Source organism: Odocoileus virginianus, chromosome 2 (genome assembly GCF_023699985.2).
Source record: "Odocoileus virginianus isolate 20LAN1187 ecotype Illinois chromosome 2, Ovbor_1.2, whole genome shotgun sequence".
NCBI lineage: Eukaryota > Metazoa > Chordata > Mammalia > Artiodactyla > Cervidae > Odocoileus > Odocoileus virginianus.
The window spans coordinates 41,933,788-42,077,966 of record NC_069675.1 but is presented as its reverse complement, the minus strand read 5'-3'; the positions used below and the strand labels follow the sequence as shown (position 1 = coordinate 42,077,966).

General features: G+C 42.4%; 2 protein-coding genes and 2 pseudogenes across 2 annotated transcripts; 2 read left to right on the top strand and 2 right to left on the bottom strand.

The window, feature by feature from the left end:
* Positions 1-44,397: 44,397 nt before the first annotated feature.
* Positions 44,398-124,072, bottom strand: EVA1A (eva-1 homolog A, regulator of programmed cell death). Its single transcript, XM_070472703.1, has 5 exons — positions 124,053-124,072; positions 121,043-121,383; positions 68,121-68,292; positions 54,544-54,635; positions 44,398-45,689 (listed from the first exon to the last, which is right to left on the bottom strand). Exons 1-5 carry the CDS (start codon positions 124,070-124,072, stop codon positions 45,319-45,321), a joined length of 996 nt encoding a protein of 331 aa, XP_070328804.1. The 3' UTR covers positions 44,398-45,318.
* LOC110125044 (SOSS complex subunit C pseudogene) lies at positions 95,445-96,255 on the top strand (annotated as a pseudogene).
* On the top strand, positions 116,277-118,025 carry LOC139039049 (COMM domain-containing protein 10). Its single transcript, XM_070478881.1, has one exon. The coding sequence runs from the start codon at positions 116,318-116,320 to the stop codon at positions 116,924-116,926; it is 609 nt and encodes a 202-aa protein (XP_070334982.1). The 5' UTR covers positions 116,277-116,317; the 3' UTR covers positions 116,927-118,025.
* Positions 124,073-127,428: 3,356 nt separating the features above from the next.
* Positions 127,429-128,629, bottom strand: LOC110148261 (glyceraldehyde-3-phosphate dehydrogenase-like; annotated as a pseudogene).
* Positions 128,630-144,179: the final 15,550 nt, after the last annotated feature.

Sequence of the window (144,179 nt, the reverse complement as noted above, 5' to 3'; positions counted from 1 at the left end):
GGAACCCGGGCCTCCTGCATTGGGAGCGTGGAGTCTTAGCCACTGGGCCACAGGGAGGTCCCACGAAGTTTGGTTTCAGACCAGTTGTGCATAAGCTCTTCTGTGCTCTTGGGAGATGACAACTTCGAAGTCCAGTCTGTTTCCTTCCAGAGCCTAAAAAGGGAAGGGAAGGGTAGTTACAAAAGAGACTGAAGGGACAGCTTAACTAAATATACAACATGAAGTTTGTTTGCATCCTGATTTCACCAGAGCAACTGTAAAAACAGGTTTTCAAGATGATATGTACAATATGAGAAAACTGTTAATTTTTGACATATGATAATAGTATAATGGATGTGTTCCTTAAAAATTCCTTATCCATTGCAGATGCATACTACAGTATTTACAGGAAAAAAAGACAGCATGATATAAGAGAATTGCTTTAAAATATTCTGAAACAAAGCAAAGTACCAATTTGTTGGGGGGGAGAGTAAAATAATGTGTAAAATGTGGGGTTTCTTGAAGCTAGTTGATAAGTATACAGAGGATTATTATATTAATCTCTGCTTTTAATGTTTAAAACTTTCTATAATAAAAAGTTTTTGAAGCATAAAAACAACAAAAATTAAAAAGTAAGAGAGACAGGAGGGAAGCTTTCATGATATAGTCTAGGTGGAGACAAAGGTGACTAGTACTCTGGTTTCTATCAGCAAGATGGTGAGAATTGATAAATCTGGGGTATATTTGTGGGGAGTAGAGAGCTATTTTCTAGCGGTATTAGCCAAGAGGGTGAGGACAAAGACTGCCGCCTCCCACAGCAGTAAACAAGGGATGCTGTGGCCATCAAGACAGCAGCCACTGGGCCACCTTGACTGTGCACCCCAAGGGAACTCAGGATGGAGAAGAGAAGGATGCTAGCCCCAGACAGCTGAGGTGCCCATCAGAGGAATTATTTCAGTGAACCCAGACTCTTGCATCTTCCCATACATACCAGAGCACTGGATTCATTAACAGTAATTTTTCAGTGTTCTGACTGCCTGGTTTTTGTTGCAAAAACTCCTGGATATCCTGGCTCCCCCCTTGCCTGTGACAGAGTACACCCTCAGAGCTGTTTTGACAGCCTGCATCCCGGGCTTAAGTCCTCGAAAGTCTGCTGAACAAACTCAGCTTTCCTGCTGTGCATTTCTCTCAGTTGACAGGAGGAACTGGTTCTGATTCCTCCATTTTTGCCTGTGGTGGCTGGAAGGAGGCCACGAACTCATTAGAGACAACTGGGAGATGGAAGAGACAGGCAGAGCTCTGAAGTTCACTTGTGGCCACACTGAGCCTGAGATGGAATTAGAAATCTAGGTCCCAGGAGGAACTTTTGAGAAATGGAGTATTTTCTGCTAGATCAGTAAACAAGGCTGACAAGTATCAGCGATTCTGGCCCTCCACATGTGAATTCCTGAGCTCTAAGGGCACCCAGGAAGGTGAAGAATGCCTGCTCCATCTGGCAGCACTCAGACTGCATCCCCTCCCTTCAGTAAGCCTTGAGGAACTCAGGGTACTGGCCCCAGATAACTGAGTTGCATATGCAAGGAATCATTGCAGGAAGTCCAGATTCTTTTATCTTCCTATCTGTAGAAAAGGGCTTAATTCCTTAACTTGAGATATCTGGTTTTCTTTAATTCACAAAAATAGTTTTGCTGTTTGACTACCTGCCCTTTGTTGCAAACTTCTGTATAACCTGGCTTTCCCACCTCGACTCCTTGGAGCAATTCTCTCAGAGTTACTTGAGATGCTGCTTCCCAAACTTCAGTCCTAAAAATTTCTGCCAAATAAAGCATAACTCTCAGCTTCTAGGTTGTAAGCTCAGGTTGGCCCTGAGCTCAGAGGAGACGCACATTTAGGAGCCATCAGTCAATAAATGGCATTAAAACTAGGGAATCAAATAAGTTCACTAGGAGAAAGGCTGTGGTTAAAGAAAAGAAGTTTGTGTTAGAGGTAAAATTTTCCAGAATCTCTAAGATGACTACTGAGAAATCTGAGGCAAAAAAAGAAATCAGGCTTTTGCAGTAACCACACTCAAACTGTGGGAGCTGTGCTCTGGCTGGCATCCTTTATCCCATGGGCATCAGAGCTCTGTGGCTGGGAAGTTGCGGCCATGCTGCCTGGACGTGGCCTGCGGTAGATGTCAGCCTGCAGCTAGCACTCCACTTTCCAAAGAAGCAACACTGTCTTTCCAAATCTGCACCTCATTTCCTGCCTGCTCCGCAGCTGCTTGTTAATATTTGATTCCAGATCACAGGACGCTGTGTGTTGCCAAACCCCAAGCCTGTCACTTAAAACAAACAGAAGAGGAAGTCAACAGAAATCCCTCTGATCAAACTGTCGATTTTTCCCTGATTCTTGGCTGTGGCTGGTCCCCACCCCCATGGAGAGCAATGCAGGGCTGACTGAGCAGCATTTGTTTGCTTTCTGACTGTGTGGCCTGGAAGGACAATGCCACATTCACAAGCCCGTGGGACTCTAAATGTCAATGCAACTGCCAGCAGTGAGGTTCTGTGCAATCTGCCCACACCGTTCTTCTAGAGCAGCAGGTAGTCTGTGAGGTGGCTGAGTGGGCACCCAGCCAAGGTCTGTGGGGGATGCCTGAATTCATCCTGTTAACCAGAGATGTTTTTCTCTGAGTAAATGGGACTGTGCCTTATTAAATGCAGGTCCCCCCAAGTTTATATCTGAGAGGAGACCTTCTAGGTGAGGATGGTGAAGGCGTATTGCTGGCATGAGGGAACCTCTGGGCTGGTCATATAAACAGTGTAAAAAGACAGAAGCATGCAACGTGCAGATGGAAACAGCAACCAGAGGCCACGTGGCCATGGGGCTGGACTTGGAATAATTCTCCGGGGCCTGGGAATTCCCCCAGGAGGCTGCCTTGGGTTTCGTGATCTACTTACCTGTCATTATGATTAAGTCCTTTCCCCCCCTTCAACTGTTATAAGTGGATTTCTGTTGACCTACAAGAGCTTCTAGAACTAACACCAAAAAAAGATGTACTTTTCATCATAGGAAACTAGATGCAAAAGTAAGAAGTCAAGAAATACCTGGAGTATCAGGCAAGTTTGGCCTTGGAGTACAAAATGAAGCAGGGTGAAGACTAACAGAGTTTTACCAAGAGAACACACTGGTCATAGCAAACACCCTCTTTCAACAGCACAAGCGATGACTCTACACATGGACATCACCAGATGGTCAATACCAAAATCAGATTGATTATATTCTTTACAGCAGAAGATGGAGAAACTCTATATCATCAGTAAAAACAAGACCAGGAGCTGACTGTGGCTCAGATCATGAACTCCTTTATGCAAGATTCAGACTTAAATTGAAAAAAGTAGGGAAAACCACTAGACCATTCAGGTATGCTCTAAATTAAATCCCTTATGATTATACAGAGGAAGTGACAAATAGATTCAAGGGATTAGATCTAACAGACAGAGTGCCTGAAGAACTATGGACAAAGGTTCATGACATTGTACAGGAGGCAGTGATCAAGACCATCCCCCAGAAAGAGAAACGCAAAAAGGCAAAATGGTTGTCTCAGGAGGCCTTACAAATAGCCGAGGGAAGAAGAGAAGTGAAAGGCAAAGGAAATAAGGAAAGATATATCCATCTGAATGCAGAGACATGACATGACTGAGCACCTGACATGATCTGAACTGAACTGAGAATCAGAAAAATCTCTGATGCAAATTTGGTGAGTCAACTAGGACAGAGGGTGTCACTTGGAATTTCTGAGGCCATGGATCTTGTGCTGGCAGGGTTTGGGGAGACAGGAGACTCCAGGCTCGGAATAGCCCCAGGTGTGTGGGGTTCCCTGCGGGACCTGCTGGAACAGCCAGCAGGTTCAAACCTCCAGTCTGAGCACTTAGCACAGCCATTGTGTTTTGTCGCTTTGTAGGAACTCCTGCACCAACCACAATGCAGTGCTTCTCCACTGGGACCCTTGTTGAATATGGATTCCGACTCAGCAGGTGAGTGGTGGGGTAGACACCCTAACTCCTAACCAGTGTCCAGGTGACCTAAGAGGGGAGTAACCAGGCCAGGTCACCTTGGCCTGGACCTACCTCTACTCTATTTAGAGTAAATTGGCTTCTGCTGTTTCACTTAGAATCGTGCTTATTAACTGCTACCTTCACCCCATAAGCAAGAAGGTAAGGGTGGCGCAGTGGCTAAGACTCTGTGCTCCCAATGCAGGGGTCCCAGGCTCGATCCCTGTGAGGAAACTAGATCCTGCATGCTACAACTGCATGCTGTGTGCTGCAATGAAGGTCGAAGATTTGGAGTGCCAGTGCAGCCAAATAAATAAATACTAAACAAAAAAGCAAAAAGGTAAGACACAGTGCTTACCAAAAATGAAAATCTGACAATTTTTATTGAGAACTAGGAAATAAACACCTGACTACCTCAACATTCCAAAAAAGGGAGTGGGTGGGAATTCCCTGATGGTCCAGCGATTAGGGTTCGGTGCTTTCGCTGCCTTGGAGCCAGACTGAACCCTTGTCAGGGAACTAAGATCTGCAAGCCATGTTGTTTGTCCAAGATAATGGTCTTGGTTGGGCAACAAGCTTCTTTTTATTTATTTATTTGCCTGTGCTGGTCACTGGGTCTTAGTTGCAGCATGTGGGATCTAGTTCCCTGATCGGGGATCAAACATGGGCCCCCTGCATTAGGAGTGTGGAGTCTTAGCCACTGGATCACCAGGGAAGTCCTGATGCTTCTTTTAAGGTAGGAACAGAAAACTTGGAGATGGCTTTGAAAGCTTGAGTAATTTAACCTTCTCCTTGAGTTAGCAGAAGAGTTCTAATGATCCTGAAAATGGTGCTTGAAATGTGTCACAGGGGCTAAGTATTTTAAAGTATTGTGAATTTTATACTTACCTAAAATAAAGAATTTTTTTTTTGGTAAAACATCTGATTAACTCCTTATCTCTTTTAAAAGTCCAAATTTTTAATATTCCATTTTCTAGGAGCTGAATTCCAAAGCACATATTTCCTTCACTAATATTCCTCCCCACCTTGTGTGTTTAAGAGAAGAAGTGACTACTTGGGTGAAGATGAACTTGGGGACCCATGACAGCCCACAGGGGCTATGAGCCCGCCCTTACAGTGTCACACTTGTGTGATGACATGACAGTTCTAGGATGTAACCATTTGTTGCATAACAGTTGTATCACTTTCTTAGGACAAGTGATCCTAAAGCTTCCTGGAACAATATAGGTTCTGGATGTTCTAGCAGGGCACTGATATGTGTGTCTTAGCCACTGGACCACCAGGGAAGTCCCTAGTCCCTATTCTTGGATGCAAAGAATGTTCTACTTATCATCACAATATCCTGCAAAACCTGACTCTGACCAAGGGACTCTCTTGTATCAGAAGTAAGTGATTGTCATGTGATGATGGAGTCCTGCTGTGCATGCACAGCCATGTGGCTCGTGGCCCAGACAGTACCCAGTCCGTGACATCGGCTTGAGTGCCTGAAATGGACCAGAACCCTGTTGTCCTCCCCACACATGTCTTCCGCCTGCCTTTTGTCCACTGTCCGTTAGGACTACTGTCTTTCCTTTAATTTTCAACTCCTTTTCTTAACACTAAAATGCCAAAGGAAGCCCAGCTTCATTTGTTCGGGTACCTAATGTACATAATCCTTTCTGAAGTGTATCTCAAGTGATTTGTTAGTTAGCAATTGTACACTTAATTTGCCCTCTGGCATTAATTAATGTCATGTGAGTCTTCTGAGTTTTCTTCAGCTCAGTTTTTAGTGAATGAAGAATAAGGCCTGAAGGGGCTGGAAAGAGAGAAAATGTGGTCTATGATTTTGTTAAGAAAATAGAAAGAATGTAGAAAAGTAGAGTCATAGGAGGAATCAAGATCCATAATGGAGAAAGGAAAGGACAGACAGTAAAAATTCACAAACCTGAGGTTGATCTTCTGTCCAATTGTTTCAACACTGGAGCCAAGAAAATCTATGATATGATTTAAGAGATGAAGTCATTTCAGCTAAATTAGAAACACCCTCCACTTTCATGTGGGCTTAACAGCCCAAAACTAGACTTTACCTAGCTGGTGACGGTTAACAACCAGTTCTGTGGGGCCAGGCAGGCACCCCTACATGTCAGATGCTTGACAGCTGTTTGTTTAAGCAGAACTCTCTTTCTTTCACACCCACATCCTTTCTCAGCATTTCTATAGATAGAACATCACATACATGTGCAAAGTGACATCCAACTTGAAGTAAATGTTTAAGTTGGTTTTAGCTTCATGTCTAGTGTGTGTTACTGTTAGAAACTAGGAATGGATTCTTATTAAGGGTGAGGGAGGATCCACTCTCAGAAGGGAATCCAAGGTGACTAAGGTCTCCAAAGGCTCGATTAGCTGTTTGTCATCAGTCACCTGACGTGGAAGTCTTACCAAGTTCCTGGCTTTGAAATTAGCACAAATCGGAATTCATGTTACATAAACTGATTCTCACTTGTTTCCTGAATAAAATGATTTCACTTCTAACAAATGTGAATCAGAATCACAATGTCCTCTCCTTATTTAAACAGGCACCATGATATCTGGGGCTGAGATTCTTTTAGAACAATGTCGAGTCACAGTGAAAGGATCGTATTAAAGCCGTTCAAAGACTGGCCCATGACACCCGTGATATCCCAAGAAGGAAACTAGATAGAATCAAAGAAGCTCAGGTGACAGTAACCCAGTTGCCTTGGCTACCTTTCAGAAGTGAAAGTTGATGAGGATTGGAGCGCTGTCTTCTGACAGAGATGCTCTGATTTATCCTTGGGCAAGTTCGAGTGGTCTCAGAGGCTCACCAGTGGCTGGATGGACGGAGTGGGCCCAGGAGAGGGACGAAGGCAGCCTGGTATGGGGTGTGTGTGCAGCCCCAGAAGCAGGCACTGTGTGCCGGGGTGACTTGGTCTGGCAGACAGAGGGTGCACGCCCAGGGCTCAGGGTTAGAAAAGGGGTCAGCAGAGCTCCAGACAAGGTGGGGAGGGCAGAGGGGCCAGGATGCCTGAGCGAAGACAGCAGAGAATCAGTCTGGGGGTCCCTTTGATGTCCTCAAAGACCTAGTTTTTTCTCTTTTCTGGGATCTCACAGTGCTTTGCACAGATCCTTAACCTTGTGTCTTAGGTGCACGATTATCTCCTCCACTAGTGCAGAAAATTGAAGGCAAAGGTGGTATTTCATTCATTCACTCAGAATCTGCTATGCACCAGTTCTTTTCCTGGATGTTGGGGACAAATCAACAAGACAGATAAAGACGTCCAGATGTCCCTTTCCTGGTGGAGTTCTGATCCAGTTTATACAGCTCATATGTATATGAGCACATATACAAAGTGCCTTGCTGTTAAATGCTGAAAGGTTATTTAAACTAGCCTGCCAACCAAATACATTGCTAACAGCAGCACTGAAACTCACGTCTCCTTTGGGTGAAAGAAAAATGGAATTATGGCTAAGAATGTCTGCAGAAATTTCGTAACTACATCAACAAACATGAAACGAGTCACAAGAAAAGGCCAAGAACAGTTGAGACAGTAGTTAGGATGGTTGACAGAACACCCAAAGTAGCAGGAACAGCAGTGATGACGCTGATGAGTCCACGTGGCTGCAGAGAGACTGGGCTTGTCCAGGAACTGTTTCCAGTTGGCTGTGGGGAAAAGGCTCTTGTAACATTAAGGTACCTGCCCAGGGTCACTGGACAGTGGCCAGCCTGCTTGCTGTTGTGGACCCAGATGCATTGGCTGAGAGCTGGGAGGAGCATGAAGTGGAAAAGTCTCCACTGTTCTCTTCTGCTTGGAGAGCAGGCTATCCCGTCCTGGTGCTGGGCAGGCCTTGTTAAGTCTGTTCCTTTTCTGAATCATCCTTCCTGCTGGGCAAGGTCTCTGCTTGTCACACAATTCCATCATTCAATTTCTGCAGAAATGAAGCATGCGTTTAGAAATTTAAGCAATAGTGTAAAATTTAGAATCACCTGAATTCCCTCCCAGAAAGCACCTTTATGAATGTTTAGTGAATAGTCTCAGAAATTTCTCAGTGAATACTTTAATGTAGATAAAATTAATTATCCCCAAATGAGATACAACAATCCTACTTATAATTCTAAATTTTATTTTAAAACTTTGTAAATATGCCATACATACAGAAAAGGGAAAAATTTTAAAGCTGTAAATGCAACAATATGAATACATCTATGTAAACTCTACTTAAGTCAAGAAATAGATCAGTGCCCAGAATCCCACTCCTGCTCCTCTGTAGAAGGCCCCCTCATCACCCTTCCTTCCTTCTTCCCCCCAGAGGACCACTGTCCTGACTTCTGTCACCATAACTTAGTTTCACCTTTTTAACCTTTTATAAAATGAATCATTGGGACGTCTCTGGAGGGCCAGTGGTTAAGATTCCTCCCTTAACAGGGAAGGGGTTGTGGATTTGATCCCTGGTCTGAGATCTAAGATCCCACATGCCTCGGGGTGCAGGCCAAAAGAAAAGGAATTCGGTATTACTTTGTGTCTGACTTCTTTGGCTCAAAATGATATTTGTGAGGCTCATCACTATTGCTCTGTGTCTCCGTCACTGGTTTTCATTGTTGTCTAGTGCGTGAATAGTCAGTGGACACGTGCACATTTCAGTTCAGGACTGCTGTGAGTAATGCTGCTCTGAGTGTTCCTGTGCACATTTTAGCCTGTGTATACACGTCTGTTTGATATTCCCAGGAATAGAATTGTCGAATCACGTAGAACGTGCACTCTGCTTTGGTCAGAAAAGGCCAGATTTCTGAGGCAGCGCCATTAGTTTACCTTCGCAGACAGTACACGAGGGTCCCAGGACCCCGGCCTGGTCTGCTCAATAGGGTCCAATGTTCTCCTGCATTTTAGCTTTCTTGCTGTTGTTCAGTCACTCAGTCATGTCCAGCTCTTTGTGGCCCCATGGACTGCAGCATGCCAGGTTCCTGTGTCCTTCACCATCTCCCAGAGTTTGCTCAAACTCATGTTCATTGAGTCAGTGATGCCATCCAATCATCTAATTCTCTGTCGTCCCTTCTCCTCCTGCCCTCAGTCTTTCCCAGCATCAGGGTCTTTTCCGATGAGCCAGCTCTTTGCATCAGGTAGCCAAAGCATTCGAGTTTCAGCATCAGTCCTTCCAGTAAAGATCAATCTCTTTGCTGTCCAAGGGACTCTCAAGAGTTGGCAAAGTGATGTCTTTGCTTTTTAGTACTGTCTAGGTTTGTCATAGCTTTCCTACCAAGGAGTAAGTGTTAATTTCATGGCTACAGTCACTGTCCACAGTGATTTTTGAGCTTAAGAAAATAAAATCTTCCCACTTTTCCCCTTTCTATGTGCCATGAAATGATGGGACCAGATGCCATGATCTTCATTTTTTGAATGCTGAGTTTTAAACCAGCTTTTTTACTCTTCTTTTTCACCTTCATCAAGAGGCTCTTTAGTTCCTCCATGGCTTTCTGCTGTAAGGGTGGTGTCATCTACATATCTGAGGCTATTGATATTTCTCCTGGCAATCTTGATTCCAGCTTGTGCTTCATCCAACCCAGCAGTTTTCATGATGTTCTCTGCATATAAGTGAGGTATACACGGTGACAGTATACAGCCTTTGTCATACTCCTTTCCCAGTTTGGAACCAGACCATTGTTCCATGTCCAGTTTTAATGGTTGCTTCTTGATATGCATGAAGGTATCTCAGGAGGCAGGTAAAGTAGCCTGGTAGTCCCATCTCTTGGAGAATTTTCCACAGTTTGTTGTGATCCACACAGTCAAAGGCTTTAGTAGTCAGTGAAACAGAAGTAGATGTTTTCCTGGAATTCCCTTGCTTTCTCTATGATCCAACAAGTGTTGGTAATTTGATCTCTGGTTCCTCTGCCTTTTCTAAACCCAGCTTGTACATCTGGAATTTCTCAGTTCACATATTACTGAAGTCTACCTTGAAGGATTTTGAGCATTACCTTGCTAGCTTGTGAAATGAGTGCAGTTGTATGGTAGTTGGACCATTCTTTGGCACTGCCCTTCTTTGGAATTGGAATGAACTTCACTGATGGCTCAGTGGGTAAAGAATCCACCTGCAATGAAGGAGACACAAGAGACACAGGTTGGGAATCCCAGGGTTGGGAAGATCCCCTGGAGAAGGAAAAGGTGACCTACTCCAGTATTCTTGCCTGGAAAATCCCATGGACAGAGGAAACTTATGGGTTACAGTCCTTGGGATCACAAAGGGTCAGACAGGACTGATGGCTAACTAAGCACAGCACCGGTATTCCTGCCGAGAGAACCCCAGCAACAGTATGATAAGGTATTTTTGCTATTCTGGGAGAAAAGTTGTAGTTCACATGGTTTTAATTTGTGTTTTGCTGAAGACTAAGGAGGTGAGCGCCTGTCTATGCAGTCACTGCCTGTCCAGGGTGTCTGTTGGTGAAGTGCCTGTCTGGGTCTTCTGCCTGGTTTTCCTACTAGGCTGTCTTCCTGTTTCTCATTTAATGTGTCAGGTTATGTTGCAGAGACCGCCTCACAGCCTGTGGGAAACACCTTTCACTCTCTCAGGGCTGCCCGTGACAGCTTTTTATTGTGCCAGCCTTCACATCTCAGTAAGCACAAACATCCTATTTTTTTAAATTAATTAATTAATTTATTTTTCTGTGCTGCATCTTAGTTGTGGCATATGGAATCTAGTCCCCTGACCAGGAATCAAACCTGGGCTCCTGCACTGGGAGTATGGAGTCTTAGCCACTGGACCACTGGGGAAGTCCCCCAAAACATCCTATTTTAAACAATGAATATTGAGTGTCACTGTACTTGAATTTAACAGAAAAAAAAAAACTGAAGTAAGATGGAGGGAATGCAGAATTTCAGATAAATATTTCCTCACCATAAAAAAAAGAAAAAACTAGTTTCTAAGCTAAAGCTGCTGGAATTAAGAAAAGGATTTATGAGAAACATTAATGAGCGGCAGTTAATTTTGTTTGTTTGTTTTGACTTCATCCTGTGGGATCTTAGTTCCCCAACCACAGATCGAACTCACACCCATTGCAGTGGAAATGCAGAGTCTTTACCACTGAATCCTCCAGGGACGTCCCAGCAGTTATTTTAAAATGTGTTTTAACTTTGGATAGTATCTACTAACGCTTGGTTTGAATAAGGAAATCACCTTCTCACATTTCCTTCCTTCTCTCTCCCAAACTCTCCCCTGAGTTTGCCAGCTCTATGCTGCTAAGTTTTACATTTTATTCTCAAACCAGTTTCCTCCGTAGAACAGATTCATCCTTTTTGCCAGTCTTTTGACCATGGCTCCTCCCTCCCTTAATTTTCTGTTTTGATCCACCTCTTGGTTGGCTGCACTTCATTTCCAGTGATGTTTTTAAGCTCCCTCGGGTGCTGACTTCCTCTGATGCTGTAGAATGTCTGCCACCTGCCAACTGGGAGGACACAGTGGCTGAGCCGTCGCCCATGTGCCTCTTGGCGGACACGGTAACAGAGCCTTGGTCCATGTGCCCCTTGCGACAGCTGCTCTTGAACGCAGAGGGCTGCCTGCTGGCGCCTAGTAATGCGGACTTCCCTGAGCCCGCGACCCCGTGGCTCCTTCCATGCCAGCCCCGCCCTGCCTGCTTGTCTCTACCGAGGGTGGCTCTGTTTGAAGACTGTGTAGTAAACTGTCCCGGGGTGGGTGGAGGCCCTGAGCTCCCCTCACCTGCAGACAGCGCCCTTCCTATCCCTGGGAGTGTTTGGTTCCCGTGGGAACACAGGCCTCTGGGTGGGGCGGGGAGACTACGGGAGCAAGACTGCATCTATTTATTCTCCCATAAACATTTACCAATGAGGGGGTTCCTCCAGTGTAACAGCCATCACAGTCCTGCTGCATGTGCCCTGGAGGACGTCTGGCAGGCTGGAGGGACCATGGCCAAATCCACTCCGTCACCTTTCCTACCCTGGTCACCCCCGCCAGCCCACCCTCTGCCTTTTTCCTCCCACCTGCATGGCCTGGGTCCTCGGGTGCAAGTGGGGCCAGGCTCTCCCTCAGCACTGTCAGTGCCCTTTGAAGGACGCCTCTCTCAGCATCACCTCCGCACCTGCGCTCTCCCCTCTGGCCCAACTCAGTGAGTAACTGCCAGCACAAGTGGGCTGTGGTTCCCATTCAGAAGCAGGGAAGCCACAGGCGGGCGTGTGCAGGCGCTTAGATTCATTGGGCATGTTTTCTGCCTTTTCAGCATGGCCGGGAGGAAATATCTGAGCCCTGAAATTGCTTTTGTCAGAGCAGAAGCCAGAGAGCTGACGTGACAGGACAGACCCAGGAAATTCCAGCTGAACGGGGGGGTCGTGAATGTTTCTGTGGAAAGGAAAGGAAGCATTTTTCTTCCTGAAACAAGGAAGCAAGCCAGTTATGACCAACTCGGGTGTGTGCTCACTCTGCCTTAGGAAGGCCGGGCGGCTCCCAGTGTGCTCTGCCTGTCTGCGGGTGGGTGGTTGGTTCTCCTGGGAGTGCTGGGCTCGTCCCCCATGACCCCCCCTACGGCCCCCCATGGCCCCCACAGCCCCCCCATGCCCCACTGCGGCCAAGGCCACCATCTGGGCTTCTGCTGACTTGACTTGGACCCTGTGGGCAATTCCTTGGTGTCTGTTTCTCCATCATCTTCTCTGTGAGACCCGGTCTGAGAGGAAGAGATCGCCATCTATCAGATGCTGGGGTGTCATCTCTGAGGTTTCCCACCTCTGCTCTGCTTCTCACTAATTTGTCACTTTATGGCACACTCCCTGTCTTCCAAGGCAGACACCCTGATTTGCAGGTGACTTCTGCTCACTCTCTTTTCAGCACTGTGCCCCTCCTTCAGGAATCCTCGAGAGAGGGACCCCGGGGCACGGTCCCTCACCCGCCCCACCTGTGCTACTGGATGGCCTGGTGTCACAGCGGCCCCCCACCCCGCGGTCTGGATGGTGTGCTCAGGTCCAGCCACCTAGCTTTCAGGCTGTAGCTGTGCCTGGCCCAGGACTTCTCCGAATATGGTGGCAAAAAGTCTGTGGTCTCAAGGTCGATCCTGAACCGGTGTCCAGTCTCGGCCCCGTGGTCTGCTTTCCCTTTTGTGATGTGGCTCTCCCTCCACTACTGTCCCGACACCCTAAGAGTCGAGGCCCATCCGCTCTGAGCTGCTTTTCCCGGTGACAGTGAACTGAATTCTGCCAGGACCATCAGAATGCTTACTGAAGGTTTGTGGGTCACAGGAAGTGCTTTAAAAGCCACGCAGTTAACTCCACATCCCTCTTGAGCTGGGCCTCAGCCAGGATTTTCAAAGCTGGGCTCCCCATCCGCCCTCCTCTTCTCCTCTTTTCCAGGAACTCCCTCCCACCCCGTAGGCTTGTGCCTGAAGCCTCCATATCCTGTGTGCCAAGTCCTGACCCAGAAGTTTACCAAGTCATTTTTCCAGATAAAGTCAGTTTCCTCCCAGTGGAGAACTCTGGTGTCAGCCGTTTAGAAAAAGCAGTTTTTTTATTTCCTTACAAGAGCAACTTCCACACTGTCGTATAATCACTCGGGGCTGTCTCCCTCTAAAATGAGGCTGGACTCTCCTGGTTTGACCCAGGCACCCCCAGTACCTGGCAGGGGGCCTTGCAAGCACCCAACAAATCCCGCTGCAGAGAGAGACAGGATGGCTGACCAGATGGAGGGGTACAGGCCCCTCAGGGACACGCCCTGGGACCCTACTGAGCAGGAGCCGCTGGGGATGAGGGACTTGGGGGATGTGCAGTGTTGCTTAGCAACAGTTCCTTACTTCCTGTCACTCAGAAGGTACAGACCAAAAGCTTCTTATGGCAAGACTGCATCTTTGATTGCTCTTAAAACTAGGTAAGTTCTTTCCTTTTGTCTCAGCTCAAAATACAAAATTTGTAAAGGACCCCCAGGGTGGAAAATGTTGAGGATATTAGATGGTCACACTTGAGAATCTGTCACCAGAGGGTTAGCCATGTTTGAGGGAGTGGGGGGGCTGTCCAGAGCCAGCCTTCTGATCCCTGAGCAGACCTGGCTGCTGTACCAGAGTGCTGCTGGACTGGACCCAACAGAAGTGCCTCCAGACATGCTCACTCAGTCCAGGAGAGAGCATCCAGAGCCTTCCTCCGAACGTGAGCTCCTGGAGAATTTGCACTGAGAACTTTGTGAAGGAGTCAGGTGGTCCCGAGGAGTGACCAGACTCCCTGGTGTCGGAGTACACAGTGGACACTCAGCTCTGCCTTCTCTTTCCTTCGGCTCCCAAGGCAGCCTGAACCAGACCGTGGGGCCAGGCCAAAGGGGTTCCACTGGCTCATGGGTGTAGGGCATGCTGGCTGCCCCATAGCTCGAGAGTGGGACCTCCATCTGGACCCGGCACACAGGAGAGGCACAATTAGGAAACAAGCCTGGAGCCTTCCACTGCTCAGCTCTCAGCCAACAGCTGCGAAGGGCCTGTTCTGGGCTGACCCAGTAGAGGCAAAGGTAGAGGTGCCCCTGTGCGCTGCCTCCACGTCCAGTCTGTTCTGTACCTGGATTCTGCCACCAGGGAAATAAAAGGATAGGTCCCATGACCCAGCACTTCCATCAGCGGATCAACATGGCACCTTGTTCTGTGTGCTTCAGTGTAGACACCATATTGAATATAAGTTATTGATTCACTGTCACTGAACTCTCGTGACTCAGGCCTGAAGGAGACTCAACGTACATGTGCAACCCTGCCCGCAGTGCACTCCAGCCTTCCTGCCCCTAGAAGCTCAGAAAAAGTCCCTCCTGGGGCCATATCCAACAGTGTGAAATGTGGAGAACACATGAAAACTAAATAGGCCATGGAGAGGGCATTGCTGACAGGGTGACGTGAAGCAGAAAGCAGAGCCTGGCTGGTTGGAGCTCAGTGGGAATGTATGGATGGGTGACACGTTTCTCTCTGCTGTGAGCCTGTGCACAACTATGCACATCAGTCAGTGAGCGATGATTTGGGGCTGCAAACTAATTTAGAAATACAAACTCTGTAGATCACAGGATCAACTCTGTGTACATATTACTGATGTATATACAGACATAAGCGGCATATTTATCACAACATGTGTGTAGATGCATCTACAAACATACATACCTGAGACACTGTATGCATACATTGGTCTGTCTTTAAACACTAAAGCTGACACTGTACTCCCCTCCACCACGTTGAGGAGACGTGGCTCTAAAGGTGACCTCTGTCAGTTGGCTGGAGCAAACTTCTGGTTACTTGGTTTAAAACTTTTCAGAGAGAAATTTCCAAATCTAAGTGTCCCACACCATCTCAATGAGATGGACTCTGCTTGTATAAGTTACTGATTTGGAGAAGAAGCCAATTCTGACTCCTAGTTGAAAACTGTTTCTTCAACTTGCTTTTTGTTGCTTTCATTATTATAATCATACATAGTGGCTTGCTTAAAAGCACCCTACCTCTCTGCCTGACCAGGGCTTCCTTGGTGGCTCAGACAGTAAAGAATCTACCTGCAGCATGGAAGACCTGGGTTCAATCCCTGGGCTGGGAAGATCCTCCAGAAGAGGGCATGACAACCCACTCCAGTATTTTTTTTTAATTTATTTATTTTAATTGGAGGCTAATTACTTTACAATATTGTAGTGGTTTTGTCATACATTGACATGAATCAGCCACGGGTGTACATATGTTCCCATCCTGACCTCCCCTCCCACCTCCCTCCCCATCCCATCCCTCTGGGTCATCCCAGGGCACCAGCCCTGAGCACCCTGTCTCATGCATCAAACCTGCACTGGCGATCTTTTCACATATGATAATATACATGTTTCAATGCTATTCTCTCAAATCATCCCACCCTCGCCCACAGAGTTCAAAAGATTGTTCTATACATCTGTGTCTCTTTTGCTGTCTCACATGTAGGGTCATCATTACCATCTTTCTAAATTCCATATATATGCATTAGTATACTATATTGGTGTTTTTCTTTCTGGCTTACTTCACTCTGTATAATAGGCTCCAGTTTCATCCACCTCATTAGAACTGATTCAAATGTATTTTTTTTAATGGCTTAGTAACATTCCATTGTGTATATGTACCACAGCTTTCTTATCCATTTGTCTGTCAATGGACATCTAGGTTGCTTCCATGTCCTGGCTATTATCAACAGTGCTGCAATGAACTTTGGGGTACATGTGTCTCTTTCAATTCTGGTTTCCTTGGTGTGCATGCCCAGCAGTGGGATTTCTGGCTCATATGGCAGTCCTATTTCCAGTTTTTAAAAGAATCTCCACACTGTTCTCCATAGTGGCTGTACTAGTTTGCATTCCCACCAACAGTGTAAGAAGGTTCCCTTCTCTCCACACCCTCTCCAGGATTTATTGTTTGTAGACTTTTGGATAGCCGCCATTCTGACCAGGGTGAGGTGGTACCTCACTGTGGTTTTGATTTGCATTTCTCTGATAATGAGTGATGTTGAGCATCTTTTCATGTGTTTGTTAGCCATCTGTATGTCTTCTTTGGAGAAATGTCTGTTTAGTTCTTTGGCCCACTTTTTGATTGGGTCTTTTATTTTTCTGGAATTGAACTGCAGAAGTTGCTTGTATATTTTTGAGATTAATCCTTTGTCTGTTGCTTCATTTGGTATTATTTTCTCCTATTCTGAAGGCTGTCTTTTCACCTTGCTTATAGTTTCCTTCGTTGTGCAAAAACTTTTAAGTTTAATTAGGGCTCATTTGTTTGCTTTTGCTTTTATTTCCATTACTCTGGGGTGTGGGTCATAGAGGATCCTGATGTGATTTATGTCAGAGAGTGTTTTGCCTATGTTCTCCTCTAGGAGTTTTATAGTTTCTGGTCTTACATTTAGATCTTTAATCCATTTTGAGTTTATTTTTGTGTAAGGTGTTAGAAAGTGTTTTAGTTTCATTCTTTTACAAGTGGTTGACCAGTTTTCCCAGCACCAGTTGTTAAAGAGATTGTCTTTTCTCCATTGTATATTCTTGCCTCCTTTGTCATAGATTAGGTGTCCATTGGTGTGTGGATTTATATCTGGGCTTTCTATTTTGTTTTATTGATCTATATTTCTGTCTTTGTGTCAGTAACATACTGTCTTGATGACTGTAGCTTTGTAGGATAGCCTGAAGTCAGGCAGGTTTATTCCTCCAGTTCCATTCTTCTTTCTCAAGATTGTTTTGGCTATTCAAGGTTTTTTGTATTTCCATACAAATTGTGAAATTATTGGTTCTAGTTCTGTGAAAAATACCGTTGGTTGCTCGATAGGGATTGCATTGAATCTATAGATTGCTTTGGATAGTATACTCATTTTCACTATTTTGATTCTTCCAATCCATGAACATGGTATATTTCTCCATTTATTTGTGTCTTTTTTGACTTCTTTCATCAGTATTTTATAGTTTTCTATATATAGGTCTTTTGTTTCTTTAGGTAGATATATTCCTAAGTATTTTATTCTTTTCATTGCAATGGTGAATGGAATTGTTGCCTTAATTTCTTTTTCTGTTTTCTCATTGTTAGTGTATAAGAATGCAAGGGATTTCTGTGTGTTCGTTTTATATCCTGCAACTTTACTATATTCATTGATTAGCTCTAGTAATTTTCTGGTGGAGTCTTTAGCGTTTTCCATGTAGAGGATCATGTCATCTGCAAACAGTGAGAGTTTTACTTCTTCTTCTTCTTCTTTTTTTTTTTTTTTGAGAGTTTTACTTCTTTTCCAATCTGGATTCCTTTTATTTCTTTTTCTGCTCTGATTGCTGTGGCCAAAACTTCCAAAACTATGTTGAATAGTAGTGGTGAGAGTGAGCACCCTTGTCTTATCCCTGACTTTAGACAAAGATGCCACACAAAAAAGAAAACTACAGGCCAATATCACTGATGAACATAGATGCAAAAATCCCTAACAAAATTCTAGCAAACAGACTCCAACAACATATTAAAAAGATCATACATCATGACCAAGTGGGCTTTATCCCAGGGATGCAAGGATTCTTCAATATCTGCAAATCAATCAATATAATACACCATATTAACAAAGCGAAAGATAAAAACCATATGATTATCTCATTAGATGCAGAGAAAGCCTTTGACAAATTTCAACATCCATTTGTGATTAAAAACCCTCCAGAAAGCAGGAACAGAAGGAACATACCTCAACATAATAAAAGCTATATATGACAAACCCACAGCAAAAATTATCAATGGTGAAAAATTGAAAGCATTTCCCCACTCCAGTATTCTTGCCAGGAGAATCCCCATGGACAGAGGAGCCTGGCAGGGTTGCAAAGAGTTATACTCCATGGGGTTTCAAAGAGTTGGACATAATTGAACAACACACCACAGCACAGCACCTCTGCCTGACTGTTAAACTGGAGTGCCTTTGTTCAGAACCCTGTCCACCTGTAGATGGCAGGAAGGAAGAAATTAACACATTCCCTGTTTGAGGCTTGCCATTCTAGGAGATGTTTGCAAGACTAATGGCCTTTGTACTTTGCTTCCTCACCTCTTCTAATCTCTGACCTACAAAAGAAACTGGCATCCAGACCCCGATAAGATGGCTCTAGGTTGCCATCTTCTCGGTCAGCTGCTTTCTGAATAAATTTGTTTTCTTTGCTTCAACATCTTGTCTCTCAGATTCATTGGCCTGTCGTGCAGTGAGCAGAGTGAGCTTGGACTTGATAACATTACCAGGGACCACACTCTACTCCAGACTTTGTGAAACAGTATCAGGTATCTGAGCTGGAGCCCAGGAATGTGAAGGTGCATTTTACACAGTTTTCAAAGCTCAGTTTGACAATGACCCTGAAGGTTCCCAAACAGTTGGAGACAACTGTCTGACCCCAGGGCAAGAGGCAAGCCACAGCACTTCCTCCTGAGCTCAGCACTTCCTCCTGAGCTCAGCACAGGGACCCAGTGTGAATTTGGCTCCAGGACAGAATAATGTCGTAGGTCAAGTCTAGGTAGACAGTGGCAGTTCTGTTTGAAGCTGGGTGACCTGGGGAAGGTTATCAGCATCTCTGCATCTTATGTATAGAGTGAGGGCTCTAGTAATAGTAGTTCTCTCTCTCTCTAGAACTCAATGTATCAATACACAGGGAGCATGTAGAAACACCCAGTGACCAGTCATCATCATCATTACTAACTGGACACCTAGACTCAGCCACACCCTTTCAGTAAGGCCCCACCCCCTACTCATGCTCACGTTTTAGCCACGTGACTCTCACCTCTTGCCCAAACCTTCCCTATTCTAATCTGTATGCTTCCATTTTAAATGGTTACTTTTCTTCTTTAAAAAAAAATTTTTTTTAATTTATTTGACTGCGCCAGGTTTTAGTTAGGGCATGCAGGATCTGGTTTCCTGACCAGGGATTGAACTCCCGTCTGCTGCAATGGGAGCATGAATCTTAGCCACTGGACCACCAGGGAAGTCCCAGGACTTTACACCTATCTAAAATAAAATGAAAAAGAGTGATAACACCTAGCTTTGGTAAAAATGTGGAGAAAGTGGGACTTTCAAACCTTGCTGTTGGGAGCATACCCTGTACATTGTCTCTGACACTGTCTGTCAGAGCTGAGCACCGTACCCCAGGGACCCAGCATCCCACCAGTAAAGGCACAGGTCTGCAAGGAAGGTACTCTTCCCCCTTAGGTTCTGTGACTGGGCCTGAGAATTAAACTGACATGGCCATATTAACAGGAGAAAAACCTACAGTTTTATTTAATTTTTTTATGTGTTCATGGAAGCCTTCATAAGAAAAGTAATAGGGATTTCCTTGATGGCTCAGAGGTTAAGAATTTGCCTGCCAGTGCAGCTGACCCAGGTTTGATCCCTGGTCCGGGAAGATCCCACATGCCTTGGAGCAATTAAGCCCATGCGCCATAGCTACTGAAACCTATGAGCCAAGATCCCATGCTCCGCAGCAAGAGAAGCCACCAAAATGAGGACCCAAAATGAGAACAATGAAGACCCAGCAAAGCCCAAAAATGAATACAATTTAAAAAAAAAAAAAAAAGGAAAAATAAGGGCCATAAAAGCAGGTAGGACTGAGCCATCTTTTATCCTTCTATAGCCTCTTAAATGAAATTAAAAGACACTTACTCCTTGGAAGAAAAGCTATGACAAACCTAGACAGCATATTAAAAAGCAGAGACAACAATGTATGGCAAAAACCACTACAATATTGTAAAGTAATTAGCCTCCAATAAATAAAAATAAATGGAAAAAAGAAATAAATAAAACTCTTAACATAAAACAACAACAAAAAAATAAAAAATAAAAAACAGAGACATTACTTTGCCAACAAAGGTCTGTCTAGTCAAAGCTATGGTTTTTCCAGTAGTCACGTAAGGATGTGAAAGTTGGACCATAAAGAAAGCTGAGTGTTGAAGAATTACTGCTTTTGAACTGTGGTGTTGGAGACTCTTGTGAATTGCTTGGACTGCAAGGAGATCAATCCAGTCAATTCTAAAGGAAATCAGTCCCGAATATTCATTAGAAAGACTGATGCTGAAACTGAAGTTCCATTACTTTGGCCACCTGATATGAAGAACTGACTCATTAGAAAAGACTCTGATGCTCGGAAAGATTGAATGCGGGAGAAGAAGAGGACGACAGAGAATGAGATGGTTGGATGGCTTCACTGACTCAATGGATATGACTTTAAGCAAGCTCTGGAAGTTGGTGGTGGACAGGAAAGCCGACAGGAAAGCCTAGCATACTGCAGTCTATGGAGTCACAAGGAGTCAGACATGACTGAGTGACTGAACAGAACTAAACTGATACTCTCTTAACAAAACAGTAAGTTTGAGGAGCAAAAAGACAGAAGAAAAGATTTAAGCTTCTAGGAGTGGTGGGTTGTGAGACAGGGATCCGGAAATACCTGGGAACCCACTGGGGTGAAGGGTGATTTAGGAGGCTCGTTTGTATAGCCTGTTTCGGTGTAGACTCCCTGTTGCTGGTGATAAGGATATTTCTTCCTGGTATAGGGAGGTTGTCCTTTTCATGAGAAAATTTGTGACTTGTTTTTATCTCAAAAGGAGTCAGAGAGACTTTCCCACACTTGCTATTTCTCAAGTGCCTTTAGTTCCAAAGAGTCATTATGTCAAAGTGGTGTTAGTGGGGCATCAGGTCTTTACCCTTCAGTACATTCACCAAAAGACAAGTACATGATGGCACAGTAATACAAATTAGGAACAACCTGGGTGCCCCTTGACAGTGGAGTGGGGGACTTCCCTGGTAGCCCAGGGGTTAAGACTTCGCCTTCCAATGTGAAGTGGGAGGTGGGTGGGTTCAATCCCTGGCTGAGGAGTTAAAATCCAGCTTGCCTCCAGGCTACAGAATCAAAAGGCACAAAACAGAAGGAATGTTTTTTGTAACAAATTCAATAAAGACTTTAAAAGTGGTTCCCACCAGAAAAAAAAATCTTTAAAAGAGGGGGAGGAAGTCAAGGACTGTGATGATTTTGAAAAATGAAGCACTGAAACTCTGGGATGCAGAGGCTGACCTGGAGAGTCACAGCCAGGGCAGCTGAGTGAATTCAGGGACCCCAATGTGCTGAGTCATGGCCTCGGGGAGGCTTGCACAGCTGTGGTCTGCTTCACTAGGGAGGCATCATGGTTCGCTTTGCCATCAGAGGTTCACGAGCTCTTACTCTTCCACACTCTTTCCATCCACTTCAGCCCAGTGTTTCCCAGACCTACCTTTCCTGTGTCTCAGGATCTCTGAGATGCTTGCCAAAAACATGCCTCCAAGGCTGTCTTCTGGAGATGCTGACTGGTTGGTCTGGGGGGGTCCAGGATTCTAGGCTCATCTTTTAGTCAGACCAGTTTTGGAAACAGTTCTGGTGCAAAGAACATTCTTTGGAAAAGAATAAACACATTACTGTGAATAGTGAGATGATGTTTTGAAAATACTCCAAAGGACTGTAATAACTTCACAGTTTCCTGTAGGGGAGAAGGAGGATTCTGACAGCATGTCCAGCAGTCAGGTTGCTACATAAAGTACAGGCTGCCCAGTTAAAGCTGGGTTTCAGATAAACAGTGAACAATATGTTAGTATGGTGTGACCGAGATGCTCTTAGACTGTCTGCTCTGTACTGTTACTTGGTAGATCTGACTGCCCTCCAGGGGAGGTCTAGGACCCCAAGGCGGTTTCCTGGGGTCGATGACAGAGGCAACAGGTGGGTCAGTGGAGTCGGTGGCTCATGAGATGACAGGAAATTGATGGACTGTTACAATGGTCACACTGTTGCAAGCACTTCATGTAATGTAGTGGATTGCCCCTTCCCCTGACCTCAGATGTTTGGTTTATCCCCCTTCACAGATGGGAAACTGGCAGATGGCTGTAACTTGTCTCCAGTCTCGGCAGTGAGGACCCAGAAAAGCAGGATTGCTCCCAGGCAGTGTGGTCCCTGCCCTTGGACCAGCTGCCCGCCTGGCCCCAACCACTTAACCACGGAGAGGCCAGCATTCTGGGAAAGGGGCTCTTCACCGTGGTGGTCCCTGCCTCCAGCCCTTTCTTGTATTGCGCTAGCACTGACTGTGTGCCTGCTGTGTGCTGGCCCAGGACTTGTGGAGTGGGTGACCCAGGGCCTGCTTTGTGGCACTTATAGTGGTGGGGAGAGGAGGCTGCTTCTAGAACCTCATCAGAGATTAGAGTGAGCCCTAAATTCCCCTCGCCCTGGATCTCTCTCAAACCTTTGGCTGCCTTTCCCAGGGCTGGCTGCCTTCCCCAGGGCTCCCACTGTATTGTGTCGATTTCTGTCTCACCATTTGTGCTCAGAGAAGTATTTGGTCCAGGAAGAAAGAATCACCAGCCAGCCCCACCACCACCCGTCCTCCTCCCCGGGCAATCTGAGGACTGAGGAGGGTCCCTGGAACCCACTGAAGACCTCACAGTGGGTGTCAGTTCAGGACAGAGACTGGAGGGGGAACTGGGTGTCTCTGGGCAGACCTTGTGCCCAGCAGGAGACTGCCTACCCTGGGTAGATTTCCCACCTTTTCTGGCAACCCAAACATCATCCTGGTGGTGGTCTTCCCAGCTCCATCCATAGGATGCTGCAGTGTCAGACCATGGTGGGCAGCCCAGCAGTGGGCCTCTCTGTTTTCATAGGAACTGGTCTTTACCCTTCCCCGGCCCCCACCCAGGCAGCAAATGGAAGGTGCTGTGCTTATTATCTACACAACACTTAAAACATTACTCTTACCAAGATCGTGATGGAGGAAACACAAATCATAGCTGTGAGATGATTTTTCATGTGTCAGCTCAATAGGCACCTCAGAGGATGCTGACCTGCTATTGGTGGAGGCGTGGGAAGACAGGGTTTCTCATATGCCTTTGGGAGAGTAACGTGGGACACATTTCTGGAGGGCATTTTGGTAGGATTTATGAAAAGTAGACTATGCACATCCAGGCTGTGGAGAGAAGGGAACCCTCCTGTGCTCTTGGTGGGAATGTAAATTGGTGGAGTTACTATGGAGAACTGTGGAGTCCCTTGGACAGCAAGATCAAACCAGTCCATCATAGAGAAAATCAGTCCTGAATATTCACTGGAAGGACTGATGCTGAAGCTGAAACTCCAAAACTTTGGCCACCTGATGCAAAGAACTGACTCATTTGAAAAGACTCTGATACTGGGAATGATTGAAGGCAGGAGGAGAAGAGGATGACAGAGGATGAGATGGTTGGATGGCATTACCGACTCAACGGACAAGAGTTTGAGTAAGCTCTGGGAGTTGGTGATGGACAGGGAGGCCTGGTGTGCAGCAGTCCATGGGTTGCAGGGTCAGACACGACTGAGTGACTGAAGTGGGTGAGTGACTGTGGAGAACAGGATGGAGCTTCCTTAAAAAGCTAAAAACAGAGCTACCGTACAAGCCAACAATCCCACTCCTGGGCATGTGTCTGGGGAAAAATATGGTTTGAAAGGACCTATGCACCCCAGGGTTCACTGCAGCCAGGACATGGAAGCAACCTAAACAGCCATCACAAAGGAATGAATAAAGAAGGTGTGGTATATATATATATATATATTGTGTACACACACACACACACACACACAATGGAATATGACTGAGTCATGAAAAGGACCCAAGTGCATGTGACAAGTCCAGAGAGTTGACTCCTGGAAGGGAGGTGAGGAGGCCGCACCCTGTAAACTTGTCCATGTGAGGATGTGCTGTCAGGAGCCAGGGACAGGCTGACGAGCTGAGCACAGAGCGGGTGATGCCAACACGTCAGGTTGTTATAGCAGCCATGGATCCGCCTCACCTTTGGCTTGTTGTTAGAGGACAGAGGACATTTCTTTCTGTTTAAACTGGGATTTCCTGTTTCTCGCAGCCTCAAGCGTTCTAACCTGACGCAGCTAATTACTACTAGGCAGTGGTTCTCAGTTACAGCAGCTGAAAGTTACACCCACTTGGTAGCTGTGAAGAAAACAGAAGAAAACAAAATACCACAACTTCTGAGTCCCACATCCAGAGATCCTGATTTCATTGGTCTGGAGGGAATTTGAGAGCGGGGATGGGGTTAAGAGACTGTGCTTACATCAGGAAACCGATACGAATGGGGATCCAGAGCCGCCTCACAGCCTTTCAAGCCAAAAGCTGAGCAAAGATGGGGAACACAGAAGGTGGGCTGTGCCTCTCATCCTGGGCTACTGTCAGGGCTGAGCAAAGCCCGCTATGTCCCTGTGGGGGCAGTCCACAGGGTGCTGCCACAGAGCGGCCTGGGGCAGCTGTGGGCCCAGGATCTGGATAAGATGATCGCATTTCCTCATCAGAGGATCCGGTATGTGTGCTCCATGTGTGCATGTGCTGTGCGTGCGTGCATGGGGCAATGGGGAGATGGCGTTTGCACTTTACTGGGAACTGGAGAAGCACAGAATTTCTTTTTTTTTTTTTTAATAAATAAGTATTATAACTTTATTAAAATGAAAAGACAATATTCAAAATAATGCAACAAAAAATGAATAAAATCCTTTGTCCAATACTGTACACATAAATGCAGAAATCAGTGCCTTTTTCTAAAGCATGTTTTAACCTTCATTTAGTTCATACTAAAATATAAGCTTTAAAAAGCTCAAATAACATCACTCAGCAGTTTAAACTGTAAACAGCTTGTTTAATGTGGAGAACGTTGTAGTAAGGTACTTTTGTTAATGAGCACCATCTCTTCTGTGCTGCTATACACAAGATAAACACAGCGAAGCATGTGAAAGTGGGACACGAGCTTTATGTCTCACCAGATCTGAGCAGAGCAGACTGCCGTGAGAATTTCCAAAGTAGATGATGTGATCTCCGGTCTTAAGACATACCGGGCTATTGGTCAGAAGGGTTTTACTTAGAAAGCAAATAATCCCCAGGAAATACTGAAGAGGAACCAGCAACACAAGGCCAGCTTGTGTTGTATTTGTTTATTCATATGCGACTAAAATAGGGGAGGGAAAAAAAAGAAAAGGAACCTACAACACACATCTCCACACAGATACTCTCAACCCAACAGCTGACAGAAGCACAGAATTTCAGGAAGAAGAACCAGAGGGGACTGAAGGCCTGACGGTGGTGTGAGCTTCACCCAGCCTGACCCCGTGTGGCCGGTGTGGTTGTGTGTACACGGTGGGAGCATGGGGCTCTCTCCTCTTGGGGGAGGAGGGGGCTTGGCTCCTAGACCTGAGACCCCCTGAAGGCTGAAATGGGCATGTGATGCCTGCAGACACAGGGGGAGGGCGACATACAAAGGAACCCCAGGGACAGGAAAAACCAGCATCCCAGAAACACGGCTCTGGGCGGGGAACCCGTGCCTGTGTGACATGAGGGGGACTGTCACCGTCAGGCGGAGGATGGTCGTTACCATCCTTGGGATGTTGACCTGCAGGTCAGGGGCTGGTCCCTGTCGGGAGAGCCCAGGCCATCTCGTTTCCTCAGCTGACTCTCCTCTAAGGATGGTGGCAAGGACAGACTAGCTTCTCCTCTATTTTCCTAGTTCAGTAAGAAGCAAACAGCTTTCTCTTTAAATATCCCTGTAAGTGTGGCCCAGGGAATGGCCTTGGGGAGGACAAAGCCTGATGGGGGACCAGGAAGGAGGAGATTAAGTCATTCAATTGTTGGAAATGTCCTAAGTGGGAGTCTGGAAGGTGCTGGACAGGGTGCTGCCATGGAGTGATGTAGTCCCCACCCTCCATGGAAAGAGGACTTACATGGGGAGAGTGCAGGAGTGGTTAGAGGTCAAGCTGTGTGACCCTCAGAACAAAGCCCTGAGCTGGGGGAGCTGGGCTGGAGGGTGCCTTGCTGAGGAGGCAGGACGGGGGGTGGGTGACAGGTGCAGGGCCTGGGCCGGGGGAGAGGTAGAGGGAAGACAGTGGGCAGACAGCCTGCAGGGCCACAGGCAGCGCTGTGGGTGGGGGTGGCCCAGAACCAGGGCCACAGGGAGGGTCAGACTCTGACTCACCAGCTGGCGGCCAAAGGCAGCCCCTCCCTCAGCTGTGTCATGACTGGGAGTGGCCCAGCCTGGCCTGGCAGAGCCAGTATCACTCCTGGAACGTGGACCTGCTCACCTCTGTGTCCTTAAGCCCTCCGGTCAGTGACCATTCTCCAAAAATGCTGCAGATTAAGCAATAAACGCATGTCTTCTGGAGCAGAACTTGGGGTTGGGATTCCCCTGAGGTGACCAGGCCACCCCCAGGGCCCTCTGGCTCCTGTCCTGGCTTCTTGACCCCTGGAGGACCTGCCGGGGGCCACACTGGCCGGTTCCCTCTGAGAGGAGACCGCCTCATGTTCTTCTCTATGACTCTTAGGGAAAAAGTACAAGGCCCACCGGGGTTAAATTCAGTAACCCTCTCACATCCCCCAAGTTTATAGAGACAAAATTATATATATATATAATATATATATATATATATACCTTTATATTATTTTATTTTGGGGGAATAAGTAACTATACATATGAACAAAATTGTAAAATTAAAATTCTGTGAAGAAAGAGAAAAGCAAGTTTTCCTTTATCTTTGGCCTTTCTTTCTATCTAATTACCTCAGTCAACCACTGCCAGGCTTCTTGGGAATCCTGTGAGAAACAGTCTATGTTTATGGGCTTCTGTGAGCATATGTTTTCACACAGGTGGCACTGCGCTGCGCTCACGGCTATTGTCACCTGCCAGATGTCCAGCAACCTTCCCTGTACCAGGGTACCAGCCCTGCCGCTTTCTTGTTAACATCTGAGTATTATTCCACACACAGAGGGCGTGTGATTTATTCTACCAGGTAACATATGATACGCTCGGCGGTAAAGAATCTGCAGTGAGGAGACACAGTAGATGTGGGTTTGATCTCTGGGTCAGGAAGATCCCCTGGAGGAGGAAATGGAAACCCCCTCCAATATTCTTGCCTGGGAAATCCTATAAACAGAGGAGCCTGGCAGGCTACAGTCCATGGGATCACAGAGTTGGACACGACTGAGCGACAGAGGACGGACGATCTCCAGAATCAATGATAAGCCTGTAAGGGCACATGATGTTATAATGAATAGGTTTTTAAAGCAGAGTGTTGTATTGCAGCAGTAAAACACTAGGATAATCACTGATGAGAACTCCTGGGTCTTAGGATGTGTGTATTTCAAACTTTGGCAATTATGGCTGAATTGCCTTTGTAGAGGTCACACCAACTTACATTCAGTATGTCTCCCACATCCTCAGAAACCGGGCACGATTTTTAATCTCACCAAGCCCTCATTCTGTGAATAGTGCTCTGCTCAGGCTGTGAGTGGGGGCAGCTGAAAGCCCATGGGCAGCTGTGACGGGCTGGCCAGTGGCAAGAGGACAGCCCCCAAGATGGAGATCAGCCACCAACATGATGGGTCCTGGAGGCTTGTTAGGCTGGGGCCTGGGTGCTGGGTTCTGGGGTGTTTGGAATGGCCATCTGTTTGTGGGAAGGGTCACATCAGGGTCACAAAACAGGGGAAGGGTTTCCGGGGTCAGGAAGGGCCAGTGCTGGAGCGGGGAGGGAGAGGAGGGGAGGAGAATGGGGACGCTGGAGAGTAGGTCAAGTTTTGGAGGAAAAGCTTAAACTATGAGGGACGATTTTGCGTTTTAAAATTTCTGAAAAAATATCACAGAAGAGTAATTTAGAGGGGTTCATGGTTAATTTTTAGAGTTTTGGCACTTCCTTATCTCCCAGCCTCTGGCCTTCACATCGCAGTACTTTGTGTAGATAGTTTCGCCAACTGGGCTCAGTCCCATGGTAACTGGGTATCTTGGGGTCTGTGCGGTGTTAGGGGGGCAGCCTGTGGGAAGGGTTTGGGGGCCTGGACTTTTGCTAGAGCAAGTGCAGACCCTGCCCCTCTGACCCCGGATGATCGCGGGGAGGAGGATGACAGCTCTGCTTCATTGCTAATCCTGAGCCTGTTAGTGTGAACAAGAAAGGGCTTGTATGTGAAATCCACCCTGTAAGTCACATTGCTCGTAGGTGCCCAGTGTTTGACAGTGGACAGCCTTTAACCAAGGCCTCTGCTCCTCCAGGGACGCGCAGCCTGGGTGCAGCTCGGCCCCAACCCTGATGAGGCTCAGCGCATGCAATGAAGTCACCTGTTTCCAGTGGTGTGGACTCTATTGGGGTCTCAATCCAGAATTATCATTGTTTATCTTGCTGTGCACATGGCCCCGGCAGGGACTCCTTCAGGTTGATGAGTCCAACTGACTTCTGAGCGCTTCTTACCTTTTGGCCCCAGAAGCTGTTTAGGGTCTTCTGGTCATTCCGTTCCCTCATTCCTGGAATCTGTCCCTTTTCCAAGGAGCTCTGGTTCCATTTCTTGGAGAATGGTGCCTGTGTCACTAATATTGCCTTTCAGATTCCTTTAGGTGTTGACTAAAAAACATAGTCACAGCCTGGAAGTAGAGAGCTATTTTATTTGGTGGGAATGTTTAGGACTCTGAGCCAGGAGACAGTATCTCAGTAACTGTGAGAAAACTTCTCCAAGGAGGTGGGAGGAGGAGTCAGGTTATATACAAGTTTGCAACAAAGGGAGCAGGTAGTCTGAACATCAAAGTTGTTGTTCAGTCGCTCAGTCCTGTCTGACTCTTTGTGACCCCATGGACTGCAGCACACCAGGTTTCCCTGCCCTTCACCAACTTCCAGAGCTTGCTCAAACTCAAGTCCATTGAGTCAGTGATGCCATCCAACCATCTCATCCTCTGTCATCCCCTTCTCCTTCTGTCTTCTATCTTTCCCAGCATCAGGGAAAGATTTTCCAATGAATTTTCCAGTGAATCAGCTCTTCAAATCAGGTGGCCAAAGTATGGGAACCTTAGCATCATTCCATATAATGAATATTCAGGATTGATTTCCTTTAGGATTGAGTAGTTTGATTTCCTTGCAGTCCAAGGGACTTTCAAGAATCTTCTCCAACACCATAGTTCAAAAGTGTGAATTCTTCGGCACTCAGCTCCCTTTATGGTCCAACTCTCACCTCCATACAGGACTACTGGAAAAACCATAGCTTTGACTGGATGGACCTTTGTTGACAAAGTAATGTCTGTGATTTTTAACATGCTGTCTAGGTTGGTCATAGCTTTTCTCCCAAGGAGCAAGCGTCTTTTAATTTCATGGCTGCACTCACCATTGGCAGTGATTTTGGAGCCCAAGAAAATAAAATATGTTACTATTTCCATTGTTTCCCCATCTATTTGCCATGAAGTGATGGGACTGGATGTTATGATCTTAGTTTTCTGAATGTTGAGTTTTAGGCCAGCTTTTTCACTCTCCTCTTTCACTTTCATCAAGAGGTACTTTAGTTTTTCTTCTCTTTCTGCCATAAGGGTGTTGTCATCTGTATATCTGAGGTTATTGATATTTCTCCCTGAAATCTTGATTCCAGCTTGTGTTTCATCCAGCCCGGCATTTCCCATGATGTACTCTGCATATAAGTTAAACAGGCAGGGTGATAATATATAGCCTTGACATACTCCTTTCCCAATTTGGAACCAGTCCATTGTTCCATGTCTGGTTCTAACTGTTGCTTCTTGACCTGCACACAGATTTCTCAAGAGGCAGGTCAGGTGGTCTGGTATTCCCATCTCTTGAAGAATTTTCCACAGTTTGTTGTGATCCACACAGTCAAAGGCTTTAATGTAGTCAATGAAGCAGAAGTTTTTCTGGAATTCTCTGGCTTTTTCTATGATCCAATGGATGTTGGCAATTTGATCTCTGGTTCTTCTGCCTTTTCTAAATCCAGCTTGAACATCTGGAAGTTCTTGGTTCACAGACTGTTGAAGCCTAGCTTGAGAATTTTGAACATGACTTTGCTAGTGTGTGAAATGAGTACAATTGTGCAGTAGTTCTTTGGCATTGCCTTTCTTTGGGACTGGAATGAAAACTGACCTTTTCCAGTCAAGTGGCCACTGCTGAGTTTTCCAATTTTGCTGGCATATACAGTGCAGCACTTTCACAGCATTGTCATTTTGGATTTGAAATAGCTCAGCTATTTCATCACCTCCACTAGCTTTGTTCGTAGTGATGCTTCCTAAGGCCCACTTGACTTCACACTCCAGAAGGCATCAAATTAAGGAATTTAGCATTCTACATATGGCAAGATGCAAGTCTCTGGGCTCACTGAATTCATTCTTTTCATGTGCACCTCAGTTATCTGGGGCTAATCCTGTATCCTTGTTTACCTTGCAACTTGCGTTCCCCTCAGTTCCTCAGCAATCACCATGGGGGTGGCAGCATCTGTATGATGACAGTTTCAGGAGCCCTCACTCACATTTGGAAGCCAGAAATCACTGATGGCTGTGATGTTTCTTGTCTATTAATATGGCAGTAGGTATTTTTATTTCACATAGGCCAAAACAGCCGTAGAACTTGAACTAAAGCTGTTCATCTTGCAGTGCTAGCACTGGGGTCAGCAGGCATGGGGGAGGGGCAGTCAGCAGAAAATCACACGTGGAGTTTTAACTAGCTGCACTGTGTTTCAGTACCCACTTCTCCATACAGGAACAGAATCCAGCCACTCTGGACTGCACACCATCGCCTCTTCCCTCTCCTGCACTGGGTTGGGTAAGCTCTAATATTCCTCCCTTCTGAAAGCCTTCTCCCCTCCCCCATCTCTGCTGTGTTTGTAAAAGAACGTTCTTGGACTTACAGGGAAATTTGATCCATATGGGCTGGACGGTCTACACTTCTCTCACAAAACTGCTCTTTTGTAAGAGTTCTTCTACAGCCAAGTATCTCTGAACAACAGAAAAATATTTTTCCAGGAAAAAGCGATAGCCAAACTCCCAAAATTAGTATCGACACCCTCTCTCCCTTACCTGTCATTTCATTCATTGTAACCAGAATTTATAAAATTTCCTGGTCTGTGGCAGGTACATACTGGGGTGCAGAGATAAAGGCCATCTGGTCCCCAGCCTCCAGTAGTTAATCTAACGAGGAACGTGCTTATGATGGAAGTCTTCTGGACCCGAGGAGTTTCTGGCACAGGTGACAGAACCTCAGAGTCAGTTGAGGTGGTGACAGCTCAGGGTCCTACAGTGAGTGGGAAATTGAGCCCCTCCGAGACCCAGCCCCCTCCTGTCGGTCTGCTGCTCCTCATCAGGAGGAGCACATGGTGACCACACCCTGGGACACCCCCTGGCTGGGGGGCTTTGCAAGCCCCACCTGGCTCTCCTCCTTTCACACACCTCCCTTCTTCCTACACACGCAGCAACAGGCTCTGAACAGTGCCTTTGTGAGTTCCTCCCCAGCCCAGCCTTGGTGTCCATTTCTGCCTAACTGCACTGCCTGGGTGGAGTGGGTTCCTCCCCAGGACAGGCTGCGTCTGGTTCTGCAGGTTTCACCATGTTCTGAGCAGTTGGCCCTGTCTTGCCATGAGGCAAGTCTTTTACAAACAACCGGCTGAGGCCTGGGGTCTGTCCCAGCAGAACTGCAGTGTTTACAGCAGCTCTGCCCACAGCTCAGCGAATGTGCTGGAAGAAAAACAGACCTACTTACCAGCCACAGTCAATGACTGGGAGAAACCTCCCTTATATAATACCTAACGATGGTGGTTTCTGCCTAAACCTGCGGACCTGGGGAGTGCCACTCCGGGGCATGTCCTGTGATCTACTGCGGGCAGAGAGCTCAGCTGAGGAGATCCTTCCAGGGCCAGTTTCCAGGTCTGCTCAGAGCTGGGCCAAAGCAGGAGGGCTCTGTTGACCTCACACTTGGCCAGGGCCTCAGGCAGCGGCCAGTTGGGGTCTGGAGCAGGCCTTGTGCAGCACTCTGCAAGCACTTTGCTGCCAGCCCCAGAGGTGGGACCCAGAGCTTCTTCAGCGATCTCGATCTCAGGTCCAGGCTCCGGCTCCTCCTCTCTGTTCCCCTGCCACCGAGGGGCGGCGGGGAGGATGGAGGTGGGGACCACAGCAGCCAGCCGGAAAGCCTGTACATTGAAACTGAGCCTTTGTGAGGGCCCTGGGGAATGCAGCCTTGCTTCTGAAACTGAGTACCCCTATAACCAAACTTCCTCACTACATCTATGATTAACTTCTCTGTCCATAACTTTATTCCCTTTCTTGTCCCCTCTGACCTCCATCCTGTGCTCACTGAACACTAATCAACCAGGGTCAGGTGACTAAAATTGCTATTATTGATAAGATTGTACATAATAGTCATACTGATGAAAACCGCTACCAGTGTTAAGGTCACACACGCAGGTCATTTCTCCAGTGCAAGGTGAGCTCACAGACCCCTGAGCCATGAACTGCCAGAGATATCCTGACTCCTGAAGCCATGTGAAGAAAGGTCACAGGATTATGACTAATCCCAGCCCCTTTGTTCCTCTCCCTTAAAACACTCCCAACTCAAAGCCAAGCTGGAGGGGATCTGAGGCTCGTCTCCCCTCCCGTGCTCCATGCCAGACTGCAGACTCCTGGCAGCCCAGGAGCCCTTGCCTACTCAGAAAGCCATTGCAGCCTCAAGCAGCCTCGAGAGTTCCTGATCAGTGTTCAGTTTCTGCCTCTCACCAGCCAGGGACAGAGGCCACAGAAAGAAGCCAGCACAATGGCAGAGTATGGCTGCCTCTCCACGAGCGTTCAGAACAGCAAACTTATAGGCATGGGGAGAGAGTCTGGGTGCCTAGGGCTGGGGTTCCAGTGAAGGGGTGTGCAATGTCTTCTTGGGCAATAAAAATGTCCTAAAATTGATGATGGGGGGTGTGGATGCATAGCTTTGGGCAGTGAGCTGCACACTTTAGAAGGGTGAATGTTATGACTTGTTAAATACATCTCAACAGAAAAACAAACATGACAGCAGAACTAACAGATACACAATAGAAGCCCAGAGCCTCATGCCACTCTTTTCATGGGAAACCCCTGAGTTTGGGGCTCGTTTTTGGCTCACTCTGGAAGCTACTGGCCACGTGGGAGAAAAACCTACAACTGTGGAGGGGGTCCCCCGTCTATGCTGACTCTTTGCCTCTTCTTCTTCCCTAAGTCACACTTGGTTTCCTCAGGAGCTGCAGAGGGGCTGCCTGAATTAAATCACCCTCAAAGCTGTAGTACAAGGGTTCCGTCTATAGTTCAGGAGACTTGTTGGCTTGGGGCCTCGGTGCGCCACACCCTGCTCTAGGCCTGGGGATGCACCCACTGTCGTCAAAGAGGACAGAAACACAGTGAACAATGAAAAAGTAAATCAAGGGATGTATTAGAAAGTGTCAGTGCAAGCAAAGAAGCAGAGCAGAGTAGGCGGTTGGGAGCACAGAGTAGGCGTGGAAGTTTATACTCTTGGGTGAGCAGGGAAGACCCCACCTAGAAGGTGTCATCTGAGCAAAGACCACAAGGAGGCAGGAGAGAGCCCTGCAGGGACCGCGGAAGGAGTGGTCCTGCCCAGGCGCGCGGTGGGGCCACAGCTCGCGGAGGCGCCAGGGTTTGAAGCGTGCTTTCTTACCATGTCAGCTAATCCCCAGGGGCAGCAAATAGGCAAATCACCCAATCCACAGCTCACCCCAGCCCCTACTCCAGAGGCTCTCACAGTCCAGGCCGCTGCTCCCCTGGCCTGCTCACCCCGGGGCCAGGAACCAGAAAGCCAGGGGCAGTTTATTTAGTTATTCAACCCCAGGTGCCTACACTGTGGAAACCGCTGTAAAGGCTCTTGGCAGCATTTCCCCACGGAGTGAACCTCCGGACTGGCCCTTGGGCTCCCCCTCGTGGCCAAGCGTGCGTGCTTCCCGTCTCTAGGGATGTGTCAATATAGACTTTCCCTTCGTGACAGCCATTCCCGTGTCTCCGAGTCTTACCATTTCTGATTAAAACGAATTCTGGATCCCCCCAAAAGACGGGGTCTATGGCCGGTCTCCTGAGAGTGATGCCCGCTCCCCGACCCCGGGTGGTCCAGAGCAGAGGAGGATGTGACGGCCACACTGGTTGCTCAGCTGAGAATGGATCCAGGGCTGCGTCATCCTGCTGAGTTCAGTGGTACTGGGACCAGGGCTGGGCTGTAGCAGTGGCGAGAAATACAGTCAAGATACGGGGTGGTTGCAGAGCCTGCCCAATCGGATGTAAGATGTGGAAGGAAAAGAAGTCCAGGCAACTCCAAGTTTTACCCTGAGCAAACGAAGGGCGGAGCTGGCCTTGACTGAGATGAAGCCGGTTTCTGGAGGAGAGGTTGGGTAGGCGCCTTGGGGGTGTCTGTCAGCTTTCCAAGCAGAGAGGTTAGGTAAGCTGCTAGATACACGAGTGTGGAGCTGGGAGGAAAAACTGCGCTGGACGCACTTGGGAGTGGCCAGCAGGTGGGTGATATTGCAGGCCAGGAGACCTGAGGAGACTGGCAGGGGTGGGCGCGGAAGACCCGGGAGGCCACTGGAGGGAGGTGCATCAAGAAGCTAGGTGTGACCACCCGTGTCACATGTTTCTGAGAGGTGAGCTGACCATGAAATTTGGAAACAGGCAGGCTGTTGTTTCTGGCAGGTCGCTGGAAGAGAGGACTGGTACGAAATGAGAGGACCGGGTGTGGGACGACTCACCCTCATATGCAATGAAAACCCAGAGCAGGTGTGGCCTCTGAAAGACACGTGGCCCGGGGAGACAGCAAACGTCTCTGGGACCGGGTGATACCTGCGGAGTCTGAACCTCAGAGGTTGAAGTGGGGGACCAGGGAGGAGAAGTGATGGTCTGGAGTGAGGAGCCAACCAGAAAAACCCACTTGATGTTACAGCCGCCGCCGCTGCAGGGAGTGGGTGGGGCTGTGACTCAGTTGCTGGCTCCGGGAACAGGCAGAGGAGTGGTTCTGCCCCCAGGCTCACTTCTTCCAGAGGAAAATGAATGGCTATAGCCGGTTGAGGCCACGGAGGGAAAATCTGACAGTTTCATCGAGGGCATTCCTTCCTGATTGTTCTGAATAGAAAGTGGGATAATTGATTAGTTACACTCAGCCAATTCCAGGAACACAGAAGCAGATAAAGAAACCAAGGACAGCCTCTGTCCTTGGGGTGCCTGGCCCATTGCTGGTGAGCATGAGGCCCAGGAGCAGAGATAGAGAATTTCCCTCAGCCTGGCTGTGGCCTCGCTCTCCTGGTGGCCCTTCTGCAGGCGCACCTCTTCCCAGGTATTTGAAACCAAAAGACAGCAAAGCACTTTGTGGAGAACAAGGAGGATCGTCCCATCCCGTATGCAGTCTTGCCGGGAGGAGCTCTGGCAGCCTGAGAACTGCCCTTCTTCCCTCCCACATCAGTGTGGTCCTTCCTTCCACCCCGCTCCCGTCCCTTTCTCCCGCTCTTGACTCCTGTGTTTCCCTTCCTCCTTGACCCTCAGTCTAGCATGCTTACCACCAAGAAACATGTACTTTCTGAATGAGTGTTTGGATCATAATTCAAAACCCCAAATTGTTATTTTCCTTCAAAAAGTTCACAGTGGTTTTCAGGCTGATATCAGGATTGTCTCCAAGAGGCAGAAAGGAATGCAGAGAAAGCCCCCATCCAATCTGAGATTTCAGTAAGGAATTATGATTGGATTGAGGAACAATGGGGAAGGGATGACTGTAGGTGGAGGGAAGAGATCCAACATTTCATGAGCATCTCATGAGCTTCTGAGACCAAGTCCTGTGTGGACACACGGAAAAAGCATGCTTACTCAAACTGCTTAGATTCCTTGAACCTCCTCATGAAGGAAGGACTGGGAAGGTGATTATGGTCACGTCACGAATGAAGAATTGTAATCCAAACCCAGGGGTCTTACTCTCAGACTCTGTGTGTGTCAGTGGCAGAGACAGGATGGCCCAGGAGACCCCCGCCCTCCAGATCTTTCCTCTCAGTCTAAATACCACTCCCCCTCCCACCCCCAGATAAAGACGGCCTCCCCTCTCCTCCCTTCTGAAGGAGCAACATGAAGATTCATTTAGCAACAAACGGCTTTATGACCCTTGCATGAAGGTGTTACTGAAAGAAAAGATAAAGCAGAGTCAGAGAACTGCCCTGGTGGTTCAGTGGTTAAGAATCCACCTTACAATGCAGGGGACTCAGATTCAATTCCTGGTCTGGGAACTAAGATTCCACATGCCATGGGGCAACTGTGCCCATGAGCTGCAATTACTGAAGTCCGAGCGCTCAAGAGCCAATGGTCTGCAACAAGAGTAGCATGCACACTGCCACTAGAGAAAGCCCGTGTGCTGCAGCAAAGACCCAGTTCAACCAAAATAATAATTTAAAAAGAAAAAGAGTGAGAAGTATTATTTAGTGTGTCCTTAGCAGGCACTTCGCTGCATACAGGTGACCCTACAGCTCCTGCTAGTGCCTCTGGAAGCCGCTGAATTGAGTGACAATAAGAAAGTCACTGAACTCATTATTATTACAGAGTCCACAACACAAAATATTAACTGGTGAAGTTCTACAAATTAACTGGTGAAGGTCTATAGAATTCCTCATATCTTTTTCATTGATACTGTGAGGCGAGCAGAAGTAACGCCATGGCAGGCAGCTTAGATTAGGAGTAGGCCTTCCTACTTCTGGGTGGTAAGATTATCAGGCCACCTGGATACAACCAATCAGCTTAACACTGACCACTGTTTGCCAATTAGGAATGGGGCGGGAAGTCCCACGCGCGCGAAAGTTTTGAGTGTGTTTGACCAATGAAATTGCTTTGCAAACTTGTAACCAATCCGCTTAAACCAACTACCAACGGCGTGTGCTCACCCTATAAATTTGTGTAACAGCTTGGGCTCGGGCTCTCTGACGCCGCACCACTGCTTTGGATGGAGCAGGAGCCCTGACTCGAGTCAGCAATAAACTTCCTTTTTTGCGAGTTGCATCGTCTTGGAGGCCTTCTCTCTTCCTGCTTGGGGATTCGGACATCAGGCATAACAGATACATAATGGACATGTGCCATTGTGTTAGTTTCAGGTGTGTAGCATAATGACTCACTATTTGTACATGTTGCAAAATGGTCATCACAGTGAGCCCTGACTGCATGGGGTCTGTTTTCTCTCCGTCAAGCAGATCAGATAAATTCTTCTGAAAGGTCAACCTTGAAAGGTTACTATAAATTCTTAAAGTCAGCTTCTGTGACTCTATCCTCTCATCTCCCCTGTGCTACTGAGTTCAGCCAGTGAATTTTAGAATTTCACCTATTGCATTTTTTTTTTTTCAATTCTGTAATTTCCATTTGGTTCTTTTTAAAAATTTTACTTATTTGGCTGTGCCAGGTCCTGGTTGCAGCATGTGGGTTGTGGCATGTGGGATCTAGTTCCCTGACCAGGGATTGAATCCAGGCCCCCTGGATTGGGAGCATAGAGTCTTAGCCACTGGACCTCCAGGGAAGTTCCCTCCATTTGGTTCTTTTAAAAAGATGTACTTCTATTTCTTTGCTGAGATTTTCTTTTCTTTTCTTTTCTTTTTTTATCTAGAGTGAGTGTGCTCAGTCATGTCCGACTCTGCAACCGCATGGACTGTAGCCAGGTTCCTCAGTCCATGGGATCACCCAGGGCAAGAATGTTGGAGTGAGTCCCATTTCCTACTCCAGGGGATCTTCCTAACCCACGGATTGAACCTGCATCTCCTGCATTAGCAGGTGGTACCATAGTACCACCTGGGTAGAAGCCCCACAGGGCTTACGAATGTTAGTTAACAGCCCATCAGCACTGGTTTTTAAATTGTTGTTATATGCAGTATCCACAAGGTGGCAGCATTATTTCATGCCTATCTAGTTCCCAGGGAAGCAGTTCAGTTCAGTTCAGTTCAGTTCAGTCGCTCAGTCGTGTCCAACTCTTTGCAACTCCATGGACTGCGGCGTGCCAGGCCTCCCTGTCCATCACCAACTCCCGGAGCCTACCCAAACTCACGTCCGTTGAGTCAGTGATGACATCCAACCATCTCATCCTATGTCATCTCCTTCTCCTCTCGCCTTCAATCTTTCTCAGCATCAGAGTCTTTCCAAATGAGTCGCTCTTCGCATCAGGTGGCCAAAGTATTGGAGTTTCAGCTTCATCATCAGTCCTTCCAATGAACAGGACTGATCTCCTTTAGGATGCACTGGTTGTATCTCCTTGCAGTCCAAGGGACTCTCAAGAGTCTTCTCCAACACCACAGTTCAAAAGTATCAATTCTTTGGCACTCAGCTTTCTTTACAGTTCAACTCTCACACCCATACATGACCACTAGAAAAACCAAAGCCTTGACTAGATGGACCTTTGTTGGCAAAGTAATGTCTTTGCTTTTTAATGTGCTGTCTAGGTTAGTAATAACTTTCCTTCCAAGGAGTAAATGTCTTTTAATTTCATGGCTGCAGTCACCATCTGCAGTGATTTTGGAGCCCCAAAAATAAAGTCAGCCACTGTTTCCCCATCTATTTGCCATGAAGTGATGGGACCAGATGCCATGATCTTAGTTTTTTCAATGTTGAACTTTAAGCCAACTTTTTCTTTATTATTATTATTATTATTTTTTACAAAATCTTTCTAGAAAAGACTAAGAGGTTTCTGTGTCTTCTTTTTTTTCCATTTATTTTTATTAGTTGGAGGCTAATTACTTTACAATATTGTAGTGGTTTTTGCCATACATTGACATGAATCAGCCATGGATTTACATGTGTTCCCCATCCTGAACCCCTCTCCCATCTCCCTCCCCATCCCATCCCTCTGGGTCATCCCAGTGCACCAGCCCCGAGCACTTGTCTCATGCATCCAACCTGGACTGGTGATCTGTTTCACACTTGATAATATACATGTTTTGATGCTGTTCTCTCAGATCATCCCACCCTCGCCTTCTCCCATAGAGTCCAAAAGTCTGTTCTATACATCTGTGTCTCTTTTTCTGTCTTGCATATAGGGTTATCGTTACCATCTTTCTAAATTCCATATATATGCATTAGTATACTGTATTGGTGTTTATCTTTCTGGCTTACTTCACTCTGTGTAATGGGCTCCAGTTTTATCCATCTCATTAGAACTGATTCAAATGTATTCTTTTTAATGTAAGCCAACTTTTTCACTCCCCTCTTTCACTTTCATCAAGAGGCTCTTTAGGTCTTTACTTTCTGCCATAAGGGTTGTGTCATCTGCATATCTGAGGTTATTGATATTTCTTCCAGAAATCTTGACTCCAGCTTGTGCTTCTTCCAGCCCAGCGTTTCTCATGATGTACTCTGCATGTAAGTTAAATAAGCAGGGTGACAATATACAGATTTGACACACTCCTTTTCATATTTGGAACCAGTCTGCTGTTCCATGTCAAGTTCTAACTGTTGCTTCCTGACCTGCATACAGATTTCTCAAGAGGCAGGTCAGGTGGTCTGGTATTCCCATCTTCTTTAGAATTTTCCACAGTTTATTGTGATCCACACAGTCAAAGGCTTTGGCATAGTCAATAAAGTAGAAATAGATGTTTTTCTGGAACTCTTGCTTTTTCGATGATCCAGCAGATGTTGGCAATTTGATCTCTGGTTCCTCTGCCTTTTCTAAAACCATCTTGAATTTCTGGAAGTTCACGGTTCACATATTGTTGAAGCCTGTCTTGGAGAATTTTTGAGCATTACTTTACTAGCGTGTGAGATGAGTGCAATTGTGCAGTAGTCTGAGCATTCTTTGGCATTGCCTTTCTTAGGGGTTAAAATGAAAACTGACTTTTTCCAGTCCTGTGGCCACTGCTGAGTTTTCCAAATTTGCTGACATATGAGTACAGGACTTTCACAGCATCATCTTTTAGGATTTGAAACAGCACAACTGGAATTCCATCACCTCCACTAGCTTTGTTCATAGTGATGCTTCCTAAGGCCCACTTGACTTCACATTCCAGGATGTCTGGCTCTAAGTGAGTGACCACACTATCGTGATTATCTGGGTTGTGAAGATCTTTTTTGTACAGTTCTTCTATGTATTCTCGCCACCTCTTCTTAATATGTTCTGCTTCTGTTAGGTCCATACCATTTCTGTCCTTTATTGAGCCCATCTTTGCATGAAATATTCCCTTGATATCTCTAATTTTCTTGAAGAGATCTCTAGTCTTTCCCATTCTATTGTTTTCCTCTATTTCTTTGCATTGATCACTGAGGAAGGCTTTCTTATCTCTCCTTGCTATTCTTTGGAACTCTGCATTCAAACGGGAATATCTTTCCTTTTCTCCTTTGCCTTTTGCTTCTTTTCTTTCCACAGATATTTGTAAGGCCTCCTCAGACAGCCATTTTGCTTTTTTGCATTTCTTTTTCTTGGGGATGGTCTTGCTCCCTGTCTCCTGTACAATGTTATGAACCTCCGCCCATAGTTCATCAAGCAATCTATCAGATCTAGTCCCTTAAATCTATTTCTCACTTCCACTGTGTAATTGTAAGGGATTTGATTTAGGTCATACCTGAATGGTCTAGTGGTTTTCCCTACTTTCTTCAATTTAAGTCTGACTTAATGGACATGAGTTTGAGCAAGCTCTGGGAGATGGTGAAGGACAGGGAAGCTTGGCATGCTGCAGTCCATAGGGTCACACAGAGTCAGACATGACTGAGCAACTGAGCAACACGACAATTCATTAATTGAAAAAAAAAGGGAGACCAACAGTAACACAGTAGCGGGGGACTTTAACACCCCACTTGTACTAAGGGACAAACCATCCAGCCAGAAAATTAATAAGGATACATGAGCCATAAATGGTGCATTATAACAGATAGACTTATTGTATGTTTATAGGACATTTCATCTGAAAGTAGCAGAACACACTTTCTCAAGTGCACACAAAAACATCCTTCAGGATAGATCACATTTTGGGTCACAGATCAAGCCTCAGTAGGTTTAAGAAAATTGAAATATCAAGCATCTTTTCTGACCACAATGCTATGAGGTTAAAAATCAATTACAGAAAAAACAAAACTGTAAAACCCACAAACATACAGAGGTTAAACAATATGTCATTAAATAACCAATAGGTCATTGAAGAAATCAAACAGAAAATGAAAAAATACTTAGAGACAAATGACAATGAAAATATGACGATCCAAAATGTATAGGATGTAGCAAATGCAGTTCTAAGAGGGAATTTTATAGCAAAACAATCCTGCCTCAAGAAACAAGAAAACTCTCAAATAAACAGCCTATCCTTAAACCTAAAGCAACTAGAGAAAGAACAACAATAACAGCAACAACAACAAATGAAAACCCAAAGTTAGTAGAAGGAAAGAAATCATAAAGATCAGAGCAGAAAAATGAAATGGAGATAAGGAAAACAGTCAATATCGATGAAACTAAACGCTGGTTCTCAAACAGCTTCTATTTCCTTGTTATGACTTCTTAGATATGCCCATCATTTAAAAGTGAAGGTTTAATTTCCAAACACATGGGGATTTTTAAAAATATCTTTGATATTAATTTCTCATTTGAAAGTTTTCTTCTCTGCAATCACCCTCTGTGGTTTTTCAGTCTACTAACTTTATTGAGGCTTTCAATGGCTAAGTCAAAGATCTCTCTTGGTAAATGTCACATTGCACTTAAAAATATGTGGGTTATTTTCAGATTCAATGCAATTTTTATCAAATAACCAATGGCAATATTCACAGAACAAAAATTTTTACAAATAGTATGGAAACATGAAAGATTCTGAATAGTCAAAGCAATCTTGAGAAAGATAAACGGAGTTTGAAGAATCAGGCTTCCTTGATTTAGCCTATGCGACAAAGCTACAGCCCATCAAAACAGTATGGTACTTGTACCAAAATAGAAATATAACTCAATGGAACAGGATTGAAAGGCCAGAAAGTAACCCATGCACCTATGATCCACTAATCTATAACACAGGAGTCAGGACTATACAAAGAGGAAAGACAGTCTCGTCAATAAATGATGCTGGGAAAACTGGGCAGCTACATGTTAAAAAATGAACATTCTTTAACACCACACACAAATTGAAGACCTAAATGTTAGACCAGATATTATAAAGCTCTTAGAGGAATATATAGACAGAACTCTCTCTGATATAAGTGATAATAGGATCTTGTCTGATCCACCACCTACAGTAATGAAAAGAAAATAAAAACAAGCAAATGGGACCTAATTAAACTTCAAAGCTTTTGCACAGCAAAGGAAGTCATAAACAAGATGATAACCCTCAGAATGGAAGAAAATATTTGCAAATGACACAGCCATCTAGGGATTAATCTCCAAAATATACAAACAGCTCATTCAGCTCAATATCAAAACAACAAACCACCCAATCAAAAAGCGGTCAAGGACCTACATGGACAAGACCAAAATATTTCTCCAAAGAAAAAAATACAGATGGCCAACAAACACATGAAAACAAACTCAACATCACTAAATTATTGGATAATGCAAATCAAAACTGCAATGAGGTATCACCTCACACCAGCTAGAATGGCCATCATCAAAAATTCTACAAACAATAAATGCTGGAAAGGGTATGGAGGAAAGGGAACCATCCCACAACTGTTGACGGAAATGTAAATTGACACAGCCACTGTGGAGAACAGTAGGGAGGTATCTCAAAAAATAAAATACAGAGCTACCATATGACCTAGCAATCCCATTTCTAGGCATATATCCTAAGAAAACCATAATTCAAAAGGATGCATGCATCCTGATGTTCATTGCAGAATGATTTACAATAGCCAGGACATGGAAGCAACCTCAATGTCAACCAAAAGAGGAATGGAGAAAGAAGACATGGTACAAATAAACAACGGAGTATTACTCAGCCATGAAAAGGAACAAAATAGTACCATTTGTGGAGATGTGGATGAACCTAGAGACTGTCATACAGAGTGAAATCAGAAAGAGACAAATGAATGTTGTATAGTAACACTTACATGTAAAATCTAGAAAATGGTAGAGATGAGCTTATTTGCAAAGTAGAAATAGAGTCACAAATGTAGAGAACTTATGGTTACCAAGAGGGGAAGGGACAGGGTGGGATAAATTGGGAGACTGGGACTGAAATATATATATTACTAATTAAAACCTACTGTATAGCACAGGGAACTCTTACTCAATGTTCTGTGGTAGCCTAAATGGGAAGGAAATTGAAAAAGAGTAGATATATGTATGACTGATTCATGTTTCTGTACAGCCAGATACTAACACAACATTGTAAAGCAACTACACCCCAATAAAAATTAATTTATAAAATAAATTTAAAAATTAAAAAAGAGGCAGAGGCCAATATAGATGATATTAATATAATGCTCAGGGGAAATGATATGATTCCTGTACTTGTTGGCGAGGGGCTGAAACCAGATTCAGAGATGCTTGATTTAACAAGATTTTGGGCAGTTGCCAATGAGGTCACTCAAAAAGGTATAATCAAGCCAGCCGCTGAGGGTTTCAAGCAAACTATTGCTCTCTTGGGAAACATGTATTTGTAACTTCTCAGTCCTTAAGGCAGACTTCCAAGCCTCTATCACAGAGAGTGGGTTGCCAAAGTATCATTAATAGAGAGTACAGCAGAGAAAGTCTCCCAACCAGCCTCTCAGGTATGATGACAAAGCCAATGAACAGCAGAAATCTAGTAGGAAGGCTCTGGAGTATCCAGACAGACTAAGGAATCTACTGCATGGCAAGAAAAGGGATCTGACAGTCACACAGAACTAACATTATTCCTGCGTATCAGGTTGGAGGATGCTGCATCTTCCTCTGTAACCCATTTCTAAATGTGGTTCAGCCTTGCCTCCCTTCCTTACCAACTTCCCCTCTCCATATGAGGACACCCTAATATTTCTAGTCTTTGGTAAGTCTTCTAGTCCTATATCAACTTACCAATCATTCAACTACACTGTCATAATAGAAACAGACATAAAATAACAAGCCCCTGGGTGTCATTTCTCCACTTTCTGGTTTCTCTGTTTCTCAAAATTCTCCAGTTATTTGAAGGATCAGGCAAAAGACCATACTCACCTATAAAAGGGCTGCTGTTTAAAGTAAGTGTAACCACAGAAACAAAACATGAAACAAAAAAGACTTTATGTAACTTTTATTTTTTATCCCAGCCTAACTTTGGCTTTATTCCTCACCTCCCATTCCCATTCTCTTACTATAAATCCAAACATGGTTTTTATTTTTTTAACAAAATGTCTAAAGTCATGATTATCTAGAGTCATAAAGTTTTCTCTTCTCCAAAAGGGGGGAGACATGGCTTTTGTTCTGCTGCTGCATTTTCAAATGCATACAGCAATAAATGCACGTTAATACAGTCCTTAGAAGCTATTTAAAATAAAACCCTTCATCCTTTGAGGTTATTGACATTTTTCTAGTTCACTGACATATCTCCTATGATACATTATTCATTTTCATGAGTGAAGTGGTAACTGTAATAAAAAACAGGATTTTAATCCCTGAGGTGCCATTTAAAATGGAAGAGGTTGCAATTACAATACAAGATTTGAAAATAGGCCTTAAATAATAAGCATGGATCATGCTATCTGGGTCAAAATCACCTCCATGGCAAACAGTCATTTAAGTTGCATTTACTAAGTTAAGGTAACCCTGCTCTTCCTAGCCCTCTTGCTATAATAATATTTCCTTTTCTATAGAAATAAAACATAGCAATGAAGCCTGCAGAAACTTCTGAGATCCTCAGAAATCAAGAGAAACCACACCACAAGTCCCATTCCTCTAATCTCCATCCACATTGCTGGAGAGGGTTTTCAGCACCATTCCAAGATCTAGAAAGGTTGATAAAACAACTTGGTTTTTCTACTTCTCCATGTAGCCAAAAGGGACAAATCTGTCTTACTGTCTCAAAAATGACAGTGTCCTGCTTATCTCTGCCACCATAACATTAGCAGAACTGCATTCGACTTTTAGTGCCCACTGTCTCTGCGGGGCCCTTTCTCTCCCAGGCAGCTAAACAGTGGGGTATGGGTTCCTGCTCCTGCCCCTAGTAGTAGCGGTTCAGGCTCCTAGTGCCGGGAACCTCAGGCTGGCCATTCATCCAAATCTCCCTGATGATACGTTCCCGCTCCTCCAGCCGCTGGGCTCGCTCCAGCTCCTCCACCGAGGTGAAGACATTCTTGTTCAAAGTCCTCTCAAAGCGCCGATGTCTCCTGACTGAGATGTCAGATGCTGCATCCAAGCTGCCGTCCTCGCTGTCGCTGCTATTGCTGCTGCTTTCTTGGTCCCTCAGAAGCTTCTGGGAATGCTGACAGCAGTCTGTGTGGCAAGAGATCCTCATCACCAAGGCAGCTAGGGTGAGGACCAGTCCAATACACACACCAGAGACAAAGTACAGAGCTGCTCCCTCGGGATTTTCTGTTGGAGAAGGAGGAAAAAGAGAACATTGAAAGATGACAACTATATACTCAGAGAGCAAATATGACTTCAGCACAGGGTGGACCCCTCTCACCAGGCCCCAAAGCTTTGATGACTACAAATAATGCCTTCTCATGTGACAAATTGCGTAATGTATTCAAATATAATTTTCTAACAAATAGTGTGGATAAAGACTGTATGGAATTCTTTCACTATTCTTGCAACTTTAACTTTGAAATTATTTCAAAATGAGAAGTTAAAAAACGAAAAAATATTGTTTAGCATCTACTATAAGCAAGTAACTGTGCTAAAGAAGCCATTTGCTTATATTACACAAATCTTTGTTTCTGAATTTTCTCCTGAAACCCCTTGAATTATCTTTTAACTGTGGTTGTAGGCAACTTCAGAGATGATCCTTACCTCTAGGTAGTCATACTCTTACACAAGACCTTCCCCCCAAGGGCTGGACCTAGTGACTTACTTCTAACAAAAGTGATGGATGACTTGAGATTAGGTAGCCTAAGACTGACTTCCAACTTACTCATGCTCTCTCTTTCTTACCCATTTGCTCTGAAGCAGTCAGTTCCCATGCCGTGAGCTGTACCACAGAAAGGCCCATATAGTGAGGAACTAAGGGTGGCCTCTGACTAACAACCTTCAAAGGACTGGACTGCACCAACAGCCATGTAAGTGAGCCTGGATGTGTATGAATACGTGTATATGTCCTCTAAATTTTCTTTTGCTTAGCTATATGTTTTCAGTATTCTATACTTATTGATATCACATTTGTAATAAGTAATGTTATTTTACTGGGACATAAAATTTTAAAGTGAATCGTCTCCTGCTGGATCCTTGAGGTGGCCACAACCCTGGTCTTGCAGCAATCTTGTGGAACCTCTTGAACAGAGAACCCAGCTATGCAAATCCCAGATTCCTGACTTACAGAAACTGAGAGAAAATAAATACTTGTTGTTTTGAGACACAGAGTGTCCCTGAATTACAATGGCCGGACTTACAATTTTTTAACTTTACAATGGAGTGAAAGCAATATGCATTTAAGTAGCAACTGTACTTCTAATTTTGCATTTCAATCTTTCCTTCTGCAAGCAATATACAGTATAATACTCTCTCCTCATGCTGGGGGGTAGCAGCAAGCTGTGCTCCCAGTCAGCCACGTGATCAGCCACAGCCATTCTGAAGCTAGACAACCATTTGATATTCCACTTTCAATACAGTAGTCAATAAATTATATGAGATTCTAACTTCATGTTAGATGATTTTGCCCAACTACAGATTAATGTAAGTGTTATAAACATATCTGAGGTAGACTAAGCTATACTATGATGTTCCAAGGGTTAGGTGTATTAAATTCTTTTTTTTTTTTTTTTTCAATATAAAAGAAAACAACAAATGGGCAGAAGACCTAAACAGACGTTTTTCCAAAGAAGACATACAGATGGCCAAGAGGCACATGAAAAGATGCTCAACACCACTAATTATTAATGAAATGCAAATCAAAACTGCAGTGAGATATCACCTCACACCAGTCAGAATGTTGTTGTTGTTGTTGAGTTGCAAAGTCATGACCAATTCTTTACGACCCCATGGACTGCAGCATGCTGGGCTCCTCTGTCCTTCACTATCTCCTAGATTTGCTCAGACTCATGTTCACTGAATCAAAGATGCTATCTAACCATTTCATTCTCTGCTGCCTCCCTCTCCTTTTGCCTTCAATCTTTCCCAACATCAGGGTCTTTTACAATCAGTAGGCTCCTCACATCAGGTGGCCAAAGCTCTGGAGCTTCAGCTTCAGCATCAATCCTTCCAATGAGTATTCAGGGTTGATTTCCTTTAGGATTGACTGGTTTTAACATCAGGGTCTTTTACAGTCAGTGTGCTGCTCACATCAGGCGGCCAAAGCTCTGGAGCTTCAGCTTCAGCATCAATCCTTCCAATGAGTATTCAGGGTTGATTTCCTTTAGGATTGACTGGTTTTAACATCAGGGTCTTTTACAGTCAGTGTGCTGCTCACATCAGGCGGCCAAAGCTCTGGAGCTTCAGCTTCAGCATCAATCCTTCCAATGAGTATTCAGGGTTGATTTCCTTTAGGATTGACTGGTTTTATCTCGTTGCAGTCCAAGAGACTCTCAAGAGTCTTCTCTAGCACCACAATTGGAATTCTGATGGCAAGAGTGAACATCAACATTTTAGGAATGAGTGAACTAAAATGGATGAGTGGGAGAATTTAATTCAGATGACCATTATATCTACTACTGTAGGCAAGAATCCCTTAGAAGATGTGGAGTAGCCCTCATAGTCAACAAGAGTCCAAAATATAGTACCTGGGTGAAATCTCAAAAATGACAGAAGGATCTCAGTTCGTTTCCAAGGCAAACCATTCAACATCATAGTAATTCAAGTTATGCCCCAACTACTGATGCTGAAGAAGCTGAAGTTGAATGTGTCTATGAAGACCTACAAGACTTTCTAGAACTAACACCAAAATAAGATGTGCTTTTCATCATAAGGGATTGGAATGCAAAAGTAGGAAGTCAAGAGATAACTGGGGTTGTTACTCCGAGACAAGTTTGGCCTTGGTATACAAAATGAAGCAGGGCAAAGGCTAACAGAATTTTGCCAAGAGAATGTACTGGTCATAGCAGACACCCTCTTCCAATAACACAAGAGATGATTCTGCACATGAACATCACTAGATGGTCAATACCATAATCACATTGATTATATTCTTTACAGCAGAAGATGGAGAAGCTCTATACACCCAGCAAAAACAAGATCAGGAGCTGACTGTGGTTCAGATCATGAACTCCTTATTGCTAAATTCAGGCTTAAATTGAAGACAGCAGGGAAAACAAATAGGCCATCCAAGTATGACCTAAATCAAACGCCCTATGATTATACAGTGGAAGTGACAAATAGATTAAAGGAATTGGATCTGATAGACAGAGGGCCTGAAGAACTATGGACAGAGGTTCATAACACTGTACAGGAGGCGGTGACCAAAACCATCCCAAAGGAAAACAAATGCAAGAAGGCAAAATGTTTGTCTGAGAAAAGAAAAGATGTGAAAAGCAAAGAAAGGGAAAGATATACCATCTGAACAAAATTCCAAATAATACCAAAGAGAGATGAGAGCCTTCTTAAGTAAACAATGCACAAAAAATAGAGGAAAACAATAGAATGGGAAAGACTGGAGATCTCTTCAAGAAAATTAGAGATACCAAGGGAACATTTCATGCAAAGATGGGCACAATAAGGACAGAAACAGTAAGGATCTAGCAGAAGAAATTAAGAAGTGGCAAGAATATATAGAAGACCTGTACAAGAAAGATCTTAATAACATAGATAACTGTGATGGTGTGGTCACTCACCTAGAACCAGACATCCTGGACTGCAAAGTCAAGTGGACCTTAGGAAGCATTACTATGAACAAAGCTAGAGGAGGTGATGGAATTCCAGCTGAGCTTTTTCAAATTCAAAAAAATGATGCTGTGAATGTGCTGCACTCAATAAGCCAGCAAATTTGGAAGACTCAGCAGTGACCACAGGACTGGAAAAGGTGAGTTTCCACCCCAGTCCCCAAAAAGTGCACAATTGTGCTCATTTCACATGCTAGCAAGGTAATCCTCAAAATCCTTCCTGCTAGGCTTCAACAGTACTACTTGAACTGAGAATTTCCAGATATACAAGCTGGATTTAGAAAAGACAGAGAAACCAGAGATCAAATTGCCAACATCCAGTGCATCATAGAAAAAGCAAGAGAATTCCAGAAAACACCAAATTTTGCTTCATTGACTATGCTAAAGCCTTTGGCTGTGTGGATCACAACACACTGTGGAAAATTCTGAAAGAGATGGGAATACCAGACCACCTTACCTGCCTCCTGAGAAATTTGTATGCAGGTCAAGAAGCAACAGTTAGAACCGGACATGGAACAATGGACTGGTTCCAAATTTGGAAAGAGGTATGTCAAGGCTGTATATCACCCTACTTATTTAACTTACGTGCAGAGTACATCATGTGACATGCCGGGCTTGATAAATCACAGGCTGGAATTGAGATTGCCAGGAGTAATAGCCATGACCTCAGATATGCAGATGACACCACACTAATGGCAGAAAGTGAAGAACTAAATAGCCTGTTAGTGAAGGTGAACAAGGAGAGTGAAAAGCCTGGCTTAAAACTCAACATTCAAAAAATGAAGATCAAGGCATCTGGTCCCATCACTTCATGGCAAATAGATGGGGAAACAATAGGAACAGTGAGAGACTTTATTTTCTTGGGCTCCAAAATCACTGTGGATGGTGACTGCATCCATGAAATTAAGACACTTGCTCCTTGAAAGAAAAACTCTGACAAATCCAGACAGCGCATTAAAAAATAGACATCACTTTGCTGACAAAGGTCTGAATAGTCAAAGCTATGGTTTCCCAGTAGTCATGTACAGATGTGATGTGTACAGTAGTCATGTACATCATAAAGATGACTGAGTGCTGAAGAATTGATGATTTTGAATTGCAGTGCTGGAGAAGACTCTTGAGAGTCCCTTGGACAGCAAGGTGATCAAACCAGTCCATCCTAAAGGATGTCGACCCTGAATATTCATTGGAAGGACTGATGGCAAAGCAGAAGCTCCCATACTTCGTTCATCTGATATGAAGAGCTGTCTCACTGGAAATAACCCTGATCCTGGGAAAGACTGAGGGTAAGGGAAGGAGGCAACAGAGGATGACATGGTTGAATGGCATCGTTGACCTTATGACTGCATCATAATGGACCCATTATGACTCAACGGACATAAGTCTGAGCAAGTTCCGGGAGATGGTGAAGGACAGAGAAGCCTAGCATTGTGCGGCAGTCCATGGGTTTGTAAACAGTCAGACATGACTGAGCGACCGAACAACAGCCTTCTTCATGGTCCAGCTCTTACGTCCATACATGACTACTGGAAAAATCATAGCTTTGACTACTGGCCATCATAAAATCTATAAACAATAACTGGTGGAAAGGGCGTAGAAAAAAGGGAAACCTCTCACACTGTTGGTGGGACTGTAAATTGGTACAACTACTATAGAGAACAGTATGGAGGTTCTTTTAAAAACTAAAAACAAAGCTACCATATGAACTAGCTATCCCACTCCTGAGCATATATCTGGAGAAAATCATGGTTTGAAAGGATACATACAAACCCAATATTCATTGCAGCACTGTTTACAATAGCCAAAACATAGAAGCAACTTGATCTCCATTGACAGATGAATAGATATACATATATATATATATATATATATACACACACTGGAATATTATTCAATCATTAGAATGAAATGTCATTTGCAACAACATGGATGCACCTGGAGATTATCACACTAAGTGAAGTCAGTCATACAGAGACAGGCAAATATCATATGATACTGTTTATATACAGAACCCCAAAAAATGATACAAATGAGCCTATTTTTATTAGCAGATACAGGGAGAACTGAAGAGGACCCCCCTCCCTTGTGGGGCCTCAGTTCTTCTTAAGAACACTAAGAAGAATCTGAGGTCTTATAAGAACACCTCAAGGGAGACGGGGGCCCAGCCAAGAGAGGCACCAGCGCCAGAATGAGGAAGCACAGGGATTTTCAAGAGAGGCTTTTACGTACTCATTTAGGCATGCGTGGGCTGACAGTTTTTATTCCAGATTTATCTTGTTTCTTGAGATGAAATTGTATTGCTATAAACTTCCCATTTAGAACTGCTTTCTGCTGAATTCTGTAAGTTTTGGACCACTGTGTTTTCATTTGTCTCTAAGTAATTTTTTATTTCCTCTTTGATTTCTTCAGTGATCCAATGGTTATTGAGCGGTATATTATTTAGCTGCCATGTGTTTTGGTTTTTTAGAGGTTTTGTTTTATAGTTTATTTCTAATCACATAGTATTGTGATCAGAAAAGATGCTTGATATAATTTTGATTTTCTTAAATTTACCATGCTTGCCTGGCAGCACAGCATGTAGTCAATCATGGACAACGTTCTGTGTGCACTTGAGTAGTCTGCTGCTTTTGGGTAGAATGCTCTATAAATATCAGTAAAGTCCACCTTGCCTAAAGTGTCATTTAAGATCTGTGTTTCCTTATTAATTTTCTGTTCAGATGATCTGTCCACTGATGAAAATAGGGTACTAAAGTCCCACACTATTATTGTGTTACTGTCAATTTCTCCCTTTATGTTTGTTAGTATTTGCCTTACATATTGAGGTGCTTCTATGTTGGGTGTATATATATTTATAATTGTTATATCTTCTTCTTGGATTAAACCCTTGATCATTATGTAGTGTCCTTCTTTGTCTCTTATAATAGTCTTTGTTTTAAAGTCTATTTTGTGTGATATGAGTATTGCTACTTCATCTTGCATGGGATACCTTCTCCCACCCCCTTACTTTCAGTCTGTAGATGTCCCTAGGTCTGAGGTGGGCTCTGCTGGATGACATATATATGCGTCTTGTTTCTGTATCCACCTCAGCAAGTCTATGTCTTTTGGTTGGTGCATTTAATACACTATATTTAAGGTCATTATTAATATGTATGATCCTATTCCTATTTTCTTAATTGCTTTGGGTTTATTTTCTGTAGGTAGGTCTTTTCCTTCTCTTGTGTTCCCTGTCTAGAGAAGTTCTTTTAACATTTGTTGTAAAACTGGTTTAGTGGTTCTGAATTCTCTAATCTCTTGCTTGTCTGTAAAGCAACTGAGGTGGGGTTTAGATATCAGCTTGAATCTTTTTCAGCTAGGCCACCAATCAGTTGCTCATGCCTAACTTCCTACCTAAAAATTTACCAAACAGAAACTGACTCACAGACTTAGAAAAGACTTATGTTTATCAAAGGGGAAAGGTAGAGGAGAGAGATAAACTGGGACTGTGGGACTGAGATACACAAAATACTATATTCTAAATAGATAACCAACAAGGACCTACTGTATAGCATAGGGAAATCTGGTCAATATTCTGTAATAACCTAAATGGGAAAATAATTGTAAAAAGAATAGATATATGTATGTTTTCAGCTGAATCGCTTTGCTGTACACCTGGAACTAACACAACATTGTAAATATAGTCAAATATAAAATAACTTTTTTAAGTAAATGCATCTTATGACATTTTCAATTTACAATGGGTAAGTTAAGGAAGATCTGTAATTTACTGTGCAGCAGTAGATAACTTATCTTTTCAATCATAGATTGAAAGCCAATGTGGGCATTTTTGAATAACCTCATTAGGTTAATTTGGGGGGGGGGGGAGTAATTTAAGCCCTTCCTTGATGAGAGAAAGAAACAAACATCCTGCTGATGAGCAATATACTTAGTGGGCCCAGTGATGATCCCTGTATGATGTGTTCAAAACCCTGTATTTGTGTGTTTTTAAAGAATATAAGTGGGATTATATATTATTTATATTTGCTTTTTAAACTTAAAAATATTTATTAGAGAGGTTTCAGTATATACCAATAGCACTCTTTTTTACTGTTGCATACTTTTCTGTAGTATAGACATCAAAGTTTATTTAACCTTTTCCTTGTTGATAGCATATAAACTGTTTCCAGTTTTTCACTGTTACGATCAACGCTAGAGTCATATCTTTGTGTCCTTGTACACATCTCTTTATGTACACGTAGAATTATTTCTACCCACTCCAGTGTTCTTGTCTGGAGAATCCCAGGGACGGGGGAGCCCGGTGGGCTGCCATCTATGGGGTCGCACAGAGTCAGACACAATTGAAGTGACCTAGCAGCAGCAGCAGCAAAATTATTTCTACAGGTTAATTAATCTAGAAACAGAACTTTGCATCAAAGGGCTTAGGCATTCTGAGGTTTTATACATTTCAAATTCTACCTAAAAAAGTTCTATCAGTTTGAACACAGGATATTGAACCCATGTGTTTATGATCCCTCTTTCTCTCTGAAATCCCCACTGAAATGACAGTGACATGTATAAAATAGATACAAATTATAGGTATTTTTATGAAGAAAAGAATAGAGAAGAAAATAGAAAACATGAAGAGTCAACGTAAGAGTATCCAACAAACAGTATAATATAGTGAAAAAGGAGTGACATCAACTCCTGGTAGTGTAAGTCTACTTTTTGTCCCTTCTTTTTAAACAAACACAAACAAGAGTGCCTCTGTGGGCACAGCATGATCTATCAACATAAACCAAGGGACCAGGGAGAAGCCTCGCTTACCTGTTCATCTGGTAATAGACAAATCCTTGGTTTGGTTTGCATAATCAGCAGAGTGAGCAAACCTGCCCCCAACAACTCCCAGCCGTAACTGGGGAAAACCTGGAGATTTCTGACTTGGGCAGATACCCACGGATGAGGGAGAATTTGTAAAATTCCAGCCCTATGGAGGTGATCAGAGCACACCACTGGAGGGAACACACACACACACACATACGAGTCTGAATGTAGCAGAGAGGGAAAGAGGAACCTGATCAGCTCTGCCCCTCCCCACAAGCTGACACAATAAGAGACGGAACTATCTCATGATGACTTCCACAGGTGAAAAGGAGATGTAGTGAGTGCATGACTACCCCAGCTGTACTAGATGCTGCACACAAGAAATCCACTTTTCTCCAGCAACAGTAAGAGTACTGGAAGCGGGAACCTCCATCACTGGGAGGCAGGGGAGAGTTCAGGAAAGGCTAAATAAGAACATCAAAAGGCACTAAAGGGTCATGGGTCCTGCTGTCTGTGCTCAGAGCTTTAGCAGGAAGTCCACTTAGCCTCTGGGAGGCTCAGCCAAGGATCTCCCCACTAGCAGGTGGTCACCCTCAATGTCCCAAAAATTAAAACCATACCTCCTCTCACTCGAGGGTGGCTTCTGTGAGCAGAGACTGGTAGCAGGAATGAGCATAGTAAAAAAAGTGCTATGACAAAAACACACCAGGATCTGTTGGCAAAAGAGAAAACACAAACTTGAGCTATAACTCTACTTTCTGGAAAACAGGAAAGGTTTCTAGCGGCCAGTCATGTGAGTTCTAAGAACCACAGAAGACATAAAAGCTTATGAATTCTGCCACATGAGGGAGCAAGACGTGCAAGGCAGGTGTATAAATACAAGGTCAGAGAGAACCCCAGATAGTACAGGATTAACAAACAGTATATACCCTGTCTGAAGGCAACTAGTGAAGATTTGAGGGAGTGTCTGATACAAGAAAGGAAGAATCAAGAAAACACATCACCAAAAGATAATAATCCATCAATAACTGAGCTCAAAAGCAGAAAAAAAAATTTATAATTGAGCCAATAAGGAATTAAAAATAGCTGTTTTGAGGAAACTATAGACTATAAGAAACACAGAAGACAATTCAATGAAACCAGGGGAAAATGTATGCACAAAATGAGAAATTCTGCAAAAAGTTAAAAACCATAAACAAGACCCAAACAGAAATTCCAAAACTGAAGATTTGATGATTAAAATAAAAATGCAATAGAGAGAATCTGCAGCAGGGTAGATCAAAGACTAGCAACCAGGAAGATAGTGATTTTGAAATAACCCAATCAGAGGTGAACAGAGAGAAAAGAATGAAAAAGTGGGAAGAACGTGTGCATAATCTATGGGATTCAATCAAACATACAAATATCTAGCACAATTGGAGTTCCAAAAGGAGAAATGAGGGGCAGAAAGTTTAAAGAAACACTAGCTAAGTACTTCACAAATGTAAGGAGAGACATAGATAATCCAAATTTATGAAACTAATAAGTCATCCTGCTAACTGAATGCAAAAGATTACCAAGAATCCATTATAATGAAATTGTCAAAAATCAAAGAAAAAGAGAGAATCCTTAAAAAGCTAGAGGAAAAAAGACAGTAAACTTGCAAATGAACCCTCATTAGGCTATCAGAAGATTCATTGGCAGAAATGCTATATAGGTCAGGAGAACACAGAATGATATATTCAAATTGTTGAAAGAAGGCAAGCCAGCCAAGAATATTTTATCTGGCAAAGTTATCCTTCAGATATCAAGGAGAAAATATGCTAATTGGTGATGTGCTGTGCTATGCTTAGTCACTCAGTTGTGTCTGACTCTTTATGTCCCCGTGGACTGTAGTCTGCCAGGCTCCTCTGCCCATGAAGATTCTCCAGGCAAGAATACTGGAGTGGGTTGCCATGCCCTCCTCCAGAGGATCTTCCCAGCCCAGGTATCAAAACCCAGATCTCCCACACGGCAGGCGGATTCTTTACCATCTGAGCCATGAGGGAAGCCATTGGTGACATGAAAATATACTAAAGTATAAAACACACAGGTAAAGGTAAATACACTGTAAATACAGTTTCAGATTTTGAAAACTCTTAATTCTGTAGTGGCATGGTATGTTAACCACTTAATTCAGTTTAAAGGTTAAAGGAAAAGAGTATTAATAACTATAACACTGCTCCTGCTGCTGCTGCTGCTAAGTCACTTCAGTCATGTCCGACTCTGTGCGACCCCATAGACGGCAGCCCACCAGGCAACCCTGTCCCTGGGATTCTCCAGGCAAGAACACTGGAGTGGGTTGCCATTTCCTTCTCCAGCGCATGAAAGTGAAAAGTGAAAGTGAAAGTCGCTCAGTTGTGTCCAACTCCTCGAGACCCCATGGACTGCAGCCCACCAGGCTCCCCCGTCCATGGGATTTCCCAGGCAAGAGTACTGGAGTGGGTTGCCATATAATCTGTTAAAGAATACACAATATTAAAAAGAGGTAAACTGTGACATCAAAATGTAAACAGGGGAGTAAAATGGTGGAGGTTTCATATGTGAACAAAAAGCTTTCGGTCTTTCACCAATTATTATGTTAGTTTTGGGCCTGTCATATATTGGCTTTATTAAACTGAGATGCATGCATGTGTGCTAAGTCATTTCAGTCATGTCTGACTTTTTGTGAACCTATGGACTGTTGCCTGCCAGGTTCCTCTGTCCATTGGATTCTTCAGGCAAGAATACTGGAAAGGGTTGCCATGACCTCTTCCAGGTGATCTTCCTGACCCAGGGATCAAACCCTGTCTCAGGCATTGCCTGCATTGGCAGGCAGGTTCTTTTACACCCAGGAAGCCCATACTGAGATATCTTCCTTTTATACTCAATTTGTTTAGGGTTTATCATTAAGGAAAGCTGTATTTTGTAAAATGCTTTTTCTGCATGTATTGAGATGATCAAGGAAACAGAAGGAGACGAAATCATCATCTTACAGAGATACCTGCATTCCCATATTTATGGCAGCATTATTCACAGCAACCAAGATATGGAAACAACCTATCAACAGATGAATAGATTTTAAAAATGTGATATATATTACAATATTATTCAGCCATTAAAAAAAAGGAGATTCTGCCATTTATAACATAGATGGACTTCAAAGGCATTATGCTAAATTAAATAAATCAGTCAGAGAAAGATAAATAATGTATGATATCAGGAACATGTGGAATCTTAAAAAGTTAAACTCATAAAAGCAGAAAGAATGCTCATCACCAGGGGCTGAGGGGCGAGAGAACTGTGGACATGTAGTTTAAATGTACCTATTAGCAACTATTAGATAAATTAGTCCTGGAAACCTAATGTATGGCATAGTCATTATGCACAATGATATTTATTATAGACTTCAAAATTTCTGAGACACGATCTTAATTTTCATCACAAAAAAGAAAGACAGTAATTATATGATGTGAAATAGGTGTTGGCTACTGCTACAAGAGTGATCATGCAGCAATACAGAAATGTATAACTTTATATACTTATAAATCTTAAATCTATACAATGTAATATGTCAAATTATATCTCAATTAAAGAAATAAAAGAAGGAAGGAAGGAATGAAAGGAGGGTAGAAGGAAGGGAAGGATGGAAGGGAGGGAGGGAGAAAAGAAAGAAAGGAAAGAGGAGAGAAGGACGCTGAAATATTAAAAGAGTACTGTTCAGTCACTAAGTCGCTAAGACTCTGCAACCCCATGGATTGCAGTATACCAGGCACCTCTGTCCTCCACTATCTCCCAGAGTTTGCTCAAATTATGTCCACTGAGCCAGTGATAATCTCTAACCATGTCATCCTCTGCCACCCACTTCTTTTGCCCTCCATCTTTCCCAGCATCTGAGTCTTTTCCAGTGAGACAGCTCTTCATATCAGGTGGCCAAAGAATTGGAACTTCAGTTTCAGCATCAGTCTTTCCAATGAATATTCAGGGTTAATTTCCTTTAGGATTGAGTGGTTTGATCTCCTTGCAGTCCAAGGGACTCTCAAGAGTCTTCTCCACCACAGTTAAGCACTCAGTCTTCTTTATGGTCCAACTCTCATATCTGTACATGACTAGTGGAAAAACCATAGCTTTGACTATATGGACTTTGTTGGCAAAATGATGTCTCTGTTTTTTAATACACTGTCTAGGTTTGTCATAGTTTTCTTCCAAGGAGCAAGTCTTGTAATTTCATGGTTGCGGCACCATTCACAGTGATTTCGGAGCCCAGGAAAATAAAATTGTCACTGCTTCCACTTTTCTCCTTGTATTTGCCATGAAGTTATGGCAACAGAAAAAAATCTATCAAATCATCATAATCAATCTCACAACCTGAACAAAACTAGACACTATGAAGTACAGTGAAGTGAATTTTCTCCCTTCTTTATCCTGTATATAGATATATATTTGTTTATTGTCAGTTTATATACAACTTATATATTTATACTTTTTGGTTGCTTTTACAATTTTTTTTAGAGTAGTTTTACATTCAGAGGAAAATTCCTCTGAATGTAAAACTACTCTAAAGATGCAATAGCTTCCCCCATTATCAACATGTCCCAGCAGAGTGGTACATTTGTTACATTTGTTACAATTACTACATTTATTACATAGACACATAATAACCCAAAGGCCAGTGGTTATACCAGGGCTTGCTCTTGGTGATGTACTTTCTATCAGTTTCAAAAAATGTATAATGACATGTATCCATCAAACAGAGCATTTTTACTATTCTAAAATTCCTGTGCTCCACCTATTCACCCTTCTCTCCAAGGATATACAGTTTATATAATGTAAATGTCTTTCTATATTGCTCCATAGTCTTCCAATCATACCTAATAATGGCTACATAGTATTCTACCCAGTGAATTCACCACACATTACAAAAACAGTTTCCTACCTTTGAATATTTAGGTTGTTGCCAATTTCTTTTTATGTCAAAAATGATGGAAGCAGCATTTTTGTGCTTAAAACTACTTCCTTTTTTGCTTGTTTCACTTACAGATTTTATAATGGATTCTCAGAATAGAAATCTTCATGTCAAAAGGGTATATAATTTTATACCTCTTAAAATACATTGCTAAGTGAATGTTCAAAAATGGTACAACAATTTATCTTGCCAACAGCTATGTATGAAATTACCACTTTTCACCAAACTCTCCAAGAAGATATATTTCAACTGTTGAAAAAATTTTTTAATTTTTTGTCAGTAAGCGGTTACTTTATTTCACAAAAATTTATTGTGAGTCTACAATGCCTTTGACCTAGAGACAAGGTTCTTAGCCCTCACCAGATTTCCATATAAAGGAGAATACTAGAAAATAGAAATTACAATACTTTCTTAAATCCCCAAATTTGTGACTATCAATTGAGCAATGGTGGGCTACACTCCCTCATTGCTGAGATCATCTCCCTCAGGCCAATATCAGAGCAACAGTAATTCAAATTCTGGTTAAATATTACATGGCCTGTACAGCTATACTGGCAGTTAAATATCCAAAGAATATTGGTTAAATAGAAAAATAATTCCCCAAAACTTATTCATTGAAAAAATTACCATAAGCAAAGTTAAATGACAAATGCTAAACTGGGAAAAAATATTTAAAATATGCAACAGAGATGAAGGGCTAATATATAAAGAGTACCTAGAAAAAGCATTAAGAAAAAGACAATCAATAAAGGAAATGAACAAAAAATATTAATAGCTCAAAGAAAAGTAAATACAAATGGTTCTTTAAAACACATGAAAAGATGCTCACTGAAAGCAGGGGTTGGCACACACAAGCCAAATCTGGCTAGCTAGCTGTTTTGTTACTTGCACATAGCTATGCCCATTCATTTACATTTTGTCTATGTCTGCTTACATGCTACAACAGACTTGCGAGTTAGAATAGAGGCTGCATATGGCCTACAAACCTAAAAATATCTACTATCTGGTTTTTTAAAGGAAAGTTTACTGACAGATAACCTGGAGAAAAAAAAATTAAATGACATTTAGATACTATCTTTTCTCTATCAGACTGTCAAAAATCCAACAGCTTGAAAACAGGGTCTTCTCACACATCTTATGAGCAATAAATTTGTGAAACTCTTCAAATGACAATTTGGTAATATTTATCTTAAGCAATAATTTATTTATACTTGATCAAGCAATTCTACTTTTGAGAATTTATTCTACAAATGTACTTGAACATGTATGTATGCCATGGTTATTTATTATGGATTTGTCTTCCTATTCAAAAAGATTTGAATCATTCCCACAGGAGGACTGGTTAAACCAATTCATCTATATAATGTAACAGTATGTAGTTGTCTGAAAGAATGAGGAAGCTCTCTATATGTTGATATTAAATACTTTATAATATATGTTCTGTGAAAAAAAATTAAGTACAATACAGTACATAGGATATGCTACCTGTCTGTAAAAGTGGGGAGGATGAGACTGTTGGGCTCAGAGTTTCTTACATCTGCATAATGAGCACGGTAAAGGTGCAGAGAAGGCTGGAAATACATCAGACTTTGGGACTGGAAGGAGGGGGCAGCTCTGGAGTAAGACCTCTTACTATATGTCCTTTTATATTATTTGGTCATCGAACAATATTCATTCACTAACTTGCTGAATACCTAATAGGTGCCAGGTCCTATTCTTGTGCTAAGGATACAGCAGTCAAAAAAAGAAACACAAATCTCTGTGCTCCTGGGAGCTTACATTCTAGTAAGCTAGTAAGGAGACAGACAATAAACAAGATAAATAAAATAGGTGGCATGTTAGATGGTGATAAGGAAAAAAACAGAAAAATAGGAAAGAAGATACGATGTATTGAATGTATGCTGGAGGCAAGGAGGCCAACAGAGTGACCAAAATCTCACTAAGAAGGTGATTTTTAAGAAAAAAAAAATCTAACAATGGAAGAGTGAGGCTGCAGAATGTATTATCAATTAAAAACATTGAATTAAAAAAGAGCAACCATTCAATTTAATTTTCTAAACAATGTACTTAGAAGTTATTAATACTAATTATTAATAAGGTTATTATTGATGAGATTATATCCTTAATATACTATATTATGATCTCAAGGGGTTGCTTTCAACCCCTTAAAACAAGAAGTTAAAACAAGAAGAGTTTACTGCTCCAATTCAAGTGCTGACATAGAGGAAACTAAATGTGTAGGGAGAACACATGGATGATTCTTAGGTGGATGGGCACCTAGGTCAGAATGGGAAGTGAGGGGAGAGGATGGCTGAGTGAGTTCTAAAGTGTAGGAAGGAGTTAACCAATCCAAGACTGAGTGAAATAATTCTTGGAAAAGGAAATGACTGTGCAAAAGCAAAGAGATGAGCAAAGGCCAGGCACGTGGTTCAGAATAACCAAAGTGAGGTCTTGGTCAGGGAGGGCTATAACTAAATAAGAGTATGGAGATGTCAAGGTAAGCATTAAAAGCCCTGGTAAGCCATATAAAAAACTGCAGATTGGAGTACCTCAAACTATCCCTAAATCCCTTCTCCCTTGCTTGTCTCTCTTCCAGCATGTTTTCTAAATCCCAGCATGACTGACATCTTGGAATGGTTAACTCTTTGTCATTGGGGTTGTCTTATGCATTGCAGTATGTTTCTCTACCCTTACCTGTTATTACAACCAAAAATATCTCCAGACATTGTCAGAAATCCCCTTATAGGGCAAAATCACCCCTGATTATGAACCACTGGTCTGGAAGTTGAAAAAGCTAGAATTCTCACTTTTCCAGCCTCGCTTGCAGCTAGAAATCACCACGTGACACAGGTCTAGCCAATGAAACATGAGAGGGGGTCTACTGGAACTTCCTTCCTTTTTCATCTTTTCAATCCTTACTTGAAAGGCAAAAGCAACAGCAGCGATTTTGCAGCCATGAGATGATAAGCATAAAAGAAAGACCATGAGAGTCAGAGAAGCTGCCCCTACATTTGTGAGCTAATGCTAGCAATCACCTACCTCCAGACTTCTCCCATCGGAGTGGGTTTGATAACTCCTATGCATTTAGGCCACCAAATTAAAGGTTTCTGTTATTTGCAGCTGAAAACAATCCTAACTGTTAAAGCATACAAAAGTGTTTGGATTTTTTCCTAGATTTTAAAAAGTAAAAAGAATTTCATCATCATATCTACATTTTAGAAACATTTCACTACAAAACACAGGCAATAGAGGTTGGTAGACCATGGAAAATACCATTATGGCAAATCAGGCAAAAACATAAATGAGCTTAAGTCAACTCAGTGATAGTGGTAATAAAGTAGAAAGGATGCATTTCAGAGACATTGAAAGGTGAAACAGATCTCATAAATGAAATTGTAGGTAATTGGATATGGGCAGTGAAGAAGATACATCAAAGGCTAAAAATCATACTTCTGGTGTAGGTGATGTCCTAGATGGAATACAAAATATAAGGAGCATATTTAAATTGTAAATGATGCTACTGACAAGAGACTAATTTCCAAAATATATAAACAGATCATAAAGCTTAATACATTAAAAAAATTTTTTAAATGGGCAAAAGACCTAAATAAACATTTTTCCAAAGAAGACCTACAGACGGCCAACAAATACATGAAAAGTGCTCCACACTACTAATTGTTAGAGAAAAGCAAATCAAAGCTCTAATCAAAACCAGTCAGAATGGCCATCATTAAAAAGCCTGCAAATAATTAATGCTGGAGAGGGTGTGGAGAAAAAGGAACTGTGTTAACACTGTTGATGAGAATGTTATCTGGTGCAGCCACTATGGGAACAGTATAGAGGTTCTTTAAAAAACTAAAAATAGAGTTACCATATGATCCTGAAATCCCACTCCTAGGTATATATCTGGAGAAAACTCTAATTTGAAAAGGCACATGCACCCCAATGTTCAAAGCAGCACTATTTACAATAGCCAAGACATGAAGGCAACCTAAATGTCCATCAACAGGTGAATGGATAAAAATATGGTGTGTATACACACACACACACCACAGTGGACTGTTACTTAGCCATAAAAAAAAAGAAATGATGCCATTTACAGCAACATAGATGGACCTAGAGATTATCACACTAAGTGAGGCAAATTAGAGGAAGATAAATATCTTATTATATCATTTATATGTGGAATCTAAAAAATGATACAAATGAACTTAATTACAAAACAGAAATAGACCCACAGACACAGAAAACAAACTGAGAGGGACCTCCTTGGTGTTCCAGTGGCTAAGACTCCATGTTCCCAATGCAGGGGGCCCAGTTTGGTCCCTGGTCAGGGGATTAGATTCCACATGCCACGGTTAAAGATCTCACATGGCACAATAAAAACTGAAGAGCCCACGTGCCACAACTAAGGCCTGGCACAACCAAATAAATAAACAAAAGTAGATATTTTAAAAAACAAACATGGTTACCAAAAGAGGCAAGAGAAGGATAAAGTAGAAGTCTGGAATTAATTATACATTATACATACTAATTATACATACTAATACTACTATGTATAAAATAGGTAAACAACAAGGTCCCACTGTATAGCACAGGAAACTATACTCAACATCTGGTGATAATCTATAATGGAAAAGGATCTGAAGAAGGTTTTATATATATATATATATATATATATATATATATATATATGTATATTTAAAGAGGATAATATTCCATTCCAGGCCAAGTTGAATTTGAAATGCTTATGGCACATCTAAGTGGTAATGTTCATGACATTTAGATACTTAGCTAGAGAAGTCAGAAAAAGAGTAAAGCAGTGGTATATATATGCATCAAATTTTTAAATTCCAATAAAATAACACTACTTACTACAAAAGCAATATCAATGAAGTATAGAATACTTAATAATACAGCTAAGCAAAAGAGAATTAAAAATACACAGACATATTCATACAATCCCAGCATCCAGATACAGTTTGTAGTAAAAAAATACATATGTATACAATTGATATACATATGAACATATGCACTTGACAGGATTATACTGCATATGCTGTGTGGTAACAGGCTTTGTTTACTTAATAGCACATCATAAATATCTTTCTATTTAATATTCACCTACTTTTATGATTTTTTTATACTATTATAAATAGTTCTGAGACAAACTGTCTTCACAGTAAAATTTTGGCCCATAACCTTAATTATTTCACTAGGATAAATCCCTACTTGTGGAATTGCTGGCTAAATATTGTTTTAAGGCTTTTGACAGGTGTTCCCAAATCATTTTCTGGAGAGGCTGAGGCAATTCATAACCTCATCAGCATATATGCAAATACTCATCTCCCTACACTTTCTCCAAAACTGAAATTATAAACATAATCACTCAAATATTTGACAATTTTATAAAATAAAAATGTTAACCTGTTATTTTCATTTTGCATTTAATTTCTAAAACCTGAGATGCTTATGTTTATCAGCAATTTGGATTTTTTCTTTGGCAAACTGCTGATTCTTATCCTTTGCCCCTTTTCTTTTAAAACATTTATTGATTTGTAAGAGCTCTTTACATATTAACTTTAACCTTTCTTCATTAATGCCACATTTTATTCTCAGTTGCATTTGCCAACTAAGGGTACATTTTGATAAACAGATATTTTAAATTGCTGGAATGGTCAAGGTTTGAAATGGTGAAGAATGGGAAGAATGTGAAGAATGGGAACAAGATGTATCCAAAAGCAAAGAGAAAGAATGATGCAATATTAGGCTCAGCAAAGGCTGGATTCTATGAATTTCTAATTGTTTCAATCTTCAAAGTTTTAACAGTGTTTGGTTTCTTGAGTGCAGAGAAAGAAAAGGGAGAAAGAAGGATACACTTAAGAGTTGGAATTTTGCCTGTTGGTTTAGTCAGAAAGGAGACACAGGACTAAGGGAGTGAGTGAAGTTGCTCAGTCGTGTCCGACTCTTTGTGACCCCATGGACTGTAGCCCACTGGCTCCTCGGTCCATGGAATTCTCCAGGCAAGAACACTGGAGTGGGTTGCCATTTCCTTCTCCAGGGTATCTTCCCGTTCCAGGGATTGAACCCAGGTCTCCTGTATTGTAGGCAGACGCTTTACCATCTGAGCTACCAGGGAAGCCCCTGGGAATAAGGGAATTATGTGTATTAGCAAGGGTGTTGCTGAAATGATGGACCACATGAATGAGGCAATTGATAAGCTGGGAGAAACGAGGAGAGGTTAGGGGATATTATATTCACCTTTGAGAAATGAAATATTTCCTGCCATAAAGCACTAAATTTTTTAACTTGGAATATCTGGTTTTCCTTAATTAAAAATCATCTTCTGATGTTAAGACTACCTGCCCCTTGTTGCAAAACTTCTATATAACTTGGCTCCTCCCTCACCTTCTGGGAGCAGTTCTCCCAAGGTCACTTGAAATGCTGTCTTCCAGGCTTGAAATCCCCCAAATTTCCACTGAATAAAATATTACCCTCAATTTTTATTAATAGGTTGTGAATATTTTTTAAGTCAACACTTTCATATTTTAAATATTTTAATTCATTTCCTTTATAGTCAGGCAGTGTTCTAAATCACACTTGGAATGAATTTTTAGCCACCAAATCTACTTACTAATTCTAATGCATTTTATTTTAGCTACTCTACTTTCCATTTCCTTGCATTCTCTTTTTATCTCAGCCCATACTTAAAAGAAAAATTATTTTCCTGTACCCTAAAGTGAAGTTGCTCAGTAGTGTCTGACTCTTTGCAACCCCATGGACTGTAGCCTACCAGACTCCTCTGTTCATGGGATTTTCCAGGCAAGGGTACTGGAGTGGGTTGCCAATTCCTTCTCCAGGGGATCTTCCTGACCCAGGAATCGAACCTGGGTCTCCCGCATTGTGGGCAGCTGCTTTACCCTCTAAGCCACCAGGGAAGTCCTCCTGTACCCTAAGCAATATTTAATTCCAGCATATGGAGTGGGAAGGAAAAAGTTTGAAGGAGGAAGAAAAACGGCCACGTACCCTTTCACCTTAAGATCATAAGACACATGGTAAACACCAGGGCATTCAGTAAGTTACCACATTCAATGATCACAACTCAGGGTTATGCTGGCCAAAATGGAAATCTGCCAGGTACTTCCTGTGCTGAGAACAATTTTAAAGTCCAATAGCCTGTTTGTTCTCACCAAAGATATTTTCTTACAACAGCTTATTTGCAAGGGTCATCTGAGACCTTGAAAACTTCAGACCCTCCCTGCCATACCCTACTTCATTTTGGGGGTCTTCACTATAGAGCAGAGGAGACCATCATTCAGTTGCTTGTGAAAACATGATACCATAGTTTCATCTCTTTTCCAGCTCCAGTGTCCTTTCTCCCCAGAATAGCCTAGAAGAAAGAGCAGAACTGAGATTCCTTTGACGTGTGAGTACCCAGGTAAGGAGGCTCCTGGCACTAGAACTTCCTTTTGATACTGAGCAGAGTCCTGTGGGTCTCCTGGGCACAAAGCCTTTCTATGTCTCCCATTTCTTTGATTACAGAAAATAGCCTTCATTCAGCCTCCCTGACCTTTGCTGAGTTCCAAGGGGTAGATTCTAGCAGTTGTTAATTAGGGAAGGGAGAGGATGCAAGACCAGGGAGAAACAGTCAAGAGAAACAAGTTATTCAGCCTTGGGGCATGGTCCTGGTTCCCCATCAACAGATACATACAATATCTTTGAGCTGTTTTTCAGATACTGGAACCCCCCTCAGAGTGGGATAAATTAACAGTTAATAATGGTATGCTGACCACAAGTATGTAGACCCAGACCAGTTGGAATCTGAAAGTTTATGATGCTGACTCCTACTTACCATCAACCTATCAGAAGAATGCCCATGAGCTGATCATGCCCTCTTTGAACAATTACTATAAACTTTCTATCTTCTCCAAGTGGGGACACATAGTTTTTTGAGGCAGGAGTCCACTGTGTCCCCCTTTGCCTGGCAAAGTAACAAAGCTATCCATTTCTACTTCATCCAAAACTCTCTGAGATTCGATCTGGCACCAGTTTATAGAGAAGCTGAGCTTTCAGCATCACTTTGGGAAGTGAGGAGCTGACTGATGACCTGAGCCTTTGCTGATCTGAGAAGGGAGAACCCTGGACTCGAAACATGTGAAGATGACATGCTGCATCTTGCCAACCACTAAGGAGCCAGCCAAGCTCCTGAGAAGTCTTCCATTCTAAAATCAGATTGCATGTCATCCAAGATGCTCTCTCAGCGAGAAGCTGTGAACTTCCTTTATCCTCAGTCCTGGCTCAGATTTGACATTGTAAATAGAAAAGTCAGGTTTTGTATCTGAACTCTGAGGTCATCACATGTCAACCCTGACTAGAGAACTAGAAAGCAAAACTAGGCTCTCAAAGGAAATCTACTTAGAACCTCAGTCCCTTCCTTCTTATACAATAGAGACATGAGATAAAGAAAAGTCAACTACCAAAGCTTAAAAACTCACTGAAGCAGCAGAAAATCAGTTTGGTCATTCAAACTACTGAGCATTTTCATGTATTTTTAAAATTTTTCAGCTTTATTGAGGTATATTTTCATGTATTTTTATTTATTTATTTATTTTTCCATTTATTTTTATTTATTTTCATGTATTTTTAAATGATTCCTTTTACATGTACAGCACCTGTTCTCAAGAAATGATCTTGAGAAAGTCAGCCATCTTCCTAAAAGAAAAGAACCTGGAATCAAGGAAGAGGCAAATATTAGACTCTCCCCGACTCACATACTTTTTGTTTCCATGTCTCCCAGAGAGTTATCAAACTTCTCCACATAGCCCCCCAAACACAGACACCACCCTCCCCCCGCCACACACACCCTAAGCAGGGTTGAGAACCACTGCTTAGAAAAAATCAGGATGAGGATACTCTATTCTGGCCTTTCATATTAGAGTTAAATGCTTAATGACAGAAGCCAAAGCAGCCCCAGGCCACTTCACTCACTCACTTGAGCCCAAAAGGAAACCAAACATTATATAAAGCTCTTAGAACTCCTCCCATTTGCCAAATTAGAGAAAACTTAACTTTCAAACCAGAAGATTTTCCATTCAAAACTCAGTAACACAGAGCCCCTCTGTTAAGTCTGCATACCATTTTTCTCCTGAGTAAAAGGCCAGAGTTGGCCACTCAGGAAATGACTCTGCCCAGCCCAAGGCCTCAGACCTGGCCCAGCTCAGCCTGGACAACTACCTGAGACAAAGGAATAGGCGGCGAGGATATTGCTGAGCAAAGCCATGTCCATGCGCTCGGGGATCACCAGTTCCGTGTTGTGGCAGAAGGGCAGCCTCGATGTGACATCCAGAGAAGGCCTCCTGGAGATGCTTTAGCTGGATCAAGGTGGCCACCCTCCCTCTCTTCTCTTCTGTTTGGGAACACAAAGTGAGTGATGAGAACACGTTCTGATTTCCTGAAGCTGGGTTCCAGGTAGCCTGGACTCAAGAACAAAAGTCAGTCCAATTTCCCAGCCAGGGGGCTGCAAAGACCTGAGGTCTTATTCACTTTGCTATAACAGCTTCTTGGCTTTCAAAGAAGCAGTAACTCCTTAAATCATTTTTTCCTGGCCTTTCTCCTTTCTCTTCCTGGCATGCATGCATGCTAAATCACTTTAGTCATGTCCGACTCTTTGTGACCTATGGACTATAGCCTACCAGGGTCCTCTATTCATGGGATCCTCCAGGCAAAAGTACTGGAGTGGATTGCCATGCCCTCCTCCAGGGGATCTTCCTGACCCAGGGATCGAACTCATGTTTCCTGCATTGGCAGGTGGGTTCTTTTCTGCTAGCACCACCTGAGAAGCCCTTCTCTTTCCCCATCTCTCCAATTTCCCATTTTAACACTTCTCCCTCATCTTTCTGTGATGTTTCATTTCATTCTCGCTGGTTTGTCTATGAGGTGCAGTCCATCGTCATTTTAGTCACTGCATTTTAACCCCAAGCCACGGCCTGCTCTTCACTGGGCTCTGCTTTCGCCTGTATTGTTGGCACTTTGGTACTTTGATCAGTTTGCCTCATCCCACATATCACCAGATGTGGATTCTTGGAAATGGGTCAGAGCTGGCTATTTTAGAACTGCTAAAGTGGTTCCAGTTCTAAAATGCCCCTAAGAAGTTGGGAGCTCAAGCATGCTCCCTGCACCTAGCTCCATGACTCCACTGTGACAGTGGTGGGCCAAGCAAACACACAGGCAGTGCTATGAACTACCCATCAAAGGAACTGGACCACTAGACAAGAACTTGGGATCTCAGTATTCAGTGGCTCAGCCTCTGGCTGGGAGAACACATTCTTTCCCCAGCTGCTGCTCTTGCTCAGGCCCAGCATTATCATTACCGAATTGATTCAATGAAGTCCTGGCAGATAGCTGAGGATTTCAAGTGGCAAAGATTTTAATGATTCCTATTCAATGCCACTCTCCAGCTGAAAACAGGAAACTGAGTCACAGGGTATGGAGGGATGTCAGGTTGGGGAAAGTAGTGAAGTGAAATGAAAGTCACTCAGTCGTGTCTGACCCTTTGCAACCCCACAGACTATACAGTCCATGGAATTCTCCAGGTCAGAATACTGGAGTGCATAACCTTTCTCTTCTCCAGGGGATCTTCCCAACCCAGGGATTGAACCCAGGTCTCCTGCATTGCAGGCAGATTCTTTACCAGCTGAGCCACCAGGGAAGCCCTGGGGAGAGTAAGAGAAGCAGAAAGCTCCAGTCCTTGCAGAAGAAACAGGTTCTCAGATGGGTCACAGACATTGGTAACATGGATCACATTTCGAGGGCTTGGAGAATCCATAGGTGGATGGAATAGGTCACAACAGATAAGGCAACTCTCACTTTGATGAATTCCAATGGGCTTATGGAAGACTAAAGCAAAGAAAGACAGGCCAACCCGCAGGTAAGACAGAAACCAAGGTAAGGTCCTTGGAGCAGCCAGAGGCCTAGAGAGAAGCAGGATGAGGAGTGGGAGCTAGGGGGCTCTGAGAGGGGGCTAGATACTGCTTAGGGACCCCTGTATCTCTGAGCCCTCAACGCCATTTGAGTTCCTAAATGGTGACAACTAGATGATGTAGGTGAAGGCTTGGAACCACCATACTGAGTTCAGAGACTGAACTCTGAACTGAAGGTCTGAGGACTTCAGGACCTAGGAAGAAAGTGAGGTCAATGGAAGATGGAGTATGTAGTGGGACAAAGCTGTTTCAGGTCCATTCCCTCATTTGTATCCCCATCAAGATTTACTATAGTGCAAATCTCATTTCATTTCTGTAACTTTTCTAATAGTCTCCTAACTGATGCTTCTGCCAATAACTCTTCCTATTCAACCTAGCACCCTCTCTCACCAACAAGATTATAAAGTACAAATCTGATCACTTCACTCCATAGTCCAACCCTTCAACTAATCCTCATTAAACTTCTTAACAACACATATCTACTTTCACAATATATGAACTGTATTTTAGCTCCTAATTCATCTCCTAATCAAGTCTACACTCTTACACATAAACACAGAGATAGAAATATGCCTAAAACTTCAAAAATATTAAATTACTTTCAGTTCCCCAAATATACTAAGCTCTTTTATCTTTTCATGCTTTTTGTTATACCCTTCCTTTTGTCTAAAAGCCCCTCCTCCTTTTATCTGTCTGGCTAATGTTTCTTTTAAGAAATAATTCAAAAGTTCTATGATAGTCTCAAAATCTCAAAGACTTCCCTTTTTAAGAAATAGAAAAATCCATACTAAAATTCATATGGAATATCAAGCAATCCAAATAACCAAAGCAGCCTTAAACAAACAAAAAAAGCAGGAAGTCTCACCCTTCCTGATTTCAAAACATATTACAAAGCTACAGTAACCCAGCCAATATAGTACTTGCATGAAGACAGACATATACATAAATGGAATAAAATAGAGAGCCAAGAAATAAAACCTTATATATATGGTTACATTATTTTCAACAAAGGAGCCAAGACCATACAACTTGGAAAGAATAGCCTTGTTGAGAAAACTGGATATCCACCTGTGAAAGAATGAAGTTGAACCCTTACTTTACACCATACTAAAAGATTTAACTAAAAATGGATAAAAGACCTAAATGGAAGAGCTAAAATTATAAAGCCCCTAGAAGGAAACATAGAGGAAAATTTCCATGACACAGAATTCGGCAATGATTTCTTGAACTTTATATCAAAAGCACAGGCAACAAAATAAAAGTAGATAAGCTGGACTACATCAAAACTTAAAACTTCTGTGCATCAAAGCATACAATCAACAGAGTGAAAGGCAATCCATGGAATGGGAGAAAATATTTGCAAATCATATATCTGATGAGGGGTTAATATCTAGATTATATACAGAACTCCTACAACTCAACAACAACAACAAAAAACAAACAATCTGATTTTAAAATGTGCTAAGAACTTGAATACCCCTTTCTCTAAAGAAGATTTATGAATAACCAATAAGCACATGAAAAGATGCTCAACATTACTAAGGAAATGCAGATCAAAACACAGTGAGATACCTCCCCACATCCATTAGGATGGCTACTATAAAAAAAAAAGAAAGGATCAAGTATTTGAGGGAATTTGAGAGGAACACTTGTACTCTTGGTGGGAAAGTAAAATTGTGGAGGCACTATGGAAAATAGTATGGCAGTTTCTAAAAAAAAAAAATTAAAAATACGATTCAGTAATTCATCTCTGGGTCTACAACCAAAAGAATTGAAAACAGGGGCTCAGATATTTGTTTATCAATTATGAAGCAGTATTACAGCAGCCTAAAGATAAATCAATCAAAGTGTCTATCCTCAGACAAATGGATAAGCAAAATGTGGTATATGCATACAAAGAAATATTACTTACAGCCTTCAAAAGGAATGAAATTCTGACACATGCAACAACATGGGTGAATCTTGACGTTGTGTTAAATGAAATAATCCAGTCACAAAAGAACAAATATAGTATGATTCTGCTTATATGAAGTATCTAAAGTAGTTGAATTCATAGAGACAGAAGGAAGAATGGTGACTTTTAGGGGTGGGGAGAAGGCAGGAATGGGAAATTACTGTTTAATGGATACAGAGTACAAAGATTCAATTTTGCAAGATGAAAAGTGTTCTGGACATGGATAGTGATAATGGTTGCAAAACAAAGTAAATGTACTTGATGCCATTGAGTTGTGCATTTAAAAATGACTAAAATAGGAAATTTTCACAATTTTTAAATTAATAATAATATAAGCTGTTGATGAGGTACACAATACATTTTAAACATTAAATTTTAAAGATTCTTTAGAGAATCCTGTAATCAAATATTGATTTTCAGTCAACAGGAATGATAACAGAATTATAGTGATATTAAAATTGAAGTTAAAATACTACATGATAACTTATATGTGGAATCTAAAAAAACACAACAAACTAGTGAGTATAACAAAAAGGAAGCAGGCTCACAGATATAGAGAACTAGTGTTCACCAGTGAGGAGAGGGAAGGGGGAGGAGCAATATAGAGCAAGGGATTCAGAAATACAAAGTATTATGTATAAAATAAGCTGCAAAGATACACTACACAACACAGAGAATATAGCCAATATTTTATAATAACTAAAAATGCACTATAATGTTTAAAAGTTGTGAATCACTATATTGTACACTTGTAATTTATAGAATATTATATATAAGCTACACTTTGATGTAAAAAGTTGAAGCCAATACAATTCTAATCTGGCTTAACTTTATGTAAAAGCTTTCATTATCTCACTTATAAAAAATTTAATGTAGATAACTGTATTCTATCATATTTATAGATGAAGAGGAAAAACATATGTCACTGAATGTAAAAATGTGTTTGTGTAAAAATTAATAAAAATTCATGATTCTTTTTAAAAAAGAATAGTCTAATGAAGCAAAGCTTCAAATGCTCCACTCTTTTCTTCTCTATCAAAGTATCCAAATATTTTTCTAATATTGCACCTACGCTATTGTAATTGGAATTACTGGTTTACTGAAGAGGCATCTTACAAATCCTTATTATCCTGGTACCTAGCATGGTACCTGATGAAAGAAGCTTCTCAATAAATTCTAGCTGGTTGAAAAACAAAAAGAGCAATTAGGCATGAGCTTTGTATGCATAAGGTCTTCCCTGGTGGCTCAAAGAGGAAAGAATCTACCTGCAATGCAGAAGACTTGGGTTTGATATTGGGTCGGGAAGATTCCCTGGAGAAGGGAATGGTTAGCCACTCCAGTATTCTTGCATGGAAAACTCCATGGACAGAAGAGTATGGCAGGCTACAGTCCATGGGGTCGCAAAGAGTTGGAAACGACTGAGTGACTAACAACATTCTGCCTGCATGAGTAAGTCTCAGAGAGTATTTCTGAGTAGATTTTAGAGTGAGCCACTTTGAAGACTAAAAGGACACCAGAGCTGACTGGTTATGAGTCAGGTGGCAAGCTGGGTACTTCCTCAGGACTTCGAGAGGACCACGTACAAGATGGAAGCTCGAGACAAGAGGTTCAACAGGGACGGGAGAAAAGTCTTGCAGTCTTCCAAGGTAGTAGAGCCTCTAAGGAGGTACATGAACATGGATACCTCCTCCCCCGAGGGACAGGCCCTTTTTATATGCATTTCATACCCCAGTCTGTCCCAGGAACAAAATTCAGAAAACAATTGCTGATCCTCAGACACTGATGAATGGTTTGTTCGAATTGGCTTATTTGGTTTTCAATAATAGTGACAAGGCCAGAAAGTCTTAACATACCCAGAGAAATATGTTAAATATGGTGCAACCTTTTCAGTCTTAACCCAAAGTATTGGAAACCTTAGTAACCATAAAGAGTATGTAATGAGGGTGTCAGGGAAAAAGAAGGGGCACACTTTCCTAGAAACCTCTTTTGTGCAAAATCAATGACCAGCTGTTTTTACATTCCTTTCTGTTTGTGCCTAATTGTCCCATCCCTTTAATGGGAAAAGATTTATTAACCAAATTAGGGGCTTCTCTTTCTTGAGGGGCAAGGTAACCACCCTCATCACCAAGTGGTTCTAACAGAAAGTAGAAAGTAACAGATAAAAGCTGAAACTAAAATAGAAGCCTTAGTAGACCCTATAACGTGGAATAGCAAGGCTCTGGGGTTGGCTGAAGATATCCAGCCAATGATTATTAAGTAAAAAGGGTTTCAGTTCAGTTCAGTTCAGTCGCTCAGTCGTGTCCGACTCTTTGCGACCCCATGAACTGCAGCACGCCAGGCCTCCCTGTCCATCACCAACTCCCAGAGTTTACTCAAACTCATGTCCACCAAGTCGGTGACGCAAAAGGGTCTAAGAGTGTCTAAATATAAGGTACAAATTCCTTAAGCCTAGGGAAGATCCTCGAAAGTGTTTGTAAATAGACTACCAAAATGGGAGGCCACTACACTAATCATGGACTTCCCAGTGGCTCAGATGGTAAACAGTCTGCCTGCAATGCAGGAGACCCAGGTTCAATCCCTGACTGGGGAAGATTCCCTAGAGAAGGAAATGGCAACCCATTCCAATATTCTTGCCTGAGAATTCCATGAACAGAGGAGCCTGGTGGGCTACAGTCCATGGGGTCACAAGAGTCAGACATGACTGAGTGACTAACACTTTTACTTTCACACTAACCATAGCTAACATTTGGAGCCTGATAGGAATTTTAGGTGAAGGCCTTTTCCCTTAAGCTAAATGAGTAAAACTAAAACATTCCAGTACAGGCAAATGGGTAGGTCAGTCCTTCCATATCACTGGGGCAGCCACCCAAACTTCGAAAAAAAAAAAAAAAGAGAGAGGGAGAGAGAAATAAAAATGAAACCATCTTTGTTTTACAAATTTAGTCTTTATAGGACAAGAAGTGTGGCTCCAAAAGTAATCCAAGGCCCACCAATCCTTTTTACCACTCCCAAAACCTTATTTTTCTCAAAAGGCATATCAGTATTCAACAGAGGGAAAACAAAGTCATCCTAGGATAAATCTGCCTATACCTTCAAAATGTAAATGTTCTTATCTGGTATTCAGGGGGACACCTTATCTCTGCCATCTTTTTAAAATATAAATCTTGAAAACAAGCATAAAGAAATTAGAACTACAGTTTGTCAAGGATAAGTTAAAATCCTAAGTGTCATTTTTGTAAATATTGGCCCTCCAGCCAAGTGAGCCTGATTTGTTTCATCTGCTAGAAGTTCCAAAGAATAGCAAGGAGAGAGAAGAAAGCCTTCCTCAGTGATCAGTGCAAAGAAATAGAGGCAAACAATAGAATGGGAGAGACTGGAGATCTCTTCAAGAAAACTAGAGATACCAAGGGAACATTTCATGCAAAGATGGGCAAAATAAAGGACAGAAATGGTATGGACCTAACAGAAGCAAAAGATATTAAGAAGAGGTGGCAAGAATACAAGAAGAACTATACAAAAAAGATCTTCACTACCCAGATAATCACGATGGTGTGATCACTCACCTAGAGCCAGACATACTGGAATGTGAAGTCAAGTAGGCCTTAGGAAGCATCACTATGAACAAAACTAGTGGAGGTGATAGAATTCCAGTTGAGCCATTTCAAATCCTAAAAGATGATGCTGTGAAAGTGCTGTAAAAGACGCTTGCTCCACAGTTCTAAAGCATCAATTCTTTGGCACTCAGCTTTTGTAATAGTCCAACTCTCACATCCATACATGACTACTGGAAAAACCATAGCCTTGACGAGATAGACCTTTGTTGGCAATAACATCTCTGCCTTTTTAATATGTTAGCTAGGTTGGTCATAACTTTTCTTCCAAGGAGTAAGCGTCTTTTAATTTCATGGCTGCAGTCACCATCTGCAGTGATTTTGGAGCCCCCAAAAATAAAGCTTCTCACTGTTTCCCCATCTATTTGCCGTGAAGTGATGGGACCAGATGCCATGATCTTAAGTTTTCTGAATGTTGAGCTTTAAGCCAACATTTTCACTCTCCTCTTTCACTGTCATCTTTAGTTCTTCTTCACTTTCTGCCATAAGGGTGGTGCCATCTGCATATCTGAGGTTATTGATATTTCTCCTGGCAATCTTGATTCCAGCTTGTGCTTCATCCAGCCCAGTGTTACTCGTGATGCACTCTGCATATAAGTTAAATGAGCAGGGTGACAATATACAGCCTTGACGTACTCCTTTCCCTATTTGGAACCAGTCTGTTGTTCCATGTCTGGTTCTAACTGTTGCTTCTTGACCTGCATACAGATTTCTCAGGAGACAGGTAAGGTGATATTCCCATCTCTTTCAGAATTTTCCACAGTTTGTTGTGGATCCACATAGCCAAAGGCTTTAGTGTAGTCAATGAAGCAGAAGTACATGTTTTTCTGGAATTCTCTAGCTTTATCTATGATACAATGGATGTTGGCAATTTGACCTCTGGTTCCTCTGCCTTTTCTAAATCCAGCTTGAACATCTGGAAGTTCTCAGCTCACATACTGCTGAAGCCTGGCTTAGAGAATTTTCAGCATTACTTTGCTAGTGTGTGAGATGAGTGCAATTGTGCAGTAGTTTGAACATTCTTTGGCACTGCCCTCTTTGGGACTGGAATGAAAACTGACCTTTTTCAGTAACTACGTTGAGTTTTCCAAATTTGCTGACATACTGAATGCGGCACATTAACAGCATCATCTTTTAGGATTTGAAATAACTAAGCTTGAATTCTATCACCTTCACTAGTTTTATTTGTAGTGTGCTTCCTAAAGCCCACATGACTTCACACTCAAGGATGTCTGGCTCTAGCTGAGTGATCACACCATCATGATTATCTGGGTCATGAAGATCTTTTTTGTACAGTTCTTCTGTGTATTCTAGCCACGTCCTCTTAATATCTTCTGCTTCTGTTAGGTCCACAGGGTTTTTGTCCATTAGTGTGCCCATCTTGCATGACACATTCCCTTGGTATCATTAATTTTCTTGAAAAGATCTCTAGTCTTTCCCATTCTATTGTTTTCCTCTATTTCTTTGAATTGTTCACTTAGGAATGCTTTCTTATCTCTCCTAGCTATTCTTTGGAACCCTGCATTCTGATGGGCATATCTTTCCTTTTCCCCTTTGCCTTTCACTTCTCTTCTCAGCTATGAGCCATGTTGTGCAGGGCCACCCAAGACAGTCGGGTCGTAGAGGAGAGTTCTGACAAAACATGCTAATTGTCAGAGAAAAGCAAATCAAGACTACAATGAGACATCAGCTCATACCATGATCAGAATGACCATCATCAAAAAAATCTAAAAACAATCAATCCTGGAGAGAGTGTGGAGGAGGGTAAACTTCCCACACCATTGGTGGGAACGTAAATTGGTACAGGCACTATGAAGAATAGTAAAGAACAACAGAGTTACCATATGATCCAGTAATCCCACTCTTAAGCATATATCTGGAGTAAATCATAATTTGAAAAGATACATGCACCCAAATGTTTATTGCAGTATTGTTTATCACAGCCAGGACATGGAAGCAACCTAAAAGTCATTCAACAGAGAAATGGATAAAGAAGATGGAGTACATATATACAATGGAATATTACTCTGCCATAAAAAAGAAAAAAATAGAGCCATTTGCAGCAACATGGATGGACTAGAGATGGTCATACTGGGTAAAGTAAGTCAAAGAAAGATGTATCATATGATATCACTTATATGTAGAATATTAAAGAAGATGGTACAAATGAATTTATAAAACAGAGACAGAGTCACAGAGGTAGAAAACACATTTATAGTTACCAGGTGGGAAAGGGGTGGGAAAGATAAACTGGGAGACTGGGATCAACATATGCACACTACTATATATCAAACAGATAACTTATAAGGACCTATGGTATAGTACAGGGAACTCTACTCAATATCAGCCTATATGGGGAAAGAATCTAAAAAAGAGGATATATGCATAAATGATTTACTTTGAAACTAACACAACATTGTAAACCAACTATACACCAATAAAAATTTAAACTTAAATAAATAAAAATAGCTATTATCAAAAAAGAAATCCATGCTAAAACACATTAAAAATTTTTTTATTTTTATGTATTTATTTTTGGCTACACTGGGTCTTCGTCGCTGCATGTGGGTTTTCTTTATTTGTGGTGAGTGGGTGCTACTCTCTCCCCCACTCACCACAACTAGAGAAGTGTGCAGGCTTCTCACTGTCATGGCTTCTCTTGTTGCAGAGCATGGGCTCTAGAGCACATGGACTTCAGGAAGTGCAGCACACGGGCTTAGCTTTCCCTGGGCATCTTCCTGGACCAGGGATTGAACCCATATCCCTTGCACTGGCAGGCAGATGGAAGTCCCCAGAACACATTTTAATTAAATTTCTGAAAACTAAAAGAAAGAAATCTTGAAAGCAAATTAAGCTAGAGCTATCTGATGGAACACAATATGGAATCAAGATTGCCTGGAGAAATATCAGTAACCTCAGATAGGCATATGACACCACCCTTATGGCAGAAAGAGAAAAAGAACTAAAGAGCTTCTTGATGAAAGTGAAAGAGGAGAGTGAAAATGTTGGCTTAAAACTCAGCATTCAGAAAACCAAGATCATGGCATCTGGTCGCATCACTTCATGGCAAATAGATGGGGAAACAATGGAAACAGTGAGACTTTATTTTTGGGGGCTCCAAAATCACTGCACATGGTGACTGCAGTCATGAAATTAAAAGACATTTATTCCTTGGAAGAAAAGCTATGACCAGCCTAGATAGCATATTAAAAAGCAGAGACATTACTTTGCCAACAAAGGTCCATCTAGTCAAAGCTATGGTTTTTTCAGTAGTCACGTATGGATGTGAGAGTTGGACTATAAAGAAAGCTAAGTGCCGAAGAATTGATGCTTTTGAACTGCGGTGTTGGAGAAGACTCTTGAGTCCCTTGGACTGCAAGGAGATCCAACCAGTCCATCCTAAAGGAAATCAGTCCTGAATATTCATTGGAAGGACTGATGCTGAAGCTGAAACTCCAATACTTTGGCCACCTCATGTGAAGAGTTGACTCATTGGAAAAGACCCTGATGCTGGGAGGGATTGGGGGCAGGAGGAGAAGGGGGCAACAGAGGATGAGATGGCTGGATGGCATCACCGACTGGATGGACATTGGTTTGAGTAAACTCCGGGAGTTGGTGATGGACAGGGAGGCCTAGAGTGCTGCAATTCACGGGGTCGCAAAGAGTCGGACACAACTGAGCAACTGAACTGAACTGAACTGATGCTGGGAAAGATTGAGGGCAGGAAGAGAAGGGGACAACAAAGGATGAGATGGTTGGGTGGCATCACCAACTCAATGGACATGGGTTTGGGAGGACTCCAGGAGTTGGTGATGGACAGGGAGGCCTGGCGTGCTGTGGTTCATGAAGTCTCAAAGAGTCAGACATGACTGAGCAACTGAAATGAACTGAGCTAAGGTGATGGTCTACGTAAACCATACCAAGGAATCTAAAAACACAAAACAAAAAAGCCAACAACAACCACAACAAACTCTTAAAACAAATAAGTGAGTTCAGCAATATCACAGGGAAGATAAACTGATAAAACATACAAAAATCAAGTTTATTTCTAAATGCTAGTAATGAGCATGTGGACACTGAAATTTAAAACACAATACCAGTTACAATTGCTCACAAAATGAAATGCTTAGATATAAATGTAACATAACACATACAGAACTCTAAAGCTGAAGACTACACAATGCTGTGGAGAGAAAGCAAAGATCTAAAAAATGAAAGGAAATCATGGTTGTGGACTGAAAGATTCAATAGAGTAAAGATACTACTTCTCCCCAAAGTGATATACAAGTATTTTGTTGTTGTTGTTCAGTTGTCCTGTCAGTTCAGTTCAGTCGCTCAGTTGTGTCTGACTCTTTGTGATCCCATGGACTGCAGCATGCCAGGCCTCTCTGTCCTTCACCATCTCCTGAAGTTTGCCCAGGTTCGTGTTCATTGCACTGGTGATGCTGTCCAGCCCTCTCATTCTCTGACACCCTCTTCTCCTTCTGCCCTCAATCTTTCCCAGCATCAGGGGCTTGTCCAATGAGTCGTCTCTCAAAGAGCTTTCCACAGTTTGTCATGATCCATGCAGTCAAAGATGTTTTTCTGAAATTCCCTTGCTTTCTCTATAATCCAGTGAGTATTGGCAATTTGATCTCTAGTTCCTCTTCCTTTTCTAAACCTAGCTTGGACATTTGGAATTTCTTGGTTCACGTAACACTGAAGCCTAGCATGCAAGATTTTAAACATGACCTTACTAGCCTGGGAGATGAGTGTGACTGTCCAATGGTTAGCACATTCTTTGGTACTACCCTCCTTGGAACTGGGATGAGGATCGACCTCTTCCAGCCCTGTGGCCACTGCTGGGTCTTCCAGATTTGCTGACATACTGAATGCAAAACCTTGATGGCATCATCCTTTAGGGATTTGAATAGTTCTGCTGGAATTTCATCACATCCACAAGCTTTATTAACAGCAGTGCTTCTTAAGGCCCACTTGACTTTGCACTCCAGAATGTCTGGCTCTGGGTGACTAACCACACCATCATAGTAATCCAGTTCATTAAGATCCTTTCTATACAGTTCTGTGTATACAGTCCCCTTCAAGGATCACTGCCTTGTCATGGCAAGGGGCTTGTGTAACTCAATGAAGCTATGAGCCATGCCATGCAGGGCCACCCAAAACAGACAGGTCATAGCAGAGAGTTCTGACAAAACGTGATCCACTGGAGGAGGGAATGGCAAACCACCCCAGTATACTTGCTGTGAGAGCTGTATAAAAGGCCAAAAAGATATAAGTATAATGAATTCTTATTAAAATCCCAGCCAAAAACAAACAAACAAACAAGAAAACCAGCAAGACTTTTGGTAGATATAAATAAGATTTTTCTGAAATTTATATAAAAATGCAATGGAACTAGAATGTTAAAACAAGTTTGAAAAAGAATTAAGTGGAAGGAATAAGTCTACCTATATCAAAACTTACTAGTATACAGCTACAATAATCAAGACTGTGTGTTACTTCTGAAAGACAGAAACACAGAGCAATGGAGCAGAATAAATAACCCAGAAATAGACCCACGTAAATATGCCCAAATGATTTTTTACAAAGGTGCTTTGCAGTTCAAAGGAGGAAAGAGCTTTTACAACAAATGGTGCTGGAGAAACTCGACAGCCAAAGGCAAAAAAGTGAACCTTGACCTAAGCCTCATATATTACATAAAAGTTTACTCAGAGTGGATCACAGACCAAATACAAACCATGAAACCACAAAACTTTTAGAAAAAGAAAAGAAAATCTTCGGGATCTAGCATTAGGTAAAGAATTCTCAGACTTGACACCAAAATCACGATGCATAACAGGGAAAATTTATAATCTGGATTTCATCAAAATTAAAAACATTCTCTCTGTTAAGAGGATGAAGAGACAACTAGAGAATGGGGGAAAGTGTGCAAGTCATGTATCTGTCAAAGGGACTACTATCTAGAATATATAAAGAACTCTCAAAACTCAACCATAAAAAACAGCAAACAATCCATTTAGAACAGGGATAAAGTCATGAAGAGACATTTCACCAAAGAAGATACTGAAATAGCAAATGAGCACATGAAAAGATATGCAACATCATGAGTCACTAGGAAGATGAAATTAAAGCAATGAGATACCACTACATATCTATCAAAACAGCAAAACTAAAAGATAGAGACAATACCAATTGCTGACAAAGATATGGAGAAATTAGATCAGTGATACATTACTAGTGAGGATGTAAAATTAGACAGCCACTCTAGAAAACAGTTCCATAGTTTCTCAAAAAACTATCATATAACCCAGCAATTGCACCATTCCTGGGCATTTATTCCAAATAAGGGAAGACTTACATTCACACAAAAACCCACACAGATATTTAAAGCAGTTTTATTTGTAATATCCAAAAACTGAAAACAACCCAAATTTTCTTCAAGGGGTAAGTGTTCTGTGGGATATTCATGCCATGGAATACTGCTCAGCAAGAACAAAGGAACAGACTTTTAACAAATGCAACAAGCTGGATAAATCTCCAAAAAATTATGAGTTAAAAAGTCAATCCAAGAAGATTTCAGGACTTCCCTAGTGGTCCAGTGGCTAAGAATTCACTTGCCAATGCAGGGGACACAAGTTCAATTCCTGGTCCAGAAAGATTCCACATGCTGTGGGGCAACTAAGCCTGTGCGCGACAACTACTGAGCCCACGGGCTGCAACTACTGATGCACACGCAGCCTAGAGCCTGTGTTTCTCAACAAGAAGCCAACGCAATGAGAAGCCCGCACACCACATCAAAGAAAAGCCCTCACTTGCCGCAACCAGAGAAAACCTGCAAGCAGCAACGAAGACCCACAGCAGCCAAAAAGAAATAAATAAATATTTTTAAAAAGTGAATCTTAAAAAAAGTGTTCAAAAGGTTGCATATTGTATGACTTTATGTAATAGTCTTTTTTTTAATGCCAAAATTATAGAAATGGTGACTAAATTAGTGGTTTTGGGGATTAAGGAGGGGTTAGGGTCAGAAGGGAAGTGAGTATGGCAACAGAAGGACCACAGAGCAATTCTTGGGAAATCCAAAATTGTTTTTCATAAGGAACAGTTGAAGAGATATAGAACATTTCATCTGGGGAAATCTTGGATAAGGAGATTATGAAAGTTTTCTTTTTCCAGAAGATGAAGGAATTTATACAGAAAAAAAAAAAAATAGATTCCATTTGTGTGGCAGCAGGAAGCAGAACACAGATGTACGTAGGGGAAAGGGCACAAGCTTCAGGACTGCTCAAGCATGAGTTTAAACCAGAGTTCTATTTCCTATATCTAAGACTGAGCAAATCAGTTAACCTCTGTGATCCTTTGCTTCCTGTTCCTTAAAATGAGGCTAATGATTCCGGCTTCAATCCATCAATCCCCTTCTAAACAGAGAAACTGCTTCAAGTATTTACAACAAAAGAAATTTATTTCAGAGAACTGGTTGCATTTGATAAAGATATAAATACAGGTTGAAGGTGACAGAGAAGCTGAGATTTGAAGACTGCTATAATAGATGACAAAGTCAAGAATTTAAAAATATTTTCAGATTGGTTTGAACTTTAAAAAAAGGAAAATAGCTGGAGTAAGACTGTACAAGATGGGCCAGAGATAAACCAGAGATTAGCAACAATAAACAGGAGCCAACTGAAGGGACACAGGGAGAAGGCTGTGTTTTCCAGGAGCCAGGGTCACCAGGAAGAATCTGGAACCATGGAGCTCTGAAACAGTGGAAGTTGGAACCATGGAGATGCAGCCACTACTGGAGGAGATGCCTGAGGAAAAGAGGGAGGAAGGAAATGCTCCAGCTTCCTCCTTTCCTCACCCTCCAACCATTCACTGGGGACTCTACTGACCGAACCTAGCAGGAAATCAGAGCACCCTTAAGAAGGCAGCCTCCAGTTTAGTCCCTTCTATGCAGGGCAGAGTATGGATCAGAAAGCCAAAAGGCCCAGGTTTGGCACATTTATACTCACAGGGTGTTTTTGAGGATGCAGAGCATGGTACATAGTAAGATGCCAGGTAAGATGCCTGGCACATAGTAGATACTCAATAAAACGTAATCCTAACTTTTATACACCAATGTTATATGATGGGCATTTAGAATTGCATTTTCTCCATCACTTTATATCTGAGTTATATAGAAACACAAGCTAGGATATTTGGCTCATGCTACATGGATTCTGCCAAGAATGATTTTTTCCCCCCAAACGAGTTACATATCTAAGAAATGTCGGGGAGCGGGGAGTCCTGTCCTAAATATTCATTGTACAAAGCAAATGTTGAATTTCCACTTTTTCTGGTTTCAGCCTATCCAGAGGAAGAGTTTCAGTGAAATATTAATTTCAGACAAAGCCACACTAGGGTAAAATTGCACAGTAACTCAAGCAGAATGTGAAAAATTTATTTGGCATTGGTCAGGAATGGTTTTAATTATGTGAAGTCTTCACTAGGAGAAAAAAGTGATTGAAGATGTTTGACTAAAGCATTCGCAAAGGCTCTGGATACTCCCGGATTCCTCCCCAGTTTCAGTTTATTTCTGAAGTCTCCAAACCATAAACATAAAGGAAGTATCCATGGAATCGAATGATGACACTGTCAGAACCAAGGGGCAACCAGCAGCAAAAACAACCAATATGGGAAATATCAAGCACCAGCAATCCAAATACCTCAAGTATGGCACAAAGGTCAGGTGTCCAGTCGTGTGGGAGGTCAACCAGAGTACAACAGAGGGAAGAGTGAGGATTTAAAGGAATGTTCAAAACTTGGGAGGCAGGATGCAAGATGCTTTCATAAAAGGTCCCAGATAGGTACAAGATGCAGAGTGTGCCATGCACATGTTGGATACCTCACATTTCCTGGAAGTCACTGGTGAGCTGTGGTACTGGGCTTGAAGTAGCACCTGGAAGTGGGAAGAGAACCAGGGCCCATCCCTAAGGATGACACAGGCACTGAGGATTTGATCTTGTAGATAGAAGAGTGGAGTCATCTCTAGTGCCAGAGCCAAGTCACTTTCAGTCTTGTCCGACTCTTTGCGGCCCCATGGACTGTAGGCCACCAGACTCCTCTGTCCATGGGATTCTCCAGGCAAGATACTAGAGTCGGTTGCCATGCCCTCCTCCAGGTGATCTTCCTGACCCGGGGATTGAACCTGCGTCTCTTATGTCTCCTGCATTGGCAGGTGGGTTCTTTACCACTAGTGCCACCTGGGAAGCCCAAGTCAACTCTAAGGGCCTTAAAAATGGTCAATATCCAGGAAGCTATCTTTAAAGAGTAGCTTTCAGCCTCTGGATTCTGTCCATGTGTATTAGCACCCTAGCACTAATCTAGAAGCAGGAGTTTCTGTCCTAGGAGGGCATACAGGAGTGTGAACACAAGCAAAGGGACAAGAATTTGAAAGGGAAACAAAAACCAGTCCTATGAAGTTAGTTAGAGGTGGTCTAACCTGCAACAGGATCAGCCCTAGGCTGGACTGTTAGGTTCGTGCTAAGACCCTTCAGCTGTGTCTGACTCTTTGACTGATGCCCAAATATATGTGCCCAGGAGGTCAGGGGATCCTCTTAAATATTTACTGCCCCAGGTAAGACAGGCCTGGGCATACAAGTTGGGGGTGATTCTAGCTTGGAGAGCCAGGCAGGGAGCCAGACCACCTTAACCTGAAAGGGGAGTCTAAAGGACTGAGGATGGATGAGGTGGGATGATCTCCCCAGCCCAGTGTGTCCTAAGTTCATTCTCTCACTAAACTACTTCCTATTTTCTCCACAGTTTTCACAATATCCTGACCCTCCCAATCACTCATACTCACACTTGGAAGTCACCTTGGGCCCTTCCTCTCCCTTGCCCTGAAAATTCTACCTCATATCCCCTCTTTGGTCCTCATTACCACTCACCTAACAGGAGTTCCCTTTTCTTCTTCTCCTACCCCAAGATCATATACTGGTGTCAGACTGAGCATTCAGAAACAATGTTCTAATAATGCCACTCCTCTGTTCTAAAATCACCACCTACAGAGTAAAATTCAAGTGTGAGCCTGTAAATCAAGGCCCTTCATAGGTTCTTCCCAACCTAGCTTTCCAACACAGCCAAAGTCCCAGCAAATGGAATCATGTTCTTCCTCATATACTTTCCACTCAGTTCTAACTCTGGGCTTTGCTCTGCTGAATGCTCTTACCTATATTAATGCACTTCTGAGTCCTATCCACCCTCCAAGATCCATGTCACATCATCTCCTATAAGAACAGTCTCTGATTCTCCTAATCATACATAATGGCTCCCTCTCTTGCAGCCCTGTAACCCTCTGTGACAATATTTTGCATGTGGTAGAAGTATGTGTGTCCTATATTTTTGCATTAGGCCATATAAGTTCTTTGAAATTAGGGGCCTTACACCAGATTCGCCTTCATTAAGGAAATGTAGGGAGACCCAAGAACATTGAATTTGGTCAGCTTGTAAGACATGTAAAGAGGTTTGGAGGAATAATAACATAAAGGAATTCTGGAATCATACTGTGATCCTGGAATGATAATTAAAAGAATTTGCAAGTCATCAGCTGAAGTGTGAAAACAGAGAAGGTAACCCTGATGAAGAATATCAAAGGTAAAGGAAAGAGCTCATGGCTGAACCCTAGTGAAAACTAGCCTGCCAAGTGTCAGGGGGAGAAAGAAGAAACTTCATGGAGATGGCAGGAAGTAGTCAAACAGAATCACAACATTTGTACCACACTGGGCATGAAAAGAATTTCAGTCCTGATGGTCAGTCAACCAACATGTGCTTGAATAATTCTGACTAAATCCTATGTGATTTTCTCTCTATGGTTGCAAGCAAGGCAGAACATAATGACAGACATGTGGATCTTTAATCCAGGCCATTAAAAAAGGCAATCCACTTGCCATTTTAGTCTTAACCTGTATTTCTCAAGCAAAGGCTTCATCTGCCACCAGTAGGGCTTCCCAAGTCCTGTATACCTGGGGCATCTGTAAATGTAGAGAACTCACAAAAATAATGCCCCACCAAGGAACACACAAATGGGAACAAGAAGCCTTACCAGTCATGATTCTTTTCCATTTTGGCTTCCCAAGTCCCAATCTGACTCCTAAGTCCATGATAATTATTATTTAAACCAGAGCATAAGTACAGGGACACTGGAATTCTCTGGGCCAGAATACTGGAGTGAGTAGCCTTCCCCTTCTCCAGGGGACCTTCCAAACCCAGGGACTGAACCTAGGTGCCCCAACTGCAGGCAGACTCCTTACCAGCTGAGCCACAAGGGAAGCCCAAAGAAGACAGAGGTCAGAAGAGTGGATCAAAACCAAGGTGGAGTCTGGAAACCCACACCCGTCCCAGGGAGCTGGAGAAAAGGGAAACTCTAGGTAGGGGTGTGCCAGCCCTCCTTGGCAGGAGCTGTGTGGATTCTTGAGAAGGTAGACAGCTTCCACCTGAGACCTTCCAGGGGGAACTAGTCCACAGATACACAGGACCTGCTCTGGGCCAATTCAATTCAATGCAATGCATACAAACTGCTGAACACCCAGAAGGTGAAAAGCCATGAGCTGGGCAGACATTTAGCTGCTGCCAACAAGTCAGTTCTACAGCTTCCTTGAAGCCACCATTGTCTTACATCATACTCCAATAAACTGAAGTTCAACCTATTTGCTTCAGGGTTCTACAAATGTTTGACTCAAATTATATTTTTTAAAATATTTTAAAAACAGTAAACATATATATTCAGTGTGTGATATGCCAAATGTAAACAAGCTCAGAATAAAGGAAATAATTAATATGTTTGAACATATTAAGGGTAGCTTGTGCTGAGTCATGTCCGACTTTTTGTAGCCCCAAAGACTATAGCCTACCAGACTACTCTGTCCATGGGATTTTTTACAGGCAAGAATACTTGAGTGGGTTGCCATTTCTTCCTCCAGGGGATCTTTCTGACCCAGAGATCGAACCCGTGTCTCCTGCATCTCCTGCTTGGCAGGTAGACTTTACCGCTGAGCCATCAGGGAATGTATTAGAAACATCAATAATTAGGAAAGCTGTAGTTCTGAAAATGTCTTTAGTGATTCAGATCCTTGCAAGTCTTCTCTCTGTAAAACTGGACAAGTAAGCCCACCACCACCACTTTGGCTCAAGTATGCCATAGCTCAGTTAAATGCCAGACAAGACTCTGGGATATCCATTGAGTGCATGCTCACATAAAGAGGGAACAGTAAACTGTATTAGTAATAAGTGACCACATTACCTGTTGCACATGTGGTAGTATTGGTACCTTTAATGTTTGTTTTATTCTTATAGTGCTTGGAAGGCTTTTATAAATCCAAATAAGACCAACTCAGCAATGCAGGCCAAAATGTCAGTGATGAAAATGACAACTGAAGTTTGGACTCAACATGCCAAATTAAATATTTTTTGCTGTGTTTAAGGCTTTGTGCTGTGCTGTGCTTAGTCACTCAGCTGTGTCCAATTCTTTACAACCCCATGGATTGCAGTCCACCAGTCTCCTCTGTCCATGGGGATTCTCCAGACAAGAATACTGCAGTGGATTGCCATGCCCTCCTCCAGGGGATCTTTGCAACCCAGAGATGGAACCCGGGTCTCCTGCATTGCAGGTGGATTCTTTACCACCTGAGCCACCAGGGAAGCCCATTAAGGACTTTAAGTGATTACTAAATAGAAACAGGCACTGAAGTCACAATACTCTTAATAACATAATTAACATCTCATAATGGCACAATATGTTTTGAGGAAGTATTTTCTGTCAAAGGAAGATAAAAATTGGTTGAAGAACCTGTTTATCTATTACTTTCAATTAGATCTCTTATAATTAAAGAATGCAAACAGTTGTTACATAGTATTAATTAGTCAACATTAAAACCACATTTTCCTATCTTCTTCTTTCAAGTTTCTGGATCATTTTAATCAAAATAACCTGAATCTGCGAAGTATCCTGTTTAAAAGTGCTATCACTTTGAATGTCTGGCTGCCATAATTTTCTTAAGGCTGTACAGTCAATACAAAACACAGGGAAGTATTAATAGTGAGGAGACTACAAGGCTACAACTGTCATCACAAAATTTCAATTTATATTTTTATATTCACCATAACAGTCTCATCATTTTCAAATATACAACAAAATTTTTGTTTCTTCTCTTTAACTCACTGATATTCCATTTAAGATTTCATTTGAAGAGTATTAATGCTAAAAAAAATTAAAAGTCACTGTGTTATTCAATCCATAGGAGAAACCCAATATATTAAACAGGAAGAAGTTAAAGAAGCAGGCCTTTATATTAGAAAGGTAGAAACTAGATAAGAGTTAATGTGCTTCAAACACAGCCCCACCTATAAACGTGGGACTCAAAAAATACTTGTTGAAATAATCAACATAGCAGAAATGGTACGTCCCTTCCTTCTGGAATTGCAAGAGAGGGAAACTTTAGAAATGGAGAAACAAAGATGCCCATGGTAGAAGTTTTGCTTTTCCTATGAGAGCCATCTTTCTGCGGGCAAGTAAGTTGAACATTGTTTGTAGCTTTGTTCACTATGAACAAAGCTAGTGGAGGTAATGGAATTCCAGTTGAGCTATTTCAAGTCCTAAAAGATGATGCTGTGAAAGTGCTGCACTCAATATGCCAGCAAATTTGGAAAACTCAGCAGCGGCCACAAGACTGGAAAAGGTCAGTTTTCATTCCAATTCCAAGAATGCTCAAACTACTGCACAACTGCACTCATCTCACATGCTAGTAAAGTAATGCTCAAAATTCTCTAATCCAGGCTTCAACAGTACATGAACCACAAAATTCCAGATTTTCAAGCTAGTTTTAAAAAAGGCAGAGGAACCAGAGATCAAATTGCCAACATCTGTTGGAACATCAAAAAAGCAAGGGAGTTCCAGAAAAACATCTATTTCTGCTTTATTGACTATGCCAAGGACTTTGACTGTGTGGATCACCACAAACTGTGGAAAATTCTTAAAAATATGGGAATACCAGACCACCTGACCTGTCTCTTGAGAAATCTAAATGCAGGTCAGGAAGCAACAGTTAGAACTGGACATGGAACAACAGACTGGTTCCAAATAGAGAAAGGAGTATGTCAAGGCTGTATATTGCCACCCTGCTTATTTAACTTATATGCAGAGTACATCATGAGAAACGTTGGGCTGGGTGAAGCACAAGCTGGAACCAAGATTGCCGGGAGAAATTTCAATAACCTCAGATATGCAGATGACAGCACCTTTATGGCAGAAAGTGAAGAAGAACTAAAGAGCCTCTTGATGACAGTGAAAGAGGAGAGTGAAAAAGTTGGCTTAAAGCTCAACATTCAGAAAACTAAGATCATGGCATCTGGTCCCATCACTTCATGGCAAATAGATGGGGAAACAGTGAGAAACTTTATTTTGGGGGGCTCCAAAATCACTGCAGATGGTGAGTGCAGCCATGAAATTAAAAGACGCTTATTCCTTGGAAGAAAAGTTATGACCAACCTAGATAACATATTAAAAAGCAGAGATATTATTGGCAACAAAGGTCTATCTAGTCAAGGCTATGGTTTTTCCAGTGGTCAAGTATGGATGTGAGAGTGGGACTATAAAGAAAGCTGAGCACCAAGAATTGATGTTTTTGAACTATGGTATTGGAGAAGACTCTTGAGTCCCTTGGACTGCAAGGAGATCCAGCCAGTCCATCCTAAAGAAAATCAGTCCTGAATATTCATTGGAAGGACTGATGTTGAAGCTGAAACTCCAATACTTTGGCTGCTTGATGTGAAGAACTGACTCATTAGAAAAGACCCTGATGCTGGGAAAGATTGAAGGCGGGAAGAGAAGAGGATGACAGAGGATGACGTGCTTGGATGGCATCACCAATTCAATGGACATGAGTCTGAGTAAACTCTGGGAGCTGGTGATGGACAGGGAGGCCTAGCGTGCTGCAGTCCATGGGGTCGCAAAAAGTTGGACATGGCTGACCAACTGAACTGAACTGAAGTTGGACTTTTCTTTGTGTGAAGCAGGACAGAGAGATGGTGGTCAATGGGTAGCCAAATGTATCCACAGATGATTAGGACCAGCATAGCTGAGGTATCAGCATAATGGAAAGAATGCCATGTGCTACTTGCTCTGGGCATGTAGAAGAAAAGTGGTGACTAGACATGATTTTGAGGGAAGGAGGCCAAGAGAAGAATGCAGCCTGGAAAGCAGAACTGCAGCATATTCTAGGAATCATTCATTCATTCATTCACTCATTTACTGATAAAGCACCTATTAACACGCGCATGACAGTAGTACTTGAGTTATGAAGACAAACAAATTTTGGTCAGTGTCTCTTTGGGGGAAAGGAGTACTGGTTCCAAAGGAAGCAAGGAGAGCATGGTAGAGGGGTGCTTGGCATAGTACCTGAAATGCAACAGGAACTCAGTGCTTACTGTTACATGAATACTTACTGTTAAATAAATGAGCAGAGTTTAAAGTAAGGGGAGACTGGAAGGACAAAGGCAGTGAGCGTGGCCTAAAGAACACAGATGAAGATTCCTTAGGGTAGAGCTACTCAATCACCTTGGTATGAGGAAGCAGTCCTGAACTCTCCTTGAGAGAGGGTTGTGTTATAGGTTGAATTGTGTCCCTCAAAAAAGATATGGTGAAGTCTCAAAATGTAACCTTATTTGGAAACAGGATCTCTACAGATTTAACCAAGTTAAAATGAGCTCTTTAAGAGTGGGTCCTTCTGTATGACTAGTGTTCTTACATAAAGGAGAAGTTTGGATGCAGACATACACAGAAGGAAGACAATGTGAAGAGACACAGGGAGGAAACAAAAATGCCTAAGGCTACCAGAAGCCTGGGTAGAAACCTGGCACAGATACTTCCCTAGGACCTTCAGAGGGAGCACGGCCCTGCTAATACTTTTTCTGGCCTCCCCAACTGTGAGACAATAAATTTCTGTTGTTATAGGCCATCTAGTTTGTAGTACTTTGTTATGGCAGCCCTATGAAAGTAATACAGGCTGGAAGTCAAACAGATCAAAACCTGTGGCAGGCACTGGTGCTTATCTCCAACATGCAGTCCTCCTTACCGCTTACCAGAAGACCTCTACTTTGTTTCTCCATCCTCCCTGGCCCAAGGTACGGGAGATGGAATTGATTCACTTCAATCACAGAGATCTCTTTGCCATTCCGCGTACCATGTGACCCAACTCTGTCCAAGAGGTCTCACTAAAAGGACTGCTGTATCCCAGGTGGTGCTCATGGTAAAGAACCCACCTGCCAATGCAGGAGACATGAGACGCAGGTTCAATCCCTGGGTTGGGAAGAGTCCCTGGAGAAGGAAATGGCAACCCACTCCGATATTCTTGCCTGGAGAATCCCATGGATAGAGTATCCTGGCGGGCTACAGTCCATGGGGTTTCACAGAGTTAGACACAACTGAAGTGACTTAGCACAGCAGCACAGCACAGCACCCATGATATGATTCATTTGGTTTTGGATATTTCTCTGTCTCTGAAGGCCTGTTTGAAATATTCAATGCAGAGACTGTCTCTTACTGAACCTGAACAAGGCACTAAAGTAATAATCAGTGGGGTTACTAGATAACCTGAGGGAGAATGGTAACTGAATTGATTTCCTTGACCATAACAGTTGTTTGTCCTTTTAGAGGCTAATCTGGACCTCCAGGGTGTAAGTTAACAAGTTTTCTCTTATCAGATATTATTACCTGAATTTAACAAACATCCCCTGGGTGATTAGGCAGTGGATAAGACAATGTTCTAATCTAGACACTTAAATTCAGGAATTCCCTAATCCACAACCTAATACCACACTTTCTCCAAATTGTAACATGCAAAAATCATCAGGTTAGAACCTCAAGTTGGGGTCTGAGTTTTGTTGCATGTCCTTTGTCAAACACAGAAGAATAATCTCACACCTAACTGGTTTTTGCAGCTAAAACACAGTCCTTGCTATGCCAGAGGCTAACTGAGAACCCTGAAGGGCTAGGTGGGTCTTAGCAGGGACAGAGAGGAGAGAGTGGCATAGGTTTATGGAATGGGGCTTCATGCCACACTATGAGAGGTGGGGAGAAGACTCTACACTTTAAGAATGTCACAGGCTTTGATCCCAGATCTGGTCCAATTTCAGCTCCACCATTTAGCAGCTACTTGAATTCAATTTGAAAAACAGGAAATAAAATAATATTTTTAAGAATTCTGCATAATAATCTATATAATACATCCAGCATAGTGTCTTGTGATCAAGAGGTGACTTCCCCAGGATGTACACATGATTCTGAGTCACAAATACAGAATGTCTACAGTTTTGTTTTTTCTTTACTGGAAGAATCAGTCCACTGAGCACTAAAGAAACAGCAAGACATTTTTTTCATCAAATTGGTTATGTAGTCCTGTCATTTTGACTTTTGAGCATGTCACAAGCCATTCTCTTCAAGATCCCTCCTTCCTAGTTCCCCTGAATTAAAGCAGTGGAGCCTAAGTGGCCTCACTCTCTCCATTCTCTCCCCATGGTCCAATCCAATCTTGAGTGAGCCCCTAGAATTGTCATTGTTGAAGAGCGGTTGTTAAGTTCACAGGTAAGTCAAGCCCATTGGCTGTTTGTATCAATAAAGTTTACTTGGAACAGAGTCAAGCTCATTTGCTTTATGTATCATCTATTACAACTTCCACACTATAGTGGCAGAGCTGAGTAGCTGCAACAGAAACAGTATGGCTTGCAGAGCTTAAGATATTTACTATCTGGTTCTTCAAGAAAGCTTGCAGTACCCTTGGTAATTTGTTCTAGAACAATCCCCCTTGATAACTCATCATTCCCTTCAGTGACTTGCCTATAAGATAAAGTCTAAGCTGTGTTAGTTGGCCCTAACCAGTCTATCCTGGCTCATCTCTCACCATTCCCCTACTTGTATCCTAAACTCCTTGTAGAATAAAGCTCCCCAAAACACACCAGAATCTCTTCACCTAGAACACCACCACACCCTTTCCACATAAACAACAACAACAACAACAAAACACTTCTATTTGTACTTCAATATACTTCTTGAATATCCTTTCCTTTATGAAGCCTTCTAGAATTGCTGCCTCAGCCCTATCCAAGGAGCAGGCACTCCTTCCTTGGAAATAATATCCCACCAATAACTGACATGTCATATTCGATACATATTGCTTCATGGATCACAGCCTTGTCATGGTGAAGGCACTTGCATAACTCAATGAAGCTATGAGCCATGCCATGCAGGGCTGCCCAAGATGGACTGGTCATAGTGGAGAGTTCCGACAAAATGCAGTCCACTGGAGGAGGAAATGGCAAACAACTTCAGCATTATTGCAGCGAGAAACCATGAACAGTATGAAAAGACAAAAAGATATGAAACCAGAAGATAAGCCCCCCAGGTTGGAAGGTGTCTAGTATGCTACTGGGGATGACTAGAGGGCAATTACTAATACTTCCAGAAAGAATGAGGTGATCGGGCCAAAGTGGAAACGATGCTCAGTTGTGGATGTGTCTGATGGTGAAAGTAAAGTCTGGTTCTGTAAAGAACAATATTGTATAGGAAGCTGGAATGTTAGGTCCATGAATCAAGATAAATTGGATGTGGTCACGTAGGAGATGGTAAGAGTGAACATCAACATCTTAAGAATCAGTAAATTATAATGGATGGGAATGGGCGAATTTAATTCAGATGACCATTATTATCTACTACTGTGGGCAAGAATTCCTCAGAAGAAATGGAGTAGCCCTCATAGTCAACAAAAGAGTCTGAAATGCAGTATTTGGGTGCAATCTCAAAAACAACCAAATGATTTCTGTTCATTTCCAAGGCAAACCATTCAACATCAAGTCTATGCCCCAACCACTAATGCTGAAGAAGTTGAAGTTGAATAGTTCTATGAAGACCTACAAGACCTACTAGAACTAACACAAAAAAAGATATCCTTTTCATTATAGGGGACTGGAATGCAAAATAAGGAAGTCAAGAGATACCTGGAATAACAGGCAATTTTTGGCCTTGGAATACAAAATGAAGCAGGGCAAAGGCTAACGAGAGTTTTGTCAAGGGAACACACTGGTCACAGTAAACACCCTTTTCAAACAGCACAAGAGATGACTCTATATATGGACATTACCAAATGGTCAATACTGAAAACAGACTGATTATAGTCTTTGCAGCTGAAGATGAAGAAGCACTATACAGTCAGCAAAAACAAGACCTGGAGCTGACTGTGGCTCAGATCATTAGCTCTTTATTGCTAAATTCAGACTTAAATTGAAGAAAGTAGGGAAAACCACTAGGCCATTCAGGTCTGATTTAGAGCATAAATCCCTTATGATTATACAGTGGAGGTGACAAATAGATTCGAGGGATTAGATTTGGTAGACAGAGTGCTTGAAGAACTATGGACAGGTTCATAACACTGTACAGGAGGCAGTGATCAAAACTATCCTAAAGGAAAAAAAAATGCAGGAAGGTAAAGTGGTTGTCTGAGGAGGCTTTACAAATAGCTGAGGAAAGAAAAGAAGTGAAAAGCAAGGGAGAAAGGGAAAGATACACTCAACTGAACACAGAGCTTCAGAGAATAGTAAGGAAAGACAAGAAGGCCTTCTTCAAAGAACAAAGCAAAGAAGTAGAGGAAAACAATAGAATGGGAAAGACTAGAGATCTCTTAAAGAAAATGGAGCTATCAAGGGAAAATTTCACGCACAATGGACACAACAAAGGATAGAAACACTAAGGACCTAACAGAAGCAGAAGAGATTAAGAAGAGGTGGCAAGAATACACAGAAGAACTATACAAAAAAACTCTTAGTGACCCAGATAACCACGATGGTATGGTCACTCACCTAGAGCCAAACACCCTGGAGTGTGAAGTCAAGCGGGCCTACGAAGTGTTACTACAAACAAAGCTAGTGGAGGTGATGGAATTCCAGCTGAGCTATTTCAAATTTTAAAAGATGATGCTGTTAAAGTCCTGTACTCGGGGCTGGAAGGTTGTAGAGTTGTATGTTGAGCTCGAGTTGCGGGTCTTTAAGTGGTCGCGCCCCCTTGGAGAACGCGACCTGACGGCTAGGCGGTCCTGGGCTCTTCCGCTTCGCGGGGTTTGTAAAGTGCTGCCCAGTTAGCCCTGAACATAGTTGAAACAGAAAATAGGAAGATGGCAGCAAACCCTTCAGGACAAGGTTTTCAAAACAAAAATAGAGTTGCAATCTTGGCAGAACTGGACAAAGAAAAAAGAAAATTACTAATGCAGAACCAATCTTCAACAAATCATCCTGGAGCTAGCATTGCGCTCTCGAACCCGCTCTCAACAAGGACTTCCGGGACCACGCTGAGCAGCAGCATATTGCAGCCCAGCAGAAGGCAGCTTTGCAGCATGCACATGCACATTCATCAGGATACTTCATAACTCAAGATTCTGCATTTGGGAATCTCATTCTTCCTGTTTTACCTCGCCTTGACCCAGAATGAGAAAATATTTGTAACAGAAGTGACTTGGTAACATCAGATGCCAAAGCCACTAACATTCAGTGCTGTACAAACCGTGACTTTCAGAAGTTTGGTGGACTTTTTTATATATTTTGTTTCTTTAAAAGAAAGATAAGTGAAAGCAAAAAAAGGAGAGTGACCAGGATGATGAAAGCTCTGGAAGCTGTATTATCTGGGAACTGATGCTGCTGCTCAGGACTATAATCTGTGTGTAAGGCAGTTTGATTTTTAATTCTGAATCAGACCCCAAAGTGGATGTGGTCACACAACCCACCTCCCAAACTAGTTGGACTGAGTATATCATGTCTACAGTAGACTTGAAAGTCTAGAACCATTTAAAGTACTTTATGAACAAATGAGGGTGCTTTTTAAAAATGTGAACCAGTAGGCTTAAGTTACATTCACATTTGCTGTTTATAGAATTGATATCAGTGTATCTTTTGTGTTTATAGTCATCATATCCTAAAATATCCTTTAACTGGTAACTAGTTTGCCTATTCTCAATTTTAAAAGAAAACCCAAGATGCGAGTAAATTACCTGCCGGTCATAAATACCTTTTATAAATCTATGCCGCTGTAAATTATGTGACTAAATGCTATCAAAAACAATAAGAAATACAGTTGTAAAAAAAAAAAAAATAATAAAGTCCTGTACTCAACATGTCAGCAAATTTGGAAAATTCAGCAGCAGCCACAGGACTGGAAAAGGTCAGTTTTTATCCCAATTCCAAAGAAGAACAATGCCATAAAATGTTCAAACTACTGTACAGGTGTTCTCATTTTACATGCTAGTAAGGTTATGCTCAATATCCTTCAAGCTAGGCTTCACCAGTATGTGAATCAAGAACTTCCAGATAGATAAGCTGGCTGGATCAAATTGCCAGTCTTCTTTTGATCATAGAGGAAGCAAGGGAGTTCCAGAAAAACATCTACTTCAGCTCATTGACTTTGCTAAATCCTTTGACTATGTGGATCACAACAAACTGGGAAATTCTTAAAGAGATGGAAATACCAGACCACCTTATCTATCTCCTGAGAAACCTGTATGCAGGTCAAGAAGCAACAGTTAGAACTGGACATGAAACAATGGGCTGGTTCAAAATTGGGAAAGGAGTAAGATAAGGCTGTATATTGTCACCCTGCTTATTTAACTTATATGCAGAGTACATTATGCAAAATGTCAGGCTGGATGTATCACAAGCTGGAATCAAGACTGCCGGAGAAATATCAACAACCTCAGATATGCAGATGATACCACTTTAATGGCAGACTTTGAAGAGGAACTAAAGAGCCTTTTGATGAGGGTTAAAGAAGAGACTGAAAAGCTGGTTTGAAACTCAACATGAAAAAACTAAGATCATCCGCATCTGGTCTCATCACTTCATGGCAAATAGAAGGGGAAAAAGCAGAAGGAGTGACAGATTTTATTTTCTTGGACTCCAAAATCACTGCAGATGGTGACTGCAGCCATGAAATTAAAAGACACTTGCTCCTTGGAAGAAAAGCTATGACAAACTTAGCATATTAAAAAGCAGGGTTATCACTTTGCCAGCAAAGGTCTGTATAGTCAAAGCTACAGTTTTTGTTTTTTTTTTTCAGTAGTCATGTACCAATAAGAAGGCTGAGTGCCAAAGAATTGATGCTTTCAAATTGTGTTGCTGGAGAAGACTCTTGAGAGTCCCTTGGACTGCATGGAGATCAAACTAGTCAGTTCTAAAGGAAATCAACCCTGAATATTCATGGAAGGACTAAAGTGAAGCTCCAATACTTGGGCCACCTGATGCGAAGAGCCAACTCATTGGAAAAGACCCTGATGCTGGGAAAGATTCAAGGCACATGGAAAAGAGGGGGGCAGAGGATGAAATGGTTAGATAGCATCATTGACTCAATGAACATGAATGTAAGCAAACTCTGGAAGACAGTGAAGGACAGGGGATCCTGGCATGCTGCAGTCCACAGGGTTGCAGAGACTGACCCACCTTAGTGATTGAACACCAACAAACACAGTAGATATGAGTCTACATAGCTGTCTTCCTCACTAGACATCCCCCAGCTAAACTGTCTTTTCTCTTTCCCTCCTGGAACACCCTGTTGTTTTCCAACATAGAACTTACTATAATTTATAATCATGGATATCTTTGTGTATTTGTTTCTTTAATGTCTGTCCCCTAATCACAATGAGCTCCAAGAAGACAAGAACTAAGACTATTGGATTCACCATCACATTACCATCACATACCCTGTAGCCAGCCAAATAATAGTTGTACAACTTGATGAATGAATGAATGATTGAATGAATGAATGATAAAAGAAAACAGAGATTTTACTAATGAAACAAATACTAATGAAATAATCTAAAGAATCAAAACTGTTAATTTCTGAGTACACCAGATACTGCCCCTTGGATTCTTCTGGCATTCAGATGGTCCAAAAGTTTGGATAGGCATAAATTGGCTTAAAGCTCAACATTCAGAAAACTAAGATTATGGCATCTGGTCCCATCACTTCATGGCAGATAGATGGGGAAACAGTGGAAACAGTGGCTGACTTTATTTTTCTGGGCTCCAAAATCACTGCAGATGGTGATTGCAGCCATGAAATTAAAAGACTCTTACTCCTTGGAGGGAAAGTTATGACCAACCTAGACAGCATATTAAAAAGCACAGACATTACTTTGCCAACAAAGGTCCATCTAGTCAAGACTATGGTTTTTCCAGTGGTCATGTATGGATGTGAGAATTGGACTATAAAGAAAGCTGAATGCCGAAGAATTGATGCTTTTGAACTGTGGTGTTGGAGAAGACTCTTGAGAATCCCTTGGGCTGCAAGGAGATCCAACCAATCCATCCTAAAGGAGATCAATCCTGGGTGTTCATTGGAAGGACTAATGTTAAAGCTGAAACTCCAATATTTTGGCCACCTGATGTGCAGAGCTGACTCATTAGAAAAGACCCTGATGCTGGGAAAGATTGAGGGCAGGAGGAGAAGGGGATGACAGAGGATGAGATGGTTGGATGGCATCATCGACTCAATGGACATGGGTTTGGTTGGACTCCAGGAGTTGGTGATGGACAGGGAGGCCTGGCGTGCTGTGGTTCATGGCGTTGCAAAGAGTCAGACATGACAGAGCGACTGAACTGAACTCAAGTACCACTTTGATGGGGATGTTTGGAATATGTATACAGTTCTATTCGCATGTTATTGGAATCTGTGTGGAACGTTTACATAGCCCTTTTGATGAGTTCAAATTCAGACCTCATGAAACTGAAATAAAGCTACAGTTTTATGTCACTGAGTCTACATTTTCAATGAACCATATAGTATCCCAACCATGACTTCCTGGAAAAAGACATCCTCTACTCTTTTTCTACTAAGAAAAGGTGGGCAAGACTACTGCAACTTCTCTCTGTCCCTAAGGAGGGTGTCCTATCCATGCATCACACCCACATCCAGCTAAAGGCACCACACACCATGCCCACATACAGATGAGAGGCCTGGGTGGGAAGGGCTGGGGGAGACTGCCAGGCTGGAATGATCCTTCCTTGACTCCAACAGAGGAAATCTTTAAGCTCAGACTGTGACTCTTGAAAGCTGTATTGTTCATTCTTCCTAAGACCTGAAGCTCAAGATCAGGCAAATAATTCAGCTTGGTTGCTGCTTAGTGTAGGGGGAAAAAAAATATCCCAAGGCCATTTCCTGTGTGGCCTTTTTGATTTTGGACAGTGTCTCTTTGAGAGACAGCCCCATCCACAAAGGCTTTCTGTGGAGGTGTGTGCATTTCACTGAGATGTTTCCAAGAAGAGCAAAGACACATTTTCAACCAAGGCGAATTAACGAAGCTGGCAGTCAAATTCTATTTCTAGCCTGCAGCCTCAGGGATGTCAGTTCCATGAATGAAGGCAAAGCTGAATTTCTTGTTTAAATCAAGCTTTCAGCCCTCTGTGGCATCTACCTCTGGTCAAGCAATGAAAGAATTCTATGTATTAAAACATGGAGATTGTCTTTGGATCTAGATTAGCACTTCTTAGAATTTGCTGGAACTGTCCTTCAAGCCTGGTTACAGAGCATTCATGAGGAAATGTCAGTCTTTCCCATTACTAAGAAGCTAAATGGGAGTAGCTTTCAAGATGGCTAAGGAGTAAGGCTAGGAGATCACCTTTCTCCCCATAAATCCACCAAAAATACATCCATGGAACAACTCCTACAAAACACCTGAATGCTGGCAGAAGATCCCAGACTTCCAAAAACACAAGCTTATCTCCATAGAATGGGGTAGGGTAAAAGATATAAGGGAAAAAAAAATAAAAGGATTTAGGACAGAGACCTGCATCTCAAGGAGGGAGCTGTGAAGGAGGAAAAGTTTCCATACAGTCGGAAACCCCTTCACCGGCAGGGACAGGGCAGGGAGCTACAGAACCTCAAAGCTGGATGCAGCAATAGGTGCTTGGAAGGCAAAATGGAGAGAATTCACTACAGAGATCATTGCCAACCAGCACTTGTAGGCTGAGAGGCTGTTTGCACACTTGCTGTGGCAAATTGGGGCTGGGTGCTAAGGTTCAGGCTTTGGGGGTCAGACTCCAGGTAAATGATTTGGGTTGACTGCTGTGAAGATACTCTGAGGGAGCTAGTATGACACAGCTGAGGAAGTCCAGGGAAAAGCCTGGGCCTGCCAGAGACACAAAAGATCACTGCTGTGGGGACCCTCTAACTCCACACACACAGACCACAGGACTCTGCCTTCACTAGTGCTGTAGGTGGGACAAGATGCAGCTGTGGACTGTGACCCCAGAGGTAGATACGCTGGCCAGCACCACCAAAGTTGACATAAGTGCCAGAAGCAGGACTAGAAGGGGACTGCAGTTTTCAATTCCAAAGGTGGAAACAGGCCAAATGGCCACTATCAAAGCCTGCACAAGTGCCAAAGGCAAGGGAGAAAACACCACTGCTGTCCCGACCCCAGAGGTAGCAGCTGCCACCAAGCTGTGAACGGGCACAGGTCACTACCCACACCTTCCTGAGAGGCTATGCAGCTTGGCTCTGCCAAGGGACACACAATCCAGGGCCAATTCCTTTAGGAGAGCACATGAACCATCTCAGACTACAACAACTTCCCTCAGACCTCAGCTGAGGGAAGCAGGTAGCAGGCACGCCTCACACACCCCAGCTGTATCTGCTATACCCCTCCCTCTCCTTAGCCTGACGGAGCAAGTGAGCCCTAATAACCTGATACTTTTGCCCCCTCCTGCCTGGGTGGAACAGACCAAAGGGAGACCTACAAGCAGAGGCAGAGCCAAAACCAAAGCGGAGCACTAGGGGCTGCGTGGCCTGAGAAGAGGAAGGCTATGCATTACTGCAGCTGCAGGGGCAACACGTTGTTCAGTCACTCAGTTGTGTCCAACTTTTTGCGACCCCATGGACTGCTGCACGCCAGGCTTCCCTGTCTTTCACCATCTCCTGGAGCTTGCTCAAGCTCATGTTCATTGAGTTTGTTATGCCATCCAATCATCTCGTCCTCTGTTGTCCCCTTCTTCTCCTGCCTTCAATCTTTCCCAGCGTCAGGTTCTTTTCTAAGAGTCAACTCTTTGCATCAGATAGCCAAAGTACTAGAGTACTAATTTCATGGCTGCAGACACCAGGTCAAATCCCCACAATAGGTTTGAGACTGCTTTGGGGTCAACTGTGGACTTTGGATGCAAGTACAAGCTGGAGAAGGACAGATCTGGGTCTGAGCTGACCCCAGAATGCCCACAGAAGGTCCAGACACCTTCCTAGAAATATTGGAGGACTTCCTGAGGAGGCAGATTGGCTGGTGATCACTGTGTGATGAGGACAACAGAGTACACAGGAGGATATTCTTACTCCTCCTCCTCCTCCTCTCTCTCTTGCTATATATATATATATATATATATATATGTCTTTTTTCTTGTTCATTTTTCCTATTTTTACAGTACTCTGTAGATAAATAGGATTTTATCCTATGTTTTTGGTTTTGTATTTTTGCTAGTTTTTATATTTGCTTTAATTATGGGTTTTTTAATTGGCTTCACTGCTCTCTTCTCTTTTGGTTCTTGTTTTTCTCTTTTTTGTTCTCTTTTTTTGTCTCTTCCCTTTGTGAGCATGTGAGCTTCTTCGGGTGTTCTTGTCTGTGGAGTATTGCTATTACCATTTGTCTTAGAACAAAAGCACCCATCCCCCCAACCAGGAAACCATCATGAGGCACTGGTCCAGCCCCACCCACAGCGGGCAGATTCCATAAATAAGAGGAACTATGACCTAGAATCCTGTAGAAAGGAAATCCCAAGCACAGCAAATTAAACACAATGGAAAGACACAAAAAATGTGCAGCAGATGAAGGAAAATGGTAAAAACCTACAAGACCAAAAAAATGAAAAGGAAATAAGCAGTCTACCTGAAAAAGAATTCAGAGTAATGATACTAAAGATAATCTAAAATCATGGAAATAAAAATGGAGGCACAGATTAATAGAATGGAGGCATGGATTGAAAAGATGCAAGGAATGTGTAACAAGGCCCTAGAAGAATTAGAGAATAGACAATCAGCAATGAACAATGAGACAAAAAATACACTAGAGGGAACCAATAACAGAATAACTGGGGCAAAAGAAAGAATAAGCAAGCTGGAGGATAGAATGGTGGAAGTAACTGAAACAGCAGAATAAAGAAACAAGAATAAGAAAAGATGAGAACAGTTTCAGAGACATCTGGGGAAACATAAGGCACACAAACATTCAAAGTATAAGTGTCCCTAAAGAAAAAGAGAAAAATAAAGGGTATGATAAAATATTTGAGAAGACTATAGTCAAAAACTTCCCTAACATGGGGAAGGAAATAGCCACCCAAGTCCAGGAAGCCCAGAGAGTTCCAAACAGGATAAATCCAAGGAGAAACATGTCAAGACACTTATTATACAAACTAACAAAAGTAAACAGAAAGAAATAATATTAAAAGCAACAAGGGAAAATTGAAAAAACACACACACACACACACAATGGAATCCCCATGAGGCTATCAGTTGATCTTTCAACAAAAACTCTGCAGGCCAGAAGAGAGTGACAAGATATACTTAAAGTGATGAAAGGGAAAACCTACAGCCAAAATTACTCTACTCAGTAAAGACTTTGCTTCGTCAGATTCAATGGAGAAATCAAAAGCTTTACAGATAAGTAAAAGTTCAAAGAATTCAGCACCAATAAGCCAACTTTACAACAAATGCCAAAGGAATTTCTCTAGACAGGAAACACAAGAGAAAAAGAAAGACCTACAAAAACACACTCACCAATAAAGTAAACGGTAAAAGGATCATATATATCAGTAATCACCTTAAATGGAAATGGATTAAATGCTCCAACCAAAAGACACGGAGAACTGAATGGATAAAAAAAATAAGACCCCAATGCTGTTATCTATAAGAGATCCACTTCAGACCTAGAAACACATACAGACTGAAAGTGAGGGGCTGGAAAAAATTATTCTATGCAAATGGAAATCAAAAGAAAGCAAGAATAGTCACACTCATCATTAAAAAAGTAATGTAAAAAAAGAAAGTAAAATAAAGACCATTTCAAGACCAATAAAGACCATTCAAGGGATCAATCTGAGAAGAAGACATAACAATTTTAAATATATATGCACACAACATAGGATCGCCTCAAGACATAGGGCAGATGTTTAAAAACTATTAAAGGGGAAATCGACAGCAGCATAATAATAGTGGGGACTTTAACACCCAACACGAATGGACAGATCTTCAGACAGAAAATTAATAAGGAAGCACAAGCTTTAAATGACACATTGGACCAGATGTATCTAATTGATATCTACAGGACATTTATCCAAAAAGACTAGATTTCACTATTTTGTCAAGTGCACATGGACAATTCATCAGAATAGATCACATCATTGGTCACAAATCAAGCCTTCATAAATTTTTAAAACTTGAAATTGTATCAAACATTTTTTCTGACCACAAAGCTACAGGATTAGATATCAAAACAGGGGAATAAATGTTAAAAACAAAAACAAAAAAGGTGATAAATACACTTCTGAATAACAAAGAGGTCATTGAAGAAATCAAAAAGGAACTAAAAAATACCTAGAAATAAATGACAATGAAAACACAACAACTCAAAACCTAAGAGATGCAGTAAAACCAGTGCTAGGATGGAAGATTACAGCAATACAAGCCTACGTCAAGACACAAGAGAAACATCAAATAAACAACCTAACCCTACACCTAAAGCAACTGGAAAAAGAAGAATAAAAAACTCCAAAAGTTAGTAGAAGAAATAAAAAAGATCAGAACAGAAATAAATGAAAAAGAAATGAAGACAATAGCAAAGACAAATACAACTAAAATCTAAATAAAAATAAAACTAAGATAAACAAAACTGACAAACCATTAGCCAGACTTATCAATAAAAAAAGGGAAAAGACTCAAATCAATAAAATTAAATATGAAAAAGGAGAAGTTACAACAGACAACACAGAAATATAATGGATTATAACAGATATTGTGAACAACTATATGCCAATAAAACGGACAACCACAAAGAAATGGGCAAATTCTTAGAAAAAGCATAACCTTCCAAAGTTAAACTAAAAGCTAAAAAATAAAAAATACAAATAGAACAATCACAAGCACAGAAATCAAAACTTCAATAAAAAAATCTTTCAACAAACAAAAGCCAAGGGCCAGATGGCTTTACAGGTGAATTCTACCAAAAGTTTAGAGAAGAGCTAACACCTATTCTGCTCAAATGCTTACAGAAAATTGCAGAGGAAGGAAAGCTCCTGAACTCATTCTACCAGGCCACCAACACCCTAATACCAAAACCAAACAAAAATATCACACAAAAAAAGAAAATTACAGGCCAAAATCATGGATGAACACAGATGCATTAACAAATCCTCAACAAAATTCAGCAAACAGAATCCAACAACACATTAAGAGGATGATACACCATGATCAAGTGGCGTTTATCCCAGGGATGCAAAATTTCTTCAATATATACAAATTAATCACTGTGACACATCATATTAACAAATTGAAGATAAAAACTATAAGATCAATTCAATAGATGCAGAGAAAGTTTTTGACAATATTCAACACCCAGTTATGATTAAAAAAACAAAAAACAAAAACCTCTCCAGAAAGTAGATACAGAATGAACCTACCTCAACATAATAAAGGCTATATACAACAAATCCACAGAAAATATTATTCTCAACAATGAAAAACTGAAAGCATTTCTGCTAAGATCAGGAACAAGACAAGGGTGCCCATACTCACCACTATTAGTCAACAAAGTTTCGGAAGCCCTAGCCACAGCAATCAGAGAAGAAAAAGAAATAAAAGGAATCTAGATTAGAAAGAAAGATGTAAAACTCTCACTTTTTGCAGATGACATGAGACTATACACAGAAACCATAAGGTGCCACCAGAAATCATTAGAGCTAATCAATGAATATAATAAAATTGCAGGACATAAAGTTAATACACAGAAATCCTTTGCATTTCTATATACTAGCAATGAAAAATCAGAAAGAGAAATTAAGCAAACAATTGCATTCACCATTGCAATGGAAAGAATGAAATAATTAGGAATAAACTTACCTAAAGGGACAAAAGACCTGTATGCAGAAAACTATAAGACACTGATGAAAGATATCAAAGATGACACAAACAGGTGAGATATACTATGTTCTTGGATTAGAAGAATCAATATTGTGAAAATGACGACACTATCCAAAGCAACCTACAGATTCAACGCAATCCCTCTCAAACTACCAATAGTAATCTTCACAGACCTAGAACAAAAAAATTTCACAATCTGTATGGAAACCAAAAGACTGTGAATAGCTAAAGTAATCTTGAGAAAGAAAAATGGAAATGGAGGAATCAACCTTCCTGACTTCAGACTACACTACAAAGCTACAGTCACCAAGACAGCACAGTACTGGCACAAAAACAGAAATGTAGACAAAAGGAACAAGATAGAAAGCCCAGATATAAACCCACACACCTTATCTTTGACAAAGGAGGCAAAAATATACAATGGAGAGAATAAAGCCTATTCAGTAAGTGGTGTTGGGAAAACTGGACATGTAAAAGAATGAAATTAGAACACCTCCTAACACCATACACAAAAATTAATTCAAGATAGATTAAAGACTTACATATAAGGCAAGAAACAATAAAGCTCTTAGAGGAAAACATAAGCAGCACACTCCTTGAATAAATCACAGCAAGATCCTCCATGACTCACCTTCAAGAATAGAAATAAAAATAAACATGTGGGACCTAATTAAGTTTAAAAGCTTTTGCACAGCAAAAGAAAACTGTAAACAAAGTGAAAAAACAGCCCTCAGATTGGGAGAAAATAATTGCAAAGGAAAAAATGACAAAGGATTAATTCCCCCAAAATACAAGAAGCTGATGCTGCTCAACACCAGAAAAACAAACAACTCAATCAAAAAGTGAGCAGAAGACTGATACAGACATTCCACCAAAGAAGACATACAGATGGCTAATAAACACATGAAAAGATGCTCAACATCACACATTATCAGAGAATTGCAAATCAAAAAAACAGTAAGGTATCATCTCACATCAGTCAGAATGGCCACCATCAAAAAATCTACAAACAATAAACACTCGAAAGGGTGTGGATAAAATGGAATTCTCTTGCACTGTTGGTGGGAATGTAAATGATACAGCAATTATGGAGAACAATACAGCGATTCCTTTAAAAACTAGGAACAAAACTACCATATGATCCAACAGTCCCACTACTGGGGTTAATACCATGAGGAAACCATAATGAAAAAGACATACATACCCCAATGTTCATTGCAGCACTATTTACAATAGTGAAGACATGGAAGCAACCTAGATGTCCATGGATATGAATGGACATTCATTAAGATGAATGGATGGTACATATGATGAATGGTATATATAGACAATGGATTACTCAACAATAAAAAGGAATGCATTTCAGTCAGTTCTAATCAGGTGGATGAATATACAGCCTATTATATAGAGTTAAGTCAGAAAGATAAAAATAAATATTGTACATTAATGCATATATATGTAATCCAGAGAGATGGTACTGATGAACTCATTTGTAGGGCAGCAATAGAGATGCAGACATAAAGAACAGACTTGTGGACACAGTAGGGAATGGAGAGGGTGGAACAAATCAAGAGTAGCATTGAAGCATAAACATTAACATATGTAAAATAGATTATTGTTGTTCAGTCATTGAGTCATATGCTACTCTTTGCAACCCTATGAACTGCAGCACACCAGGCTTCCCTGTCCATCACCAACTCTCAGACCTTGCTCAAACTCATGTCCATCTAGTCAGTGATGCCATCCAACCATCTCATTCTCTGTCCCACCCTTCTCCTTCTGCCCTCAATCTTTCCCAATATCAGGGTACCCTGCAATGAGTCAGCTCTTTGCATCATGGGTGGTCAAGCATCATGCATCATCCCTATTCAGCATCATCTCTTCCAATGAATATTCAGGGTTGATTTCCATTGGTTTGATCTGGTTTGATCTCCTTGCTGTCCAAGGGACTCTCAAGAGTTCTCTCCAGCACCACAGTTCAAAAGCATCAATTCTTAGATACTCAGCCTACTTTACAGTCCAACTCTCACATCTGTACATGACTATGGGAAAAACCATAGCTTTGACTATATGGACCTCTGTTGACTGTGATGTCTCTGCTTTTTAATACGTTGTCTATGTTTATCATGGCTTTTCTTCAAAGAAGCAAGCATCTTTTAATTTCGTGGCTGCAGTCACCATTTACAGTGATTTTGGAGCCCAAGAAAATAAAATAGGTCACTGTCTCCATTTGTTTCCCATCCATTTGCCATGAAGTGATGGGGCCATATGTCATGATCTTGGTTTTTTGAATGTTGAGTTTTAAACCACCTTTTTCACTCTCCTCTTTCACCTTCATCTAGAGGCTCTTTAGTTCCCCTTGGTTTTCTGACATTAGAGCGGTATCATCTTCATATCTGAGGCTGTTGGTATATCTCCTGGCAATCTTGATGATAGCTTGTGATTTATTCAGACCAGCATTTTGCATGGTGTACTCTGCATTTAAGTTAAATAAGCAGGGTGACAATCTACAGCCTTGACATACTCCTTTCCCAATTTAGAACCAATCCACTGTTACATGTCCGGTTCTAACTGTTGATTCTTGACCTGCATACAGGGTTCTCAGGAAACAGCTAAGGTGGTCTGGCATTCCCATCTCTTTTAGAATTTTCCACAGTTTGTTGTGATCCACACAGTCAAAGGCACTCTTGTAGTCAATGAAGCAGAAGTAGATTTTTTTTGGAATTCCCTTGTTTTTCCTATGATCCAGCAGATGTTAGCAATTTGATCTCTGGTTCCTCTACTTTTCTAAATACAGCTTGTGCATTTGGAGATCTCGATTCAGGCACTGCTGAGGCCTAGCTTGAAGGATTTTGAACATAATTTTGCTAGCATGTGAAAGGAGCGCAATTGTAAGGTAATTACATTACAACATTCTTTGGCACTGCCTTTCTTTGGTATTGGAATGAAAACTGACCTTTTCCAGTATTGTGGCCATTGCTGAGTTTCCAAATTCGCTGGCATATTGAGTGCAGCACTTTCATGGCATCATCTTTTAGAATTTGAAATAGCTCAGCTGGAATTCCATCACCTCCACTAACTTTGTTCTGTAAATTTCCTGCATGATTCAGAGAACTCAAACTTGGTGCTCTATGACAATGCTGAGAGACGGAGTGAGGTGGGAGCGAGGTTCAAGAGGGAGGGGATACATGTACACCTATGGCTGATTTATGTTGATGTATGGGAGAAACCAACAAAATATTGTAAAGCAGTTTTCTTCCAATTAAAAATGAACTTTTTTAAAAAGGGAAAAAATAAGAAACAAGGAAACCATCTAATAATCAACCTAACCTTACCTCTGTAGCAACCAGAAAAAAATGAAACAAAAAACTCCAAGGTTAGTACAAGGAAATACTCATAAAATCAGAGCAGAAATAAATGAAAAAAAAAAAAAAAAAAGAAAGGACAATAAGAAAGATCAATAAAACTAAAAGCTGGTTCTTTGAGAAGATAAACAAAACTGACAAACATTAGCCAGATTCATCAAGAAAAAAAGAAATTTTTTTTTTAATTTCAAAAAAGTTAGAAATTAAGCCTTCCTGTTCAAGCTGGTGGAATAGAAGGATGTGCACTCATCTCCTCCTGTGAGAGCAACAAAACTGCAACTAGCTGTTGAACAACCATCAACAGGAGGAGGCTGAAACCCACCAAACAAATGTACCCCACATCCAAAGAGAAAGAAGAAGTTGTAGCATGACAGTAGGAGGGGCACAATCACGATAAAATCAAATCCAAAACCTGCCGGGTGGGTGACCCACAAACTGGAGAACAATAATACCAAAGAAATTTTCCCACTGTTGCAAAGGTTCTAAACCCCATGTTAGGCTTCCCTGCCTAGGGATCCAACAAAGGGACTAGGAATCCCGAGGAAACCTGAGCTCAAAGACTAGTGGGATTTGATTACAGGACTCCACAGGACTGGGGCTTCCCTGATAGCTCAGTTGGTAAAGGATCAGCCTGCAATGCAGGAGACCCTGGTTCAATTCCTGGCTCAGGAAGATCCCCTGGAGAAGGGAAAGGCTACCCACTCCAGTATTCTGGCTTGGAGAATTCCATGGACTGTATAGCACACGGGGTCGCAAAGAGTGGGACACAACTCAGCGACTTTCACTTTCACTTTTCACAGGACTAAGGGAAACAGAGACTCCAGTCTTGGAGGGTACAAACAAAATCTTGCACACACCAAGACCCAGAGGAAAAGAGCGGTGACCCCCACAGGCTGCTGAACCAAAGCTAGTGTTGGAGGGCCTCTTGTGAAGGTGTGGGTTGGCAGGGGCTCACCACCAGGATAGGGGCATGGCAACAGCAAGCCTTGAAGGTCCCCTTTGACATAAACCCTTTTGGAGGTTACCATTAACCCTACCATAGACCCCAGGGCTGGGTTGCCTCAGGCCAAAACACTACCAGGGAGGAAGTACACCCTACCCATCTCAGATAATTGGACTAAAACTTTACTGAGCAAGGCCCTGCCCACCAGAGTAAGACTGTTTTTCCCATTGCCAGTTCCTCCTATCAGGAAGCTTACACAAGCCTCTTTGCCTCCTCCACCAGAGAGCAGACAGAAGAAGCAAAAAGAAACAGTCTCACAGCAGCTAAAATAAAAACCATATTACAGAAAGTTAATCACAATGAAAAAGAAGAAAGTTATGTCCCAGATAAAGGGACAAGATAAAACCCCAGAAAAGCAACTAAATGAATTAGAAACAGGCAACATTCCAGAAAAAGAATTCAGAATAATGATAGCGATATTGATCCAAGATCTTGGAAAAAAGAATGGAGGCAAAGATTGAGAAGATGCAAGAAATGTTTACCAAACACCTAGAAAGATGAAAGAACAAACAGAGATGAACAATACACTACAAGGAACCAATAGTAGAATATCTAATGAAGAAGAACAGATAAGTGACCTGGAGGACAGAAAGGTACAAATCACTGCCACAGAACAGAATATAGAAAAAAAGAATGAAAAGAAATGAAAACAGCCTAAGAGACCTCTGGGACAAAATTAAGTGCACCAACATTCACACTATAGGGGCCTCAGGAGGAGAAGAGAGAAAGAAAGGACCTGTGAAAACATTTGAAGATATAGCTGAAAAATTCCCTACCATGGGACAGGAAATAGCCAACAAAGTCCAGGAAGCACAGAGTTCCAGGCAGAATAAACCATAGGAGGAACACACTGAGACTCACATTAATCAAATGGACAAAAATTAAAGACAAAGATAAAATATTGAAAGCAACAGGGAAAAATGACAAATGACATACAAGGGAACTCCCATCAGATTATCAGCTGATTTCTCAACAGAAATTCCGCAAACCAGAAGGGATTGGCATGATATATTTAAAGTAATGAAAGGTAACCTACAACCAAGAATACTCTACCCAAGACTCTCATTCAAATTTGATGGACAAATCAAAAGCTTTTCAGACAAGCAAAAGTTAAGCAAATTTAGCACCACCAAACCAGCTTTACAACAAATGCTGAAGAAACTTCTCTAGGCAGGAAACACAAGAGAAGGAAAGGACCTACAGAAAAAAAAACCCAAAACAATTAAGAAAACACTAATAGGATCACATATTGATAACTATCTTAAATGTAAATGGATTAAATGCACCAATCAAAAGACAAAGACTGGCTTGGCAGATGAAAACATGTGCATGTATGTATGTCCACTTCCCACATCATTCTGCTTGACCCCTCAAATTGTATGTCATTATTTAATATTGTTAAGTTAATCATGTTTCCATTGCAGCCTGCAATTGTAATTATTTTTTATCTCTTGTCTGGCTATTGATTGTGAATATACACATATACAGAACCTAGAAAAAAAGCACTGAAGAACCTATTTACAGACAAGCAATGGAGACACAATCACAGAAAACTAACCAATCTAATCACATGGACCACAGCCTTGTCTAATCCAATAAAACTAAGCCATGCCATGTAGGGCCACCCAAGATGGACGGATCTTGGTGGAGAGTTCTGACAAAATGTGGCCCATTGGAGAAGGGAATGGCAAACCACCTCAGTATTCTTGCCTTGAGAAACCCATGAACAGTATGAAAAAGCAAAAAGATAGGACACTGAAAGAGGAACTCCCCAGCTCGGTAGGTGCCAAATATGCTAGTGGAGATCAGTAGAGAAATAACTTCCCCAGTGGTGCAGTGGTAAAGAATTTGCCTGCCAATGCAGAAGATGCAGGTCTGATCCCTGTGTTGGGAAGATCCCCTGAAGAAGGAAATGGCAACCCACTCCAGTATTCTTGCTGGGAAATCCCATGGACAGAGGAGCCTGGCAGGCTGCATTCCATAAGGACATAAAGAGTCAGACATGACTTAGCAATTCAGCATGCACAAGCACACACGTCTTGCTTTCAGAGAATTTACTTTAATGAGAGAGATGGATAGCATAGTAATACTACAAGATAGTAATATAGTAATGCTACTACAATACAGAATAGTAATGTAATAATTGGGGCTACACTGGGGCTTCCCACATGGTGCCAGTGGTAAAGAATCCAGCTGCCGATGCAGGAGATGCAAGAGACACAGTTTCAATTCCTGGGTTGAGAAGATCCCCTGGAGTAAGAAATGGCACTCCACTCCAGTATTCTTGCCTGGAAAACTCCATGGGTAAAGAAGCCTGACAGGCAGGAAGAACATCTTGTTTATCTCTACAACCCCAGGGCCTAGAACTATGTCTGGGACATGAGGGTGTCAGTAAACGCTGACATGCAGCATGTGTGCTCAGTTGGGTCCAACTCTTGTGACCCCGAGGACTGTAGCCCGTCAGACTCCTCTGTCCATGGGATTCTTCAGGCAAGAATACTGGAGTGGGTTGCCATTTCCTTCTCCAGGGAATCTTCCCAACCCACGGGATTGAACTTGAGTCTGTGGTGTTTCCTGCATTGGCAGGCAGGTTCTTTACCACTGAGCCACCTGGGAAGCCCAAACACTGACGGTTTGAGCTAAGCAGACAAACCAAGGCCACCAAGCTATCTCTGTGAGCATACAAGGCTATCTACAGGCTCACTCTTCACTTTTATGAGTGTCTTTTCCAGACTCTAATACATCCAAGTTATGGTTTTCTGTATTTTCATGAGGTCCTCAAAGTGCACTCCAGCAGGGAAGGAAACTAACGTCAAAGGTTGCTCAGCCTAGTGGAACACAGGATAGGCACTTAAGGAAAATCGTGCATGTGTCTTCCAATAAGAGGCCCTTCCAGCCCCTTATCATGGGCTGCTGCGGCCTGTCTTGCCAATACGAGCAAGCAAAAAGACAAGCCAGCCATATTTGTGATTTGTGTAGGTCCTTAGGGTAAGGCAAGTTTTGGCAGCACTTTTGTCAAGGGTCCCTGTGTAGAAACAGGGCCCCCTGAAGTCAGTTTCCTCCTTCTATTAACCATCAGAGCGACACAGGCAGGAGAGTATAGGGCGAAGGGGAAAGGCTTAAACTACAGCAAAGTTGTTTTGTTTTTTTTTTAAGAAAGCTTTTTTTAAATTCAAAACTCTATGGTTACTTGTCTACTGAGCAGCATTTCCACCTCCTCTCACCTTGGAGAAAAAAGTGCAAGATGCCTAGGTGATGAAAGAAGAGGTAAGAGGTAGAAAAAAGAGGCACTGATCCCCAGAGCAGACAGCGTCTAACTTCTAAGTTTCTAAGCGTCTAAGCGTCTAAGACGTCTTAGACGTCTAAGCTTCTCAGCGTCTAAGCTTCTCAGTTCTCACAAGTCTAGGCCTCAGACATCAGGCAAGGGAGAGGGGAAGGGGGAAAAACATAGAGGAAAGGGCCACTCCCACCCAGACCACAAAAACCTACACACCTGTACTTTCTTTTTTGAAAATTAGATTTTCTAATTGGCTTTGATGATAATATGACCACCCTGACACTGTCTGGAGCAATGGTGAAGGGCTCAGAGTCCAGGGGCCTAGATCCAATACCAGATCTGCCTTTTAGCTAAGGATGGGATTCTGATTCCCTAATGTTGACCTCAGAGGATGGTTATGAGGATCAACACAATAAAGGCACATAAAACCTTTAACACGGGTTCTGGCACCTATTCCCAGGTGCTCTTACTGCAACTGACTACTAGGAACCACCTATGGGACCACTTTCCATGGAGGAGGAATGTTCCACAAACAGAACTCCTCTCCCTCTGCCTCCATTCCTTGACCCCTGGCTATACTGAGTCTTCCTCCACATCTGTGTTTTCTGTCACAGAACTGCTCCACTGTGCTGTGCTGGTTTTGCTGTCTATCTCCCCATTTAGGGCATGAACATATTGAGATTCAAGATGTGACTTTCAAGCTAGTGCATTCATTCACTGTTTATCACTAAGTATCTCTTGCATGCGGGGAGGGGGAGGGGGTGTCACTAAATGGCAAATAAACTAGTGAAATCTGGGAATGACCTATAGAAGCACTTATATCAGTTGTCCAATCAACAAACATATGTACCTAGCACCTGAGGTATGTTTTGACAAAAGGCTTTTGGATCAAAGAAAAGGACTGCAACTGTGAAAATGATTCCCAGCAAATGTATCAGCCATGACAGTGATCTGCTAGGTCACATGCTGGATTTTACAAAAAACAGACCGGATAGATCAAGTGTGCCCTAGCTCTCTCTCTTGTCTCTCTCTCTCTTGCTTTCTTCCTCCCTCTCTAAGTCCAGAGAAACTTAGCAATTACTTATCAATTCAAACAGACTTTTGGCTTCTCTAAAGGTAATGTTCAAAAGTCCAGACTCAGAAGGAGGCATGCACACAGTTTATTAGCCAGGGCTTTGAAGGAAAACAAACAAACAAACCTACAACCACTGAGCACAACCTTGTGACTCTGGTTTCTTTGCTTACCGGACACACTGTCCCTCCCCCTGGGCTCTGGTTCCACTGCCAGAGGAAACAGAAGGGAGAGCCACCATTCAGAGAGCTCAGCACACCTGAGCCCACTACACCGTCTCCCAACACACAGAAGCAGATTCCTGGACTGCTGGGATGTCAGAGCCATCTCCCAGACCCATCTCTTGTCCTCCAGTCACCATGCATCTATCTATCTGTCAGGCCCTTCTTTAGCTATATACCAGTTACACACAGCTTTCTATCTGTCACACTTACGATTACCAGTCCTCACAAACCCAGCAAGCTCCTACTTGAGAGGTAGAAGAGGTTAAGAGGTACTACCTATGATGGCAGCCAAGCTGTGACATCAGAGGCCTGAAAACATAGTGCTGGGCCTGACATTCCCCTCCTGGGCTGGTTTATCTTCTAGATAAATGCCTCAGTGAAAATACAAGTGATGCTCCCAAAATCGTGAGATGGCCTTTTACTCCAGTCATTAGCACTTGAGGGAAATGTGTTTCTCAGATCAGTCATCTGGTGACCCAGGAAAGGGGATAATGCCAGAGGCATTACCACCACAGGCAGTAAGAGTCTGGTCTGAAGTGCTACAGGGAATCTGAGTGGTCTGTAACATGTCGATGGACAGGGAAGTTCTCACCTGCTCCATCCTCAAAAGCAGCCTTACTAGAGTATTTCTGTGACCTCCTAACAAAACCTCAAAGTCTTGCACATACCAGGTAACCTCATTCCACTAAAGTCTGAGGGACAACCTGCCAAAACAAGCAAACTCAGGGGGATCACAACTGTCTGAGTCAGCTGTGAAAGAAGCCAGAGAACAGAAATGTGCAGGTATTTGTGTGAGGCAGTCTGGCCTATACAGCAAGTGGCCAATGGACCAGCAAGGAAGGGGTTCACCTTTCAGCTTTCAAAGGCAGGGCTACATTCAGGGAAAAGGATCTTGAGTTAATAAAGTGATCAGCTGTAACCTAGTATCCAGTGTCACATATAACTTATATAAGTGGTCAGTGACAGGTTCCAAATCTGGTTCTCAAAAACTCCGTGCAAGTCATTAAATTCTCTTAATAAGTTTTACCTTTACTATATAACACTTGGAGAAAAAGCATACTCTGCATCATCAAGTATAGGCAAGAGATCCACCTAGTGCCATTCATCCATTCATCCCACATTCACTGATTGATTTAACACAGTACTGATGTGCTAGGTACACACTGTAAAACACAAAATGCTTGGAAAGGACAGAGCTGGAATCAGGTAGTTCCTAACTCCTCCTTGGCACCTCCCACCTCCAGCAACTGTGCTGATTCCATGGGCCCGTCCTCAAAGAGTGAATGCTCTTCTGACCCTGACCTGGCTCACAAAAGGCTCCATTTAGCAACAAGTTCATTGGTGCTGACCTAGAACTGTGACAGGAGATTGACCCCAATGTCTTGTCCCTCTGTGACTGGGTTAGGGGCAAGATGGAGAGGAAAGGAACAGGAATTGTAAAAAGAAAGGCACAGTCTTAGATCACAAGGTGGTGCAGTTGAAAAACCCAGTAGACTTTGGCTCTTATCAATACACACAACAAATCCAGCTCATGTTTATATAGCACTTACTATATGTGATTTAAGCCCTTTACCAGAATGTGTTTTACAATCCAGATGTCCGGTGAATCCTGGTCTACATTAGCTGTGTGACTTTGGGCAAACTGCTTAGCTTCCCGGGATATCATTTCTTTGCCTGGAAAATAGGGTAACACTAGTACTAACTTAATAGGGTCCTCATAAAAATTAAATTAGTAAAAATATAAAATGCTGAGGGCTAGTAGGGAGCTTCAAGGATGGCGGCGTCCGCGGCGCTGATCCTGCGGGAGAGCCCCAGCATGAAAAAAGCAGTGTCCTTGATAAATGAAATAGATATAGGAAGATTTCCACGACTGCTCACCCGAATTCTTCAAAAACTTCACCTGAAGGCTGAAAATAGTTTCAGCGAAGAAGAGGAAGAAAAACTTCAAGTTGCATTTTCTCTAGAGAAACAAGATCTTCACCTAGTTCTTGAAACAATATCATTCATTTTAGAACAGGCAGTGTATCACAACGTGAAGCCGGCCGCTTTGCAGCAGCAGTTGGAGAACATTCATCTTAGACAAGACAAAGCAGAAGCTTTTGCCAGTGCTTGGTCTTCTATGGGTCAAGAAACAATTGAAAAATTCAGGCAGAGGATTCTTGCTCCCCACAAGCTCGAGACGGTCGGATGGCAGCTTAACCTTCAGATGGCTCACTCTGCCGAAGCAAAACTAAAATCTCCTCAAGCTGTGCTACAGCTGGCAGTGAGCAATGAAGATTCGAAGAGCCTGCAGAAAGTTCTTGTGGAATTCAGTCACAAGGAATTGTTTGATTTCTATAACAAGCTAGAGACCATACAAGCACAGCTGGATTCCCTTACATGATGTTCTTGAAGACTGGTTTCTCTATCACACTTCTGCCACCTCCTTATTTTGCTTTGAAGATTAACTGCCAGGTTGTGTTTTCTGAAGGATTCAGTCGCTTTCTCCTTGTAAATTATATGGCTTATTGCTTCTTAGACAAATAACAGCTGAGGAAGATCATTGTTCTGAGTACCGATGTTCTAATATACATTCTCTAGTTCTGTGTGACAAAAGCAAGCAGTTGTTTAAGAACGTTGTTTTAAAGGAAACAAAAGTGGCCATCATGTGGTTTTTACTGCTTATTTTTGCTTTATTGCCTGACCTGTTTATTTTTTACATACTTGATGATACTTTGGTGTATTAAGGAGGATCTGTGGATACAATATAATGTATACCTTAGAACACAGAATGTCATTAATTACATTAATAAACATAAGACAGTAGCCACATTCAATTAAATACATTATGGCCTTTTTTCCCTTGAATATAATGAGTATATTTTGAAATTTTAAAGAAAGCTAGTACTAGTTTATGAGTCAACTCTAATGAGCATCTCTGCATGCTTTAATTTTTTTCTCTGAGTTTAATGATTTAATAACAGTTTACATTTTTGTGTGCTTTTCTTTGTACTGCAAATTAATAGTAATTCATTTCATAGCATAGGACACAGATTCAGATCATGAGTAAAAATAATTGTAATGAGTGCTAAATGAATATCCTTAAATTTTTAAAACATTTTTATATTCTCTTTCTGTAAATATGGTAATTAATTTCAATCAATGAGATTTTAATGTCTTAAAATTAGTTGAACTAAAGTGCACAGTATTTTTTGCTATGGCTATATATACTTATGAGTATAGTTGCCTGCATAAAATAATCACTTGAAGTTTTTATGAATGAAAAGTCTGTACTGTATTTTTTCTAGGGAGACAGGCAGACAGCAAGGGAGGGAGGAAAGAAGGAAAACAGGAGAGAAGGAGAAAATGAGAGAAAGTGAGGACAGTAGAGATATTCAAATATGACTTAACAGAGCCTTTGGATTCAAATCACAGTCCTTATATGAGGTGTCTGAGTAATACAAATGTTAAACGTCTCCCAAATAAATGTTCAGTATATGGAATTTATGCCCTTATTTATTTATATGTGTGTTTGTATGTTGTTGCTTAGAAGGATTAGGTGTTTGGATTATTTCAGAATGTAAATATTATAGTGGCTATCCATAGTTGATTGATTTGAAAAGTTGTTAAACTCAAACTTCCATCGATAGCATATCTGGAAGACACTTTTATAATGTAATAGGATTTGTTTCTGTATATAGCTTGCAGGACCTATCTTATATTTTTATGCACTGTTCTGCTGGTCCCCAGAGGAACGTACCTGACTGCTATAAACATTTTGGTAAATATTAAAAAAAAAAAAAAAAAAAAAAATATAAAATGCTAAAATTGAACCCTGTCCTGGCACTCAGTGCTAATATGAACAATTATTATCCCACTAGTTAATAACACTCGTCCACAGAGAAGGCCGACTACTTCTTCTTATTTTGTTAACAAGGTTTTGAGAGACTGAGTCAATGTCTCAAGGCCACAAAGTGGCAGAACTAGAATTTGGATGCAGGCAGCCTGATTCCAAAGCTTGCAAATTTAACCACCAGCATGAGGACAGCACTGTGCTAGGTTCCAGGTAGAGACCAGTCAGGGGATGAACAAGAGATCCCTATAAAGCACAGTGGACACTACAAGAGAGTTACATTAAAAGAAAAAATGGGAGAGGAGGGCTGGGGATGGGGTAGCAGGGAGGGATAAAACGAAACCACCTGCAGGGGCTGAATTATGCTTCACCCAGCATGGGACTTGAGATCTGGTCTCAAAGAATAATGAGGAATTTGCCAGCCATGGAGAAAGACAGGCGTTCCAAACAGTCAAGACCTAGAATGCCAAAAGAATAGGAAGTTGGGTGGAATAGAAAGTGCATACAGGAAGTGTCATGAGATGAATTTGAGAAGGTAAATTGAGGCCAATGTGAAGAGGCATGTAGGCCAATGTCTGAGGTTAGATTTTATTCTCTGAGACAGTGATTCTCAAATTTTAATATGCACAGGATCTACCTTGGTGCTCATAAAACACGTGCAGATTCTCATCTCTTCTGTCACCTGGAGGTGGGAGGACACTAACACTTGCATGTTAAGAGCCAAAAATGTTTCCAGAAATTGCCGGATACCATTTGGGAGGCAAAACCGAAACTCTAGTTGACAGCCTCGGCTTCAAATCCTCCCATCCCTACTTTCCAGACACAGAAAACTACAGTAAGACCTCATGCAGGATTTAAATGCTAGTGGTCCCACTCTAGGGTTTAGGTTAGCCAACAAGCCTCACAGTCTTTTGGGGAGAGAGACCCAAGACATCCTTCTGGGGAAGAATTACATATTTGATGACAGACTGGATGACGGGCAGAAGATACAAGAGTGAGGTTTCAAGCTGAAATTTCAGTGCTTTCCACTGAATTGTGAGGATAGTAGGTACTAGATAAATCATTTGGATTTGAATAGAATCAAGATGTATTTGCTCAAAAAGTAAAAAGCCTGGTCCCATGTAGTATGACCCAGGGATAGGTGTTGGTATTCTGCTCAAACTGGACAGAGGAACTCTTTGCAGGGTAGGATGTGGGTATGCTTGGTACAAACCAGCTGATTCCCAAATCCTGGCTGGATCCCTTCCCATCTGCATAACCTTGGCAGCATTACTCACCCTCTGTGCATCTCACTTTGCCCCTTTGTAAAATAGGGATAGGAGTCCCGACTCAGAGGCTTGATGTGAGAACTCAGGTAGTTAATAAGAACAAAATGGCAAGCTTACACAAAATGGTTTCCTTCCCTCTCCTTCCAAATCAGCCTCCTTACCTCCACCCTCCACCCTCGAATCCCACATTCAGTGCTCATCCCCTCCCCCACACCCTAATCCTTGGGAAACCCAGTCAGAACTGCAAGAAGCTGACTACACTCCTCTCCATGAGCAGAGCATCCCCTCTAAGGATTTAGGGACCACCAACTACCTTTTCACACACCGCACCCCCCCCCCCATCCATTTTTATTTCGGGAGCCACCAAAAGCATGTAGCAGGCTGAGTTCCTGGAAAGGAGTCTGGTAAATGTCAGATATGCAGATGACACCACCCTTCTGGCAGAAAGCGAAGGGGAACTAAAGAGCCTCTTGATGAGGGTGACAGAGGAGAGTGAAAAAGCTGGCTTAAAACATTCATAAAACTAGGCTATGGTTTTTTAAGTAGTCATGTATGAATGTGAGAGTTGGACCATAAAGAAGGCTGAGCATGGAAGAAATGATGCTTTTGAACTGTAATGTTGGAGAGGACTCTTAAGAGTCTTTTGGACTACAAGGAGATCAAACCAGTCAATCCTAAAGGAAATCAACCCAGAATATTCATTGGAAGAACTGAGGCTGAAGCTCCAATACTTTGGCCACCTAATGGGAAGAGCCAACTCACTGGAAAAGACCCTGATGCTGGGAAACATTGAAGGCAGGAGGAGAAGGGGACAACAGAGGACGAGATGGTTGGATGGCATCACTGACTCAGTGGACATGAGTTTGAGCAAGCTCTGGGGGATGGTGAAGGTCAGGGACAGGGAAGCCTGGTGTGCTGCAGTCCGCGGGGTCGCAAAGAGTCGGACACGACTGAGCCACTGAACAACAAAACGAAATCAACTAAAGCCAAGGACATTTCGGACCTGGCAGGTCCAAGGTCACAGTCGCTGGCTGGGAACTAAGCCCCTGGTCCCGGAGGCAGAGGAGGAGACAGGCGCAGAGATTAGGGAAGGATTCGCTCTCGGAAGCCAGGCTCCACAGGCAAGCAGCAGAGACTTCTTGCATCCAGAAAAAGAAGCAGGGATGCGGGGTAGGAAGCAACAGGAAAGTGAGAAGAAGAAAGAGAAAAGCGCCAGTAAGCAAAGTTCCTTGGGGGTACCCAGGATACAACACCTGGGCAGGGGGTCAGGAAAAAAGCAGCCTCCTCAGGTCAGAAGTGCTCTACGTGTTTCCGAAGCAGGGGTGTTCAGGGCAGGCCACGACCCGCTGGGGATGCCAGGCGCCCCTACACCCTGAGCGCGCACAACCGCAACGCTTACCTTCGCCGGAGCCGCCAGCGCGCACTTCCGGGGTCCTGGCTCCGGGTGCTGGGGGCGGAGCCGGGGGACCGGGAGCCGATCCCTGAGAGGAGGACGCAGCAAAGCTGTGGCCAAGGTTGGGGCTGGCACTGGCGGTTCGGAAAGAAACCCCAGGGGAGACCTGTGGGCACGCGGTCCCGGCCTGGGCGCTCACGGGCGGCGGTGGTAACCCCAGCAGACGCAGGAGGATCACGATTCGGTGGGAGGAAAAGGTTGTCTCATTTCCTTCAGTCTGCCCCCTCCACTCCACCCACTCTGCTCTGGACCTGCCCTCCCTTCCCCTCCCCTTCCCCAAACCTACCCTAAGGGCGCTGGAAAGACCTGAAACCTGAATGGCTGCGGCTCGCGGCGCCTCCCTCCGCAGCAAGATAGTTCAAGCTCCGAAACTCCTGCCTACTCCGCGCACTCCTAACAGTCTCCAGGGCCCTGAAAGGTTCACCGTGGGCTGTCCCCACCCTGGCCCAGAGCTCTTCCCTTTTCCCCTGTTGGGAGGAAAGAAAAAAAGTGAAGGTCGCTCAGTCGTGTCCGACTCTTTGCGACCCCATGAACCATACAGTCCATGGAACTCTCCAGGCCAGAATCCTGGAGTGGGTAATCTATCCCTTCCCCAGGGGATCTTCCTGACCTATAAATCCAACCGGGGTCTCCTGCATTGCAGGTAGATTCTTTACCAACCGAGCTATGAGAGGCGCCCTTGCTGGGACCAGTCCAGATTTAAAAGCTGACCTCCAAGCTGCTTCCAGCATCCCATCCTCTCCTTCCTGTCCTGTCGCTTGCTTTGAGCTCTTTTTTGTGTGGGGAGTGTTTTGTTTTGTTTTGTTTCCTTTTTCTGATCTTAGTTCCCTATCTGGGGTCTTAGTTCCAGGACCAGATAGCCAACCTGTGCCCCCTGCTGTGGAAGCCCAGAATCTGAATCACTGAACCACCAGGGACATACCTGAGCCCCTATTAAGCTACTTTCCCCCCCCCATTGGGGGTGTTTAAAACCTAATGCGTAATCTCGAAAGAATGTTCATTTTGATGAGGAGAATATTTGATGTCTTTGTTTGGTTTTGCTCATTCAAATTTGGTATTTTCTTTCTTAGATTCAAGGACTGTTTTATTTAAGAGCCTGATAAGTGCTGAGCAGGGCTCTAGGAACTTAGAAAAGAACCAGTAGGGCATGTTGTTCCTGGACAATTGTGATATGTGTCTAGTGCAGATAGAGGCCCAAGGATTTCTGTGGTCTCTTACAAGATAGGTCAAGTACTGGAAGAGCTTTGTACAGAGTAAAAAAGGCATGCACAGAGCTAAGAAGGAATGGAAAACCCCCATCAGGAGGTGGTCTATCAGAGAACACAGCCAGGATGGGGAGTGACGGTAGATGAATGGGGAAGAGAATGGTGACCAGTCTACCAAGAAAGAATTAAGAACTTGTCAACTACAGATTGGCACTTGCCATGGGTGATTGGGCTTCCCAGGTGGCACTAGGGCTAAAGAATCCACCTACCAATGCAGAAGACTCAAGAGACACGGGTTCAGTTCCTGGGTTGGGAAGATAACCTGGAGAAGGAAATGGCAACCCACTCCAGTAGTTTTGCCTGGATAATCCCATGGACAGAGGAGCCTGGCGGACTACAGTCTTTGGAGGTCACGAAGAGTTGGACATGACTGCCTGACTCAGCACACACACACAAACACACATACATGGGTGCTTGCCATTTACCTCTACAAGGATTAAATCATTCGTTGCTGCTGACTTTCAACATCCCCTAAAGGAGTTCAGGGTGAGGAGCATAAACGAGGCAATCTGTGCCCCAGGAAAACTGACAGGACAGGTCTTCAAATAGATATTCTCAGGAGCTGATTTTTATGAGCCCAATTCTTACATCTCCTCCTATCTAGAACACTAAAATCCTTCATGGTGACACTGTTCCTCAGGACTAGAGAAGGCTTCACGAGACTAATAGAAACCTTCTGGAAAAATAATATGTTTGATTGCATTTTATTCCTTGTTCACAAAAAATCATATATACTGACCTTCCTCCCCCCACCCCGCCCCCCGCCTCTTTGGAGTAGTTTCTCAAAGCTATCTGAGGTGCTGTCTCCTGGTTGCAGTTCTCACTTTACTGCAGATAAAACTTGCAATTCCCATGTTGTGCATTTAAGTTGACAAGCTACAGAGAACAGTGGGCTGGCATTGACAAGAACTAGTGACCAAGAGCTGATGGGGTACAGATGAGTGGGTGAAGTAAAGAGGCAATTTCCAGGCCTCTGGCTGGACAAACTGGTGACTAGTGGATGACCAGAATCCAGAGCACCTTCTGGGGATGCGATTTCAAGTGTGATCTGGGGACTGGCATTATTAACATGAACTGAGAGTTTGTTGCAAATGGGAACTTTCCAGCCCCATTTGACCTACTGAATCAGAATCTAAATTTTAACAAGATCCCAGATAATGCAAATGTGCATTAGAATTTCCGAAGCACTGATCTCTAGACCACTGACTGTGTATAAGAATGATTGGGTATTAATTAGACTGTGGAGCTTTTTAATGAGAAACACCTGGAGAGCTTTAAAAAACAATAGGAGGCCCCCAGACCCCTGCTCCCACAAATGCTTATTTAGTTGGTCTGGGGTGGGGCTCCAAAATCAGTGTTTTAAAAATGCTTTTCAGATGATCTAATACAGTCAGATTTAAAAACCACTGTTTTAGACTTATTCAAATGCTATTTCATTTAACCTTGAAGGGCACCTCTTCAGAAAAAAAGAACACCTTTGTGTAAATGACAATGTAAAGACCAATTATCTCACCCTTGTACAGAGGCAACCAGTCTGCTGGAAAGGGCCTTTATTTCCTAAACTAATCAGGGAATCAGATTCTAGCCTCAGATGGCCTCTGAAATACTGTTCCAAACTTGGGGCCTCTGGCCTCTCAGGCCTCAGTTTCTTATCTGTAAAATACACACATGACTAACTCTAGATTTCACACCTTGGCTTGAAAGGTGCCATGTTCGGAGCTCCTTCTAATTTGCTATCTTTATCAGCAGGTAAATGGAAAAGTGATGTTCAGAGGTGGGTTTTCCTGGTAAAACACTCTGTGTGCAACTGCCATTTATAAGCACCAGAGATCAGAGAATTGTGTGCTGAGCAAGAGCAACACACATAAGTGATGCTCAGTAAATGTGTACTAAATGTATAAATAAATATACGAATGAAAAAATATAATTCATAATGGTGGTATAGACTTTCCATGAACTGGCCCTAACCCAGAATTGGCCCTTCCTAATCTAAAGGAAGGACTCTGGAATTTGGAAGCACTTGGACCCATAAACCTAGTTTAGGATTTAAAACTATTCCCTGGTGGCTCAGCAGTAAAGAATCCAGCAGCTAACACAGGAGATGTGGATTCAATCCCTGGGTGGGGAAGATCCCCTGGAGAAAGAAGAGGCAACCCACTCCAGTGTTCTTGCCTGGGAAGTCCCATGGAAAGAGGAGCCTTGTGGACTACAGTCCATGGATTTGCAAAGAGTCAGACACAACTTAGCAACTAAAAAACGACAAAAAAAAAAAACCTTTGTTGAATGCTTAGTATACACCAGGCATTGAGCTAAATACTCTGCTTAGGATAACCTCATTTCATTATAATGAAGAAGATACTGTTGAACTTATACAGTCCAGTTAATTTCAGAAATCATAGATATAAAGGGATGAGGGCAACCCCTAGGGCAGCATCTGGGGCAGCCCCTGCCTCTGGTTGTGCAACTGGGCATATGTGGCCAGAGAGCCCTCTTGGGGGTCTTAGGGGTCACTCTTCAAAGAGAATGCTTCCATAGAGACCAACCTAAGGGAAGGGCTTTGGAGTGACTGCTCCAGGGCCCTATAGGAATCAATGCTCCCAGAAGCTATCTCAAGAGATCTCTGGACTATATGGTTAAGCCTTGAAAAGGGACTCTTCAAAGCTACCCACCTCGTGGTTGCACCTGTTTGCACTTACTGCCTTACTTACTTACAAAAGCCAAACCCTGCTGCAGTTCTTTTCACATATATTTTTCCTAACCCTCACAGCATCCTGCCATGTTGAGTACTCTTGTTTTCATGTTTTATAAATGAGAAAACTGAGATGTCATTAAATGAAGATTTGTTTGTCCCTGCAATCCAAGTTTCTCAAGTGGTACACTTGACCACCACCATTGTTCACATTGATCACCACCCTTTTACCCCCATACCACCATTTTGATAGAAACAAGAGTTCTTATTTCAGATCCCATTCACTTGTCACAGTTATACTTCATCAAAACTCTCTGTCCCCCTTTTTCCCATATGTAAAATAAGTTGTCCTTGATTGCCCATTTACCAAAACACTATGCATGGCTTGGGGCTTCCTCTGTGGCTCAGCAGTTAAGAATCCACCTACAATGCAAGAGACGTAAGAGACATGGGTTCAATCCCTGGGTTAGGAAGATCTCCTAGAGGAGGGCATGGCTACCCACTCCAGTATGCTTGCCTGGAGAATCCCATGGACAGAGGAGCCTGGTAGGTTACAGTCCATAGGGTCGCAAAGAGTCGGACATGACTGAAGCAACTTAGCAAGCAAGCAAGCAATGCATGGCTTGATCCTCCATAACTGAGATGAGGAGAGAGAAACTATAGACTGTGATGAGAAGCCAAATATAATGGGGAGATTTATCCCAAGATGAGAGGGTTCGGCACTTCATTAATAGCACAACTATCATAAAAGAGGGAATCCTCTTTTTCCATGTCTGTGCATGCGTGCTTAGTTGCTTCAGATGTGTCCAACTCTTTGTGACCCCATGGACTGTAGCTGATCAGGCTCCTCTGTCCATGGGATTCTCCAGGCAAGGATACTGGAGTGGGTTGTCATGCCCTCCTCCAGTGGATCTTCCCAATCCAGGGATCGAACCTGTGTCTCTTATGTCTCCTGTACTGGCAGATGGGTTCTTTACCACTAGTGCCATCTGGCATTATGTATAATTTAAGACTTTAGACTGAATGTGAGGAGGGTCTATTAAGTCTGTATCCTAGACCATGGCAGATACTCAGTGGCTATCTTATGAAGCTAATCCCCTGGTTATGGAACTGCTGGACTGGCCTTAAGGCTGAGTTAAATAGAAACACAATCTGGGGTTGAGAACCATAGGATGATCCAGGTAGGAGCAGAAGCAGGAGGGAGTCTATACTCACAGACATGGCCTGTGACTCCAGTTATAGGCAGGGGTGGGGAATTAGAAGAGGAAAAGTGTTCATCCTGGGAAAGCAGAATCTGAAGTAACTACATGCATGGGTCCAGGCCCAGAGCTGTGAACTAAGCTCTCGCTGTAAGCACTCTTGCTGATGTGAATGTCAACAAGCTTGGGCCTCCCTGCAGAGTATGCTAGGCTCCCAAGGTGCTGGTGGTTAAGAGCAAGGCTCCACCATCCTGCACACTGGTGTCCTGGTTAGCAGCAGGACATCTTGACTCATGGAAGAGATCCAGTCCCATGGGCTTCCTGGTGGCGCTAGTGGTAAAGAACATGCCTGCCAATGCAGGAGACATAAGAAATGAGGGTTCGATACCTGAGTTGGGAAGATCCTCAGGAGAAAGAAATGGCAACCCACTCCAGTATTCTTGCCTAGAGAATCCTATGAATAGAGGAGCCTGGCAGGCTATAGTCCATAGGGTTGTAAAGAGTCTGATAAGACTATAATGACTGAACATAGTCCTCAGAGCCCCCCCACCACCATTTTTTAACACAAAAAAGAAGTGGTAGTTTTAACCCTCAGTCAGCGGAGGCTGTAGCATTTCTTCAGCAACACTAATGTCATGATGCTAGGATTTAGTAGGAGATTCCAAGTCCACATCATTGTGGATCCCTGTCAATCAACTTAAACAAGGACCCCAGACACAGTTTTGCTGCTTCCACCTCCCAGACTCTCATCTGTGTTTGCATACTGCAATTTGATGATTTTACACAAAGCTCATTGTGGCGAAACTTTACTGATACTGGTTTTTGCCTCAAACAAAACTATGACCTCAAACTTTGGTTATTTTCATTTTACTGAAGAGGAAATTAAGGCACAACACCCAAAGGGGGCAATGAATCTAAAGTGAGACCTTCAAGCCCCTATGATTTTACCCTCAAATGATGTAAGTAAGATGCTGCACTATGCTTGCAGTGAAATAGGTCCAGACATGTCCTCACTCAAAATCATCTGGCCTCTCTAGCCTATTTACCAATGTGGTTCAATTTATCTGCCATTTCCTGGAGACTACCTGCCTTCACAAAGAATTTTCCTAGACACCAGAGGCATGCTACACTCACTCCTAACCTGGAGAATATTTTATTTTATTATTTATTTATTTTGGGGGGTATAGGGTACTTTTATTGATGGTGCAGGACAAGGCAGTGCTCCCTAAGCCCCTCCCCTTCCTCAGTGCCTTGGGGATGGAAACTGTGTGGAGGTCAGGAGATTCTTAGTGTTGCGAGGATCGAGGTGGGCCAAGGACTCCCCAGCAGCTGAGGAACTCTCTCTTCCTCTCGTGCTCCTGCTGGGGTCTGGGGACCTTACTCCTTGGAGGCCATGTGGGCCATGAGGTCCACCACCCTGTTGCTATAGCCGAATCCATTGTCGTACCAGGAAACGAGCTTGACGAAGTGGTCGTTGAGGGCAATGCCAGCTCCAGCATCGAAGGTAGAAAAGTGAGTGTTGCTTTTGAAGTCGCAGGAGACAACCTAGTCCTCAATGTAGCCTAGAATGCCCTTGAGGGGGCCCTCTGACGCCTGCTTCACCACCTTCTTGATTTCATCATACTTGGCAGGCTTCTCCAGGCGGCAGGTCAGATCTACAACAGACACGTTGTGGGTGGAGACGCAGAAGGCCATGCTAGTGAGCTTCCCATTGTGCTCAGGGATGACCTTGCCCACGGCCTTGGCAGCGCCAGTAGAAGCAGAGATGATGTTCTGGGCAGCCCCTCAGCTATCATGCCACAGCTTCCCGGAGGGGCCATCCACAGTCTTCTGGGTGGCAGTGATGGTGTGGACAGTGGTCATGAGTCCCTCCACGATGCCAAAGTGGAGGTCATGGATGACCTTGGCTGGGGGACTAAGCAGTTGGTGGTGCAGGAGGTGTTGCTGACAGTCTTGAGGGTGGTGTTATACTTCTCATGGTTCACGCCCATCACAAACATGGGGGCATCAGCAGAAGGCTCAGAGATGATGACCCTCTTGGTGCCACCCTTCAAGTGAGCCCCAGCCTTCTCCATGGTAGTGAAGACCCCAGTGGACTCCATCACGTACTCAACACCAGCATCACCCCCCTTGATGCTGGTGGGATCTCGCTCCTGGAAGATGGTGATGGCCTTTCCATTGATGACGGGCTTCCCTTTCTCCACCTTGACTGTGCTGTGGAACTTGCCGTGGGTGGAATCATACTGGAACATATAGACCATGTAGTGAAGGTCAATGAAGGGGTCATTGATGGTGACAATGTCCACTTTGCCAGAATCAAAAGCAGCCCTGGTGACCAGGCACTCAATGCAGCTGAATCCTTCACTCCGACCTTCACCATCTTGTCTCAGGGATGCGGCTGGCACAGCAGGCATGTTGCGGCTATCTGTCAAATGGGCAGGAGCAGAGAGCTGGAGAATATTTTAAAATTGCAAGCTGGGCTCCAAATCAATTGAATCAGAATCTCTAGGGGTGGAGCCCATGTTTTTAACCTCTGCAGGTAATTAAAATTACAGTCAGGATTAAGAAGCATTTCTCTAGGAAAGGCAGAGACAAAGCCTAGGTCCTAACAGATGAGGCAAACAATAAGGTGCTCTGTTTAGTAATGGATGATCACCAGAAGTCATCAAGAAAAGGAAAATATCAAAATCTCCCTCTTGACTGAAGCATGTTAAGATAACACCAAACTAACAAAAATCCCTGGACTTATCTCAGTCTTGAGCAGGTGAGGTCATCAACACATGTTGAAGAGTAGGAAATCTTGTTCTGTCCTAAGAAAGTACAAATGATTGAAACCAGAATTCTTGTCCTTTCTCTTATGACACTGCTATTTACAAGAAGCATTCATACATCAAGCACTTATAATTTCAGAAGTAGTAAATGATCTCTAAGAGTCAGAGCAAGACAGTAATGTAAACATGTAAACCAAAGACAAAAGAAATTGCCTCATGACTTTTGTTGTTCAGTCACTCAGCCCTGTCCAATTCCTTGCAACCCCATGGACTGCTGGACACCAAGCTTCCCTGTTCTTCACCATTTCCCGGAGCTTGGTCAAACTCATGTCCATTGCATCAGTGATGCAACAGTCACCATTAATGATGTCACATTAGGAAAATCAAGAAGCTGAGAATTTTTAAAAATGTTCTACCCTATAGTCTTTTCATATTTATTAATATTAATAAAAGTAAGATTATTGTTTAAATAATCTTGTTTAATATTGAACATTGCTTCAAATATTATTTAAAATATTACAGGATGCAAGACAATTTCTTTCTCTTTGTTTCTTGCTTCCTTTTTTCCCTATTTTTTAAAAAATCCACCTTTTCACTTTTACCTTTACACTCCCTGGAAAACTGATAAAATTTACATTAAGGCCCATGGAGTCATTAACCAGGTGACATTTAAATTCACTTCATAACTTCCCACTGAAATGATGCTAGTCATATGATAGATATTTAGGTTGGTGCAAAAATAATCATGATTTTGCATTGTTGAAATTTGCTGTTTGATATTGGGTTATATTCTTAAATTAAATGTGGTTATATTATACATCATTTTAATGTGCATTTCTCATTTTATGTTTTTTTGCTAGTGACATTACTTGCTTATTATTTATTACTTGCTGTTTATTTTACATTTATTTTGGATTAGGGAAATGATGTTAGTCAAACAAGCAAATTTGAGAGATTTTCTTGAGTTCAAAATGGATCTTAAAGAAGCAGAGACAACTTGCAATATCAATGATACATTTGGCCCAGGAGCTGCTAACAAACAGATACTGCACTGGTGGTTCAAGAAGTTTTCAAAGGAGACATGAGCCTTGAAGATAAGGAGCGTAGTGGCTGGCCATCAGAAGTTGATAATGACCAACTGAGAAGACTATTTAAGCTGATCCTCTTACGAGAAGTTGCCAAAGAACTCAATGTCAGCACTTCTGTGGTTGTTTAGCATTTGAAGCAAATTGGAAAGGTGAAAGAGCTCGATAAGTGGGTACCTTATGAGCTGACTGAAAATCAAAAAAGTTGTTGTTTTGAAGTTTCATCTTCTCTTATTCTATGCAATGAGAGAGAACCATTTCTCCATCAGATTATGACGTGCTATGAAAAGGAGATTTTTATACAACTGGAGACAACCAGCTCAGTGGTTGGACTGAGAAGAAGCTCCAAAGCACTTCCCAAAGCCAAACGTTGCACCCAAAAAAGGCCATGGTCACTGTTTGGTGGTCTGCTGCCTGTTTGACCCACTACAGCTTTCTGAATCCCAAGAAAACCATTACATCTGAGAAGTATGCTTAGCAAATTGATGAGATGCACTGAAAACTACAATGCCTGCAGCCAACATGGGTCAAAAGAATGGGCCCAATTCTTCTCATGATAACACCCAGCCGCATGTCACACAACCAGCACTTCAAAAGTTGAATGAATTGGGCTACAGTGTTTTGCCTCATCTGGTATAATCACCTGACCTCTCACCAACCAACTACTGGTTCTTCAACATCTTGACACCTTTTTGCAAAGGAAAACACTTCCACAACCAACAGCATGCAGAAAATACTTTCCAAGAGTTCATCAAATTCTGAGGTGTGGATTTTTATGCTACAGGAATAAACAAATTTATTTCTTATTGGCAAAAATGTGGTGATTGTGATGGTTCCTATTTTGTTTAATAAAGATGTATTTGAGCCTAGTTATAATGATTTAAAATTCATGGTCTGAAACTGCAGTTACTTTATCACCAACCTTAATAGTATTAGTTGCTAATACCTCTTAGACACCAAAGGTTGAAGAATGCAGCACCAAACACTTACAGCCAGACCTTTCATCAGCTTTTTCACCTTTGATCACCAAATAAGTCAATATTGACAGTTATGCCCTCTCTAGTTTCCAGAGACAGATAACCAAATGTATGGTCCCTGGTCTTTTCTTCATTTTCAGAAAGTGAAGTTTTACCTATACAGAGAAATATAAGGGGATGCTGGATGCACTAGTCAAAAAAATTTCATGAAACTGAAAAGCATAGAGAACTTAAGCCACACAGCTAAGTACCAACCCCCGCAACTGGCCTCCCGGTGTTCTAATTATTTCCTCCATCTTTCTTAAAATATTATGCATTTAAAATAGATGAAATAATGAGGAACAAGCATCCACTAAGGATGTCTTTATTCTATTGCAAAGTGGAAACTTATCTCTCATTGAATTATTTCCCCATGGGTCCAGTCAGAAGAGTAGAAATCTAAGTCCTCTTGGCTCAACCACCATATCTTGCTTGAGGTAACAGAGAAGAAATCAAAATATTTCTCTAGCCAGTTTCTGCTGCCTAATAAAATATTACTTCTGATTACTGGTGGGTTTCAAACCAAAAAATATTCACCAGTGAAACTATAAATATAGCTGAGTATAAATTTTGCTTCTCAAAAAAAAATTTTTTTTTGCTTCTCTTTTATTCCCTCTATTTCCATGGGGCAATTCTCATCCTTTGGCTGAGACCTTTACTTTTTTCATCGAAGCTAACAGGCTAAATAAGCATGAACAGAATTTTAATAAATCATTCATAGAAAACATTCTCTTTCTAATGAACAGGAAGTCACTGTGCAACTGAGAGGTTTTAATGATAAGAAATGAGACAATGGAAACAGGAAACATGCCCAGTAAAATTTTTAGTAGTTGTGTTTTAAGAAAGTGAGAATTTTACTTCTGTCCACAGCACATATGACCCTAAATGTTGTCTGTAAGATAAATGTCTTTCTTATATTGAAAATGTCATTGACATTTCAATTTTGAGACATTCTGCTACACTTAACTTTAGTCCCACAATCTGTTTAAAAAAAAATGCACTTCATACGTAGCAAATTACTAAAAGTCATTTTTAGAGGAATAAGAAACAGTAGAGTTCAAAATAAAGTATAAAACCTTAATTACAGTAGCTCAACATAATAACATAACTGAACTAAACTCTGAGCTCTATTTCAGTACTCCTTTACAAGACAGTCTGCAACTCTTCCAAATTTCTCAAAGACTTGTATCCTGCAACTCTGTGAAAGGTGTGAGACTGAGAAATTGAGTGATTTGGTCTGAAAGATAAATAGGCAAACACAGAACATACCAAATTATTCATTTCTTTGAAGAGTGTGCACTAACCAGAACAGATGGTTGAGGCGACCCTAAACTCAAAACCCTATAGTGCATTCATTAATCAGTTCTCTGATTCATAACTTTCATAGTAGCAAGTTCTGGAATATGGTGTCCTTATGCACAGGTGTGCCAAATCTAATCAAACCAAATGGACGGCACTCTGTTCATTAACCCAGTGCCTAAACTGAAGTGATTTCTAAATTGATGTCTGCATCTAGCAAACAGTCAGCCTCCTATGGTGTGGACACAGCTAATGGAGTTAGGGATCTACTTTAGGTTGAAAAAATAGTCTAAGATTATGGTCCAAACAGAAGAAGAGATAATACATGAAAAAACAGATTCATTTGCTTCAATAAAAGGGCCGTACTTGGAACCCTTTAAATTAGCATGTAATCTCTACTCCCTTGGGCACATGGGAAGTTTGGTTGGTCAGCGGAATCTTCTTCATGCTTTAAGCCCATGCTTGCCAGACCTTGCTTTCTAATACTTTTTTCCCTCTCTTATCTTTTATCCTCTCATTGCCTCCTTCCTAAATCTTGAACATGCCTGAGTCCTCATCATCAATTGAAACACATAAATAAATTACCCACTTATGTATATTTTTCCATATCTTTATCTCTTCTCCAAATTTCTCAAACAAATGGGTGTATTTACTTTCACTTTCTCAAACTCCATTCAGTCGTCAGCTCACTGTTGCCTATTTTCTGGCCCCAACATACTGTTGGAATTGCCCTCAATAAAGTCAATAATAGCCTCCAAATTTCAAAATCCATTGGTTGTCCCTGAGCTCATGTTGGTACCTCTCTGCAGTATTGTCCGCCGTTGGCCATTTTCTTCTTCACAAACCATACTCCCTTCACTTCTGCACTTTCCCATCACTTAGATTCCTTCCTATCTTTGTGGTCATACCTCCTTTGTGACCTTCGTTAACTGGCTTTGATTCATGATAATTGCATCTGTTTGTGTTACTAAAATCCTTTGGGGGTTGTCCACCTCGTACAGAATAAAGCCTAGACTTCTTAGCATGGAGTTCAAGGCTTTTCAGGGTCAGCCCCCACGCAGCCTGTAACAACCTGCAGTGCTTCACTCTATGAACCTCTTTGCGTTGCATGCAGGCTCGGTTGCTTCAGTCGTGTCTGACTCTTTGTGACCCCGTGGATTGTAGCCCATCAGGCTCCTCCATTCACAGGGATTCTCCAGGCAAGAATACTGGAGTGGGTTGCCATGCCCTCCTCCAGGGAATCTTCCCGACCCAGGGGTAGAACCCAGGCCCCCTGACTCTCCTACACTGGCAGGCAGGTTCTTTACCACTAGTACCACCTGGGAAACCCAGGTGAACCTCTTTACCATCTCCCAAATATGTCATGCTATTTCACACTTCTATACCTCTGTAAAAAATGTCCTTTACTCCACCCCCATCCTCCACTGGGGAATTCCAGATCATCTTTTAAGACTCAGGAAAAAGGTGGGGAATTCTGGAAAGGCTTCCCTGCCCTCAAATAGAGGCAGCACTCCCTCCTGGATCCCTGGCATCTGTGACGTCTTCACTGTGAACTCTGCAATTTGTTTCCTCACCTGTGAGGGCAATAAGTGCTTGTTCATCGCTTTGTATCCAGAGTTTGCGCAGTGCCTAGCACCTAGTAGGTGCTACCACATGAGCCGTCACACTTCTTTTATTTCTCTAAAGTGAATTTAATTCAGTTTGAGCTCTTTACCCCCTCCATAGGGAAATTTAATCTCAGTCATTATTAGGTTCTTCCCAAGGTCAGGGGTAGGTCCCTGATGATTTGTACCATGCAGAGCATGTAAGGTGGGCCCTCCTGTCTACATTCATTGCTATAGCCAAGCTTATTTTCTAAGTCTACATGTAACTTCTGAGGCCTGCGGTTCTCAAGGCCACAGCCTGTAATATTTGGTTGTTTCTACTCTCTCTCTCTCCCCTCCTGCCCTTCAGCAATCCTTGCAATGGGTGCTGTAGGAGAGCAAGATCCAGGCATTTACATTTCATGAACACACTCAGAAATATTGTTCTCTCTTTCCTTTTTGGGGAATTCCTTGACCTCCAGTCTGGATGTGTATGCCTAGAAACACAGAATTGCTCTCCTAAAGAAAGATATGTCCACTTAGCAGCCCTCCTCACTTAGCCTAAACCTCCTCATTGCTTCCCTGGGGATGGAGCCCTAAAATCTCTGGGATCTTCTCGTCTATGGCACAGGGACACTGCCCCCATGGTTGAGTTAATTAAAGCTGCTGACTTGGATTGCTGACATGGGCATTTGCAGCAGCTGCATTAACCCACTTTCTCTCATGGTTGATTTTAATCTCTTTATATTTTGCCCAGCCAGTGAGAAAACTGAAAGCATAATTGAGAGGGTGTGGGAGATAGAAGTTGCAGGTCACAAGCTGAGTGGTATCTCAATCCTCTAGGAGGAAGCAAATTCATGCATAATCCTTTCAGGAAAACAAGTATTACTGGAGAGGAGAAAGCTGCCAATGTAACAGTGTTCCAAGAATAAACAGCACATTTTCCCTCAATGTTTGCTTTTCTCTCTTTGATCCCCTTGAAGCCCTCTGGAAATGCATGCCCAGCAATTTTTCTCCCCTCTGAGGCTGAAGAGAAGGAGCCACAAGCACTCTCTTGAGATTCTTCAAATGGAGACATAAATAGGGGCTCCCCAGCAATGCTGGAGTCATGAGGCCTAAGGAAGACTGGGAGTCAAACATATTAGCGACTTCACTACAGATGTGCCCTAGTGTTTCCAAACATATTAGTGAAGTTTAATCACTACAGATGTGACCCAGTGTTTCCAAAAGTGCTGTCTTGAGGCCCAGCAGCTGTTTAAAAGGGAGTAATAACGGAAAGGGTCTATGACCAAGTCCACTGAGAGTCATAGGAATTTGAAAACAAAAAGAAAAAGCAGATCTCAAATAAGTTAATGTTTAGCTTTAGTCCTAAGCACTAGTAAATGTCTGCATGCAGATAAGCTGACTAGAGTATGCCCTCACCATAAATTCATGGTTCAAATGCTCTAGAAACCACAGTCTCTAGTTACATAGTTTTCCCCTATTTTTCCATACAGCTTCATTTCAAGGAGTTGTGGGCAGGATAATACCAATGAAAGATAAAGATTTTGGCCTCAAACAGATTTACATTCAGTTCTGGGTTTTCCACTTACCAGCTGTGAAATAAAATGAATTAAGTACTGATTTCCTTGTCTGTTAGAGGGGAATAAAATTCTCATTTTATAGAATGGCCATCAAGAACATATGAAATGATGTGTATAAACATAGCATGGTGCTTGGCTCTGTGTTCAATGAATACCAAGTCCCTTCCACCATTGCCTCCCCACAATGTGCGTTAGTCATTCAGTCATGTCCAACTCTTTGTGGCCTCATGGACCGTAGCCCACCAGGCTCCTCTGTCCATGGAACTCTCCAGGCAAGAATACTGGAATGGGTTGCCATGCCATTCTGCAGGGGATCTTCCCAACCCAGGGATTGAACCCAGGTATCTCGCATTGGCAGGTGGGTTCTTTACCGTCTGAGCCACCAGAGAAGGTCCCACAATACAGCACTCAAATTAGAAAATACTTACTAAGCACCGATCAATGCTGAAAGCCATGACATATAAATCCCATTCAATGAGAAGTAATCATGTCTGACTCTTTGTGACCCAAGGACTATACAGCACATGAAATTCTCCAGGCCAGAATACTGGAATGGGTAGCCATTTCCTTCTTCAGAGGATCTTCCCAACCCAGGGATCGAGCCCAGGTGTCCCACATTGCAAGTGGATTCTTTACCAGTTGAGCCACAAGGGAAGCCCATTCAGTGAGAAACTACGTATAAAATGAGTATTCAGATCTGCAAAGTATCAAGTAACAGGTAAATGTACATTCAGCCTTTCCTATCCACAGGTTCTGTGTCTGTGGATTCAACCAACTGCAGATTGAATTATTAAAAAAAAATTCAGAAAGTTCAAAAAAACAAAACTTGAATTTGGTGCATGCACCAGCAACCATTTACTTAGCATTTTTATTTTCTTAGGTATAATAAGTAATCTAGAGATAAAGTACACAGGAGACTATGCATTGATCATATGCAAATACTATACCTTTTTATATAAGGGATATATATCTGAATATTTTGATATCTGTGAGGTGTCCTGAAACCAATCACCAGCAGATACCAATGGATAACTGTATTGTCATGAAACTTCACAGGAGACACTGATCAATGGCCAATCCTGACTGTCTAGAATCCCCCAGAGGGTAGAGGTATCTGAGGGCAGAATTTATGAAGAGGAATAGGTTTGCTCAAGACAGAGAAGTGAGAAAGAACCAGACATATTTTGGAAATGCTAATAGACTTACTTTGCCTCATAGAATCTTCTTGAGTGATTTGGGAGATATTTGAAATGGAAATTAGACAATGTGGTGGCTTAAAGATGATGGCAAATTCTTTGTCAATTACCCTATCTAGAGATAGATTTTGCTACTCCTAATTTTGAGTCTGGACTGGTTCTATGACTGATTAACAAATAGAATGTAGCAGAAATAATGCCATTCCAGTTCTGGGCCTAGCTTTTAAGAGAATAAGTAACTTTTTCTTTCTGCTTCATGGATCACAGCATTGTCATGCAAATGGACTTGTGTAACTCAATGAAGCTATGAGCCATGACATGCAAGGCCACCCAAAACAACGGGTCATAGTGGAGAGTTCTGACAAAATGTGGTCTACTGAAGAGGGAATGGCAAACCACTCTGGTATTCTTGCCCTGAGAATCCCGTGAACAGTATGTAAAAGCAAAAAGATATTACACCAGATGAGCCCCTCAGGTTGGAAGGTGTCCAATATGCCGCTGGGGAAGACTGGAGGGCAATTACTAATAGCTCCACAAAGAATGAAGTGACTAGGCCAAAGTGGAAATGACACACAGTTGTGAATGTGTCTGGTGATAAAAGTGAAGTCCAATGCTAAAGAACAATATTGCATAGGAATCTGAAATCTTAGGCCCGTGAATCAGGGTAAATTGGACCTGGTCAAGCAGGAGATGGTAAAAGTGAACATCAACATCTGAGGAATCAGTAAACTAAAATGGACGGGGATGGGAGAATTTAATTCAGGTGACCATTATATTTACTACGGCAAGAATCCCTTAGAAGAAATGGAGTAGCTCTCACAGTCAACAGAAGAGTCTGAAATGCAGTACTCGGGTGCAATCTCAAAAACGACTGAATAATATCAGTTCATTTCCAAGGCAAACCATTCAATACCACAGTAATCCAAGTCTATGCTTCAACCACTGATGCCGAAGAAGCCGAAGTTGAACAGTTCTATAAAGACCTATAAGACCCTCCAGAACTAACAACAAAAAAAGATATCCTTTTCATCATAGGGGACTGCAATGCCAAAGTAGGAAGTCAAGAGATACCAGGAGTAACAAGCAAGTTTGGCCTTGAGTACAAAATGAAGCAGGGCTAACAGAGTTTTGTCAAGAGAAGACATTGGTTATAGCAAACACCCTTTTCCACCAACACAAGAGATGATTCTACATATGATCATCATCATATGGTAATATGGAAACCAGACTGATTATATTCTTTGCAGGCAAAGATGGAGAAGCTCTCTACAGTCAGCAAAAGTGAGTCCTGGAGCTGACTATTGCTCGTATCATCAGCTCCTTATTGCCAAATTCAGGCTTAAATTGAAGAAAGCAGGGAGGACCACTAGGCCATTCAGGTCTGCCCTAAATAAAATCCCTTATGATTATACAGTGGAGGTGACAAAGAGATTCAAGGAATTAGATCTGGTAGACAGAGTGCCTGAAGAACTGTAGACAGAGGTTCTAACATTGCACAGGAGGCAGAGACTAAAACCATCCCAAAGATAAAGAAATGCAACAAGGTAAAGTGTTTGTCTGAGGAGGATTTACAAATAGCTGAGGAAAGAAGAGAAGTAAAAAGTAAGGGAGAAAGTGAAAGATATATCTAACTGAACGCAGAGATCCAGAAAATAGCAAGGAGAAATAAGAAGGCCTTCTTTGATGAAAAATGCAAAGAAGTAGAGGAAAACAATAGAATGGGAAAGACAGAGATCTCTTTTCAGGAAAATTAGAGCTATCAAGGTAACATTTCATTCAGTGATGGACACAGTAAAGGATAGAAATGTTAAGGCTCTAACAGAAGCAGAAGAGATTAAGAAGAGGTTGCAAAAATACACAGAAGAACTATACAAAAAAGGTCTTAATGACCCAGATAACCATGATGGTGTGGCCACTCATTTAGTGAGTGAACTGTGAAACCAAGTAGGCATTAAGAAGCATAACTAAAACAAAGCTAGCGGAGGTGATGGAATTCCAGCTGAGCTATTTCATCTCCTAAAAGATGATGCTGTTAAAGTGCTGTACTCAATATACCAGCAAATTTGAAAAACTCAGCAGCAGCCACAGAATTGGAAAAGGTCAGTTTTCATTCCAATCCCAAATATGGGCAGTGCCAAAGAATTTTCAAACTATCGTACAATTGTGTTCATTTCTCACGTGTTCATTCTCATGTGTTCATTTCTCAGGTTATGCTCAAAATTCTTTAAGTCAGACTTCAACAATATGTGAATCCATAATTTCCAGATGTACAAGATGGATTTTGAAAAGGTAGAGGAACCAGAAATCAAATTGCCAACATCTTTGGCTCATAGAGAAAGCAAGGGAATTCAAGAAAAATGTCTATGTCTGCTTCATTGACTACATGAAAGCCTTTAACTCTATGAATCACAACAAAGTGTGGAAAATTCTTAAAGAGATGAGAATACCAGACCACCTTACCTGTCTCCTAAGAAACCTGTATGTGGGTCAAAGAACAACAGTCAGAACCATATATAGAACAACTTACAGGTTCAAAACTGGGAAAGGAGTACATCAAGACTGTATACGTCACCCTGTTTATTTAACTTATATGCAGAGTACATCATGCAAAATGCTGGGCTGGATGAAGCTGGGATAAAGACTTCAGGGAGAAATATCAACAGCCTCAGATACGCAGATGATACCGCTCTAATGGTAGAAAGTGAAGAAGAACTAAAGAGTCTCTAGATGACGGTGAAAGAGGAGAGTGAAAAGGCTGGCTTAAAACATTCATAAAACTAAGACCGTGGCATCTGGTCCCATCACTTCATGGCAAATAGAAGGAGAAAAAATAGAAGCAGTGACAATTTTATATCTTGGGCTCCAAAATCACTGCAGATGGTGACTGCAGCCATGCAATTACAAGAAGTCTGCTCCTTGGAAGGAAGTGAAGTAAAGTGAAAGTAGCTCAGACTCTTTGGGACCCCATAGACTATACAGTCCATGGAATTCTCCAGACCAGAATGCTGGAGTGGGTAGCCTTTTCGTTCTCCAGAGGATCTTCCCAACCCAGGAATTGAACCCAGATCTCCCACATTGCAGGTGGATTCTTTACAAGCTGAGCCACAAGGGAAGTCCCCTTGGAAGGAAAGTGATAACAAACATAGAAAGCATATTATAAGCAGAGACATCACTTTGCTGACAAAGATCCGTATAGTCAAACTGCAGTTTTTCCAGTAGTCATATATGGATGTGGACCATAAAGAAAGTTGAGCACTAAAGAATTGATGCTTTTGAAATCTGGTATTGCAGGAGACTTTTGAGAGTCCCTTGGACTGCAAGGAGATCAAACAAACGAGTCAATGCTAAAGGAAATCAGTCCTGAAAATTCATTGGAGAGACTGATGCTGACCACCTGATGCAAACAGCTGACTCATTGGAAAAGATCCCAATGCTGGGAAATTTGAAGGCAAAAGGAGAAGAAGGTGGCAGAAGATGCGATGGTTAGATAGCATTAGTGACTCAGTGGACATGAATTTGAGCAAACTCCGGGTGATAGTGGACAGAGGTGCCCGGCATGCCATGGGGTCGCACATAGTCGGACATGACTTAGTGACTGAACAACAACAAATCTTAATTGGTGGTTCCCAAAGCTGACAGATCATCAGAATCACTTGGGGACACTTTAAAAAATAGAAATGTCACACATTTAAGGATTATGATTCAATATATGATGGGATGAGTCTCAATAATGTATATACCTAAGCTCCAGACCCCAGGGATTCTTATGATCCTTAGACGTTTGCTGAAGACCTGCACTCATTCAGCAGTCCTCATACAGGGTAATAAACCAGTTTTTCCAGCTTCACAGACCACTGAGACTGGTGAGTGGGCTGCATGACCCAAAGGCAAGCATTAGTGCACTAGAGTGAAATAAACACTGGTTGAAGGTCAGAACACTTTATTCTGATTATCTCTTGCTGCACAGCAAACCATTCCAAAACTCAGTGCCTTAAAATAGCACTTAATTTGCTTATAAACTGGCATTTGGGGCTGGGCTACGCAGAAATGGCTGTTCTTGTTCCATGAGTTTTCAGCAGGAGGCCCTTGACTTGAGCTAGAGGCTACATTTCCAAATTAGCCACAAAATCCTCACTGTCATCAAGGACTGTTGACTTCAGGGACCTCAGTGCCTCTTTATATGTTTCTCTATGGGACTATTTAGGCTTCTTCACAGCATGGCATTTGTATTTGAAGAATCCATGTTCACACAGCAGGAAGCGGAAGCTCCTAGTCTCTTAAGGCCTGGGTCCAGAAACCGGCACAATGTCACTTAGGCAGCTTTCTATCAGCTAAGCAGTCGTAGACTCTCTAGATTCATGGGGAGGAGCTTAGTTCTCACTCACAGTGGGACAAGTGTCAAAGAATCTGTAGCCTTCTTAAATCTGCCATGGGGCTTCCCAGGTGGTCCCAGTGGTAAAGAACTCACCTCCGTAGTCCTTGCTCTGCATTTTGAACCTCAGGTTTCTCACCTGTGAAATCAAAGAGTCAAACTGGATTATCTTTGGGGGCCCTGTCAATCCCCAGAGGCTATGAATCACTGGTTCTAATGCATAATTCACTAATTGACAAATGGAGCTCAGACTGTGAGTCCATGCTCTTCGTAGGCCTGTACAGCTGAACTCAGCCCAAAAGACATGGAGCTTACAAGGCAGTTATGACTCTTGGCACGTAGGCTCCTTTGCACTTCTTTTTAAATTCACTGCTGTTTTTCTCCCCAAAGCCAAAGTTGTATTCTAATTCCTAGAACTTGGCAGGAGCCTCCCTGAAGGCTTCCTAACTGTCCACATCATTCTTGTCACATCTCTTGGGCTAAACTTGCCATGAGTATACAAGAAATTTCAACAAGAGATTGACAAAACTCATGTGTACAATGAAGGGCTTCAAGAAGGGGAGTATATTTCCGGAGAGTCTGGGTTCAGACATGCCTAACACCACATAAATAAATAAATAAATAAAGTGACTTCATCATTTTAAATTTCATGTTTGTTTTCAGATGGTGATATAACAACACCTGCACTTGGTTTCTTTGAATTATCACCAAGAAAGCAGTCAACTCAGCCAGCTTTATTTGTGAAACAACAAAATAAAAGCTTACTTCTCTTAAACAAACAAAAAAGCACCTACTCCACTACCCCATAGAGTGTTGCAAGTGTCACTTGAGACAATACATGTAAAGCACATAGTTCAGAGCCTGATCTATAGCAGGCACTCAATAAATATTAGTCATTATTTTTATTGTCAAAATGCAATAGTTTTCAGAGTCAGAGAAAACAAATCTTGCTGCAGCAAGGAAGATTTGGCTCAGAACTGCTAACCTGCAGTAAGCTTGAGCACTGACAACTGGCCTCCCCAGAAAAGAAAAGAAAAGATGAGCGCTGCACACATCTCACTCCTGCTCACTCAGCATGGAGGTGGGAGTTCCACTTTAGCTGAAAACTGCGGGGCAGTCATTTACTGATCCCACTGTTGACAATCATCTCACATCCTGGGCTGCCCAGAGCCTGGAGGTATTTCTTGAGTATCTCAAGTATTTCCCATGAGCCTAACACCTAACATGTGACTTCCCTGGTGGCTCAGATGGTGAAGTGTCTACCTACAATGTGGGAGACCCGGGTTCGATCCTGGGTTGGGAAGATCCTCTGGAGAAGGAAATGGCAGCCCACTCCAGTATTCTTGTCCGGAAAATGCCATGGACAGAGGAGCCTAGTAGGCTACAGTCCATGGGGTCACAAAGAGTCAGACACGACTGAGCAACTAAACTTAAAAAAACTCCCATGAGCCTACCAGGAGCTAGCTATAGCAGTGAACAAACAGTCAAGGACTCTGCCCTAACAGAAAGCACACACTACCACGTTTGAAAGGAATGCTTTTTGAATGCCCTTGGCTGAGTTATTCTGGTCCTCTCTGACCTTCAGTCCTACTTTCTAGAATCTGCACCTTTCTCTGATAACTGAAATCTGGCTTTGCAGCCTCTTAGGAGTAGAGGCTCAAGATTGAAAGGGAAAGACTAGGTACATCCTGACAACCCTTTTATGGCCATATGGGAATATTTTGGTGATACAGTAAAGTGTAATTCCTCAGTTTTATTATAAAACATTCAGCTTATTTCTGAAGGAATGCAAAATGCAAACAAGCCGCCCTTGTTTATTTTACCAATGCTGTACTATGGTGCTGAGTTTAGCAAGGCAGTTGACCTGACAACATCACCACTGACACTTTTGGAAGGTGGCTGCAGGGCTCAAATGCTTCCTAAATAAGAGAGAAAATCTATGTCAAGCAGGGGGAAGAAACTCGAGCACGAAAGAGCCAGGCTACAGGAAACAGTCCAGTGCTCCGGTGGGTGACAATTAGCAAAGGATGGACACCTGCCTGCCCTGTCACAGCCATATCCTCAGGAGTCCCTGAAGAAGTTCATCCTGTGGCCCTTCTCATTCATGTCTTACATGGGACCCTCTGGCCCTTGCAGCTCCATAACCTTCCCCAGGATTCCTTTTCCCAGGCCACTTCTGTGTTTGCCGCAACCACTCTTGCAGTCACTTTGCTGGTGTACGTGCTTAGTTGCTCAGTTATGTCCAACTCTTTGTGACCGTATGGACTGTAGCCCACCAGGCTCCTCTGTCCATGTAATTCTCCAGGCAAGAATACTGGAGTGGGTTGCCATGCCCTCCTCCAGGGGAGCTTCTCAACCCAGGGATTAAACTCAGGTCTCCCACATTGTGGGCAGATTCCTTACCATCTGAACCAAAAGATTCTAATTAAAGATATGCAATCCAGGCCTCTGCCCTAAACCATCTGTCTAGAGGCCTCCTGGACACTGCCACCAAAAGTCCCACCACTCTTTAAACTCAGTGTAATGGGTTGAATTTCATCTCCCCCAAATCGGTGTTGAAATCCTAACCCCCCACATCTCTCTATGTGACCTTATTTGGAAATAGGGTCTTTGCAGGTATAATCAGGTTAATACGAGGCTGGTAGGGTGGAGCCTAATCAATATGGCCAGTCTTTATAATAAAAGAAAAATGCTGTATAGGAAACAGAGACACACAGGGAGAAGTTCAGGGATGGCAGAGGCAGAGACTGGAGCTGAAAGCCCAGTAACTGTGAAGATTGAGAGAAACCACCAGGAAGCTAGGAAGAGGCAAGAAAAGAACTCTCCACTTCAGCCTTCAGAGAGAGCATGGCCCTGCTGACATCTTGATTTTGGCCTTCCAGCCTCTGGAACTGTAAGAGAATAAATTCCTATTGAGTTGAGCCATGCAGTTTTTAGAACTTAAGCCCTAGGAAATGAATACCTTTCACGCAGGCCAGACTGAATTTGTTTCCTACCTTTCTTACATCTGCATCTACTCTGATGT

What these genes read in the sequence shown, in the direction of transcription:
- EVA1A (XM_070472703.1), bottom strand. Translation starts at nt 124,072, where the DNA reads ATGGCACCTTTCAAGCCAAG. An exon ending in ATGGCACCTTTCAAGCCAAG is followed by an intron (nt 121,384 to 124,052) that starts GTGTGAAATCTA and finishes CAGCGCCCTTAG; the next exon opens with GGTAGGTTTGGGGAAGGGGA. An exon ending in CGCTGGCGGCTCCGGCGAAG is followed by an intron (nt 68,293 to 121,042) that starts GTAAGCGTTGCG and finishes GTTCCCAAACAG; the next exon opens with AAGAGAAGAGAGGGAGGGTG.
- LOC139039049 (XM_070478881.1), top strand. Translation starts at nt 116,318, where the DNA reads ATGGCGGCGTCCGCGGCGCTGATCCTGCGGGAGAGCCCCAGCATGAAA.